At 50.4% G+C, this 110255-nt stretch overlaps 2 protein-coding genes and 1 non-coding gene across 22 annotated transcripts; all 3 read left to right on the top strand.

Moving 5' to 3' along the window:
- Positions 1 to 2895: 2895 nt before the first annotated feature.
- Positions 2896 to 93609, top strand: Rgs12 (regulator of G-protein signaling 12). 12 transcript variants are annotated; one of them, XM_006504120.3, is made up of 18 exons: positions 2896 to 3491; positions 18740 to 20722; positions 29184 to 29300; positions 53175 to 53196; positions 73310 to 73479; positions 74281 to 74373; positions 75083 to 75226; positions 76559 to 76738; positions 76996 to 77149; positions 78244 to 78320; positions 79816 to 80010; positions 80295 to 80368; positions 80830 to 80956; positions 82503 to 82599; positions 83978 to 84057; positions 84435 to 84588; positions 85838 to 86401; positions 93130 to 93609. In XM_006504120.3, exons 2-18 carry the CDS (start codon positions 18842 to 18844, stop codon positions 93354 to 93356), a joined length of 4356 nt encoding a protein of 1451 aa, XP_006504183.1. In that variant the 5' UTR covers positions 2896 to 3491; positions 18740 to 18841; the 3' UTR covers positions 93357 to 93609. The 12 variants fall into 12 exon arrangements, 11 of the variants coding, with proteins under 11 accessions (XP_006504183.1, XP_006504186.1, XP_006504187.1 ...); XM_006504121.3 differs by having other exon boundaries at positions 3355 to 3495; XM_006504122.3 differs by lacking the exon at positions 2896 to 3491 and adding an exon at positions 4356 to 4875.
- Mir3097 (microRNA 3097) lies at positions 75016 to 75082 on the top strand. Its single transcript, NR_037280.1, has one exon. It is a non-coding gene; the product is annotated as a microRNA 3097 (primary transcript).
- Positions 93610 to 95475: 1866 nt separating the features above from the next.
- On the top strand, positions 95476 to 102428 carry Hgfac (hepatocyte growth factor activator). Of its 9 annotated transcripts, none has more exons than NM_019447.3 (14): positions 95476 to 95677; positions 96257 to 96431; positions 96533 to 96629; positions 96822 to 96901; positions 97527 to 97649; positions 97791 to 97922; positions 98115 to 98225; positions 98324 to 98498; positions 98731 to 98816; positions 99218 to 99473; positions 100456 to 100595; positions 100851 to 100991; positions 101083 to 101231; positions 102124 to 102428. In NM_019447.3, exons 1-14 carry the CDS (start codon positions 95564 to 95566, stop codon positions 102304 to 102306), a joined length of 1962 nt encoding a protein of 653 aa, NP_062320.2. In that variant the 5' UTR covers positions 95476 to 95563; the 3' UTR covers positions 102307 to 102428. The 9 variants fall into 9 exon arrangements, 5 of the variants coding, with proteins under 5 accessions (NP_062320.2, XP_006504094.1, XP_006504095.1 ...); XR_003955676.1 differs by having other exon boundaries at positions 95481 to 95677; positions 101073 to 101231; positions 102124 to 102377; XM_006504031.3 differs by having other exon boundaries at positions 95481 to 95677; positions 101068 to 101231; positions 102124 to 102392.
- Positions 102429 to 110255: the final 7827 nt, after the last annotated feature.

Here is a 110255-nt window from a genome sequence, read left to right on the forward strand (position 1 = left end):
TGTGTGTGTGTGTGTGTGTGTGTGTGTGAATTTGGCAGGGGGTGTATTTCAGCTGGACTTGGGGTTCTTAGCTACTGTTTTCTAAGTTCCTCATGTCTTCTATCTACCTTTAATGTCACCAAGTCCCCAGCAAGCCTTTCTTTGGTTGTCTTTTCATGGGGTGGCTGCTGTACCTGCTTTCAAACCTGCTCCCCTATTTATAGTGCTAAGGCCCTAACTTTTGTTCCTCCTCCCCAGCAAAGGGCTCTGCCAGGAGCATGGATGGCAGTCACACCTGCTGGCCAGCTTGTTACAGCTTCTCGAGCCTTATGCTTGCCTGCATAGATATCCCCAAGGCCTACCTGTTGCACAGTACTGGGGAGTGTTCAGAAGGATTTTATAGATAAGATCTCTGTGTTTGGAGTACGTATGTGGCTTTGTGGCCGCAGCATTGCACAGCTGTCTTGCCTATGTGACCTTCAGTGGTAGGCATAGTCTGGTGGGTGCCCTGGGAGGTTATGGGTAGGGGAGGGATGAGATCTGGTTCCAGAGGACAGCCCCAGAGTGGAGCCTGTACAGGAGCGACAGATGAGGAAAGATGGCCAACAGCTGGAGCAGCATCCTCAGAGGTGAGAGGGCAGCTGGACACTTGGACAGGAACACTGATCCAAGTCACATTTTCTTTATTCCCATGCTTATAAGTGGATCCCATATCCTAACCATTGTGAACAGTGCTGCAGTGAGCATGGGGTGCAGGTATTTGCCATACAACCCTCACTTTCTCTGGATACATACCAGTAGTGGGACTGCTAGATGACATGGTTGTATTTGTAATGTTTTCTTATATTTTTTGATTTATGTATATGAGTATACTATAGCTGCTTTCGGACACACCAGAAGAGGGCATCATTGGATTTTATTACAGATAGTTGCGAGTCACTATGTGGTTGCTGGGAACTGAACTCAGGACCTCTGGAAGAGCAGTCAGTGCTCTTAACCACTGAGCCATCTCACCAGCCCTATTTGTAATGTTTTGAGGAACCTCTGTGTGGTTCCCCTATCAGCACCATCAGCACCAGTTAGTTAACTGGCATCAAACACATGTAAACTGTGCAGCCATCACTCTGTCCTCCTTTAGAATTTTCCCATATTCCAAAACTTAACTTGTCCAGTATGGGCTCCTCATGTGGCCACCATGGCTGAACCCACCTCCTAACTCCTTGCCTGATAATTTAGACAGGTGACTGACTTCTGGCTGTTTTTGACCCTGCATGTTTGCCCTTGTAAAGGTGCTACCAGAGAGGAACAGAAATCTGGGAGATAGCAACCTAGGGGCAGTAAAGGGACAGAACATGGGCTGAGCATGGTCTGCCCATCCATGACCACATGAAGGATCTTGGCTGGAGGAATAGAGATTTCACAGTGACTAGCTTCTTCGCCAGCCTGAGGATCCAGGCTTGGGGACTTGAGCTTTCGTCCCTGTTCCTACATCAAGTCTATAAGGCACCTGGAATGCAGCCCAGTGTGGAGGAAATGAAAAGCAAAAAAGACCCCTATGCTGGACGCCTTTCACAGCCTCTGCTGGCTGCTCTCCGTCCTTCTTGGTGTCTCCCACAGCTCTGGGAGGCAGCCCCCTGTGGCCTGCTTCCTTCTGGCCTGGTTGTGCTTCCTTCAAAGGTCCTCTGCCTTCTCCCTACCTCCCTTTTTGTACGCTGGGATAGCTTATTGACATTAGGTCCTTTATAGTTGAGGTTCCACAAGGGCACAGAGGGTCAGGGTGACAGGCAACAAGAGGACTGTCAGCATCTCTAGGGCTGGAAGTAAGATAAGAGTGGTCATGGGATAGGGGAGAAAGCAGAAAGAGCAGTGACCCACACAAAACGACAACGCTGTGCTACCTAGCAGGGTTGACTGCTGGCTGTAGAATGGATCAGCAATGAATGTTTAAAGGGGGAAAAGACAGGAGAGGAAGAAGCAGGGCCAAGAAAGTAAGCAGAGAGATTTTGAGCTTGAAGGAGGTCATTGAGGCCAGGCTGAGAGAAGAGGTGTGAGGGGGTACCACATGCATAGAAATAGGGCTCTGTTACTCCATTGGCCTCAGTGTCACAGGGCTTCCTACTCAAGACACATTGACAGTCAATACATCTACCTATGCAGTGAAACGAAGCTGCACACTGACAAGAACACAGGGTTTACTGTCCTGGAAACACTGGAGGGACTACCAGTCGTGACTTACATTTCCTGAATTTAGGGAGGAAGTGAGTGTTAAAGGTTACAGCTATGGGGTTTTTATGATGATTTAATCTCAAGACCAAGAAGCTTGAACCAGGCTGGGGCTGGTGTTTGAGAAAAAGAGGGCCTAGGCAGTGAATTCCTGGTCTAAACTTTTTAAGTAAAATGCCCAGTTTCCTGTTTTCTGAAAGTACTTTAGCTAGTTTCTAACTGGGAATGAAACTTCTGAAGACGCTGTGGCTGCTCGGAAGTCAATGTGGGAAGGGAAGGGGAATTCTGCCCTTGACGTCTTTCACCAAAGAAAGGTCTCCTTGAGGTAGACAAGGTCCAATGTTCTGAAAAGGTTGGGCGTAGGAACTATAAAACCAGTTTGTGCAACTATTGTATCATAGCCTGAGTGGTGCTTGGGACAGGATTGATGTATTTCTCTCCATCTCAAATGCACGCCCTCAGGTAGATGACCCCTCTCCTGGCAGGTGGGAAACTTTCCTCACAAATGCATCGTGTCTCAGAGCTGCCCCTTGAAGGAGGACGAAGTGGTCTCTCTCTGCACGTGAAGAAGATCACACATCCCAGCTCTCTGCAACCATTCAAAAAAGAAACCCATCTGGCTTTTGCGATTTAGTAGGGTAGCTCAACCCCTCAGCTGGACCAAGGCGGAAGTCCCGCCCCGGCCTCCATGCTCCGCCCCGCCTCCGTCTAGCCTTAAGCCCTGGATGTTGAGCTTTCCGTTAGGTCTTCAGTCCCAGGCAAGTCCCTACTTCTTGAGCGCTTCTGTGCTAGGAGTCCGATCCCGCCTGACCCCGAGCCACTGTCCAGTAGGGCGGACTTTGCTCTCCAGGAGCCCGGCCCCCAGAAGCCGGATCCCGTTGGTCCCTGACTCCAGCTGTCCAACGACCTGATCTATCCCCTCATCCAGCTCCGTCCCCCAAAACCTGACTCCACCAAAATCCTAAACTTGGTGAATCTCGAATGAGCCCCACCAAGAGCCCAAATCACACCCTCCAAAAGCGGCTGAACTCCCCACCCTTCCAGGAGCCACACCCCCAGAAGCAGGACCCGCGGGGTCAGAGTCCCGAAGCGCACAACGGCCTGACCCGCCCCTCACGGGTCCCGCCCCCAGAGCCCCGCCCCCTAGGCCCTGGGCCCCACCCCCAGGAGTCGGAGCTCCTCTCTCAGGGGCCGGACCCTGCCCCTCCCGGAGCCCCGCCCCCGGCCCGGCGACGGCGGTGACCGTTGATGCTTTCGGCGGGCGCCCGGCGGGAGCAAGCGGCGGCCCGGTAGGTGAGCGGAGCCGGCGCGCCTCCTCGCGCGTCTTTCTTCTCTGGCGCGCGCCCCCGCCCGGCCCGGCCTTGTCCTCCTGCGGCCGTGGGGCCGAGCTCGGGCACCGCCCGCGCCTTCTTTGTTCGCGCGGGACTCCGGGAACTTGCCCGCGCGGGCTGCGGCCGGGGTCCCGCGCAGGCCGGATGTGCGGGTTCCGCAGGGCTGCAGCCCACCGGACTCGGGCGGGATCTGACCCGGCTCAGAAGCCGGCCCGGCTGGCCATGAGGGGACTTTAATGTCCAACTCAGCCCGCGGTCTCATTGTTTGGGCAGAGACCGTATCCAAGGACCCGAACTGAGGAAATGTAGGGCAAGAACGCAGGGCAGCCCACAGCGAGCGAGCATCGAGAATAGCTGGAGGGGTTAGAGCTGGGAAGTGTAGACAAGGGGGTTCAGAGTGTAGATAGAGGGGCCCCAAACCTGTGGACTGTGTGTGTGTGTGTGCGCAGAATTGTAGAGTGTAATAAGGGCTCAGCTGTGAAGTGTAGATGAAGGGGTGGTGTGTAGCTAGGGCCCAACCCCTGGAGTGTAAACAGAGGGGCTTTGACCAATAGAATACAAATGGAGGGGCCCAGGTTCCTGAAAAGGCCTCAGATGGAGTGTAGATGGAGGTCGCCCTGGTGAGGAAGCCTTGAGCCTACATCAAGCAACTGGTGTGTGGGAGAGGGGAGAGAAGCAAAATCAATTGTGAATCAAGGGCCTGCTTACATTCTAAAAGTTTCTGAAGAAAGCACAGTTGTCAGCAGGACAATTTCTCCAGAAAAACTGGGATAAAAATGTTACATCTTTTTATTTGGGGGGGGGGGGCTGGATGACAAGTACCAAGTACTCAGGCTGGCAGGATCTGGACTTCAGGCACACTGCTGGGATAGAGAAAGTCACGGGGTAGAGGGAATGGCTTAGGTAAGACTCTGGAGTAGGATGGATCTTTAAAGGATGCAAGGCCATTTCTGTGAAGTTTCTTGGAACCTACCTCAGTGGGACAAAGGAGGAGGGTTGCTTCTGACAGGAAAGATGAAAGGCTGGAGAGCTGGCAAAGGAGATCAGCAAATACCGGAGCTGAGGAAAGGCCCTCAGACTTGGGGTGGCCTGTGTGTTGCCAGTCTTGGCGCAGGAGTCAGAAGGCAGGGTTTATACTGAGTAGACCAAATTGCAGTGCATCGTGGAGTTGCCAGCTTGTGACATGAGGCACTTTGTGGTCATCCCCTGTGTCAAGGGCTGGCTCACTTTTTGCATTCTGTTTAGAACAACAACCTCAGAGGGTGGGAGCGTGGGTAGTCACAAAGGTGACACCGAGCCTGGTGACCTGGCTGCTGCAGTAGCTCCTGCAAGGATCCCAGAGGTAGGAGAGGTTGAGGCTGAGCCCTGTGTTTCTAATCCTGTTGTCATTTGACATCTGTATCTGAGACAGGCCCAGCATGCTGGTCCCATCTGGCTGCCTTGGTTGTGGGCTCCTTGCCTTGCTCTGGCAGCAAGTGCATGATGGTGGTTGCAGCGTCCCCACCCCCTTTTCTTTCTTTTTGTGTGTTTGCTGGAAACCCTGCAAACACTTACTAGTCAGCACTTGTTTTAGTTTCCTACAGAGCTTAAATCTAGTGGCTTAAACAGTTTGCTCTTCAAGGCTCAATGCCAGAAGTCTGCAATGGGTCTCACTGGCCGAATGTCCTTTGGGGATCAGAGAGATTCTCCTTCCCTTCTCATGTCAGATGGAGACTGGCCTCATCCCAGGGCTCAGGGCTTGGTTCCAGCATCACGTGGCCTTCTCTTCTCTCTTAAGCCTCTCTCTGCCATGATCTGTGAGGACTTTTAGGGTTGCCAGGAGATCCAAAGTCCTCAGTTTACAGCTGCAAAGCTCCTGGAATGTTTTCACCTTCTTGCTGAGGAACAGCCTGGTCCTTGCACCTTCGCCAGGGTGGGACACGTGGATCTACCCATGGGTCCTGCATACCAAAGACCACAATAGTTTGTGGCTTTACTGCCCTGTAGATGTGTTTCTAGATGCACACTCAGCTGTGAGAGGATGCAGTGTCCATCTGTCCTGTTCTCTTTAGGGAGGTGGTAGTCCCCACTCCTTTCACAATCCAGCGAGAACTACAACCTCCCGAAATCTGCTCACCCCAGCCAGCGCTCAGGAGGCTGAGTCAGGAGGGTGGAGAGTGTAGTGCCAGAGCATGGGCTGAGTGAGATCTCAGCAGCAAACACCGCTGGGCTAAGAGTATATACTGCTCTTGCAGAAGGCCTATGTTTGGTTTCTAAAACTTTACCACATTGGAAAGCTCACAACTCCCTGCAGAACTAATGCCTCCCAAGGCACTGGAATTCATGAGCATATACACACATGTACACATAAATGAGAAAACAGAATTAGAGGCAGGTGGATCTCTGAATCTCTGAGTTCAAGGTCAGCCTGGTCTACAGAACATGTTCCAGGACAGCCAGGGCTAAACAGGGGAAACCCTGTCTCAAACAACAGCAAAAATAGCACATGAAAAGCAGAATCTTAAAAAAAAAAAAAAAAAAAAAAAAAAAAGCCTCAGACTTCAAACCCATTTGCTCCTGATTTTCTGGGTCTACCATTTTAGAAGCTCCTAGTTTCTCCCATGGGGAAGTCAACCTGTTTGAGGCAGGAACTGACCTGGTTAGTCACCCCACTCCATGTCTTTAAAAGTCTGGGGTTAAATGAAAGAAAAGGGAACGGGTCATTCATCTTTTTTGTTTTCTTTCCTTGTTCCCTTGTGGGCTCCCTGTCTCCAGCTCTGTACTCAGGGCATTTCCATGTACCTTTTCCTCCTCCAGGCAGTCACATGCATACGTACACATTGAGTGCTACATATTTTCTACACCACCCATCCATCTCTGAGCCGTGCTCTTCATTTTTCTTCCATGACATCTACTGTGTTGGGGACTAACTCATGGGTTTAAATTCAAACAGTGGCATCCTGTGCCACTTGCCCAGCCCTGGAGGGACCACTCTAGGTGTCCTGTTTTCTTAGATGTCTACTGGGTAGAGTCTTCAGGTGTCTGTGCACTCTTTCCCAAGTCACATCTTTTAAAAAATTGTGTGTGTGTGTGAATATTTTGCCTACATGCATGTTTGTGAGCCAAGTACATGCCTGTTGGAACCCCTAGGCTATGGTTATAGTTGTTCGTTAACCACCATGTAGGTACTGGAATTGAACTAAGAGTCCTTAAGTACTGAATCCATCTCTCTACACCCCCTCTTTAATAGGCCCCTTTGTTAAACCAGTTGGCATCACCAAGCTGAGCAGGGACCCTGGAGCACAGCTCCCATTATGCACTTGTGGATTGCTCTTGCTATCACTGATGTACCAAAACTGGATTTCATTATATCCTCATGTTAGTCCACCCCACAGCAGGTGATATTGGAAGACTCTGCTCCTGTCTGTTCTGAAGTCCCAAGATCTGCATAGAGCTGTCAACTAGAGCTGCCTGTGCAGTACTGCTCTGTGCTGGGTTCCTATGTGTCAGGTTCCTTGTCTGATCCCAGCTCCATCCTTGTTTTGCTAAAATTCTACATTTTTGGTAGCTAAGAAATATAACATAGAGCCCCTACCTCTTGATTTTGAAGTTATCCTTTTTGCAGTCTAGTTCCTTTTAGTTTAGCTGGGTATAGAATTCTAGAAAGTTACTCTTTTGTCTTTTATGCACTTAGTGCAGAGAGACAGTTGTGAGGAAACTGTATTAAAGTTTGGTAGGAACAGGAGGGCAGGGTGCTCCCAAAGCCTTGGCTTTTTGGTGGGACTATGGGCACCAGGGAATGACCTTATCTCTTTATAGTTGGACTTGTCAGAGAAAATATTGCTGCATAGTGTTGAGACACTAGGATACCCAAAAGCTGTCTTTTATGTGGCATCTAAAGATGTGTCACATATTTTTGTGAAATTAAGTCCTCTGTCTTCAAAGACTCAACTTTGCATGGGTTTAAAGTCGCAAGCAGAAATAAATATCAAGTAGAGGTAAAAAGGAAAGGTCAAATACAATGAAATGGAAAGTCAGCATGATTTACCCTTAAATATTTCAAAGATGTGGAAGTGGTGTGCAGTTCTGGGATCGGAATCACCACTGCAGAGTCATTGGCACCTTGTCCTGACAAGCTGTGGCTTCTGCATATCCTATCACTTTTCCAAAATGCAGGAGCCTAGGCTGGTGCCCGGAGTGAGAGGAATAGGTTGACAAGTGGCCTCTGGCTAACTAACTGTGGGCTGGATGGCGACCATTCCCAGGGCCAGCCCTGGTCTCAGCTAGCTGTGGGGCCTCATGGAGTAGTGATGATAGCCAGCAACTCCTGCTGGTTTCTTGGGTCAGTATGCTTCTGCTATTGTGTTTGAAGGACTATGACCTCCAGCAGGTGGACTTGATTCAGTCAGGTCCTTGTTAGCTCCTAAGGCTCATGGCTCCCTTCCTTGCTTAAAGAACTTGGTCCACTACCTGTGTGGGCACTGCTGGGTTCTGTAGTGTTACAGTGTAGAATCCCAAGAGACAGTGCTGACTGATTCCTGTGTCCCTCGAGCCCTGCATGGCACTGTTCTCTCACATTACCTCTCCTGTGATCCTGTGAGAGGCTGGAGGCCCTGCCTGCCTGCAGACAATGGGATCTCTAGGGCCCTTTGTGTGGCAGGTGAACCTAGGCAATGTGAAGCCATGTGTTTTGGTCCTCTAAGTGTTTTAGTCATTGGTAGTCTTGAACTTTCGCTTCTTGTATAGTGGGAGCGTGTACATATTTGTTTCTCCGAATAGGTTAGCCTTTGGATTTTGCTAGTTGTAAACTTTATCATGAAAAATGATAGTTGCTCCAAAACTAGAAAAGCAAACCTTGTGCATTAAAAGATGTTATCTTTGCTGCTAGATTTGAAAATCTAGCAGGTCGGCATGAGTTGAGCTCTGCCTGGAGGCAGGGCACCTGCAACCTCTGGACATTTTATTTTCCTGGTCTTCTGTTCTGGGGTCCCTGGGCATGCAACGAGTCCTGGCTCTACTTTGAATGGGAAACACAGCTCTTTGGGCTTGGCCGCTTAGCTTGTACTTGGAGGGTGCAACAGGGAGCTGAGCCGAGCACTCATGAATCCTCCGGGGACAGGCTGTAAAAGCCACCCATAATCATTATGCCTTGTCTCCTGAGGCCTGATATCTAAGCCCAGCCAGCATTTGAAGCTTGTTTCATGTGACAGCTGTGACATTAGCTTAGCTGTGTTGCCTCTGATCCCTCTGCCTGTCAGCGTTCTTCAGCTGTGATGATAGTGTAGATGTGGAGAAGTGGAGCAAGCCAAAGATGGCTGTCTTCACTTTATTCTCTCCCACCCCGTTCCTTTCTCCTTTGGCACCTTTAATTCTTAGGTGAACTCAGATTCACTGTTTAAAGGAATCCCTAATGCCCGATTTCTGTGCTGCCTCTTAGCAGTCGGTGGATTGACTCCTTGGTGTTAAGACTGATGGGGACGGACAGGGAGAAGGGGGCTTGTTATGCAAGAGTAGAGTTGAGGTGTCTTTGTGGTCCTAGTGCTCAGTCTCAGGTTTCTTGGAGCCTGAAATGTTGAGACCTCAAGGACTGGCCTTTGCAGAGACCAGGGAGGAGCCCTGCCCGGTGAAGACCATGGAGGAGAGTGGCACTGGGCTTGCTCAGCCAGGCAGCCTGCTGCACCGTTCAGCCTCTGGGCTCACTGACAGTGCAGTGGCTACTGAGCTGCTCTCAAACACATTGGGACCATCAGCTGCAAGGACTCACAGCAGACTCTGAGAACTGTCTTTGAGTGGAGGTCTGGATCCACGATATGGTGTTTGAGCTGAGTTTCTTCACTTGTCAGTATGGTTAGTAGACTTGGTTGATGAGACTTTGAGCTCTCAGGTGGCTGTCCAGTGATGGTCACTCCCGGCTCAGCTACCCTGTCATCCTGTTCCAGACTCAGTTTTAGGGAACCTGTCTGAAAACGCATACCCATGCCTGGCCACCCAGGAGTAAGCAGTGTTGGTGTGTGTGTTTATAGTGGAGTGAAGCAGATCAAGTGATGACATTTTTATTTTGTGTTCTCTGTGACATTGGTCACCGACTGCTGAATAGCAGGTTGTTCCTAGCACAGCAGTGCACACAGCATGCTTCCATGGTCAGGGCTCAAGGGGAGGAGCCGCCTCCAAGTTTCTCCTGTGGCAGTTGTCAGCGCAGAAGATCCTCTTCCCGGCTGCTGATATGGCTGCTGGCAGACTTCCCATCTTGTTGGCTCTCTGTCGTGTGGTGTCTAGTTAGGGAAGCTCACAACCCGACATTTCTCTCAGAGTGAGGGAGAAGGGGGAGGACTAGATAAAAGCCACAGTCCTTTTGTAACCTGACCTTGGGGGTGACAGCTCATCACTTTCACCATGTTTTAGTAGTTGGAAGTGAGTCACTGGGTCCATTTTGTATCCAAGGAAAAAGTACTCTTAAGGGTGGGGTAAATAGAGGCCTGACTATGGGCATCTCAGAGGTCACCTCTCCCAGTCATTTGCTGGTCCCAGTGTTCCTTATCTTACATACAAAGTGTGCTTCCCATGGCTGTCCCATGGTGGTAGCAGGTCAGAATCTCAGCACTTGGATTGGCTTTTGTGTAGATGAGGGCCTGGCTAAAGCCCTGGAGAGCAGTCGATGATCTTAATCTGTAGAGTAGACCAAAGAGACAGCCCACCAGCCCATACCCAGGTCAAATGTCAGGTGACACCACCACCGCTGCCGACCTTCCTGCTCATTGTGAAGAATGAGACATGGGATGAGGTCAGAGCTGTGGCTGCCCTGAAGTCTAGACTGGCAAGGGCTGAGTTCCCTCTTAAACGTCAAGATCCAAGGACAGTATCCCTCCCTGTGTTGTCTCTCCTCCTGGAAGGCGTTCTTGCTGCAGCTGAGACTTCTTACCTTCATCCTGTTAGAGGCTTCGAAGGATCCAGTGCCCTTCTGAGGCCGGCCCTCTGTCCCTTTAGTTCCATCTGGTAGTGTTTCTGATACATCATTTTCTCAGAAACTTCATGGATCTGTGGATCTCCTTGTTGGCACTCCAATGACTTGAGTCCCTCTAGAGGGACTCTGGCTGTCTGTTTAGATCATGTCTATCACAGGGCAGCTTCATAAGCTGGCTCTTGGAAGCAGGGTGGCTGCTCAGAGTAGGGCTGGATGTAAGGAGGGCGTGGATTGTGGAGACAGATGAAGGGGAGGGTTCCAGGGGAGCGGCAGCCATAGTGTGCTGACCAGGAGACTGGAAGTTGTCCTCCCTCGTTGAGTCCTTTACATTTCTTTCGCATAACTGGGCTTTAGCTGGCGCTTCCTACCTGCCTTGATGATAAACCTGTGCATTGCTTGCCCCTCCACTGCTTGCTGACCTGACTGGAGATGTGACCATTGCTAGAAGTGCTACCTGCCCTGCTGAACCTTGGGAGCCCCATGGTTCAGAAAGGGGGTGGGTGCTGTCTGCTTGTGTCAGTCTTACAGGGTAAGCAGTACAGGTAACCTGGCAGGGAGCAGGGAGCAGGGAATGGGCCTGACCCCAGCTGCATAGCACTGTGCCTCTGCCTAGCTGGGAGAGCTCATGTGTCCCTGGCTGGTTGTCCTCACAGCACTTGTGGGGATGTTTGATTGGGCTTGGCACAGGGTGAGGGGGCATGGGAGCAGGGAGTGAGGCAGCCCTAGTTTCCTTTCTTGGAGGATGGAAGGCCCAGTTGCTATGGGCAGCTGGGAAATGTGCCAGGGTGTTTGTCAGTCCTCTGGTGTTTGGTTTCCTTCTGAATGTGTGTGCATCAAGATCCCAGATGATTGATCGGATATGTGTCTAGTCGGTGGACTTCATGGCTTGAGGCTGTATGAAATGCTCACAGAGTGGGGGCGGGGGAGCTTACCTTACAACAGCGAGAAAGTGAAGGACAGGCAGGAAGGCATGAGGAAGGGCACGTCCCGTCTTACCATGTTTCCTGTGTGATAGAATCCCTGCAGAAGCAAGGACAGGGAGAGAGGGAGGAGAGGTTGACTCTGGCTCATGGTTGGCTTAAAGGGCTTCAGTTCCCCATGCTATGGAAGGTGTGGTGACTAGGGCATCATTTGTGGTGGGAACTCAGAGGACAGATGGTTATATCTGAGGAGGCAAGAGCTCAGGCTGGAACTGGACCATGCTAACTCTCAGGTCAACTCCCCAGTGACCCACTTCCTCCAGTGAAGTCCCCCCCACCTTAAAGGTTTCACAGCCTCCCAACACAGCACCACCAGCTGGTGACATTTCACATTCAAACCTTAACATACCTTAATGCCCTAGCTTCCTCTAGTAGGCCCACCCAACCTCCTAAAGGTTCCACGTCTCCCAGTAGTACTGTGGAACAACCTTTCTTTCTCTGGTTCAGCAGCTGCTGGCAGAGCACTTGCTCTGGGCAGGGGTGTGCCTCGTGCTCTAAATCACGGGGCACCCTGCTAAAGGCAGTGCCATAGATCCTTTTCTGTCACTATAACAAAACTACGTGACACTGGGGTACTCAGTAAGGTAAAGATGTTCCTGAACTCTCCAAATCTGAGTGGCCCCTGGTCAGTCTTATGCCTTTGGTGATCTAGCACCACAAATGGGAACACAAGCAAGAGGAAGCCACCAGTGGGGCCAAGCACCCTAAGAGCCTGCTCTTGTGGGAACTAGGGAACTAATCCTCTATGGTGAGACCAGCAGTTCTACTTTTATGTGGTGTGTGACCCAGTTCTTTCCCATTAGGCCTAATGAGTTACAGGTCCCATTACTTTTTAATACTGTTACATTGAGAAGTTAAGTCTTAATGTGAGTTTTGAGGGGGACAAGTCTCATTCAGCACCTCTAGAAACCCCCACCTTGGCCACACATCCGTGTAGAGTGAGTAACATCAGGGCAGAAAGCAAGCCCATGTGGTGGGAGAGTGGGAGGTAGGCAGAGTGTTCCAGAAAGAGGGTGGCGGTGAGGTGGGTAGGTAATGAGGAGCGCAGCCAGCATGCCCCTGCCCATCTTCAGCGTGGTGCCTTCTTTCTTAGATTCTCCGCACAGGATCTGCGGCCCCTGGGTTAGCTCCCCAGGCGGGCCCCTTGTCCCTGCTGTTTCTCTTATGCGTGGCACAGAGAACGCTCTCGTATTGATGTGTGGGACAGATGTGGGCACAGCAGCCTGCTCCTTGTTTTATTAGAGCTGTTTGAGGAGCCCCCGGAAAGCCAGGTAGGGCATGCTGCCCATCAAGACAGCCTTCTGAAAGGGAAGAGAAGTGTTCAGACAGGCAGATTGGGGGTACTTGACTTTCCTGGGGCATTTGGGTTCCAGCCACGCCCCACTAGGATACTAGGGACATCCAGGCAGATGATGCGCTTGCCAGGATTTGTAGAGAATTATGAGTGTCTATTGGTTTCTTGGTGCTCACATCCTTGACTGAACTGTCTCAAATTGGGCCGACCCGGGGACAGTATACACAGTGCACCAATGTGTTTAGTGTTTCTAAGGAATGGCCATGAGTTGGCTGAGAAATCTGGCCACCTCTCTGCTGATGCCTGTGTAAGGACATTGGGCTGGGTTTCCCTACAGTGACCCAAGTGAGCTGTGCCTTTCAGTACAGATGATGATCCTTGGCAGATAGAGACAAGCCAGTGATGGCAGTAATCCGAGCAGGAAGATGCTCATGTGGGAGCCAGCATGGGGAGATGAGATGGAGGTGCTGCCCTTTCTGGCCACCATCCTCCAGTCACCACAGGTTTCCGCCTTAGGAATGGGCAAAGCCATGCTCATCCACACAGGTGCCTCCTGTGAGGACTGGCCAGCCCGTGGTGTTAGTGGGCTGGGCATGGGGTTTGTGATCACTCAGGTATGGCCTGCTGAAGTGCTCTGTGTCTGCTCAGAAGTGTTGTCCATGGCACATTCTTGTCCTTCCGCTCTGCTGGGTTCTGTTCTCTGCTGCTCAACTTTTGAGCTCACAGCTCCGTGTCTGTCTTTGGCTCTGGGGAACGACCCACTAACTTTTAAACCAGTTAACCCACCATTGTCCTGTTACTCTCTCCCAGGATCCGGGCCTGCTCATTTGAAGACTGGATAGAGATAGTGGGGTCCCTTGCCGAGTTGTCTTAACACAACAGCCCATGTCCCTTGAGTTGCAGAGTGGGGCAGGGGTTTGGGAGGTCCCTTTCTTTTGATAGCTACAGGACTTCTATCATTATTCTCTGAGTTTCTTTTTCTTAGCTCTTCCCTCTTTAAAAAGTCAAACAAGGCCAGACGTTTTACTAAATGCTGGCACCTGGCTTCAATTTCAGTTGTGGCCAGGGTTTCCTGAAGAGAATTCTCTCTTCACATACAACCTACAATTTAAGTTGGACAACCCCAAACATACTCTTGAGGTAGGGGTTCTCCTGAACCCTTGCAGACAAACCCAGCTCCTATTTCCTCCTGTGTAGCTGAGGGCAGGGCCTCCAAGCCTCCCTGGCTGCCTCTGCTCCACTCTATGCTGTGGTCACTGTCCAGCCCAGGTTTGGGGGTCAGGAGAGTATCTCTTGTGATGGTCTGTTATTGTTTGGATACGTTTATCTTGAGGTGGCACCTTCTGTTATCTGCATGTCCTTGACAGGGTTTTGGGGTGCTCTGTTAGGGGCCCTCTAACATCTGGAGAGGTAGCTCTGTCCTTGAGGGTGTTTGGCCTCTGGGGCTGTGGTATTGGGCTTGCTTGCAGGAGATAAGCAGGTAGAAAAGCCCAGAGTGGATAACCTTGGGGCTGAGGAGACAGATGGGCCCATCCTTAGAGGAGCAAGGGTGTAAAAGGAGAGGCTGCACAAGAGGGAGGCCAGCCATGAGCTGGAGCCAGAAGGGAAGGGAGGGCCAGGTTTCAGAGGTCTAGGAGCACCGTGAGGGGACCAAAGGAACACTGACTTGAGAGGGGACCCAGGTGGATGGGATGCTTTGTAGCAGAAATGGTATCAGAAAGCCTTGTGACTAGGAAAGGGTGGTGGGGACAGCTTGAGGCCTTCGGTCTCCTAAGGAGGCTGCTGCATGTATACGGGAAGAGAGGAGGGAAGGGGAGGGAAACCTCCTGTAGGAGGCTTGTGTATAGGGTGTGTGGCTTGTGAGTTGATAGCAAGATTTTGTTGTTGGTTTTATTTTTGTTTGTTTTTCAAGACAAGATTTCCCTGTATAGCCCTAACTGTCCTGGAATTCACTTTGTAGACAGGGCTGGTCTCAAAAGAGCTCTGCCTGCTCTACCTCTTTAGTGTTGGGATTAGAGGCGTGTGCCATCCCCACTCCGGCCTTCCCCCAACTATAGCAAGTTTTTAAGAGAGAGCTCAGAGTTGGAGCTTGGTGTTCAGTTAGTCGGGAGTTGGGTCCTTATAGAGAAGAAGCAAAGATTCTTCATCATGTGAAGGGCTCCCTGGCTGAGAATACCTGGAGATGTCTGTACCTAAGAGCCTCATTATCTTTGCCTTTGGCAGTAGTTCACAAAGCAGCAGGTGTCAGAAGCCAGTGTGTATTTTGGTGCAGAGGCCTTGTGGCTCCCTGGTCTGTGGACTGAGAGCTCTTTACAGAAAGATGTTTTTTTCTCACCTCGATGCTCTGTGCCTTGCTTGGTGGCAACCATGAAATGGCAGACATAACATGCAGTATATACTTTTCAGTCTAGGAGCTGGGACCCAGAAGGCTTCAGACAAGGGATGCTCACTGCAGATACTTGCTCCCTAAGCAGACTCTTTGATTGGCAGTCAGATGGTCTAGAAGTGGCATGTGGCTTAAGAACCTGCTGGATCCTTCCTTTGTACTATGTCCTGATAGGTCCAGCTCCAGCTCCGTCAGGAAGGTGGATAAGGTTAGGGGACAGGCTTGGGACTACACAGGGTTCTTAAGGAAGGGCCTAGAAGCTGGGATTGGTGTCAGGCTGCTACAGTAGTTGGGGGGTCAAGGGTTATCAGTGTGAGCCTGTGGGGTGTTGTCAATGGGACAGCTGTTGGTCTTTGGTGTGTGCCTGAGGTAGATGTTGGTGAGGGTGGTGCCAGGTGTGTGTTTGACAGCCACAGGAGTTGCTGGTTGGGATATGATAGCTATGAGGGAGGGCAAGAGGTCTACTGGAGGTATGTCCCTGTTGGAGAATGTGGCTTGGTGGTACCTGTGCTGATGAGCCTGGGCTCTGGAGAGGGCCTGTCTCAGGCACAGTGCCTCCTGTGCTCAGGTGGATTCTTGTCTAGAGGGGGAAGACAGCCTGACACTGCTGACTTCTGGTCGCGGAGCAGCTTGCAGTGACTGACCCTCGAACTCACACCATAGTTAGCATTGTTGCAGGAGACCATCCTCGGCTGTGTCCCTCTGCAGTCTCTGTGTTTGCTTCTGGAGTTGTTAGAACAAGAAACTATAAGTCTGTGACTTTACAGCTTGTGGGTCTGGAGTGATCTGGCTAAAGTCAAAGTCAGAAGGCTGGTTCTTCCTGGAGGCTTTGTTGCCTCCATTTTATGTCCTGGGCCCTGGTCCTCTGCTGTCTCTGCTGACTGGCACCTTTTCCCATCCCTTTCACTGGGCCCTAGTATTCCATGGAGGCCCTCTGAATGATCAGAATTCTGTCTTTCCATCTCTACATCCTTACCTTGAGCTCATTTGCCAAGCCCTGTGACTGCAGAAGGACATGCCTGAACTGTGGGCATTAAACTGCAAATGTGTTAGGGGCACAGTTCTGCTCATCACTCTTCCGAGAAGATCTCGTGAGATCTGAAAACAGCTTCTTGGTCATCTTCAGTGTAGGGTGAAATCCAGGGCCCCTCATATGCTAATCATGCAAGATTATACTCCCAGCTTCGTTATGTACATCTTATTAGTGAATAATAAAGTTAAATTATGAATTTAGCATCGCTTTGATGGTGAATGATGCCATATTTTACAGATAAACTATTCTTTCTTCATTCCTGTGTATCAAGAGTAATTCTGCTCAAACATGCATCCTGTGCATCCTTGTTCTTATTGTCCTGGGACCGTTTCTGCAGTCTCTGATGCTCTTCCCACTGGCTCTAGCCATTCATTTTGGGTGTGTCTGTAAATCACTTAGAATCTGTTTACAGTTATTGGAAACTATCTCATGACACAAGAATGTCTTAAGAGAGTAATTAACTCAGCAATGTGTTCTGCAGACATCAAGCTCACTGTAGTAGCTTGGATTGTCACATTCCAATTATGACTGTATTGCCTTTTCTTCCTGACATAGGTCTCACACTGCAGCCCAGGCTGACTTCAGCCTTGCAGATATCTCCTGTCTTAGCCTAATGAGTATGGCGGTTATAGATCTATGTGTATTGATATTTATTTTGTGTGTGCGGTGTATGTGTGTGTACATGTTTGTGTGTGCTCATGAACATATGCATGTGGAATATATGGAGACAGGGTTTTTCCACTGAATCTATAGCTTATCAGTTAGGCTGCATTACCTTGCCAGGAAGCCCCCAATACCCTGTCTCTTTCCACAGTACAGGAATTACAGGCATGCATTACATGGCTGACTTTTTATATATTTAAGTGCTAGGGATCAAACTCAGGTCCTTGTGCTTACACAGGGCTTACACTTTACCAGCTGAGCCACCTCCCACCCCTTCATTCTCTTTAAAGATAATCTTGAAGGAGTCCTAAGCAGTAGGGTTCTCAGAGCGTTAGACACCTGTCCAACAGATGCCTGCGTTCAGGGATAGCGGCGCCAGCCTCCACTGGTGGCAAATGTTCCTGTGCTTCTGCTGGCTGTGTAGACAGTGTGCTTTATGTCCACACTTGCTTTTCTTTTGGGACTCTGGCATTCTCATATGGTACTGTACAGAGGACCGCAGTGTGATTGGCCCCCAGTGACAACTCTGAACTCTGAGTCTCTGCTGGACCCTGCTTAGAAATTTCACATGGACATGATGTCACAGCTCCTTGCTGGAGGGACTTAAGTGTGTCCTGTGTGATTCCCTGGGAGAAGGTTCTAGAAGCTCATGCCTGATTTTTGTATGTTTGTTTGTTTTGTTTTGTTTTGCATCACTGTATATCTTTCCCTCTGCTGATTTTATCTTAAGTCCCTTCATTGTAATGAATCTTTTTTTAAAAAAATTTTTTAAATTTATTATATGTAAGCACACTGTAGCTGTTTTCAGACACTCCAGAAGAGGGCATCAGATTTTTTTGTTACGGATGGTTGCGAGCCACCATGTGGTTGCTGGGATTTGAACTCAGGACCTTTGGAAGAGCAGTCGGTGCTCTTAACCACTGAGCCATCTCTCCAGCCCCCACTGTAATGAATCTTAATCTGGGTGTGCCCCTGGGTTGAGTCCTCAGAGTCCTGTGGATCTCTGCCTGGGGTGGCATTGGGGATCCTGACACAGGTCTTTTTTTTTTTAAACCTTTGTTCAGGTTTATAGTTCATTTACTGGCAGCTGGTAATCACAGACTTTTCTTGTAGTGACTCCATATTCTTTAGATTCCTTAAGATTCACTTATACTTCCTTAAGGCTGACTAAAATGTACCCTAAAGGGCCTGGAGAGATGGCCCAGCCATGAAAGGCTAAGGCTCACAGCCAAAAAGACAAAACTATGCTAGAGTCTTAGGCCTGGATTTAAATGACAACCAGTACTTTATGGAGTCAGGCCCTCTGGAGTAAGTCAGGACAGCATTGCTCTGCTCCGTCGATTGCTGTTTTTATCTCTTCTCTTGGATGACCTCCACAGTTTTATTGATTGAGGTTGTTTCATACTTACGTGCTTTCCTAGCATAGCACTTCGTTCAAAATAAATTAATTGTGGGAGAGTCATGGGATATGGGAGAAGGTTTTGTAGAGGGGGTTTGGGATCAGATAAAAGAGTTGGGTAGTGACCTTCGAAGCCTTTGACTGCAGGACAGCGGCAGGCCCTGTTCTTCACACTGGACTTACAAGGGGCTCCTTGGAGCCTTCAGGGAAACCTGGGCCTGCACCTTAGCCTCTTTCCATTCAGGGTGAATGCAGAGGCCACCAGGCTATTCTAAGTACATCCTCTTCAGAAACCCTGAAGGAGACTGAAGCTTTCTGCTTTAACATCAGGGTTCTTAGCCCAGAGTGAGAGCCACCAAGTTTAGATTCCTTTCACCTTGACATTTGTGTGGTGACTTGTAGAGGCTCTTGTGGTTTTTTTATTATCACTTACCTTGTGGAGTCAGGTAATGCCCGTCAGGGTTTGAGATGCAGGCTGTTTAATAACCAGGTATTTGCATTTCCTCCTTAGGGTAACATTTCAAGACAAAACCCCCAGTAGCATCGTGCCTTCCTTGAAACATGGAATCCGTGGAATAGTGGGACATGCGATCAGCCCTGACAATACAGCAGGATGTACAGGGCTGGGGAGCCAGGGAAACGGCAGCCTGGCCCTGCACCCCCTCGAGTGCGGAGCGTCGAAGTGGCCCGGGGCAGAGCTGGCTACGGCTTCACCCTATCAGGACAGGCGCCCTGTGTGCTCAGCTGCGTCATGAGGGGCAGCCCTGCAGATTTCGTGGGCCTCCGGGCTGGGGACCAGATACTTGCCATCAACGAAATCAACGTGAAAAAAGCCTCCCATGAAGATGTGGTGAAACTGATCGGGAAATGCTCTGGAGTCCTGCACATGGTGATTGCTGAGGGCACCAGTCATGTGGAGTCCTGTTCCAGCGATGAAGAAGGTGGCCTGTATGAGGGGAAAGGCTGGCTGCGGCCAAAACTTGATTCTAAGGCTTTGGGTATAAACAGGGCAGAGAGGGTTGTGGAAGAGGTCCAGTCTGGTGGGATTTTCAACATGATTTTTGAAAGCTCAAGTCTTTGTGCCAGTGGCCCTGAGCCACTGAAGCTGAAGCAGAGGTCCTTGTCTGAGTCGGCTGCTTTGCGGCTTGATGCTGGCCAGGCTGGTCTCTGTGCACCACATCCCAGCATGCTTTCCAAAGAAGACATATCAAAAGTTATCAATGATGATTCTGTATTCACTGTGGGTCTGGACAGTCACGATGACTTTGGACTAGATGCGAGTATTTTAAATGTTGCCATGGTTGTGGGCTATTTGGGCTCCATTGAGCTCCCTTCCACCAGTTCCAACCTGGAGCATGACAGTTTACAGGCTATCCGTGGCTGCATGCGCCGCCTACGGGCTGAGCAGAAGATCCATTCCCTAGTGACCATGAAGGTCATGCATGACTGTGTGCAACTGGTCACTGACAGGGCTGGCGTGGTGGCAGAGTACCCTGCCGAGAAGCTGGCATTCAGTGCAGTGTGCCCGGACGACAGGCGGTTCTTCGGGCTAGTGACCATGCAGACCAATGATGATGGGGGCCTGGCACAGGAAGATGAAGGTGCCCTAAGGACGTCCTGCCATGTGTTCATGGTGGACCCAGACTTATTTCATCACAAGATCCACCAAGGCATTGCGCGGAGATTTGGGTTTGCATGCACTGCAGACCCAGACACGAGTGGCTGTTTGGAATTCCCAGCATCTTCCCTCCCCGTGCTTCAGTTCATCTCTGTTCTGTACCGAGACATGGGTGAACTGATTGAGGGTGTGCGGGCCCGTGCCTTTCTAGATGGGGATGCAGATGCCCACCAGAATAATAGCACTAGCAGCAACAGTGACAGCGGCATCGGCAATTTCAACCAGGAAGAGAAGAGCAACAGGGTGCTTGTAGTTGACCTGGGTGGGGGCTCAAGCAGGCATGGCCAGGGCAGTAGTCCAGGGTGGGAAAGTGGAGGTGGAAGGGGCTCACAGCCTTGGAGTGCACCCTGGAATGGAGCTTTCTGCCATGACTCGGAGGCTGGCTCCCCATTGGAAACCAGCCCCAACACTGACAGGTTCTGGGACTTAACAAAGCACTCAGGGCCTGTCTCTCACATGGAGGTCCCTCCAGCCACCTTGAGGAGTTCTATACCCCCTTCTAAGAGGGGTGCTGCAGGTTCCAGCTGTGGTTTCAACCAGAGGTGGCTCCCGGTCCATGTGCTACAAGAGTGGCAGTGTGGACATGCCAGTGACCAGGAGTCTTACACAGACTCTACTGACGGGTGGTCCAGTGTCAACTGTGGCACACTGCCCCCGCCCATGAGCAAGATCCCTGCAGACCGATACCGGGTGGAGGGCAGCTTTGCTCAAGCCCCACTGAGTACCCAGAAGAGGGACTGGTCTAGGAAGGCTTTCGGAATGCAGAACCTTTTTGGACCCCATCGAAATGTTAGAAAGACCAAAGAAGACAAAAAGGTAAGCTGGAGGGAGTTCAGGAGGAATGGCTTCACCATAACATCGTGGCTTACTCCCAGTGGCCTTGTGGCCTCTGTAGGCTGTCGTGGCAAAACTGTTCTGGGCTACGCTGAGACCTTTGCCTTGCTCTGCACTCTCTGCCTTGGTCTGAGCCCTGGCCTTAGGCTGTTCTCCAGCTGGTCCAACAAGAAAGTGATTTTACCAGCTTCAGTAGGGCCGGCCTCCCTCTCTGCCCCTGGCCCCGATGGTGGTTGGAGGGCTCCTTCCCTGCAGCTCTTTTGGAGCCCATTTTATTTCTGATCCTTAGTTGTCATCGCTGTGTCTGAAGTAAGAGGCTTGGGGAAGTCCAGTGGGCTTTATTTGTTTATTTTTAGCTTTTAAACTGATCATGTATGTGTGTGCACAGGTGGACATGCATATGCTATATATAGCACACGCGTAGCAGTCAGAAAGCAGCTTTTGAGAGCTGGTTCTCCTCTTCCAGGTTCCAGGCTTGAACTCAGGTTCTTAAGCGTGTGTGCAGTGCTTTTATCCTGAACCAGCCGGCTAGTACAAGTGTGCACACACTTAATGCGACAGATGAGACATTGTAGAGGGGGTCCGTCTTCATAGTGCAGGCCTTTAATCCAGTTACTCTTGAGCTGAGACAGGAGGAGATCAGATTCAAGTCCTGCTTAGGCTCGAGTTCGAGGCCAGCCTAGGCAGTGTAGAGAGCCTCTATCAGTAAGCAAAGGGAGGGCTGAGATGCAGTCTAGTGGTGGGATGCCTGCCTGATGTGTAAGACCTTGCATCTGATTTCTACCGCATTCTGCACACACAGCAAGTCAGAGACTGGTGATAATGTTACCTTAGGGGCCAGGGAGGACATATGACACTTTCATTTTGTGTCAATTTTTTATGATGGAAATATGAACTTAGTGACTAAAAAAGTTCCCTTAATTATTTTAGATTTTTAGAAATTTTATTGATTACTATCATCATCATGACTGTGTGTCTATGTATGTGTATGTATATGAGAGAGAGGGAGAGGGAGAGAGAGAGAGAGAGGGAGGGGGAGAAACATGCACTACGGCATTCACTTGGAGGTCAGAAGACAACTGACAACTTTTGGAGTTGATTATCTCCTTCTAACAAAGATTGGGGTTTGAGCTCTGAGGTTTCCATGGGGAGCCATCTTTCTGTCTCCTAAAGATTCTTTTGAAAAGAACAAAGCCCCTGTAACTGGCCTTGTTACAGCACTCAGGATATGGAGGCAGGAGGATCAGGAGTTCAGGGCCATAAAGTGAGTTTGAGGCTACTCTGGGCTACATAAAACCTTGACTCCAAAAGAGCAGGAGTCATGAAGTAACGAGGCAACAGAGGTTCAAGCTGTAATTCCTCCTTCACTTGGCCCAGCAAGGAGAGGCTCACCAGAGACCCAAGTCCAGAGAACAATTCATTCAACAAACAGGTTTGTGTGTGTGAGGGGAAGTTTCAAAATAGATGTAAATATTTTCTTCTGGTACTGTCAACAAAGACCACACCTAAAAAAAAAGCCCCATAGTGTCACTGCCTCCCTGAGCAGGGTATCTGTGACCATCACTTGTATAAACTGACATTCTTGCCCCCAGTACCCACCCCAAGTCTTGGATGGACTAGGCAGGCAGGACTCCCATGTGAAGCACTGGCTCCTGGGGATGGGTGCCCCCATCACTATCAACATATCAGAGGTCCTTACAGTGCCAGTCTCCAGGGCGGTCCGACTGAACTACGGATGGTGCTGCTGGGAGGTGGGTGGGTGTGGGTGGGGTTGCAGTAGAGCCTGGGAGGTAGAGGAATACAGACGGGTGTGCCTGCAACCCTGTCCTTTGTCTGCTTTTCAGGAAGGAAGACTATTTAGAGTCTTGCTGGAACAGCCCCAGCTGAGCGATTGGCTTCCCAAACAAGGGCATTTCTGCCCTTTCACTGTGTGCAGATGCCTCACAAGCACCTACTGCATGGTTATAGTAGCCCAGTACAGCTTCAAACTTTCCCTGTGATGTTATGTGTAGCTGCTGCTCCATTGCCTTTCCACTGTGTGCTATTCCACTGTGTAAATGTGTCACAGCTGTTACACTTCTATTTTTCTTAGGTTTATTATCTTTTGTGCAAGAGAGTGTTTTTTCTGGCCAGGCAGTGGTGTGCACACCTTTAATCTCAGCACTTGGGAGGCAGAGGCAGGCAGATTTCTGAGTTCGAGGCCAGCCTGGTCTACAACATGAATTCCAGGACAGCCAGAGCTACACAGAGAAACCCTATCTAAAAAAACAAAAACAAAAACCAAAAAAAAAAAAAAAAAACCCAAAAAAACAAAACAAAACAAAAAAAGTGTTTTGCTTTTGTGTCCGTCTGTACCACAAGTGTGCCTGGTGCCCACAGAGGGCATAAGAGAGCATTGGACTCTCAAGAACTGACTGGCATGGGTGCTGGAAAGTGAACTTGAGGTATCTGGAAGAGCAGCATACACTCTTACTGAACCACCTCTCCGCCCTCTGTTTCATTAATATTAATGCCATATGGGCATTCTTGCCCATGTCCAGGTGTGCTTGGGTTCTTGCTATGGCTCTCTGGCACTTGTAGCGGTGGCTCACCGTGGCTTATGTTTGTGTTTCCTTGATTATAAAGGTTGTTTCCTTGTTGGTGCGTCAGCCTGTGCTTCTGCTAGGTTGTCTGTTCTGGGTCAGCAGGACTATAGATGCTGGATGCTTGCCCTGTGATGGTGGTACGACCACACATGCACTCACCCCCACCCCCAGCCTTTTATATCCTTCATGTGGTAGTGAATACCTAGAAGTTTCTAGCCTTCATTTAACCATATGTATAATCTTTGTCTTAAGTAGTAAAATCCTCCTACTGTAAGATCAGATTTTCTTCTCTTCCAGTCTTTTTAGAGTTAACTTTTTAATGTATGCGTGCAAGTGCATGTGTGTGGGAGGGTATGTGTATGTATATGTTTATGTGGGGGGGGGTAGTATTGTCTGTGTGTATGGGCTGTGTTAATAGCTTCTCTACCATATGTTTTTGAGGCCAGGGTTTCTCACTGAACTGAAGGCTTTCAGACCAGAATAGCCTCAAATTCATAGAGATTCGCCTGCCTCTGCCTCCTGAGTGCCGGGATTAAAGGTGTGCACTACCATTGCTTGGCCAGCTTATTTTTTTAAAGATGTATTTTACTATGTTAAATCACGTGTATGTATTTGTGTGTGGGTATGTGCACATAAATGCAGGTGCTTGCAGAGGCCGGAGGCTTTGCATCCCTGGATCTGGAGTTATAAAAGGTTGGTTGTGAGTGTCAGATCCAAGCTCAGGTCCTCATGCTTGCTCAGCAAGCGCTTTACCTCCTAAACCATCTCCCCAGCTACAGAGATAACTTTGTGAATAAAGAAATGTGTTTCTATGTCAGGTTGACAAGGGTGAGAATTTAAGACAGTATGTATGTATGTATGTATGTATGTATGTATGTATGTATGTGTGTGCACTTGCATACCACGGCATGCTTGTGGACGTCAGAAGACAGTTTGGCAGGGAATTTGTTCTCTCCACCCTCCTTGGTTTCAGGCTTGGTGCCTGACAACTCACTGAACCATCCATCCACCTGTTTTGTCTTGTTTTTCCCCCCTCTCCCGTTCCCTCCCTCTCCAACTTTGACAGTTACCTTCCTACGTGTCTTTAATAGGCTTATTGTTTCATTAGAGTCAGTCCTAGCTGTTTTATGTAATTTTGTTGCTATTATTAATGATACCATCATAATTATAAATGCCACCTCTGATGATACATGAAAGTTGAGGGGTTTTGTTTTATATTTTTGTTTTTCTTATATAGCTTTTTTTTTTTTTAAATACAGCTGTCTGAGTTTGGAAAGTTCCTTCTCCTCCTTCCTTTGTTAATACAGCTCCTCCAATGGGTGTTCTAGCTTAGCTTTTCTTTCTGAGTGATCTGCATACAGGGAATTGTGTGGGCTTCCTCCTCTTCATTAGATTTTCAAATGTTAGACCACATCTGCATTCCCAAGATAACCCAGCTCAGCACAATGAGCGAGCAAGCTTTCATATGCTAGTGGATTTGGTTTGCTAGTATTTTTGTAAGATTTTTAAATCTGTGTTTATGAGACTCTTCTGTAACTTTTCCCTTTTCTCATTGTCTTTCGTTTTAGTAATAATTTTTTGTCTTAAAAATTAATTATATTGTATCAAATTAATAGCAGAGTTCTTCTCCTTCCTTCTCTTTTTTTCTCTCTCCCCCCTATTTTCCTTTTCCTTCCTTCCTTCCTTTGGTTTTTCGAGACAGGGTTTCTCTGTGTAATAGCCCTGACTGTCTTGGAACTCACTTTGTAGACAAGGCTGGCCTCGAACATGGAGATCTGCCTGCCTTCCTTCTGAGTCCTGGGATTAAAGGTGAGTGCCACCACACCAGACTTTTTCTCCCCCTTTTCCTGTGTTAACTTCCATCTAGGAATTAAACCCAGGTTTTTCACATGCTAGTCAAGGGCTCCACAGCTTAGGCACATCCCCAGTCCTGGGTTCCTTTATTAAACAACACCAGCAAAGCAATCAAGCTATACCAGGGACACCAGCCTTGGCCAAGACAGCACTTTAAAAAAAAATTGGATATTTTCTTTATTTATTTTCAAATGTTTTCTCCTTTCCAGGTCTCCCCTTTGGAAATCCCCTAACTCACCCCCTCCCCCCCGCCTCTATGAGGGTGCTCCCCAACCTACCCACTCCCGTCTTCCTGGCCTGGCATTCCCCTACACTGAGGCATCAAACACTCTCAGGCCCAAGGGCCTCTCCTCCCACTGCTGTCCAACAAGGATAGCACTCTCTCTTATTTCAACGTTTCCATTTCTGTGATGGAGGCAGGTAGTTGGTTCCCAGTCCTATTTGGGCTCCTTCTGTTAGCTTGTGTGATCAGAAGGAATCTACAGATAGGGTCCATCCATGGCGTGGGAGGAGAGGTGAATCTGGGGCTCCTGAAGGCACCAGGCCTCCCTTTCGCTCTTTGCCTTTTGTTTTGTTTTTAAGGCTGTGTGGTTTGTTTCCTCAGTCCTTTCTCTCTCTTTTTGGTGTGGCAGTTTATACTTTGTTGTCTCCTTTAAAGGTTCTTGGCCTTGCCTGACAGATATTCGGCCCTTAGATATTTGCCGCCATGCTTAAATGTGCTTTCCTGCAGGGCTTGTCGGCCAGTCAGCCTGAGCCAGTGACAGACAGACCCTAGCTATCTCAATGAGGGTTCTGTTGCTGTGATAAGATACCGTGATCAAAAGCAACTTGTCCAGCTAACAACACACAGCTTACACTCCATCGTCAAAGGAATTCAAGGCAGAAACCTGGTGGTATGAACTGAAGGAGAGGCCATGGTGGGGTGCTTTTAAAGCTTGCTCAGCCTGCTTCCTTATAGCATCTAGGACCAGCAGTCCTGGGGTAGTACTGCCTACAGTGAGCTGGGTTCACTCACAGTCAATATCAATCAGAAAATGTACCACAGACCAGCCCTCAGGCTAGTCTGGGGGAGCATTTTCTCAATTGAGGTTCCCTCTTCCAAAGTGACTCTAACTTGGGTCAAGTTGACATAAAACTAACCAGCACACTGTCTCAAGCAAAAAGTAGAGGACATCTGAGAAGTGACACCTGAATTTGCCCTCTGACCTCTGCATGCATGCACATACATGTGCATATATACATATAAACACAGGACATAGACACAGACCATAGCACAGCTACACTTGTCCAGTTTTGTTTTGTGTTTGACACAGAGATTGGTTCTAAGGCCGTTTGATCTTGGGATTTGAATTCGTTGCATTTAGCTTTGTTGTAACACATTATCCAGTACACCAGTTCTAGCTGTGGCCCAGCCCTAAGACCTCCTGTGACCTGAAGAGGGCTCTGCACCTTCTTCCTACTCTGCAGTCATGTGCTGTCAGGCTTTGCCTCCAGGGGCCTCCGAGTGGACCTGCAGGACCAGGTGTCATAATAGTAGCACTCTATCCTCAGGGACCTTTTCTTTCCACCATTCTGAGTCCAGCTTAGGGTCTCCCAGCTCCTTGGCCTCACTTCTTCCCCTCAGAGATTCTAAGTCCTAGCTCTGTGGTCCTTCCTAGGAGCTTCTAGTGTGAGGTGCCCCCCTTGTCCTCTAGGGCATCTTAGGACCTCCTTACCTGCCCTGTCCTCTAGTACCAAGTCAGATGCGTGACACACAGGATTCTCTCCACTGAAATGCCTCATGGGGACCCTGATTGATATGTCAGGAGACACAAACCTGTCAGTTCCAAATATTGTCAAAATCCCGTGTCACATCTCGAAGAACCTTCAGATGATCTGGTCTCTGTTTATGCCCAACCTCTTGTTCAGCATCTGGTCAGTAAGACTGAGGGAACACTAGATCTGTCCTTGGCACTGGAGGGCAGAAATAGGCGCTGCCAGGGTAGACTAACTTCCTGCTCTACTGGGGCCTGTAGTCTGGGGTTGAGACTTTTGGAATAACAATTTTAAGTTTTGACAACATAGGCAAAAAAGGGGGGGTGTACAGAAATTATATTATCTCAAAATGCAAAATGTGTGCTTATTGAAGAAAATAAGCAACATGGGGAAATGGTACAGCACAGCCTACCTCAGCCCACTGGGATGAGCACCGTCACAGCTGGAAAGTCCCAGGTCCTGCCTAGGACTTGTGAATCAGAGCTGTGTGCACTGTTAGTGGGAATCCACGTTGGGACAGCCACTGTGGAACAGTGTGGCACGTCCTTAAAATTCTTTTGGGTAGAATCACCATATGATCGAGCAATTCCACGTCTGGTATAGCTAGAATTGAAAGCAGAGACTAGCTGGGTGGTGGTCTTTAATCCTAGCACTTGGGAAGCACAGGCAGGCAGATTTCTGAGGTAAAGGCCAGCCTGGTCTACAGAGTAAGTTATAGGACAGCTAGCGCTACACAGACAAACCCTGTTTCAAAGAAACCAAAACCAAAACCAAAATCAAAACCAAACAAACAAAATACGGGGCAGGGAAAAAAAGAAAAAAAGCAGAGACTGGAACAGATATTTGCACACTGGAGTTTATAGTTACATTATTCCAGCGGCTAAGACTTGGAGGCAGCCTAAGTGTCCATGGATGGATGAATAGAAGAAGAAGTGTAGCTTCTTCATACAGTGGACTTCAGCCCTGGAAAGGGAAGACATCCTGACATGTGCTAAAACACGAATGAGCCTCGAGGGCATTATGGCCAAAGAGATGAGGATGTAGTGATTCTGCTTCTATGAGGCCCCGAGTGGTCATTATTAGGCAGGAATACAGACATGGGGACAGTGTCCACGTGGGATGGTGAGTAAGTGCTGGGTGTGGGTGGGGTGATGGCTGCCAGCACTGGTGTTCTTAGCACTGCTGAGGAATGGTGGCTTAGTTTGTGTTGCTGAACGTCACAGCTGAGGACTGGCCTCCAGTGTGCTCTCTGTGGTGAAGGGCCAGCTCCAGGAACCAGTGAGTGTATTGAGGGGACTGCAGGGTATTGCTGGGGGGTTGCTACAGGACTGTGGACACCTTTAGGCCCCTGCATCACTGAGAAACTCTTTCCAGGATGAATGGGGACCCATGAAAGCTGTAGCCTGGGAGTTCCTCACTTAACAATAGCTCGCTGCTTTTACTGGGGAGGCTTTGTGATTCCTTTCAACTTTCTAAGCTGTCCAAGCCAGCTTACCCCTTTTCTAAAATGTGTATGTGTAGGCCATGTGTGTCTATGGGTGCCACAGGAGGCCAGAAAAGGGTATGTAGCCCCTGGAACCAGAGTCATAGACGGTTGTGATCCACTTGACATGGATGCTAGGATTCAAAATCGGGTCCTCTGGAAGAGTAGGAAGTGCTCCTAACTGCTGGGCCATCTCTCCAGACCATAGGCCTGCTTCTATTTGCTTCCCAAGTCATACTCATTTTGTTAGAGCCTAAGGAGGCTCTTCTGAGCCTCTCAGGAGCAGGTGTTTGAATTGAGAGGAAATAGCAGCATGACATTGTCATTTCCTGGAGGAAGAAACCCAGGCCTTTTGCTGAAATGATCCTCAGACACTGGCTAGGGCGTCCTTGGCTTCTTAAAGTGAGCTAAGCTGACACAAAAGTACGGGCAGGTGAAGACAGCCTTCATGGGCTGGTTCTTCACACACTATCAGTCCGTTCCTAGAACAGGCTGTCTGCATGCGGTGGGAAAGCAGGGTGGGCCTTATCATCTAGGGCACACAGTTGGTAGCTAACAACAGATAGCTAAAGATCCTGGGGGGACTCTTGCAATTGTTTGCATATTTTGTGGTAAATATTTTAATTAAAGTATACTGAACAATGACTTCAAGTGACCCTCCCACAGTGCTGCTGGGCTTGGCTCTTCCTTCAGTGGAGCACAAAGGACAGAACAGATAGTGTCTTCCCAGGAGGGTAACCTAACACATCTTTTTCTTTGTTTTTAGAGTTCAAAATTGGGGCGGGGAGTTGCCCTGGCCCAGACGTCTCAGCGCACCTCAGCTCGCAGGTCCTTTGGAAGATCTAGGAGATTCAGCATCACGCGCTCCCTTGATGATCTTGAGGTAGGTGCAATGGCCTTGCTGACCATGTGTGCTACTGCCACTATTTCCCCTCTCTTCCCTTCCAAAGATTTGTCCCCACCCTCTTGGGATCCCGTTGGACTCTGCCTCTCAGCAGGAGCTTCCAGGGCACATGGCTGGAGGTTTCCTATATCTCAAAGTGCCTGAGTCTGGACCCCCACACTGGGGAGCCCTGATCAGAAGGGAGTATGTTTAATCCTTTGGGACAGTTGAGGTAGGACTGACCCCTACCCTTCCTAAAGACCTGATCATCCCACATCAAAGGCCATTTTAAGAATAGATTTTATTTGTGGGAAGTTTGAGGTTTATAGAAAACTAGAGCAGAAAGAAAGTCTTGATGATGGTGCACAGTTGTCACCATGTGAGGTTGAGTATCTGTCATGGCCAGTGGGTATTGTGGGTGCATTGCTGCTAGTGACAGTGCAGCAGCAATGTCAGGAGGGTGTCCTGCATGTATGGGCACATGGGCTATGCCATGCATACTAGCCTACAGAACACATACAGAAGTTGGGCAGCACCCAGGGTCCTCTGTGCTCTTCCTGTCCCCTCCCTGAGGCCTTGGCATGCAGAGATGGTTTTGCTGACTTCATTTCTGAATCCTGACAGGCACAGTTGTAGCCCGTGCCCTATTACACTCTCTAGAGGCAGCCCCCTGGCTCTCAGGTGTGTGGTGTCATTTTCTGTGGCACAGTGGTATAAACCCTGTCTTGATGGACACGCTGAGGACGGTGACATGTCTGCTCTAAAGAAGCTGTGTGGATGTCCTCATGTACATCTCATGCATACGTGTGCTGGTGCTAGAATGTTGTTGTAAGTGGAAGAACTGAGTGGCAGGTGTCCATCCATGTCCCTAATGGCTGCTTCCACATTTGGCAAGGTGACAGTGAAGACCAGATGCAGAGCTGTTCCATGGTGCAGAAGAGAAAACGCTGTTAGGCAGAGGCTGAGAGGCAAGGTCCAGCCTTGGGACCCTTATGGCATTGCTGTGCCTCAGCAAAAGGTGGATTATGGTTAGCCTGTCTACAGGTGGGGTGTTCTCCCAGGGGTGCTTGTGTCTGTGCTTGTGCAAGAAGAGGCCTCTGTGGATCTGAGCCCTGAGCATGTATTCCTGGTGGTGATTCGAGAAGCCACTGTAGAGGTTTAGGCTACTGTTTTGCTTCCTTCATCTCCATGAATGTGCTGGGTCTTCCTGCTGGCCAGCGACTGGAGTCTTGCTGGAGTCATAAGGGCAGCACTCCATCCTGACCCATTTGCTCTCCATCCTGTCCTCAGAGGAGCCAGTAAGAAGGTTGTGTCATGCCCACTGGCCTGGAACTCACAGTCCTTCTGTCACAGCCTCCCAAGGACTAGGAGCCAAGCCCGTGCCAGCTTGTATTGCTGATATGGCCACTTGACAGATAGAAAGCCCAATTGCAGACCGGCTATGAAACACTTCTTGGGTCACAGGGCAGTGGAGCTGTGGCTTTTTATCATGTGGGTAGCCTCTTGCTTAATCTTTCTGAATTTACCCTGAAGATTTCAAAGTGCATAAGCTACAAATAACCCTGGTGTACTGGGGAGCTGTGGCGCCTGTCCATGTATACTTTCCTTGGCTGCTGGGGCAGCTGTGCTAGAAGCTTCCTCCAGACCTCTGTGTCTGTGGCCTCCATGGCCCCTAGGTGCAGCTGGCCCTGGTTACAGGGCTACTGTAGAGTGCAGCAGAGTACTGCGACATCACCCTGATGGCTAGAGAGTGAGCGGCTCACTGTCTGGGGACCACATGCCAAGCAGCTGCTGTGGTTAGGAGGCAGCTGGGACTGAGGCTGCCATGAGCTGATGTTGGTGCTGCCTCTCAGCCTAGAGGCTGGCCTTGTTCTTCGAAGGTCTTGGCTAGGGGTCTAGGGTGCTCGGTGGTGAATACAGCCATGTGGGACGGGTCTTCATGCTCTTGGTCACTCCTGCCTTTTTGAGGCCTTCCCTTTCTGTCCTCCAGCCTCATCACCTGTCCTGTTCATAATCCTTTGCAGTCTCACCTGGGCCCATTCTTCTTACACACAAATATGTCCAGGCTACCATGTCAGACTCTAATCTTCTGGGCACTCCATCCTGACCCATTTGCTTCACCATCTCATCCACTGTCCTCCACAGTCACTGGTTGCAAGCACTTCCCTGTGTGACCCTGGCTGTGAGTGACCTGGGTAAGGAGGAGCTGTCTCCTTGCATGGAAGGGTGCAATGCTGAGCCTAGGACAGGACCAGTCTCACACTCACGATGGACAGTTTGATACTGGAAGCTGACCATTGTCCCATGTAGAAACTTTGTGTCCACCTGGCTCAGCATAACTGAGAGCTGCTTTTAGCAGCAGGAAGCAGCAGTGGGAACAATGTGGGCAGCAGGGTCTGAGCCATGTTCCCAAAGGAGAGGCAGGCAGCAATCAAGAGTCTAGTCAGGCCTCCAGACCTTTTCTTTTCTTCCAGACGTTTCTCTCTCCTTCTTTCTTTCTTTCTTTCTTTCTTTCTTTCTTTCTTTCTTTCTTTCTTTCTTTCTTTCTTTCTTTCTTTCTTTCTTTCCTTCCTTCCTTCCTTCCTTCCTTCCTTCCTTCCTTCCTTCCTTCTTTCTTTCTTTCTTTCTTTCTTTCTTTTCTCTCTCTCTCTCTCTCTCTCTCTCTCTCTCTTTCTTTCTTTTTCTTTTTTTTTTTCGAGACAGGGTTTCTCTGTATAGCCCTGGCTGTCCTGGAACTCACTTGATTAAAGGCATGTGCCACCACGCCTGGCTCAAACCTCTGTTTCTTTGTGACTGGTGAGAGGTCTGTGCTAACAACTTGTCTCTTGAGAAGAGACATCCAACTTCTCACCACTCTGCTAATGCGCAGCCCCGAGTGCAGGTCTGTCTCCTGCCCTCCCAGGTATCATGAGCCCTGTAATGTTGTGGTGATCTGGGGACTCAGGTTCTCTCTGAGTGTCCTGTGACAGGGTGGGAGCATTGCTGTTGGCCCAGAATAGCTGCACACGTTCCCAGCATGCTGCCTCCCAGTACCCTGACAGAAGCAACTTAGGGGAGAAAGGATTTATTCTGGCTCACAGCTCAAGGTTATGGGTCATCAGAGCAGAGGAGTCATGGTGGCAGGAGCTGATGGCAGGGAGTGATGACTTTGTCATGCTAGTTCTCAACTGGCTTTCTCAATTTTATACACCTGGATCTTCTGCAGGGAATGGCCTCGTCCGTGATTAAGATGGGGTTCCCAGCTGGGCAGTGGTGGCGTAGGCCTTTGATCCCAACACTCAGGAGGCAGAGGTAGACAGATCTCTGCTTTTGAGATCACCTTGGTCTACAGAGTGAGTTCCAAGACGCAGACAGCTAGAACTACACAAACCCTGTCTACAAAAACCAAAACCAACCAACCAACAAAACAAAAAGATGGGGTTCTCCAGTCAATTTCAAATAGCATAATTATGATAATCCTCCACAGACATGTCCAGAAGCCCATCTCCCAGGAGATTCTAGATTCTGCCAAGTTAAACACTAGGGGAAACTGAGGCATTGCTATTGATGACACTTGCCTTGGTGTCATAGAACCTTCTTGATTGTCTCCTGATCTTTCCCATAATTAGTGATTTCCAGTTTGAGAAGCAGCTTAAGTTCGCAAGTTGAAAATGTCTTTACTTGGCCTCCTGATCATCTACCTTGATTTCTTTTGTCTTGACTAAGCAATAGCCTTGGTAGCTGCCAGCCAGCCGGCACCTAGGGGCACTTTGCTCTGCCCTCTATGAGGGAAGTGTACTGGAGCCAATCGTTCTGTCTCTTACCTGGGTCTCTGGAGGCCTTTGCCTGCCAGCCCTCGGGCTGCAGGGATGGAATGGTGCTGAACTTAGTTCTGTCTCTCCCACCATTTGCTTTCACGGTGCTCAGTCACTCTTGACACATTAGTCTCTTCCCCCGTTGCTGTGACTTGGTGCCTAGTGCTTTCTCATTATACCCTCATGACGGTTGCAAAGCTGAGCTCATGCTGTAAAGCAAGTCTCAGCAGAGTGAGTGACAAAGGGTGCACAGCCTCATTGCAGGCAGGCTAGAAACAGCGGCATCTGTCAGCTCAGTGAGCCATTCCTTGCTAACTCATCCGGTTCAAAGAAGACATCCCCATGTATATTAGGAAGTGCTTTGAACGGAACAGCACTGGAAGTAACCACCTGCCTAAACATGCAGGGCGTGGCTAAAACCTGTTAGGTTTGAACCTGGAATGCCCCGCAGAGGCTCAGGTTTTGAATGCTTGGTCCTTAGCTGCTAAAACTACTTTGGGAAGCTGTTAGAGGCCCCATCCACAGAAGTTAGGGCCTAGTTGCGGCTCTTTGAAGGTTCCACCTGGCCTTGGTTCCACCTTTGTGCTCTCATTCTTGGCTTACTACCATGTGAACAGCCACTGACACACATTACTGCCACTGTGAATCTCAAACACTTGGTCCCCACCGTGATGGGCTGCAGTCCTCTGGAACTGCCCCAAGTGATCCTCCTCCCCAGAGTAGTTCTCACGTGACTCAAAACACCAGTGAGGGATTACTAATTTAACTTTCTTATAGTTTTTCTTTTTTGTGTGTGCATGCATGTGTGTGTGGCGGGGGAGTGTATGTACATGTTCATGTGAGTTGTATGCACATGTGCTTGCATATGGAGGTCAGAAGTTGGCATCTGGTGTCCTTCTTGGTCTGCCTTCACTTTATATTTGAGGCTAGTTTTCTCACTGAAACTCATTGATTCTGCTAGGCTAGCTGGCTAGTGAGCTCCAGAAGTCTTGTCTCTGCCCTCCGAGCACTGGGGTTGAAGATGTGTAGCACCGTGCCCAGCCGTTATGTAGGGGCTGGTAATCTGAAATCAGGTCCTCACTCTAGTGGACAGGCCTGTATAGATTGGGCTGTCTCCCCAGCCCCAACAGTGTGCGACAAGGAGAGTGGAATGTCATCTCAGGTTGGACACGAGCCAAAGAATAGGAGCAGGAGCAGGGCAGTAATCGAGAGTAAAGCAGCAGTTATCTAACAGTAGATAAAGGGGGTACTTTATTCTTAGCTGGTTTATAGGAGGCCACTATAACCTTGGAACCAAATGCTCTGAGGAGAAAGTTTAGAAGATTGGCTAATACTACCTGTGAGAATCCCAAGCAAGATATTAGCAATCAGAGTGCAGCAGTTTTTATTTTAGGGGTACATTATTTGATATTTAAAATTTTAATCCTCCCTCCCCCTAGAGTGTGTGACTTACCACATTAACAGAGTAAAGTAGGAAATAGTTACATATTAGCTAAACAGGCAGAAAACGCATTTGGTATAGTTCATTGTCCATATATGATGAACAAAAGCTAACAATGTAAGAATGAAAAGGAGCATCCAAGGTCCCACCAAGTTCTCCGAATGGCCTGTGTCATGGTGTGGCATGGTGTGGCATGGCACACATTATATACTAAGCTATCCTAAGACCAGCCAAGACAGTGTCTGCTTCTACTTTCCATTTAAGTTTTTACTGGTATTATTGTTGAGACACACAGAGATTAAAAACAACAGACATATGAAGTGCTTGCAAAAAATAAATAAAAAAGTTTTAACAGAAAATTCCAAGTGATGGCCAGTTACTCAGAGTAGTGAGGAGATTAGCAAGGCTGCTGGGTACATGGATACAAAAGTCAGTTGTGAACACAGCTAGGAAAGGATCGGGGATTCAATGCAATGCATTCTTTTGCAAGTTTAAGTTGACATACAGTTATATATTTTTATCATGTACAATATCATGTCTTGAGGTATTAATTGATATTCCATGTAACCAAATATAGTGATTTTTTTGTGTGTGTGTATGGTAAGAACATTTAACATTAAATTTCTTGTTAATTTAAAAAACCATCCTGGATAATGGATCAGTGAGATAGTTCAGAAGGTCTTAAAGATGCTTGCTGTCAAGCCGGGAAACCTGAGTTTGATCCCTAACCCATATGGTGGAAAGAGGCCCAGTTCTTACAAGTTGTCCTCTGACCTCCACGTGTGTGTTGTGGTATACACACACACACACACACACACACACACACACACCCCTCTTAACTCTTTTTCTAAGTGTAATGCTATGTCCTTTAGCTACGCTCCAGCTTTGCCCTGAATTGATGGTGCCTCTGGAGCCCCATCCTACCCTCCACCTTTGTGCAAGCAGGCTTCGGGCTTCACAGACTGAGTTCATTGGCCTTGGCCTCGCTGTGCTTGATTTGTTTCCCCTAACGTAAAAACCGTCTGAGTTACTCTGCTATTGTGCTTCAGTGCAGCTTTAATAAAAATCCCAGCAGGTGTTTACCGAATTTAAGATTATTTTTATAAAATTTTTGTGGAAATTCAAAGGGCCAAGAGGAGAAAAGATCTGTACTTAAATTTTTTATTGTGGGAAAATGCACATGATGCAGCTTGCCATTTTAACCATTTTTAGGTATGGATTGAGATTGAAATGCACCCTCCAGCTCATGGGTTGAAGATTTTTATCCCTATGTCTTGGTGCTTGGTGCTAGTTTAAGAGGTGCTAGGATTTTTACCGGGTGTGGCTTAGCTGGAGGAAGTGGGGCTTAGCCACAGTGGGTGGGACTTAGAGTAGGTGTGGCTTAGCTGGAGGAGCCAGTCACATGTGGGATGAATCCTTAGGAGCTGTTTGATTTCCCTGTCTGTCCCACCCTTCCCCCTCTCTTTCTTGCTCTCCATTTTCATTCTCCCTCTCCTGGCTCTTTCTCAGTCTTTCTTCTTGCTGGCCCCCGTGAAGTGCAGAACTTCGCTTTTCCATACCCCTCTGCATCTGTTGTCCACGAACTAAAACTTATGAAATTGTGAACCCAAATCAGTTTTCCATCTTTAAGTTGGTGCCATAGTTTTGTGTTTGTCCCCGAGCTGGTGGTTGTTCTGTGTGGATCTGAGGAGGCAAAGACATAGCTAGGTCAGACTTTGCAGGTATGCCTGAGAAGATGGGTGAGGTGAAGGCCAGAGAGGCGGTGGGAGTGGTCTGGACAGACTAGTCTCAATTCTAGGGAAGAAGGGAGTAAGGAGGGTTGGTGGGAAGGAAAGCAGGGCCTTAGAGGAGGTCTGAGGCAGCGCCTGCAGACTGCCCTTAGGGCTGCATTGGAGTCTCTTCTGTATATGCCCAGTGTGCCTGTCTTTCAGATGCAGCGTTGTGAGAAGAGTGAGATCATCTGGCAGAGTAAATGGGGTGAGCTGGGGGCTTCAGCCTGGTAGAGGGCACACAGGAGTGGGCCTGCAGACCTCCTAGGAGCTGTAAGGGGCAGGGGGGAGGCTGCTCTGTGTTAAGCCTGAGCGTATGCAGTGTGAGTATGCCTATGCTCTGTAAAGGAATTTGGAAGCCATGGATGCCACTCTCTGTCTCAGTCTCTGTCTCCTTAGCCTGTTCTTAAGTCCTAGTACTTGTGGCATCAAGCATTCTTACCATGCTGCGCTGTGCTAAGATGGAAAGTGTCCAGTGCTTGTCATCAAAGAGAGCCAGATGTTAGAAGAGAAATTAATCATAAAGTAATTCAGGGTTGTGATTATGGCTCAGTGATAGAGTCCTGGACTAGCAATTGCCTAGCATGTGCAAAACTCTGGGTTCCATCTCAGCACGCATGCGTGAACAGGCATACACAGACACACACACACACACACACACTCAAAGGTAATTGCAATTTAAGACCAGCTTCAGGCTTTGTGTTTGTTTTGTGTTTGTCTAGGTGCTGATGTGTGCTCTTGTTTGTAGAGACTGGAGGCCGTCCTCAGGTGCTGTGCTGTTACTCATCCATTGTTCACTGACCACCAGCTTCAGGCTCAGGGGTCTGCTTTCTCTGCCTCCCAATATAGCACCTTAACAGATCAACATCACTGGCTTTAAAAAAAATACTTGAGTCCTTGTGCTTTGCAAGGCAAACACTTTACTATGGAGACTGAACCATCTTCATAGCCTATTTGTTTGTTTGTTGATGCTCAGCCAAGTCTTGCCATGCCTGGCTTGCAGGTTAGCTCCCAAGGCTGGGTGGCAGTTTGAGCAGTGGGATGCTGAGACGGAGGGTGGTATGATTCCTGCAGAGGAGAAGCTACCTGAGTAGACATCAGGCCCCCTAACTGGCTACATCCTGATTGCAGCAGGATCCATGCCTTTGGCTTTTGCTGTTTGTGGGGTGAAGAGATGGGGATATAAGTGTTTATGAAAAGCTCTTCCTGGTGGGGCCAGCCATCTCTAATAATTTATTAAGGAGCCTTTGTTCATGTATGGATTTGCTGCTTTTCAAAAATCCTGCAGCTACTAGGAAGCAAAACAGACAGAGCCACTGCGCCACACAGGAAGGGAAGACGTGGGGAAACCTAGGTTGAAGCAGCTGCCCCGCTGGTGGTGTTTAGCCTGGCATGCTGACAGCCAGGAGAGAAAACCACCACTGCCGCCTGTACACAGGACCCTCATGGTTGGAGCAGGTCTGGTCCTGAAGACTGATGCTTTGTTCCGGCCCAGGTGATGAGAGGTTGCAGGACCAGCCCCAGGAAGAAATCAGAACTGAAGCCTCAGCAGAGCCTGAAGTTGGGAGAGGGAGGCATAACCAGGGAGCAGCCAGAAGGGATGTATAGACCTCCCATGGGAAGCCTATGTCCCTTAAAGCTTTGTGTGTCTGGGTATCTCCAATTCTCCTTGACTGATCTTCCATGAGTTGAACTGTGATGTTCTCTGGCACTGAAGAGGTGGACAGGAACCACCTTGCATTGAAAATCATAGTTCTTTGTGCACTGGGGAAATAAGAGATTTTGCTCACACTGCATTTAGTCTTGTAGCTGTTGTGGGATCACCGTGCAAGTATGGGGGAAGCCTTGTCATCCTCCAAGGCCTGACTCTGATCACACTGACATTCGGGCCTACAGTAGTCACCATACCTTGAGGTCTCCTGGCTGTTTATCTGCCTTGTTCTGAGTCCACCCAATGATCCCATACTGAGCTTTTGGTACTAGGCCCTTTAGTACATACTCAGGAGACCCAGGTGTCTTTACTCCATATGGAGGTGGCAAAATTGCTGCTGTGCAGGAATGGCAGCATTTCTTCCTTAGCAAGATGCCAGTATTGTGTCCAAGACCATAAGGGTGTGAGGATGACTCTAAGGACATTGTCCTAGCAGGCAAGTCCTGATTGCATGTTGGTCACTTGTGCCTCTCAAGACACTGCAGGTGCTGGTCACCTGTCCTTCCAACCACCTGTCACCCCACACTGTTTATATGATGTTGGTGTTAAAATTCCTTCCCAGAGGGAGATGTAAACATGATTTAACCCCTTCTCCTGAGGTTCTAGTTATAGTCCAAGGCCAGATTCCCTCCACACCCACTCTGGAGAACCAGTGAGCTTATTGGGCTCTGTGCTGGCTCATTTTATGTCAGCTTGACACAGCTAAAGTCATGAGAGAGAAGGGAGCCTCAAGTGAGAAATGTCTCCAGAAGAGTGGACTGCAGGCAAGCCTGGAGGGTATTTTCTTCATTAGTGGTTGATGGGGGGAGGCTCAGCCACTGTGCGTGGTGCCACCCCTAGGCTGGTGGTCCTGGGTTCTATAGGAAAGCAGACCAAGCAAGCTATGAGGAGCAAGCCAGTAAGTAGCATCCCTCCATGGCCTCTGCATCAGATCCTGCCCTGCTCGAATTCCTTTCCTGATTTCCTTTGATGATGAACAGTGATATGGAAGTGTAAGCCAAATAAACCCTTTTCTCCTCAAGTTGCTTTGGCCATGGTGTTTCATCATAGCAATGGGAACCCTAAGACAGACCTCCTTACAGAGCATAGATAAGGGGTTAGTTACAGTTCCCTCAACAGGCCATGCCTGAAAAAACTACTCAGCAAAGATAAGGTCTTCCCCATAGTTCATAGATGAAGCTCCCTCCCCTCATCTCAACATCCTTAGCCTACATACTCTAGCTCCTCCTCAGGCCATGTACAGCTCAGCAGTTACATATACCACGTGTTAGGGAGAGACTGGATACTCAGGTGAGGGGGCTTGTGACCCTCCCCGACCCTCCATGAGAGTATATAAACTGTCATAAGCCCAGCTGGGACAATCCTCCTTGTAGGGGTGCAGCTTAACTCCACAGGATGGCTGTTGCCAACAAGTGGCAGCTGGCTTGGGGCCTGGGAACCAGCCTGGAGGGCAGTGCAGGAAGGAAGGACCCACATTTGTGCATGTGTGTACATGTGCGTGTGTGCTTGTGTGCATGCTTGTGCCACAGCGTGAGTGTGGCGGTCAGAGGACAACTTGTGGGATTCTGTTCTCTCCTCCTCCTGTGTGAGTTCCAGGTATCAAACTCGGCAAGCTTGGTGGTATGTATCTTTATTCATTGAGTCATCTTGCTGGCCCTTGTTTTGCTTTCTGAGACAGGGTTTCACTGAGTAGCCTGGCTGGCCCTAAACCATCTCTTGTTGCTTGCACATTGATCTTCCTTTGGCTCCCACATTTTCCTATCTGTGGGCCGGCACTGCCTGTCCTGTATACCTGATCTCTGTCCCTGGGTAAAGCCCATGTTTTAGCCCCTACTCCTTGACCTTCCAGACTCAAGGGACCTGTCCTTTGTATTGGTGCCCTGCAGAACACTGCTGGAAGAGCTGGTTTGATCTCTTTTACCTGAGCTGGAGTTGCCACAGAATTAATTACTCTGACATGGGTACTGTTTTTCAGGTACTGACAATGGCAGGCTCCCAGGCAGCAGGGGGCGCTCAAGTCACAGTTTTGCCTCCATCCAAAGTAGTCCTATGCTCCAGATGTAGTGGGAGGAGGCCCTCCAGGTAGTGGGTGCTTAGATAGTATCTGCAGACCCAGCCACTCTTCTTGCTCACCATAGTCACAATCCCTAGCAAAGCATGCAAAAACTCCAAGTGAGAGCCAGGACAGGACTCGTGGGCAGGTGCCTTCTTGACATTTCGTGGGTTTGGTTGCTTCCACTGTAGCCTCCCCTACCTGAGACTTGGTGGTTGCAGAGCTGTCATTTTCTCTAAGATTGCTCTGCAGACAGCTCAAAATAAACTCTTTTTCTTTATATTTTAATCCATCCTCTCCTGATTCTCAGAGAAAGTTTTAGAATACTGCTTCGTTTGGTCTTTCATAGTCCTAGCTTCTCTTCATTTGTATGACTCTTTATTTACTCGGAGACACAATTGGGGTTCTCTTTGCCTGGAGTATTTCCTCATTCAGTTACTGCTCACTGGGTTCCCTTCCTTTTCTACACTCTGTTTAGCTCTGGGAATACAGCAGCCAACAGAACCTGAGGGCAGGTGCAAGCTGTGGTGGTAGACAGATAGACAAATTTTTTTTGTCTAACTTCAAGTAATGCCAAATTTATACTTATGTATTATTTTTTTAAAAGACACTATACTTTAAATTAAAGGTGGTGGAGGGCAGAGCTAGGCCTGCTCTGGCAAAGTGGGCAATGGTGGGAGCACTGAGGGTTGTAAGGCTACGCTCTGATGGTGCTGGTAGGTGGAGAGGACTCAGCCTGGCTGGTCTCTCCAGCTGTCCAGTGGGTGATGCTTGGATGAAGAGTGGGAGGCTGGGGAAGCCCTCTGCTCTCACTAGAATTTTGGGGCTCGCCTCCCATGGGTTCTTAACATCTGCTTGGTCTTGGTCCTTTGCTCACTTACAATGCTGTCACCTTCCTCTTCTCCCTGTGGTTCTGTCTAGACCCTTGACCACATCCTGTGGACTCCAGCATCCTTTTCTCCAAGTGCTGGCTCTGGGGCAGGGATGTTGGTGAGGCAGTTCCTGGGCACTGTGGGCAATTAGTAGGCACTTCTTGTCTGACCAAGTGACAGTGTTCTGAGTACTCTAGGTTGAGTATCCATCTGACACCATGGCGGGAGCCCATCCCACATGCACTTGCTGATCTGCCAGATGATGGCTTCCACTCTTCTCTGGGCTCCAGGTAGCTGGTGTGGGAAGTGGCTGGCCTGGGCTGGAGAGTGGAGAGAGACTCACTCACTCTGAGCTGGTGTCCAATGTTTTCTGCTCACATCTCACTGTCTTGGTGAGGCCCTCCACTGATGTCTTACTGGCTTCTTGTTCCTGAACTGGCCAGAGGCTTCTATCTGTGAGAGCTATGCTGGGCCTGTTGGGCCCAGGCTTGAAAACAATCCCACAGCACTGGGGGTGGGCAGAAGAAGGAAGGAAGGCACATGAGACTCTGGCCACCACCAACCACTGTTATCTGTCACCCTTTGGCCCTGATCTGGCAGGCAGCTAATCAGCCCTTTCTCAGAGCACGTGTGGGTTAGGAAACAGGACAGCAGAGTCCTGGGTGTTGGCCTTGCTTTCTTCAAGGTCTGTCCTCAGAAGAGACTCTTCTCAGCCTGACTAATGACCTCATCAGCTAAGAGGCCAGGCCAGACAGCAGGTATGAGAGGAGAGGATGCGCCCTCAAGGCCCCAGGCTGCTTGTGTCTGAACCACAGCATCCATACAAAAAGACCCCATTGTTTTCTTCCCTTCTCATTCCTGACTGAACACACCTGGATGCAGGCCTTTGTTTGAGATGATAAGAGTAAGCATCTAGCTTTCTGCATAAGGTTCTTAAGTGTTATATGGCTGGGTGGCCTCCCAAGGTCCCAGCAGGTTCTTCTGTGCACATTAACCATGCCTGGCTCATGTGCATGTTGATCACTCATAGATGGTTTTAGGGTCTGGAGGGCTTGTGGACTAGGATGTCCTGCCCTCTGCACCTTTCCCCAAACTATAGATTAGTGCTAGGCCCTCAGACAATTGTCACTCTGACTGCCGTAGGCCACTTAGACTCTCTGGCATAGAGACAGTTCCCAGTGCCCTGTGGCCAGCTGTCATTGGCCTCTGTAGTGGCTAGTTTTGTGTCAGCTTGACACAGGCTGGAGTTATCACAGAGAAAGGAGATTCAGTTGGGGAAATGCTTCCACGAGATCCAGCTGTAAGGCATTTTCTCAATTAGTGATCAAGGGGGGAGGTCCCCTTGTGGGTGGTGCCATCTCTGGGCTGGTAGTCTTGGTTCTATAAGAGAGCAGGCTGAGCAAGCCAGAGGAGCCAAGCCAGTAAAGAACATCCCTCCATGGCCTCTGCATCAGCTCCTGCTCCCTGCCCTGCTTGAGTTCCAGTCCTGACTTCCTTGATGAACAGCAGTGTGGAAGTGTAAGCTGAATAAACCCTTCCCTCCCTAACTTGCTTCTTGGTCCTGATGTTTGTGCAGGAATAGAAACCCTGACTAAGACAGTCTCAAAGGACAGATCACCAGGCTCAGAGTCTCCAGGCTCCCAACAGAGCAGAGGTGGTGCTCCCTTTCAGCAAGGAGCAGCTCTGTAAAGGTTAGGCCATCTGCATCATCTCTAGCTATGGAAGCCACTGCCCTTGTCGGCTTCACCCCTGTAAGGTATTAGCATCCTCACCTTTGCTGGGGTTGGGGTGAGGGTGGTGCACACGATCCCTACCCCTTGCTGCTTTTGCTGGCTTTGTTCCTATGATCATGGCTGCAAGTCCCCCAGAAGCCATTGGTCTGAGGAGCTTGAGCTTTTGCCAGTTCTCATCCTGGCCAGCTGTCACCAGCTGTCACCAGCTTCTACTTGGGAGGGAAGGCAAGGTGTTGTGGATTCAGTCCTTAGTGTTGCCTTGTGGTCACACACGTCTCTCTCAAGGAAAAGCAAAGGTGAGTCTGGCCCTAGGGATTTCCATCTGGTGGCGTGACGCAGACCCAAGGCTTCTCACAGCCTAAGGGTCAAAGGCACTTCATTTGTAATTTCTGAGGTTGTCACTCGGTCACTCAAGGGTGATGGAGGACTGTGGGACCAGCTTGGCCAAACCACAAAGCCTGGAGGCACCTGGGTGAGCGGTTCACTGAGTCTCAGGAAAGTGGCAGGTAATCTTGCAGTGGGACCCAGGTTATAGCACTACTTTCTCTCCGCCTTCTTCCTTTCACAAGCCAGGATCCATCAGGTTCATACGCTCTTGGGTTGTTCATACTTGGGAAGCAAATGCAACCAATCATGTTTCACAGATGCTGCGTGGAGGTGGAGGGGTTTTTAGGAACATACTAGATCCTGCTGGCTGCCACGGAGGAAGCGCGTGCATAAGGAGCAGGCTTATAATAGAATCAGCGGCAACTGTAATTAAGGTTGCAAACCATACCACGCCACTAAAACACAAATTCTTTGCAGCTGTTGTGCTGAGAAATTACCCCGTCAGCCAGTGTTGCTCTTCAGATTCTGTAGAGGAAATGCTTTAAAAATGATCTCACAGGGTGATTTATATATAAATGACTCTTCTGTATGAGACGATCAAGATAGAGTCTGAGTCTCTGGCAGACCACAGCTTCCTCGGTGTCCTGTTGCTATGGGTGACGAAGGGAGCACATGGAACTGAAATGTCTGAACTTTTCTGACATGCACAGGCATGCCGCTGTGTCGGATGGGGTTTTAGATCCAGGTGCCTGGCGCATTATGGACGTTTTCTTGTCTTAAGATGAATTTGGAAAAGGGGCTGTCAGATGACTCGGACGTTTTTATTGACCAGCAGGTAAGCCATCCAGCCGCTTCGTGGTGTGTAAATGGGATGCTACAAGCCAGCCTGGCATCCAGGTTACTACTTTATCTTCACCTGTTTGGGAATAGGCGCTGTGGACTTTCCAGGTGCTTTGAAGTATGCACTTTGGGGCTGCTTTCCTTGGGTCGTGAGAGCCACAGGGTGAGTGTGCACCGAGGACCACAGCCCCAGTGCAGGGCTGGGCAGAGTGAGCTCCATGGGTGAGTGTGGGACTCAGCCCCAGTGCAGGGCTGTCTGTGTGGCTTCTTGGGACACTGGGTCCCCCGAACCCCTTGTAAGCCGGTACTGCTTGTACCCTGTGTGCCTGTCTGAAAGCACCAAACATTTTCTTTTAGTACCCATAGTAATTCTAACAGCTCTTAAAGATGCTAGTGGATCAGTTTTGTTGAAATGCTAAGTTTCAAGTGGATAAACATTAACACTTCTCTTCTTTTTAAATTGCTAGCTTGTAGCTCACTTTTCAAAATATAACAAATTGGCTCTGCAGGAACATATAGACAACAATCAGATTTTAATGTTTGCTTATTATAGGAGCGTATGAAGTTAAGTGTGTAATAGGGTTTTGTTTTTTAAAGTGTGAGAGAAGACAAAAATAACATTTTTCTTTTGTGACATTTCTGTTGATGGAAGATAAAAATAAATGTAAGCTTATATGGAAGATTGTCATTAATCCCTGGGTACTTATTTCAAATTTTTCCTTTCTGGGAATTGCTTAATCTTTCTTCCTAATACCTAAGTCCCACTTCCTGGAGGAGACACTGCTAGATTATCCCTGCCAGGTGTGGGTGTAGAGTATCAGCGCATAGGAGATCGGCCATGCCCTTCCCTTTGCAGCAGGGCCAGAAGCAGCCCTAAGGACAGGGATGGCTTTCCAGGTGGAGCAGCTCCCACTGGGCTGATATGTCCAGGTGACATGGTTGTGTTTGAAGTGGTGCGGTTCCCTGCTTCTTATCTTTTTCTTTCCCACCAGGCGGATGGCCAGCTGATTCATTTTGCTGGCCAGAGGCCGAGACAGGTGCTCCCTCGCCCATTGGTGTTGGATGTAAGGTGGAGCGAGTGTTCTCAAACCCTGGTCCCGAGGGAATCTCTTTCCTCTGAGCCTCAATTTGCTTATCTTTAAAATGGGGTGGGGGTGGGGTCATAAGAATACTGTGGCTCTGTGTCTAGTGCGCATGCTTACTGCTGCCTTTCTTAAAGTACAGGTGTCTGTGCTTTCTTTGCTCCGAGGCAGGGAGTGCTATAGCTTCCCTAGGTCCTGTCCAGTGTCTTTCAGGGCACATGGCAGTTAGATCCAGAGAAACAAGAGGTTCTCAGTGGCCAGAAGTCCTGACCATGGCTTCCTGGGATTATGCAGACTGGGAGCACACATGCCCCTTTGCCATAATGTGCTGGACTGCATGAGCACCCGATGTGTTGGTTTGGGGCACTGGTGTAAACTACTTGAGAGAGTAAAACCTGTAGCATCTCCAATCTGCTGACACCCTTCCAGCCCCTCCCTTCTCCTGGGTGGTCTGTTGGGAGTGACATTAGTGCCTGGAAGCATTTAAGGCCCCTTGTGGAGTGAGGCGACAGTCAGCACAACCACAGGTGGGGTAGCATCCTTCTTTCTTCCTTAGGCCTCAGATGTCAGGACCAGCAGGGTAAACCGTGTGGGAGAGAGGCTGTCAGGTTGTATTGGAGTATGCCTAATATTAGAAAATAAAAACTGGTCCTATTAAGAAAGTAAGTGACTTTTCTTTCAGGGTTTGTGTGGAAGGCCCACTGTCTCTTTGGGGTGGTGTGTAGGACTTCAGTGTGGAACCTGTTCAGGCTCCTCCTGGGAGCTCTGTTGGCTATGGTTGGGATATGAGGGGAAGTAAATGAATAGCAAGGAAGACGTGAGTAGTCACGGGGACTTGGGCTGTGTGTGTGGCATGCGGGGTGGCTCAGATCACAGTGTCCTGAATGCCCGCTGCCTCCCTCTGGTGTCCGGAACCTTCTGCCTTGTTCTCATGCTGCGTGTCCTATATGAGAAGAGACTAGGGGTTTGATTTGTGAGGGCCATGGCTGGCAGCTGCAGAGCTGGCAGTGTGTGTATGATGATTGCGACCAGGCTGGTGGCTGCCAGGGGACGTGAGGAAGACAGGTTGTCCAGCTTCTGTGGATGTGTGTGAGGTTGCCTCTGCCTGGCGCTTGCTCAGCCTTTATGGGCCGAGCTGGAAGAATATTGTGGAATCTTCTATCCACACCCCCCCACACACACACACACATACCCCTTGAGTTTCTCTTTTAGCCAAATTAAATTCCTTTGCTCATTTCCCATGGGCTACCTATTGTAGGGCTCTGAAATGATGTCCTGACCAGGGCTGAGCTTGGTAGACCCACAGTGTTCTGCACATCAGGGTGAAGCTGGCCAGTTGTTTGTGGGATTGAAAAATCTAGGAAACAAGAAGCAGCTGGTGCTTAAAACATGACCATGTCACCTACATGATCAGCATGTTCACACGAACAACTTATTTCCATTAGAAATTTAAGCAGTCCAAGCCATTTATGTGGGCACACATGGTTAAATATCCATTGACATTTTCCTAGCAGTAGAAAGTGAAATCAAAAGTGTGAAGTTGTCTTAAGTAGAGTTGAAAGAGCGCTGCTAACATGGGTCGAGGCTGTGGCCTGGTGTGGCCCACTAACACTTGAGTGCCAAGAATATGCTTGTGCAAAGGCACATCCTCCCTGGGTCCTGCATGTCCAGCCCTCCACTGTGTGAGGCGATGTCCCCAACTCTTGTCTTTGTCAACACAAGTTTTGTTTCAGACCTTAAAACCGAGTCACTGCCAGCCTCTGCAGCCTCCCTGGGCCACAGAACCCTGGGTATCTTGGAGCCCCATCAGACTTAATTCATTTCCCATCCCTGTATCTGCTCCCTCAGCTCAGGAAAAGTTAGCCTCTGTCCTCTGACTCGAGCCCAGACAATCTGATCCTTCACATAAGCAGCTGTGAACTTGACCTTCAGACTCATAGCCAAGACCACATGTTCTCACCTCCCTTGCTTTTACCTTACTTTGAGTGCTGATCCCATACTTGGAGTCTGTGGGCCTTTGGCGGCTCACAGGGAGTGAGCTTTGATGGACAGGGAGCCCCCTGAAGGGCTATGTGGGTTGGATTTCTGTGTTCAGTTTCCTAAGGAGAGCCCGGCACCTCCGCACAGGTAGTCAGCCATGGCTGTGTGTGAGTGTGAATATTCTTGGCATGTGTTTCCCTACACACTGCCCATCCTGCTTGTGCCTCACAATTCCCAGAGCCCAGGGTGGTGCCTAGACACAGCAGGGACTGCTGGGGGAGGGATGGAGGCACCAGGACAGAGGACTGGGTGATGTTCCCATTCAGCATCTCTACAGGAAGCCATCCCAGTCAGATGTGACACTGAATGTGTTTGTGTGGTGCTTGCCGTGTGGCACCTTGTCACACAGTACATGTGTGGACTGGGTGTGTCTCAGAGTCTTCTGAGGCTTCACAGCAGTGGAAGGAATGCAGATGTGAGGCTCTGAGAGATGTTCTACTTAGCTTCCCTGATTCCCATATCTTTTGGTTGTATTGAAAACAGAAAAGCTCCTAACAATCTCAATCTTTCCTTCCCTCCCTCCTTGCCCCTCTCTCCACTGTTCCAAGTGCCCTCCACAGACCAAATCTTTTTCTCCCTGAGGTCCTGTTGTTGAATAGCTCTAAGCAGAAATACTGAGAACATTCCCCACTGCCTTGACTTCTGCTTTGGTTCTTGGATCACAAAAGTTCTTTCTTGTCAACTCCTAGGTGTGCACCTAATATGTACTTCAGCTGTCCCTGTATTAAAAGAATTTACTGTATTGTGTTTATGTGAGTATGTACTATGAATATGAGCCCATAAAGAAAACTGGTAGACTGCAGGTTGTAGCTACAAATACTATGTTTAGGTGCCAGGTCAGCAGTGTGGCCCAGCCCTCTGCTGGGGCTCCTTGGAGGTCTGTGGAACCACTCTTTTGACTCAACAACCAAAGAGCTCCAGAGCAGGCAAGACATGGCTAGGTGTCCAGACATGGCCAGAGGGTACAAGGGGAGGGCAACCAGGGGAGGTGCCAGTGTACCTGAGCCCAGATAAGGGAGCTGACCAGGTGAGACTGTTGTGTGCTTTGGGGCACAGCTCCACACTGGGTTAGAGCATGCAGCCAGCAGGGAAGGGTCGGCTCCTTCTTGGTGGCCACCAGCAGTCCTGTGCGGGAGGTAAGTATATATCCCTTCAGGACCTGTGAATCCAGATGTACACATGTCCACACACAGACATACACACACACGGAGATGTTCACATACACATAACACACTGTTCCAATTTGATCTCTGCTGCTGCGATAAAACATCCCAACCAAAAGCAACTTAGGGGAGAAGGGGTTTGTTTCAACGTCCACTTCAGTCTCAGTTCACTACTAAAGGAACGCAAGCCAGGAGCTCCTTACAGTTATGGCATTAATGGCACTGCCAGCAGAAGGAAGACTGTTTCACAGTGCAAGAATTCTTGCTAACCATGGACCCAGGAAGGGTTAATAACAGAAATATATGAGAAACTCAAACAGCTCAGTAACAACAAGAAAAAACTCAAAACAAAACATTTTTGCTTACAAGCTGGCTGTATTAGCCAAGCCTTTAATCCCAATACTCTAGAGGCAGAAGCAAGCAAATCTCTATGAGCTTGAGACTGGTCTGGTCTATGTAGTGTGTTCCAGGTCTGCCTGGGTTGCATAGTGAGACCCTGCCTCAAAATCAATCAATCAGTCAATCAATCAATCCATCCATCTTTCTTGCTGCATGGCAGTAGGGCTGGTTTTCTGAATAGCACATGCAGACCATTCACATGTGCCCTTCATCAGGGAGGGGTGCATACACAGTATGGTGCTCCCTCACACCTGCCCTCACAGTGTTAAAGGGCAAAGATTGGGGTAAAAGTGGGAGAACCAGCATCCTGGCTCCCTGTTGGTGGGATGGCACTCAGTGCAGCCAGTGTATAAACAGTGAGTGTTTCCTTGGAAACTTAAGTCTGAGACACAGCACCCCTGCTATGCCCATTGCAGCATTATTCACACAGTCAAGACACAGAAATAAGCCACGTACCTGCTGGTCCAGTGAAAGATGCATAAAGAAAATGGTGTATATGATGGCTGTGTGTTCTGCCTTCCACATAGAGCAGAACATCTTATGCTGATTGATGTATGTCAGACAGAAAGGAAGATGGATCCTCCATAGTCTCCCTGGCATGGCAGAATCTAAAAGGGCAAGGTCCTGAAGCAGAGTAGAGCAGTGACTGCCGGGGCTAGAGGTGGTGGGGACAGGGAGACATCAGATCAGTAAAGATCAGTAAAGTGCTACGAACCCAGGGATGCTCATGTCCATTGGTGTGAGCCCACACTTGGGCGGTTGAGAGTAGAGCCCCACACAGATACCCTGTAAGGTGAGGCTATGCTGTCTTGGTTATAGTTACCATGCTGTAGTGAGCATGTAATCAGAACACTGTGCTGTGTACTTCAGAGATGCATGCATGCATGGCTATACCTGTATAAGAAGGCTGTGGCCACCATCCTACAGGGGCCATTGGCTGATGTCAGTCCCTGATGGAGTTTGTCTTTTCACATGTTTACAGTGAAAGTGACACCCCTGTGACAGTACTGTAGAGCCAGTTGCATTGTTTGCGGTGACAGGTGTTCAGTTTCTCACCACAGGTGACTGTGCCTCTCACAGTTAGCCCAGTGCCTTCCTTCACATGCCCTCAGGAGTGTGAGGTACACCTCTGGTTATTCTGGCTTCTCCTGATCTCCCTCCTTCAGGAACACAGGCCAGCCCAATCAGGTCCTGGCAACACAGTCTGAAGGTCATGCCGAGCCCATGTTATGAATGCTCCATCCCTCTACGGCCTCAGGAGATAAATGATCTGGAAATTACAATGTAAAAAGTCACATTGAACTACAGGTGACTGGTTTAGCGCTGTGCCAACATCCTTTGTAACTGTTAGTAATCTCAAGGAAATGGGGAATGGTTTGGGGATTCCGGCCTCTTTCCCCTTTCCCTCCTCACCTCTCCTTTACACCCAGCTCCCCAGATACCTCTGCCCTCCTTCCCGATTTTCATGGCATCACTCATTTCTCTAGGGTTTCATGGTTGTTTCTCACTCTGTCGCGACCTTTCTAGTATGTGCAACTGATGATGTTTCTACTGACTCTTTTTAAAAATGATTCATTTATTTGTATTTTATTTACATGTATGTTTTGTCTGTGTACCACATGTGTGTCTTTGCCTGTGGAGACGAGAAGATACCCTGAAACTGAAGTTACTTTGTGGGTACTGGTCATTTAATGCTGGTCTTCTGGAAAAGCAGCCAGTGCTTCTTTAACTGCGGAGCCGTTACTCCAGCTCATGTCTCTCCTGACTCTTGCCTGTGTAGGCCTCCCCTGTCTATGACAGAGTTTGTGCTCTGGTGTTGGACATATAAGGGCCGCTGAAGGTGGGGGTCACACTGGTGCTTCCCAGAGTGCTGTATCCTGTGTCTGCTCCAAGTCAGTCTCCTTGAGGACTGTGCCAAATGAATGGAGCATCTCAGATGAGAGAGAGCGGGTGACAGCACTGGGACCAGGCTCACCCAGGACTGCTCCACTAGTGGCTATGGCTTTTACTAACTGCTCCCAATCCCCTGCCTATCTCCTCTTTCTTGAGGGCTCTGGCTTTGTAAGAGTAGTATATTAAAAAGCACACTTGTCTCTCTGTACTGCCCTTTTCTTATACACTTAAAGCGATTTTAAAAATTGAAAGTTTACCTTTACAAAAAGGTGTCCCTTGAACTTACTTAGCCTAGTGCATTGTCAGATGCCTGCTGTGCTTGCTCATCCCCACCTGCCTTTCCACCGTCTTTTTACCGTCTGTCTGGGGCTTCCAGGCCCCTCCCATTCCGAGGTCTCTAGGCTTCCCTCTCTGTAGGCTCTACTGTTGGTTGAAGTTTCTTGGTATTTGTGTCCAGTCTGCTATGATTCACGGGCCTGTGTTTGTCTTGAGTGACCCACGGTGATACCTTGTTGAGGGTTATACTCATAAGATTGACAGGATTTCTGAATGTGCACAGTAGCATGGATCTTGCTCGCAGTCCCCAGGAAGAGCTGGCTTTGGTGCCTTTCAGCCTCACACTGTGGTGGCAGCTGACTTGCCATGGCAAGGCCTGCAAAGAGGCCAGTGTGTAGATGGTTGCCTACTGCTTATTGATGCCGAGCAAAGTGAGCATTCAGTGGATATTGGGCTGAAGAGGCGGCTCAGCACTTAAGAGCAGTGGCTGCTCTTTCAGAGGACACAGGTTCAGTACCCAGCATACACAAAGTAGATTACAATTGTCTGTAACTCCAGTTCCAGGCTCACAGACAATCTGACACCCTCTTCTGGCCTATGAGTGGGCACAGACATACAGGTAGGCAAAGTGACCATATACATAAATTAAACATTTTAAATTATTTGGATGCACCTTGCTGGTGGCTAGGGAACCTGGATTCCCTAGACCTGTTTTGTTTTGTTTTGTTTTTTTAAGATTTATTTATTTCTTATATGTAAGTACTCTGTAGTTGTCTTCAAACACTTTTTCTTCTTGCTCCTTCCTCACTTGCTCCGCCCCACTCCCTCACTCTGGCCCAAAGATTTATTTATTTATTATATGTGAGTACACTGTAGCTGACTTCAGACACCCCAGAAGAGGGCATCATATCTCATTACAGATGGTTGTGAGCCACCATGTATTTGCTGGGATTTGAACTCAGGACCTTAGGAAGAGCAGTTGGTACTCTTAAGTGCTGAGCCATCTCTCCAGCCCTAGACCTGGTTTTTTATGGGTCCAGACCCCGTCACAGGTTGTAGTAGTCATAGTCAGAAGTTACTCTCTATGTGTCATGACAGATCATAGGTGGAGTCTAGCCATCAAAGTTAACCAGTTGAATTCTTGAGCATGTATCATACCAGGGAAGTGATAGGGACCCTTCAATATCAGCCAAGGTGGATGGAGATGTGGGGTGTAGAGTCAGACAGAAAGTGCACAAATCCAGTAGCCCTGGTGGGTTGTAAGCATATGTTCTTTGACATCCCTGGGGAGAGTGGCTAGTTTATAGCCATTGGTTCTAAGTGTTCCTGTTGCCTATCACTGGAGTATCTGTTGCACCCCACCTGATTAGATTTTTTTTTTAACTATATGCCTCAGGGAGACCCAGATCTGATGATGAGCCAGGCTTTGCACACTCTGGCTGCCTGCTCCTTAGAGGCCCTGTTGAACTGACACCTGAGTGCTATGGCAAAATGTGGTAGACAAAATGTGGAGACAAAGCCTGGGGTATGATCTTGGGAAGCTTTCTGTGGGGCCAGCCACAGCCTAGGCTCCAGGAGGGGAGGCCTTGGCATGCTGTGGACATAAAAGCAATGGCACTGGATCTATGGGGCATCACATGCCTTTCTGGGCCACCTTGGTACTCTCCTGTCCTGCCCGCTCTCAGAGAGGAACCATGCTATGGCCAGGACCCTGGCCACAGGCTGTGCTGACTCCTCCTTACTCCACCTGCTCCAGCTGCTCCTCTCTGCTACCCCTGGGATGCCTGCCTCCTCTTCCAGCTTCCTTTCCCTGCTGGCCCCTATCCTGGGCCATTTACCACCTGACCAATTGCAAGTGTCCTAATGAGCCCAGTCTGAGCTCCCTCAGAGAACTGTTGACAACTTTATTCCCAGAGCCTTCCTGCCCAGCAGTTAGTATGCTCCCCCTCACCCCACCCCACCCACAAAACTCTTTCTATCCACCCATCAAGTCATTCCCAGGGCCTGAGGTGGCCACTCTCCCACTTTGGGTGTGTGTGGTTAGAGACACACACACTTCCTACCCTGCCTTTTCACAGCCTAGGTACCTTTCTGGGGTAGGGGTAACCCTGGGGGGTGGGGGTTATACTGGGCCTGAGCTGAGCAGTGTCTGGTACTGGCAAGCCCCTGCCCTGCAGGGTGCCCTCACTGGAGATCAGCTGTTATCACAGGGGCTGTTAATAAGACTTTGATGTCAGACATGCTGGGATTTGTTCTTTTCAAGTGAAAATGACGGCAACTTCCTCTTACAGGGAGTCACCGGCTGGGGCGGAGTTGGAGCCCCAAGGCTTGACTCACTGTCTGCCTCTCACAGTGCCTACCTGGGTAGCTGGAGCTTCCCAGGACCTTTGAGTTGTGTTCTCCATGGAAGGAGTGAAGTCCTGTTCCCTCAATCTTGTCATGAGGTGTAATTAACTCATGTCTCTCTCTTTTTTCTTTCAGTCTGCAACTGTGTCTGATGGTGGTAAGTCATATATATTTTATTATTTTTATTGCCATTTTCAAATTATAAAAATATATTTGCCATTTGATGTCCTCAGGAACAATGTTCTCTCTGCTTTTCCCTTGTGGTAGTGTTTCCGTTGGAGTTGGGCTGTGGGAGCTAGCTTCTTGGTAGCCTAGGCTTGTGTTTGTGTAACAGCAATAGAGACTGTGTTCGCCAGCCCAGGCAGTGTGCTGGGCTGCAGTGCACGCTCCTGCACGCCTGTGAGCAACAAGCAAAAACATGCTTGCTGAGCCCTTGTACAACCAGCTTCCAGACAAGCCAGTTCAGATCTCAAAGCACTGGCTGAATTCGGGCCACTCTTGAAGTCTCCCTGTAAGAAAAGCATAGTAGATGAACTGTGTGCGGGATGAAGCAGAATCAACCCCTTTCTTTTGTCTTTAAGGAATTTTGTGTACAAGGCTCTTTCAGTGGGACTGCCCAGGAAGGAAAGTTACTAGCCATTTCTCCGACATCATCCCTGGTTTTCATTCAGTGATTAGAAACAAACAAACAAAACCCAAAAAAACTGTCTAAAGCTATTTGGAGAGTTTCATCTAGACATTCCTTGTGCTTGTAGTATTCAGAGAACTTACCAGAGTTTCTAGAAACTTCTATTGTCTCGCCTCATAATTGCCCACCTTATGCTGATGCATGTCTCCCACAGGAAGGTGCAGAGAGAGCCTCTGGCGTTAGGAAGGACTGGGGCCCAGTAGTTCTGTTGGGGTCACCCTGTGGGAATGGAGAAAACTCCAGCTTGAATTACAAACATGCTCATGCTGGAATGCAGACCACAGGGAGCTGGGGCACGAGTGTTGGAAGCATATATTTTAGAATAAAGGGGTTATATTTCCTGTGTTTTGTACAATAATGGTCATGTCATTTAATCTGTCTTAAGCTAGGAGCAGGACAAGCTTCTTTAATGCTAGAAGAGAAGCAGGCGGAGCAGCCAAGCCTGGGCGAAAAGTGCAGGCGCACAGCCTTGGTTCCCATTTCTCTCTCTGGCGGAGGATGTTTATTCTTGTGGGAAATTCACGTAGTTGAGAGGTTTCCATGATCCATCAGTTTAATAATACATATTATTTTTATTGACATCCCTGATTTCTTACCTGTTGTTAGGAGTTGGGCAAGTCACCCCCTTGCTGTCCCCAACATCTTATCAAGTTGTCCCTATAGGTTTCAGAAGCTCCCTTGAGGGTGGAAGCCCCTGGCTCCCAGCCCCCACTGTGCCTTTCTGAGGAAGTGGTGTCCTGGCCAGGTGATTCCCCTGCCCCTGGGGGCTTTCCACCCTCTGTCCCCTCCTCCTCCACCTCAGATCCCAGGGCTGTGTCCTGTTCTTTGGAGGTGGGCCTGTTATGGTAGGAGGCAAGGAATTTCAGCAACCAAGCTAGACAGCCAGCTATGTTTTATTTAGTCACTTTCATCCTTTTATTATTTTTCTCCTCTGAGTTTCTTTTCTGATTATAAGATTAAAATGAAGTCTTTGTGCCTCAGTCTATGTGTTAGTTCGAGGAGGCCAGCATAGTTATGTGCCGTTTCCATTGATACTGAAGTGGTATGACTGTCACCCTAGTTGAGGTCCCTGGGGCTCAGACCTGAAGGCAAGCCTTTGCTCCTCAACCAACTGATTCAGCTAAGACCTTCCCTTTCCCACAGGCACTGGGAGCTCTTCCCTGCCCCTCCCCTCTCCCCCACCAGTGCTCAGCTCAGGCGCCTGTGGAGAAGAGCTAGGCAGAAGCTAGAATGTTTTCACAGAGCGATTATAGACTTTGTCAGTAGTAGACAGGTTCCCACATGGAGCCTGGGAACCCCAGCACTCCACTGCTTCTGTGGAAAAATGTGCTCCAGGTGCAAGCAGGGTGAGGGCCAGCTCACCACTGTGCCCAGTTGGGGCTATAGCTGCCTCCTCATCCAGCCTGGGCTATGGTTATTAGGAAATCTAGTATCTTCAGAAGTGTCCAGCATCCAGCTAACCATGCCCTTGACATGCATGGACTTCTTTGCTGTCATTCCAGGTCATGTGTAACATTTGATAACATGTGTTCCTACCATGTAACCTCATGCTGTTTTAAGGAAGTTGGGTGCTGCTGCTTATGACTTCACTTGCTCGGCAGGAAAGGGCTTAAGACCACTACTGCACCACAGTCTGCGTGTTGGCCTTCTTTGGTGGGCAAACTGTACCTAGGATAGCAGGTCCTGCTTAGAGAAGGCATGTCCCTAGCATTCAGAGACTTCCTGATAATCCACTTTGTTGAAAACCTGTCCAAGCGAAAACAAGGCTAAACTGGAAGGTTGAAAATATGCAAACCAAGTGTGGGCTAGGGATGGAGCTCAAGGCTAGAGCCTTACCTAAGCATGCATGAGCCCAAGAGTTTTGTCCCAACCTCAGGGAAGTAGAAGGGAAGGTAGGGGTGAGAGGGAGAGGGGAGGGGACATAAATGTTTGAGTCCCACTGTTGATGCTGGTGCTGGAAGGAGACTTCCACCCAGAGACAGGTGTGGCTTTCACAGTCATCTATAGTACCTACCTTACCAGTGTGCTCTCACAGTGCTCCACCTCTGTGTTCCTGCAGTGGTCTACCTCTGCATCCCCTCTGTGCTCCCCCGGATCTCACCTTCTACTGCACTCCTTTGTTCTCAGAGGGGAACACCTCCTCCTCCTGCTTGGGGACGTTAAGGGTGCTTTTCCTGCTAAAGTTCAGTAGTTCTGTTGTATTGTGCATACTGAATGCAGGCAGACTCTTAGTGCATTACTGCCACTTTTAGCGTGCAGGACATTCTGGGAGCAGGGCATTTAAAGAGTTTAGAGAGGAGTCTGGAAAGTGTGAGAAGGAACTGGCTGAAAGGGTGATCTTGTCACAATGACAGTGGCCTCCTGCTGGGCCTGGGGCAGAGCCCCATCCTTTCTGTGAAAGGATTCACCCCAGGCTCTGATTATTCCTGCTCCTCACTAAGCTAGACAGATACAAGAACCAACTCCTGAAAATTGCCCTCTGATCTTGACACCTGTGTGCACCTGTGCGCGTGCGCGCACACACACACACACACACACACACACACACACACACACACACACACTGAGGGGTGGTGGAGAGAGGGAAAGAGAAAGAAAGAGAGAGGGAGGGAGGGAGGGAGGGAGGGAGGGAGGGAGGGAGGGAGGGAGGGAGGGAGGGAGAATTAAAGTATGCCATAGAAGTATGTTGGAGTGGGAGAAGTTAGGACCATCATCCTAGCATAGTCAGACTGTAGCAGTGTGACATCAATGCCTGGGTGTGGCTTTGGGATCTTTGTAACACCTAAGTTCTCTATACTGTCCAACCTCACCTGCATTCCCCTGCAGGCTTGTTAGTCCTGGAATCTGTCATTCCCCATGTCCTCCTGTCAGACCCTTCAACTCTAACTCCCCAGCCCCATCACATCCATCCTTTATGTAGCCAGGAGGTTCTGCTTCTCCTGGCCTTGGCAGTGGCCTCCCTCCCCTTCCCCACTGTGCCTGTCCTCTGCAGTCTCTCATGGGGCAGTAGTTGTGGCATGCCCACACCCAACTTGGACCCCTTCATCTGAGCACAGTTGTCCTGGACCACCCTCTAGTGATCCTGAAGTGGCCCTCCAGGACACCAGGTCTCTCGGCCTCCCACTGTACTCTGGAGGAAGGAACTTGAGGGAAGAGAGTATCCAAGGCTATCCTAAACTTACTAGGTCCCGTGGGTGCGGGGCTGTAGGTGCTGGACACTGAGCTAGGCTGGGCCCTATAGGTTCTTGTCTGCACTCTGGGCTGACCTAACACTTGCCTGGGTGCTGGACTAGGTCCCTAGGCTCTGTTCTGGAGACATGAGCATCCCTGCTCAGAGAGGTGGAGGTACCTTTGTTCCATGTTTTTGTCTCTTGTGACCTGTGCTAGGTGCCTGTGGAATTTGCCAGGTCTGCTTAGCCTCCCCTCCTTCTGAAGCACCAGCAGATCCTCGCTGAGGAAGCTGCTGTGCCCCATGAGTGCGGGGCTGTGGCCCGGCCCTGAGAAGACTGCTCGGCTCCCTCAGTCTTCTTGTTCCTGTTAGTTTAGTTTCTACTGTCTCCAGCTCTGGAGGGCTGCCTAACCTCTCAAACAACTGTGGGAAACTTGCCCTTACCTTTTGGTGGTCTGAGGGTGACCTTGCCCTTCTGCCTCTTTCCCACCTCATGTTCAGCCTCACCCTAAGCCATGGAATGAATATTCGAGGTCCAGGGCTGCACTCAGGGAAGCCATCTTCCCGTCCTGTCTGGCAGCTTTGGCTTTGGTCCAGCTTCTTCTGTCCTACAGAAGCGGTTCCAGGTCACAGGCGTGAGAGACTGACATGGGTGACACTGCTCAGTGGTGAAGGGCCTTTGCTGCCACTAGAATTTGGAGTTAGGTCACAGTCACTTTCAGCATGTGGCGCATTGCAACTGTGAAGCTACTTGGCAGGTGAATCCATAGTCTGTAAACCTACAGAGGTGAGGGAAGCGCAGCCCCAGTGGAGCCTCGGCTACTGTGTGTGCAGCGCCTGTGGCTCATGGTGCTACAGGCTCTCCTGGACTTCTCAGAACTGCTCAGGAGCTAGCGGGACGGACAGGAATGCTAATGTGTAGCATGTGCAGTGAGAGCAGGTGTTTAACCAGAGCCTTTTATTTGGCTCAGTAGTTCACATTTTTTATGGCTTTTTTGGATTTAAAACTCAAATGCCAGTCAGACTGTAGACTGTTGGGGAAGCAGGCAGACTTGGTTTCTGCCAAGATGCCTCCCAATACACGCATTTCTTTCTGGTTTTACAAGACATTTGGAAGGAGTTTTTATTAGTAACTATGTTGTGAATTTTTTTTTCAAGCAAAGTTCAAAAGTAATAAAGCCTTTCCCTCCCTCCCTCCCTCACTCCCACCCTCCCACCTCTCCTCCTCCCTCTCACCCTCCCACCTCTCCTCCTCCCTCTCTTCTCCATGTGGGAACCGTAGGTGGATTGGCTTCAGTACACTGGAGTCTCTAGTACACTGGAGTGGAAATGGGGTCCTCTTGGCTCCCCTTAGTTCCCCTCCTGTCTTCAGAGGCTCACCTGTGGTGGCTATGCACTGTGCCTCCCCTGACCAAGGGTATGTATTCATTAGATTCTTAGAGAGTAAGACTCAACAGAACTGAGCCTGTGTGGGTCAGCCTGAGGCAGAGAAGCAGTGGGAGCCTGGCTCTGAGGCCCAGGAGGGTAGGGTCAAAAATGTGATGCCCAGGGGCTTCCTGTCCGTGTCCCAAAACTCTGCCTTGGGGAGCTGACATAGTGTGCTCACTTGGAAAAGCCTTGATGTATGTGCCTGTGGCTTGTGCTTCTCTGTTACACTTTGATAAAGTGCTGTGTTGGATGCTATCTTCCCTGCTGTCCCCCTTGACTGGAGGACTGCTTAACAGGAAAAAGGCATGAACGTCTTAAATCCTCACATGTGAGGATCTTTACAGGCATGAGTAGGAAGGAATGGCAGAGAAGCCATTTTGTGATGGCACACCAAGGGGACTGACTCTCCGGATCAGTCTGGCACCTCCTGGGAATGTTGCTGAGAGATGTGGTGAGGCAGGAATGCAGTTGTTCCAGAGTTATTTTCCTGGGTGCTCTGCAGTACCAGTTTCTGTGTCAGTTGACCGAGGTGTTTTCCAACCTTGGCATATGAAGGATAACCCTCCTGAAAGCGTCTTTATGTGCATGCCTTGATGGAGTCCCTCCAGGGATTCCTGCAAGAACTGGTTGGATCTGGAACTTCCCCAGACTTATGCAAGGGCTGGCAGCCTTCATCCTGTGGCTCCAAACCATCCCCTGCAACCTCCTGGGGCTCCATCTTGAGCATGTGCTGGTTAGAGTAGACAGAGACATATTTCCAGTGGTTCCCAGCTTCCTCCCCATCAATTGTGTCTGGACTGCAGGCTCCAGCCCCTGGCTTTCTCTAGTTTTAATCTGTCTCTTCAGCTCATTGAAGTGTCTCTTGTGGGTGGGGACCCTTCTCTGCTGTAGTTCCCAAATGCCTCCTGGCAAATAGGGTGATCTAAGCATGTATATTCTTGGCTTTCCTCTCAGGAATGACAGTCTTAGGGTGACAGTGGTCCACCTTCCAAGGGTCATTGCTACACACATTTAGTATAATTTACTGGCAGTAGGGATCTGGTCATAGCCATCCCATCACAACCAACATTGTGATTGCATGCTTTCACTTTCTACTTCTAGACCATGATGTAGAAAGTTCCAAATACAATTTGAGTTTCATATAAAGAGTTCCCTTGGCTTCCCATCCCACAGGATGAACACTGCCATATAATCATGAAGTGCCAGGTCTTACCCCAAGTATGCCTGGCATATCCTGTATTCCACACATTCCAAGCATGGGAGGTAACCAGTTCCTCATTCATTCAGAGCTGGTACCTCATTCTGGAATCCAGCAAGGCCTGCCTTCCTGACCATCCCGTTACTTTCTCTACCTTTCCAAAGCATTCAGCCATGAAAAGTCAGAGCATCAAGATGAAGTGGTAGTGTGGTCCTGTCCGCTGCAAACCTGTCTTCTGAGATATCACTGTCCTAGCTGAACTCTGGTGGATCTTGGTGTCCTACCCAGCTCTGCAGGGAGCAGGGTGGGGCTCCCAAAAGTGTTCTTCTGCACACTGTAGATTATTTGGGCTCACTTCCTTGGAGGGCTCTGAGTCTGTTAGCATTGTGTGGTATGACACCTAAGGGTGTCCCTTAATAAGGATGTGCAGCAATGCTTAACCATACAGGTTTCAGTGTCTCCAGCCCTCACCTCGGCCTGGCACTGTCACTTAGGCACTGTGTTGTCCCTCTGCATTTGGGATCCAGACATGGAGGGCAGGGACCTGCAAGGTCGCAAGGCTTGTAAGGAAGACTATTCTCACCATGCTACAGACTGGTGGGGAGGACCGTTATGACCATGCTACAGACTGGTGGGGAGGACCGTTATGACCATGCTACAGACTGGTGGGGAGGACCGTTATGACCATGCTACAGACTGGTAGAGAGGCAACACTGTTTGCTCAGAGCTGTCCTTGTTCCCAGAGCCTAGGGCAGGCATGTAGATAGGACATAGGCACTCCCTGAGGTACTCACCAGCTCTGAACATGATCATAGTCAGCTCTGTAGCACTGTACTATGCTTATTCCACATCCAGTGACCTTACCTGCCGTGGTTTAAAACATAGGTGGAACATACTGGTTAAGTAACATGGGCTTTTTGGTGAGACATGCACAAAAGGGATTGGGGGCAGCTTGCAAAGGCCACTTAGAGACAACATATTTCTGGGACAGTTTACCACATCCTGTGAGAAGGAAGGCTTTTATGTAAATGTTTTAAAACAAAACCTAAGACTCATGATCTAATGATGGCTTTCCTGCCTTTAAAAAGGCATCCTTTCAAGTTAGTTGACATTAATGGGACTATAGTGATTGATGTCAGTAATCTTTATAACATACTGGAGGCATGGGGGGCAGGGCATTTTTGGGGGCGTCATCTCTTGAGCCTCTGCCTGGTTCCCAGGACACGTTGTTCCTTTGCTCTGGACTGATGTCCCATCCCTGCTGTGTCATCTGTTGAAAATGAAAGCACACACACAGGCCCTGGTGTACTGTCCCCACCCCACCTGGTCACACACAGGTCATGTGTACCAATGTAGCAGCCTCTTTTCTTGTGGATATACTCCCCATTTGTTTAGTCCATTTGAATTGGCAAACTTGAACATGTAAGCAGCATCTAAGAAGGACTGCCAACAGCAGAGGCCCAGAGTACTCACCTTTCTGGAAATTGTGTTGTGGGATGGTGCTTCTCACAGCTCACAGCAGTACTTGCTTCACACACCTGAGGTGAGTTTTGCTCACAACTTTTCTTTTTTTCTTTTTTTTAACTTTTATTTTTTTTAAATTAGGTATTTTCTTCATTGACATTTCAAATGCTATCTCAAAAGTCCCCTATACCCTCCACTCCCACTTCTTGGCCCTGGCGTTCCCTGTATATAAAGTTTGCAAGACCAAGGGGCCTCTCTTCCCAGTGATGGCCGACTAGGCCATCTTCTGCTACATATGCAGCTAGAGACACGAGCTTGGGGGGTGGGGGCTGAGTGGAACCAGTTCTGCTGGGGGTTGGTCTGGTGCTGCTACATATTCAAATGGTAAATTCTGTACCCCAAGATATGGTTGCCCCAAGACAAGTGAGAAGTCTCACATACAGCAGCTTTTGTTGTGCAAACTGTGCTCCCTAATTTCAAACTATTAGTTAAATAAAAATGGCTGCTGATTACTGGAGGGAATAGAAATTCACAAGTTACCTGGCTGGGGGTCACAGGGAGTGACCATGAGGGGAAGGAGAAAGAAGGGAGAGAGAAGGAGCACAGAGAAGGAGAGGATGGGGAGAGCAGGAGGTCTCCATTAGTCATGATGGAGCAGCAGCACGTTCCCGAGTGGAATGACCCCTCAGGACACCAGACTGCTAGAGCAGAAATAACCCAGAAAGATTTGAACAGCAAGTATTTGGGATCCACAGCTGGGAAAGTAGCCAGTCCAGCTGTAAGAAAGGTAGATTAGGGGTGACCCCCCCAGTAATTACCAAAGCCAAATAAAGTAACCATAGTCTAAGCCTCACTCATTTCTAAGCTAGACGGGAATAAGCATAAATCAGTCATTTTACACAGTTCCCCACTGATGCTGGGGTGGCTGTTGCACCTACTTGAACTAATGCCGCCATGTTTGCTCTCTGGTGCCTGGATCCTTTCCATGAGCATGAGCTTTTACAGCGTGCTGCCAGTTTCCATTCGCTCTGGCCACTGTGTCCTGCAGCACTGTTAAATGTCCACTGTCTACTCCTGCCCCTGTTGACAGCTTCTAAAACGACTTAGACTTCACCTGTCACAAAGGTACTGTAAGACATGCTTGTATAGGTCTCTGCATGGACATCTATGGGTAACCTGCTCTGATGAGCTGGCCAGGGGTGTGTGGTAGATACTCTCTATTTTCCAATGTGTACACCACCAAGCAATGTGTAAGGAACCCCCTTTCCAGAGCTTCCTGTTCCGTTCACCATGGCTATTCGGATTTGTATATGGCCTTTGGATTTTTTTTAATACTCAGTCGAGATTCCTGCTTAAACAGGAATGTCAGTGTAGAGCACCTGATAAACAAAGTTTGGCTCTGCATTCCCTCCCAGCCACTGCCAAAAAATAAACAGGCATATGTTTGTTGCTTGCTTTCCATGTTTTCTCATTTGGTTGGCTTATGTTGCTGTTGTTAGTTGCTTAGTAGAAAATTGAAAAAAATAATAAATTCTGGAAATGACTCTTAGATTGAAGTAATATATTATGATGATCTTATGTATTGGCAGCTTTTCCATTGTTGTGATAAAATGCCATGACCAAGAAAGCTTATAAAATAACTTTATTATAGCTCACTGTTTCAAAAGGATGAGTCCATTATGGTGGGCAAGCCTGGCTGCACTGGCAGGCATGGCAGCAGGGATAAGAAGCTGAAAGCTCACACAAGTGAACAGGAAGCGAAGCAAGACTCTGAATGCTCACAGCCTGCCCCAGTGGTATTCTTCCTCCAGCAAGGCTCTACCTCCCAAATATTCTACAACCTCCCCAAACAGTGGCACCAACTGGGGACTAAGTGTTCAACTACTGGAGCCTGTGGGGACCGTTCTCCTTCACAGTACCAGAGCTTATATTTTGAGCTACTTTTATGTTTGTCTCCTGTAGTTGACTAAAAAGGTATAATAGCATTTGAGGAAAGTATGCAGTGTAGGCATGCCATATGCAGTTGGTTCTCAGTGCTATCTTCTGATGACAGAGAGTTTACCATAGACCCAATGGCCATTTCCCCTTTAAGAAGCACATTTGTCCTACTCTGCTTGGCCCTTCCTAAGACCATGCAGGTACAACAATTGTACTGTTCACATTTACATCTTGGGTGCTCCTGGAGTGAGCTGCTCTGCGTGGTGCGGGGCAGGGTTTTGAGCTTCTGCTTTCCTCACAGCACTTAGAGGCCCTCAGGTACGTTTGGGGTCAGATCAGGTCCATGTTTTCAGAGGTCTATTTCCAGGGCAGATGACAGCAGGCACATAGACAGCTCTGTCACATCAGTGAGGGAGGGAAGCCAAGTGACTCAATCCATGGAGGCCAGGGAGACAGCTGATAAGAGTCAGGGACTGGCTTGCATGGTCTTAAAATTCTATTCAACTATCAGCAGCATTTCTATTAGAGCCAGGGATACCACGAGCATGCCCACATCTCAGCAGCTTTAGGGATGGGTTTAGCCAAGACTAAGAAGACAAGAGAGTCTTTAGGACTGGAAAGGAGGGAGCTCCATATGTACCAGGCACGGCTGGCATCATCACCTACAGACCCAAAGCCCAGCACCTGCCAGCTCTGACCTCCAGGACGCATGGAGTCCACCAGAGAGAAGCAGGCCCTGCCTCAAATGGGGCGCCTTGTTTGTAGGGAGAAGATGAGAACTCAGTCTTAGACACTGACCAACAAAAGTTTTAGATTTGTCTTTAAAATTTTAGGGGGAAAATATTTTATGAATCATGACTTAGCAAAGCAGATAACGTGTAGCAGCTAGTTACTTGCCTTTCACATGAAAATGAAGGCTAGCATGACCCAGTTATTAGTTGGTGACATTCGGTGCCTTCTGTGTGCCTGACACTCACATCTTTCCTGTATATAGTTATTACAGGGTTTTATAGAAAGGTTAAGTGGCTCTCCCTCCAGAGAGGAGTAGAGCTTGCCCTATCCTATGAAGTTAGCACCATCATTACACTTGGCACAGCCAGGACACCCTTGGTGACATCGTTTCTGTAGAAGGGGAAGCCTTATTTCTCTAGAAGGACCACCAACTCCCATGTAGCTGTGTAGCTCCAAAGCCTATGCTAGGTCCGCTTTGCTGGCAAGGGCAAGTGGCCTGAACGAGGAACAGCTAGAGTAGAGAGCCCTATAAATGCTTAATGAGTACCTATGCCCCTTCCCTCAGACCACCCAAGCCCCTCCCCTCACACCACTATTCTCTCTCTTCACTCTTACATCCGGTTTTAGGAGAAACTGGAGGGAAATGCTGGCATCACACCTGGTGCCTCCAGCCAAGAGGCTGCAGATTTGTAGAGCCTCACATGGAGACCCCAAGAAGAGAGGGAGTAGCCACCGCACGAGCGCACGTGCGTGCGAGTGTGTGTGTGTGAGTAAAGGGGTGTGTGTCCTACTGGGGAGCCATCAGAGCTCAGCCAAGCTCTATTTTGTCCCTAGGATTATCACTGATAGTCAAATAAAAGGTGTGTATTATATCATGTTTAGTTTTACATTTAACGTTACTTTTATTATCAAAATTATGCAAAGTAAAACCATCGCAGAAAATCAGGCTGTTTAGTTGCCAGCTGAAAATGTCACCATGTGCATAGATGTGGGAAGTGGGTCTATTCCTTGGCCTCGTGTTATGTTTTCATCTTACAGGGCTGGCCACTGGAAGTGGACCTTGCTACTGGAGTCTGTCCTATACCTTTGTGACTTCATGTCCTGTCTAGTATGCACCCTGTCCTCATCCTTGTCCTGTACGACAGCCAGAGCAAGCACAGGCTCGGCTCGGTTGGCAGTGGCTGCTGTTGACTTTGGGAAGGACCAGCCCACTTTTCAGCCTGAGCCCAGCCTTTGGATCCCTGGGCTGCTGCGCTGGGCATTGTGTCTGTCCCCTCCAGCCAGGTCCTGATGCCAGGTGTATGCTTCATGTGTGGCCACTGATATGAACATAAAAGGAGAAGGTTTTCATGCTATCAAGTTTGATTTGTCAAAATAAAATAATTTTATTTTGAGAAGAAATTATCTAGTTAAAGAATCACATGGTTCTTTTTATTTCCAGCCAGTGTGGAAGTCTGATCAAGGCTTGAAAGAGGTAGTACCACTTTCCTGGTATCCCCTGAGCCTCTTGTAGTCCTGACCCTCTTGGTGGCAGCTGGTGGCTCCTCAGCTGAATCCTGAAAATGCATATGACAAGTGAAGGAACTGTCGCCCCCACCACTTCCCACACTGACCCTGGCAGCTCCTGCGCTGCCCACTCTTACGGCCCTGAAGGCTCTTGGCATTTGCCCATCTGCTTGGCATTTCTTCTCCTGAAGCATGGTGTCATTTCACATGCTGCATTTGTTCTGCTGAGCTCAGATGGATCTGGTCTCAGCTTCAGGACAGCATTTGGGTTTCTCCCATTTGTCTCCTCGGGGCCTTGAAGAATCTATAATCATGTACGTATAGTATATCCAGCAGTAGTCCCCTGCTGGAGTCCCAAAGCACTGTCTGTCCTTGTTCCTCCCTGTGAGCCTGTGAGGCTTGGCTGGCTGGTGTGTAGGGGGACGAAGGTTTACCCTGTGCAGTCTGTGGCAGCAAGTCCTGTCCTGAGCCCTCCTCATGGCTTAATATGAACTGTCACCTGGCTGGCAATGAGAATGAAGTGCTCTTAGCCTGTAGCTCTTGGAGAAAGGTGACAGAATTCAAATACATAGATTGTGACAGAGGAAATGGGGTGAGGCCAGTGTTGTCTTCCTCATGTCAGTGTTTGTTTCATGCAAGACTTCCAAGTAGTTTGAAGGCCTTTCTTGATGGTGTCTTAGCTTCTGGTACAATTCTAGTACTTGGCCATGTAGCTTGGGCTCTGTACTTTGTTCTTGGGCCCCAGCCCTGCAGGTGTTAGCTTTTCCCCATAAGAAAGCCAAGACATAGATATAAGTGATCATCATATTTTGTCACCTAGATCCAAAAAGGTCATGTTGGGCTGTCTCTGCCTGGCTTCTGCCTGGCTAAAAATGGCCGCAGCAATGACCTTGTTTCTGATGTTTACAAGTCCCATTATAGGAATAAAGGGAGCATGCTTACTGAGCAGGTGAAAGGACTTCACAGCTCAGCAAGGTCCATGGGTGGGACTCTGCTCTTACTGCCATCAGCAGAGGAACTCTGGAGAGCTCAGGTGCTTTTTTTGTTTTGTTGTTTGTTTGTTTGTTTGTTTTTCGAGACAGGGTTTCTCTGTGTAGCCCTGGCTGTCCTGGAACTCACTTTGTAGACCAGGCTGGCCTTGAACTCAGAAATCCACCTGCCGCTGCCTCCCAAGTGCTGGGATTAAAGGCGTGCACCACCACGCCTGGCTGCTCAGGTGCTTTTTGTTGAGGGGATATATGGAGGAATCAGAAGTGAAAGGGAGAGTGTCCACTGCTGGAAAGGGGACTGTCACTACAGATCCCAAAGGGAACCAGAGTACACTTGGGGTGTCACTTATAGTTGAGGGTATCACTGAGATTTGTGACCATCGGTAAACAGTAAGTGTGGAAATGTGGAAAACGTACATCTGAGCTGTCCTGTGTGGGAACCTAGGGCAGAGAACCCCTATGAGTTTTGGTATCTAGGACAGTTCTCAGTACATGGAACCAGGACCTTAAAGCAAAGACCAACTCCTAGGCTGAGCAGGGAGAGCACACAGTAGGCCTGCAGGTATGTGTCTGCTTCCCATCAGTGCTCAGTGCATGGGAGAACTCAGAGGGACATGAAGACCACCTGAGGGAGGACTGAGTGGAGAAGAAAGGTACCAGATAACAGAGAGTGAGCCACTGACTAATGAAAACCCAGAATAGCCGTGAAGGACAGTCTCAGCCAAATGAGACAGTTTCTGCCTGAGCGTGGGAGGCTGAGGGTCCCTTATACAAAATCTTTGGGACCAGTATTTCAATTTTCTGACTTTTCCCTTAGGTTTTGGGAATATTTGCATGTATACAGTTTGCTCTCTCAGGGATTGGACGGCAGTCTTCCCACGGGCTTCGTTTGTGTTAAGGGTGATTTTACTCAGTGCTTTCATGCGTTTGTGTGTAACTGATACATTGTAGAGGTTTATTTGTTCATCAAAACTTTTTGGATTTGGGATAGTTTGGACTTCAGATTTCTGTACTAAGGATACTTAGCCTATCTATATTTTAAGGGGAAAGAGTAACAGTGCAGAAAACTGGTGCCTTAATTAACTACAGGATCAGGTCTCAAACTGGCTTGGTGCACACAGAAAAGGGTGTCTACATGACCAGCTTCTCTCCCTGATGTTCTGAGAAACCAAGATAAGATGGCTGACTTTAAACCCTCCAGCTCACCGAGGTGCTGAAGTTAGTCCCTGCTCCTGGAAGGGCCTCCAGACACCGTGGTAGGAGGGCCAGAGGGCCCAGAGGAGACTAGGGGTTCTATTGTTGCTCGTTCTCATACCCAACAAGACTCCTGTGAGCTTCAAGTGGCAGCCTCATGGGCAGTGAGAGTGTCTCTCCCACTAAAGACACCGACAGTAAAGAAGTGTGCTGAAGGAAGGGAGGCACAGCAGAGGCTGGAACTTGACCAGTTTGTACTAGAGAACAGTATTCCCAAGTCACAAGTCACAAGTCACTCGGCTTCAAATCCCTTCCCGTACACATCTTGGAGACCAAATTTGGAATTCCTGGGAACTGTGGCCAGAAAGAGCCTGTGGTGCCTGGGTGAAGTCCCGGCTTCAGAAACCATGGAGGACTCACCAGTTCTGCCTCTCTCCCCTCTGCTTGCCCACTGGTTTATGCCAGGGGGCAGCAGCTTGACTTTCTTTCCGAAGCTGGCGGGCTCCCCGCCCCTTCAGGCTTCTCAGAGGTGTGCTGCGGGGGCCACAGAGTTTGCTGGAATTGGAGTGCAGGCTGGTTTTTCCGTGAGTGCATGCCCTCGACATTTCATAGCTTTAGGTCACTCCTCACTGAGAATGCAGATCTCATGTTTATGGGACTTAAGATTTTCAAGATGATGTGGAAATAAGACAGCATCCTGTAACTATTACAAAGAGCCATGCATCCCCATCCCGTGTGTTGTCCAGCCCTGTTTGTGGCTCCCCCCCACCTGCTGTTTAGTGAACTGCAGAGTGGCTCCTCCCCAGCACCGGGAGAATAGTGTCTCTGCCCATGTGAATAATTCAGGCCTCTGCAGCAGGCACTCCGGCTGTGCATTATGCATGATTCTCTGAAGCTTTGTGAGGCTGTGTGGCCTTTCCAGTAGCCACTGCTGGAAGGCTGAGGACTGCCTTTGTGAGGGTCCCTGAGGATCTGCAGTAATTCACCTATCCCTGAGGCTGAGCTAAGGAGCCATGTCCTCACCGCCCGCGGCCCAAGCCTCTACCCCAAGCCACCCAGGCTGAGCCTGGTATGGACTCAGAAGGGTGGTTTACGGTGAATGGTTGGAAGTATTTGGTTAGATGGCACCACAGTGGCTCTTATCAGCTCTACCCAGGTAAAGTCCCACATCTGTCTGTCAGCTTGTCTTGAATGTCCGAGAAGGCTGACTCGGGCAGTCCTCAAGTGTGTTTGCTGCGTGTGAGGGGTCTTACGCTGGGATGGACTGCCACGTGGCTTAGAGTTGAGACTTGAACATTTGGAATACTTAGGGCTATGGTTTGGGTGAGATATATGGTAAGCCGAGAGTGGGCTGAAGCTGCACACCAGAGAAGTAGCTCCACACTGTCAGTCTTAAGGAATTACTGAAATGTAACCTACAGCCCACATCTCTAAGCAGTCTCGGCAGCTGTGCTGGCAGCTGTACAGTTCTCGGCAAATCCGCCACAGACTTGAGACACGTTCTCACCGGGACAGCATTTGACTGAAAGAAGAAGACCCACAGTAAAATAAACACCTAGAACACATCTACTAATGCTGCCGTGTAGGTGAACAGGTCCCACCATTGCCGTATCTTCTTCAGCTAAGCTGCCTTTCACTCAAATGACCAACAGTAGGGAACCAAGAGGACAGCTCCCAGCAGGCCAGCAAGTCTTAAGACTTGACATGTGTCAACCTCCTGACCTGGCCTTGAACTTGGGGTGGCAATAGAAGGGCTTGCGAGGAATTTTATGGCAATCTGGGGTGCTGCCTGCTCTCCCAGGTCAGGCTTAACCCTGAAGTGAATTGTTCTCTATGTGGCTAGTAATGCTGGAACGTGGTGTCAGTTCTGAACTCGGAAATGGATGAAAAAGGGGAGGGAACTTCCTGTGTGTATAGTCTGTCAGAAGCACTAAGATTCAACTTAAAAGAGCAACTTGTGCCAAGCCTCTAAGGGGACTCTACCTTAACCCCTCTGCTTTGCAAGCCTCTTACACTCCAGATGGATCAAAACCTCCACTAGCAGCTCTGTTTAAAAGATTTCTGCGAGTTATTCTTGTGGATCCAGGAATTGCTTCTGTGTGTGTGTGTGTGTGTGTGTGTGTGTGTGTGTGTGTGTGTGTGTAGGTATGTAGGTGTGAAGTTGTCACCTCAGCATTTGTATTGTCTTTGTCTAAGTTCCTGTGCTGTGCTGGACTCCAGGCCAAGTCTGTGGTCCCACAGCCCCAGGGAGACATTTCCAGAGCATCTGACACTTCCTCTTGTCCTAGGTGAAGTGGTTGTTGCAGTCATGGCAACAGTCCTCTCGCTGACCACACATCTCACCTGAGTGGGTCTCTAGCCCAGTGCCAGGAGATAGGCCCTGGTCCCCCTCTTCTCCTGTGGTGTCACCTCTTCACTGTTGTCATTGCCACTTGAGCTGTTCCTGCTTAGGTGTTACACCACCTTTCTCTGTCCCCACTGTCCATGCTTAAGATCCCCCAACCAGAAATCCTGACGACAGTACAATGTGGGACACTCAGTGGCATAGTGGAGTTCAACAGAGCAGTCATTTGCTCCAACTCAGTGTCAGTGTTGACTTGTGAGCCTTCTGGTCATCTCTCGCTTACTGACTCAGTCTGCGCAGGTTCACTTCCATTACAAACACAACACTTCCTGCTGTAGCACTAAGGACCAGTGACCCCTAGACATTGAGCTTGTCATTACAGTGCGTGCACAGGAACCCAGGTGTTTAAGGGAGTGGGAAAGATCTTGCTGAGGGGGCAGGCAGGTACAGGCTGCAGGGTGAGAGGTCTGTAGACCTGCATGGGGGGCTGGGTCACCTTTCCTCCAGCACTTGGGTACAGTGGCCACAGAGGAAGTGGGTATTTCTCATTCTGAACTTGTCTGAAATTACAAACACCTTGTAACTCAGAAGCACAGATTCATCACATGGTCTATGGGTGGCTTAGTCCTGCCTTAACTCCTCTGCCCTCCTGCCTTCCAGGCTGCCTCTACTGGGAGGAGCACAATGGACCTTACCAGTCCCTTGTCTAAGCTGAAGGCCACATTGTCAAGGTGCCCAGGTGGCCTGCCAACGTTTCTGCTGCTCATTTGAGTCATAGTTGTGTGCTGTGTTCCTTCTATCACAGGGCCTTTCACGTGCCCTGAGTTAACTTCTGTTCCTTCTTCAATTCTTACTTTAGACTTCATTGCTCACGGGGAGAAGTGGGAGGGGGAAAGTTGCCCTGTTCACTCTGCTGGGCTTAGTGGTTCATTTGATGAGGGTGACCTCATTATCAGAAGACGCAGTCCACAGCATCAGCACCCTCACTTTCCATGGGGAGCCTGGTCACCAAAAGCCTTCACTGAGCAGAATGTGAGTTACACCTGGCCTTCCTAGGTGCTATCCGGGGTCATAGCAGAGCCTGGCCCCCACTAGCCTTCATACAGTTTTTTTTTTTTAAAGGTAGTATGTATGCTCTGCCCTTGGTCCAGAGCTCAGAGGGAGCCTGGACTGTAGACTGGACCCTGCATGAGGCACAGTGCCCTATGTGCAGTGTGCCAACATTGCTTCTGCCTCTGAGGTGGCATAGGTCACTCCATCTCTGACATCCTATGCACCTGGCAGTGCTAAATACCTTCTTTGATGTACAAGTCTTCATATCTGCCTGGGCTGTCACCCAGCCTGTGTAGAGCCCGTGACTATAGCTACCTAAGTGAGTCAGAGTGGTCTGGAGCCTTCCGTGGGTTCTAAGCCAGACCCATGTGCTTAGAAGCCTTGTACCGGTCATGCTTCCTTCTGCCTTCTTCTGGCTCATCTGTCTACCCGGTATCTTGATGTGGGAGGAGTGTTCCACACCAAGTCTGTCTGTGTGTGCCATATGTCACCCTTAGCCTTTTGCCTGGGCATTTTCCATGGGGTTCAGATACCACTGTGCTCCGTGTTGTGCGAGCTTCCCTCCAGGCCTCTCCTCACTCAGATCTCCCAGTTTTTCTCCAATTTCATTTCACATCTTAATCCCTGGGCCTATGAGGTCAGCTTTAATGGCTCTGGAAAGCAAGAGCCCAGCCTAATTTTTGTCAGATGTGGCTCAGTCCCCACTTCCACTGCATCTGTCCCCATCTGCTCCTGCACGTTCCCTTCTGCTCCTCCAATGGTTTTATTCCACCACATCTTCCTGCCTGCGTGGTGTTCAGTGGGCATGGGCATGGCATATAGTGGGGTTTGGGTGACACAATGGGATTAGGTAGAGAGCATCCTGCCTTTTCCTGTGCTTTCTGTTTAGTTCTCTGATGAGACTGTCTCACTCCACATGTGTAGTAGCTCTTGGGGAACCTGTCAACCTGTTTTGGACTTAAATGTGTATTCTGAGGAAATCAGTATCTGCTCTGGTCACTGGACACAGATCAGCTTCAGAGATGGGCTGTGTGGGATCCCAGCCCCACAGAGTGTGTGAGGCTCATGTCATGCATTTGAGGTGGCTGAGTTACCTGGTGAGCTGGTGACCCTGAACAGTCTCAGTTCCCAGCAATGTCAGTGCTCTGACCATGCCACTCTGCTAAACAGTGTTCCAGAAGAACAGGCCAGAGCTCCTATGATGTATCCTGGCCCAAGCCCCCCTTTTGGTTCTCAGAACAGTGGTTGATGCATAGACAGTGTGTGTGGGTGAAGGTAGGGGTCAAAGAAAAATTAAAATTGTCAAAGTTGTAATTTCACAATATCATTTCTTCTGACACAAATATCTGTAGTGTGTTAGCACATGGCTTTCCCTGCTGCTTCACACCTACATACTGTCTGGCTTTGAACACTCCTGCCCAATACTAAATCAGGCTGATCTGAGGGAGATGTACTAGGAGGCTATAGTCACACCTCTGGCCTGGCTCCTAGCCCTCAGGGTCACTTTCCTCTAGACTTGTAGTCTCCATGCCGGGCCTCCTGCAAGGCCCTCTATGTTGTGGTTTACTTGCCATCTGCATGCTATTCCGGGTGTGATCTGAAAGTATAAGTGTCTGTGCTGCTTCCAGTCCCCTGTCTTCCTCTCCTCCCCTCCTTGCTAGAAAGGGCACTTCAGTGACTGATCTCAAACTAGAGCCTGCTAACTTGTCCCCAGGAATCTGTCCTGTGACCTGACCAGAGGGCAGAGTATCCTGAGTAGCCTGTCCGGAATGCTCAGAGCAGATGGAGTCCTGTGACTATGTGACGTAGCAGCATTTCCTTAATGATCCCACGTGGAAAATCACCTTCATCAGCTCTGCTGCCTGAGCCCCCTGACGGCATAGCCCCAAAGTGCCACCCCACATTGGGCTGGCCTTGTCTCTGAAGCTACCTGTGCCTCGCTCTCCAGAGCACCATGTGTAACAGTGCTATAGAGTTCTACTTACACTGGCTTGTGGCCCTCCCCTCATCCCTGGGCTGCTTCAAGTGACAAGGGTGATAGATGGGGTCTTCCTAGACACATCTCCTTTTCTTTGTTGTAATATTTTCCTGTATCGGGTCATCAGTGAATGAGCTACCAGATGACACATGGTTAAATACTCAGTTTGGATAGTGTGGCTTAATATCGTCACTGAAAAGTGATCTGCACACAGAAAAGTGCACAGGCAATGAGCCATGGATCCAAATTGCAGCAGACAGCACCAGGAGGGTGATGGGACCAACTGCAGCCCCTCCTCAGACTTCACTCAGGGGCTTTTGCTTTGTGGTGCACTTATAAATGCCTTCCCGCCTTCCGTATGCTCAGCATCATTCTTTCTGCTCTGTGTTGTATGCACACCTTAGGCAATAGCTTCTCTTGTTCAGCCCTGGGAAGTTGAGATGTGTTCTTTTCTGAAGTCTAGAAAGCCTTGGCTAGGTTTCAGGTGCAGTACATGTTGCTCAGTGAACAACATGGGTTGTGGGAAGTAGAGCTGGATATAGGTACCTGTGGCCTCCGAGGTGCAGGTATGTCTGTGATGATCCTGCAGAGTTGACTGGAGCTGACCTTAAGGACTGCATCAGCAACAACAGCCTGAGCAGCAATGCCAGCCTCCCCAGTGTGCAGAGCTGCCGGCGCCTACGAGAGAGGAGAGTTGCAAGCTGGGCAGTGTCATTTGAGCGTCTCCTTCAGGATCCTGTTGGTGTTCGCTACTTCTCTGTGAGTAAGGGGGACTGCTGTGGGGTGGCAGCACTTTGAGCCCGGGTGCTTGAGCTCACGGGGCCATCTCAGACCTCAGAGCCTGGGCATCACCTTGTTAGAGGTGTGGTCGTCCAGCACCTGCTCCAAGCTCAAGGATGGGGTAGGTAGCGTGTACACTTGTAGGGGCTGGCAGTTCTGTTTTCCCTTCCTGGCCTGCCTCCTGCCCTGGAGTTCCCTGCCGGCACACTTCCCTCTCACTCTCTCGATGTCTGTGCAGCAAGGAACATCAGAGTGTCTTGGCTCTGTGTGTTTGTTTTTTTTGTTTGTTTTGAGACTGGATTTCACTATGTTAGTCAGTCTGGTTTGGAACTCATAATCCCCCTGCCTTATCCTTCTGAGTACTAGGATTACAGTTGTATGACATCATCCTAGCTGGAGCTTCTTCAAAATTCTTGGAAATGCATGCTGACAAATACAGCTCTTAAGGATCCAGAAGTAGGGATGGAGCTGTGAAAGAGTGATTACGAGCAGCACGTGATAATAGTGTCAGTGATATGATGTCATATTTTATATGCTAACCAGAGACTAAAAATATATTTCTTTAAAAAAAAAAAAAAAGATGACCAGCCCTTGAGAAAAGAGCTGTGAGGCAGATGGCCCGCCCACTCACGTGTGCTGCGCAGCCCCTATGCCTGCTTTCAAGGCCCCTGCGAGGCTCCTTTCCTGCCATGGTGTAGACAAAGAGGGCCGGGGATATGGGGCTCAGCTTCATAGAGGGGTTGTGGAGTGACAACTGCTCTCCTTCCTGTGTTCCCTCAGGATTTTCTACGTAAGGAATTCAGTGAAGAGAACATTTTATTCTGGCAGGCCTGTGAGTGCTTCAGTCATGTTCCTGCACATGACAAAAAAGAGGTAAACTGCTCTTCAGAGCAGGGGCTGTGTGAGGACCGAGGTTACATCAAGGGTTGCTTGAGCAGTCGATGAGGGATGCTTCTTACTGACTTTAAAGAACGGTGACATTTCTGCTTCAGCATAAAAACTTAAGTGTGTGACATTTAATTCTGCCTAAACATAGTCTGCATAAATGCCTCGCCACAGAGCCTGGCAGTGGTGGCACTTGACGTTGGGTTGGGTAAGAAGGAACAGTGTTTGAAGAGACTTGGAGAAGCACTCTGGCAAACTGCAGCCTCTACCTGTGGCTTAACAGCACCTGTCTAGCTGCCCCAGGACTGCCCAGGCCATGTCCTGTGGCCTTTCCCCCAAAGTAACAGCTGTCCTCACAGAGTGGCCTCATGCCTGTGTCTTGTGCTCTGAGCATTGTGCACTTTTGCCCTCCCCTGTCGTGCACACTTTGCTGGCAGATCCTCCTCTGAGGCCCTTACAAAGCAGCCATTTAGAAATTTGCAGCCATTTAGAAATTTGTAGAGGAGCCGATTCAGGAGTTTCCTCCTGGCTCTTTCTTTTATATTTACTTTCATAAGCCAGACTATAGACAGGGCCTGTGACTCAGCTCTCCAGCCCCGAAGCAGAGTCAGCCTTAGGAATGTTTGAGTGACACAGGTGGGAAGTGTGTGTCCAGTGGGTGTGTCTACAGATCTGCTCAGACCTTTCTACCTGTCAGCTCTCTTACAGGGCCCGGGAGATTTTCAGTAAATTCCTGTGCAGCAAAGCCACCACTCCTGTCAACATTGACAGCCAGGCCCAGCTGGCAGATGACATTCTCAATGCACCCCACCCTGACATGTTCAAGGAACAACAGCTCCAGGTGACTTTGCAGACAGTCTTCCATGGGGCTTCCAGCCAAGGCTTGGGGGTGCAGAGTCACTCAGAGTAGCACGTGCCCTTCTGGGAAGGGGGCTGCTGGTCATGTGGGCATGGTGACAAGCCCATCTGACCACTGGGCTCCAGTCTCAAAAGGATTCAGTAGATCTGAGGAACAATAAAGCCTTTGCCACAGATAGCCCCATGTACCCACTGTCAACCGAAGTAAGGGACAATATTACTTTTCAAAAGTCTATGGGGCTGGTGAGACTGCTCAGCAGATAAAGGCTCTTGCCGCCAAACCTGACAACCTGAGTTTGATCATTGGGACCCACATAGTGAAAGGAGAGAATCAACTTCTATAAGTTGTACTCTTTAGACACGGACCATGGTGGGTGTACAACACACACACACACACTCTCTCTCTCTCTCTCTCTCTCTCACTAAATAAGTAAATGAATAAATAAGTATAAAAAAATTGTATGCACATTGGACACACTTGACCTACAGAACATGACAGCTACAGCGTGGCCACAACAGCACATTATGGAAGGTCAGTGGTCTTTGATGATTGCAGGGCTGACTCTGAGCAAGTTCGGTGTCACTTCCAGCATTTGAGAGCGGATGATAACTGCATTATCCCAGCCCAGAGAAAGCTTTCTATGAGCACACGTCGCTGCCACACTAGTGTACATCCAGAATGCTGTGGACCTGTCTGTATACTTACATGTTTACGTGCTTAGTAGCAGTAGCAGCAATTGTCATTTGAGACAGGATCTCACTGTGTAATTTCACCACCATTGACATGAAGCTCACATACTCGTGCCTCAGCCTCTGCCGGATCACAGGATGCACATGGAACCCTGTTTACATGTTTGTGTCTTAATTCTGGAAGAGCATGTGATCTGACCCGTCCAGAACACACTTCCCAGCCCTGCCAGCTGCTGTGCCGCTAGGTTGCAGGAATTAGCTTAAAACAGAGCAGAGCTTCCCCAGGCCTCACTTACCCTTGAGACAACTGCCTTCCAAGTTCCTAGGAAGTGAAGGCCTGCTAAGGGTGCAGCCACAGTCTTGAGTCTGCCTGCCCTTCTGGCTGTGCCTATGCCTATGACTCTGCTCTTACTAAGAGTGACAAAGGAGAGGCTGTTGACAGGGATCAGAAGGGTCCCTGGAGAGTTAATTAACATCTGAGTGCCCTGGGGCCCAAGGGAGGGTTGGCAGGAATGACACCCTTCCAAAATGTCACTCATTCATGGGTACAGACCTCCTATACCGCCTAGGACCTAAGGAGTTACCGTTCTTTCTGTGACTATACTGCATGGCATCTGCTCCACAGATTTTCAACCTGATGAAGTTTGATAGCTACACTCGCTTTCTGAAATCCCAGCTGTACCAAGAATGCGTCCTGGCAGAGGTGGAGGGACGTACCCTCCCGGACTCTCAGCAGGTCCCCAGCAGCCCAGCTTCCAAGCACAGCATCAGCTCTGACCACTCCAATGTGTCCACACCAAAAAAGGTGCTGGGCTAGCCCTTGTGGGGGTGAGAGTAAGGCTGTAACCACACATCCTGTCACCAGCAGAAGGTGGGGCCTGTAGGACACAGATACTCCTGAACCCTTTCCTGATCCCCTAACCCCTGGCTACCTCGGTGGTGAAAGAGAGGACTGTGCCCTTGACCCACTGAAGATTCTACCTGATTCCTCAGAATCCTTACTCATAGAGCTCTGTGTTGAGCCCCTTTAGTGTCTTAACTGATGTTTCTATTTGGTGACAGTTAAGTGGAAAATCAAAATCAGGACGATCCCTGAATGAAGATGTTGGGGAGGAGGATAGTGAGAAAAAACGCAGAGGGGCCTTTTTCTCTTGGTCAAGGAGCAGGAGCACGGGGCGGTCCCAGAAGAAGAAGGACCATGGTGACCATGCCCATGGTATGTGAATGCAGACCATGCTGTTGTGGGCGGGAGCTGGACTGCTGTGGTAACGTGAGAGGCCATGGTGGGCAGGCAGAGATACAGCGGAGTTATCTGGAGGGATGAAGAAATGTCACAGATCCTGGGAATCCAGCAGAGTTGGGGATGAGCCAGCCTAGGAAGCAGGCCTGCTCCAGAACCTTCTGGAAACTCCTTGATGCAGCGTGTCTGGCTGACTGGGCTCCTTTTCTTCTTGCTATGAAAGTTGCAGGTGCTTCAGTAGGAAACTTGGAAAACAGAATCAAGCAAAGAGAAACAAACACAAATGTGCTGTCCCCGTAGCCAGGCACAGCTTCTTGCCTGTGCCAATGCATGTGCGTCAGCCATTGTGTTGGTGGATGGGGACTTGGAGATGGGGTGTGCGTCCCATGGAGGCCTCCCATACCTGGCAGACTTGCAGTCATCTGGAGAGGGCTGCAGCAGAGCTCAGATACTCTGTCTGCCTGGTACAGGGTCTACAGATGCCCGAGAAGGTACTTGTTCAGAGTAGGTCACTGGATCCAGGAGCCTGAGTGTCAGACTTGGGGTAAAACAGTGTTTAGGCCCTTACATCGTATGTAGGCTGGCCTAGATCATGGTTAGAACAATTAATGACTTGGACTATTGGCTATGAATGGGATTTGTGAGGAAGAAGATGGAAAATGGGTTACTAGTAAAATGAGTAGCCAGCTGGTCACAGGGACAGGCTTCTTCAGACCCAAAATAGCACTTTGAGATAGAAATCATGGCTCAAATAAGACATGTCCACCCAGGGACATGAGCCTGGGCTGCACAGCACTGCCCCCTGCTCTAGTGCCTGGCAATGTCTCAGGTCCTACAGGGCCCCCACAGTGGTGACCTCCTTGGTGACCCTGACCCTTGACCTCTGCTGTGAGGGAGGTGTTTGACTAAACCCCAGTGGAGCAGGTGGTGCCTGGAAGGGCCTCTCATGTTTTGCTTTCTCTCTGTCCTTACTGTATTATGTCTATCCATCTGAGGGGTGAGATAGGGGTTGAGTGAGGGCATGTGATGCGGTGGCTTCTGATTCACCCTGGTCATTCCCTTCTTTCAAGATGCCCCTCATGCCAATGGAGGCCTCTGCCGTCGGGAGTCCCAAGGCTCTGTATCTTCTGCGGGGAGCCTAGACCTGGTGAGTCTTCCCTCATTGGCCACCTCCCCTCATTGCAAGGGTCGTAGGCTGACTTACTGGTAGGTGAAGCCTGGCTCATTAAACACCCAGCATTCGGTTCATGAACAGTGTGCCAGGGTTGGACACTGGCCCTGGGTCCCAGCCCAGGATTCCTAGGGCAGCGGGAAAAACTGTTTAGTAGGTGGGGAAGTGTACTGCGGAAAGGTTAAAATTAGCCTTGAGATTATTTCTTAGATGCCTTTGTTCTGATTTAGTTAAACTGTTTGAACCCCCACTAAGAGTACACAGTAGCTTTGAAGTAGGGCTTTGTCTTCAGCTTGATGCTCAGACCTCCTGTTGACTCTGACATTCCAGGGTCTGTGTCTGCCCTGGGCTCCTAGGAGCTGGCCGCCTACTACTTAAGAGCCTGGCAGAGTCCTGCAGGTCTCTTCAAGGCACCCTGCTTACCCTGCTCTTTGCTAATCTGCTGTGAGGGAAACTGGGTAAAACTCAAGACTTGCTACTCTGTCAACCATTGCCTGATAAGAATTTTAGGAAACATTGTTGGTTGTCAGTACTGTGACATCTGAACCTATCCATCAACAATTAGCATTAACATAGGTGGTTATTTCTTCTTTCTCCAAATACCCTATCAAGGCCATGATGAGTTGGTTACCTACTGCTGCCCAGTACCCCAGCTTAGTTTTGGAAAACATAAAGTGCCTGTACTTGTGTGTCAGTAGGGTGGTGGTCATGTGCCTTGGGGGTTGGGGAGGATGTCTCACCTGGGCCTCCAGTCCTCTGGCCTCATGGCTCACAGAGAACTATAGGTTTATGGCTCAGGGGCCAGCAGGATCATGTTTTTGTCGCCATCCAGTGGCCAGCCCAGGTTCCTCCCCATGGTGACCAGGAGGCTAGGGTGAGAACTGGCTCTGCCACTTCTACAGCCACTTCATGGGAGGAGCCACAGTGAGTCCGTGGGCCATCTGCATCTAGTCCCCCTCTCCCACCCATTTTCTGAAATAACAAGCAAAGACAAAAAATTTTTCAGACAATGGGGGAAGCAGTAACAGTTCTGAAATGGCTGTAAAGGCCTCACAGGTCTGTCTGTGTCCTCAGGACAGGCATCTAATGCTGTAACCAGAGGGTCAGGACAGCCTGCAGGTCTATAGGCAACTCATCATCACAGCCTCAGGTTCCAGAGTTGAGGTGGGCCCCAGCACAGTAGTATGCTGGGCAGTCTCATCTGGCAGGACAGCAGCCATGCTCCAGTTGTAAGCCATATAGTTACCATAGTTGAGAGAGATCCCTACTCTCCCTGGCCCTGGCCTCCAAACCCTACCACACCATCAGCTCTGGGGTCAGGGGATGCCCTGTGGTGGATTCTGAATTTCTGTGTATGTGCAACTGCATGGGGAACAGGCAGATTATTGGGCACATGAGACTAGGCTGTCTGAATCTTCCTTGAGAGACTCCCTTACCTCCAGACACCGACACTTGTCTCCCTACCCTACAGTCAGAGGCCTGTAGGACCTCAGCACTCGAGAAAGATAAGGCTGCCAAACATTGCTGTGTCCACCTCCCAGACGGGACATCCTGTGTGGTTGCTGTCAAGTCCGGGTTCTCCATCAAAGAGATTCTGTCTGGATTGTGTGAACGGCATGGCATCAATGGGGCTGCTGTGGACCTCTTCCTGGTGGGCGGAGACAAGGTACTGTGCCATGCAGGAGTGAGTGAGCCACCAGTATCCTAGCTCTGTCTGCTCCCTTCCTCCTGCCTTGTTAGTGCTCCACTCCTGACACCACCACTACCACCCGTGAGGCAGAGCAGCTGCAGGTGGAGGCTCCCAGGGGGTCGGTGGGTGCACGGCAGCACACCCCAGTGTCTAGAGGGTGTCAGGCTAATTTTGCCCTGGTCTTTTGTTCTCGCAGCTGTGTGCTGTTACATGTCAAGCCCACGTGCTCCCACATTAACTCTGGTGTCTTTGTTCCTCAGCCTCTTGTGCTGCATCAGGACAGCAGCATCCTGGCCACCAGGGACCTACGCTTGGAAAAGCGGACTTTGTTTCGGTAAGAAAACCGCACACAGGTTTCTGGAGATTTCCAAAGTCTCCACAGTGTGAGCCTCAGGACTTGTATTCCTTTCTAATGTGAGCATGTACTTGTCCCATGTCAGGCCATAAAAGAATGCCATTGCCCCGCCAGAGTCTTGGCAACGGGGAAGGCACCACATATGGGCTGCTTAACCCTCCATCATAGTGGAGAAAGAGGCAAGAGTCTCTACCCAGAGGATTCTAGGCAGAGGCCTGACTGCTCAGTCCTCCGTCATGAAAACTGAGGACAACAGACAGACAGCCCTTGGCCCAGGTGTAAATCTCAGAAGGGTGTCTGAGGCTTATTTCCACATGCAGGGGACTGCTCCTGCCAAGGGGGGCCTGCATCCCTGGGGTCCTGTTCTGTTAAGGAGACTCTAGAGACGTGGTGAAACCAGAACTGGCTCTTTTGTGAATATTTCCCTGCCCTACCTCCAGGCTGGATCTCGTTCCGATTAACCGGTCAGTGGGACTCAAGGCCAAGCCCACCAAGCCAGTCACGGAAGTGTTGCGGCCCGTGGTGGCCAAATATGGCCTGGACCTGGGTAGCCTGCTGGTGAGACTGGTAAGTGTCATTTGGAGTCTGAGCACCACCACCAGGGTTATACCCCACCTTACCCTTTCATATCTCCGCTCTACATCTCAGTTCATGTCACTGTCCTCCCTAGGTTAGGGACAGCACCTGCCTCTACCTCCTCTTTTCTCTGTCTCATTTATTTGCACATTATTCATTATGGGAAAGGTTGGTATTTACTTCCGGTGACCCAAACCGAAGCAGGAAACACCCTGAAGCATCTCCATGGTTTCAGGCGTGAAAAGCAAACTGCACAGCCAGCACACGATGTGCAGTTTGCCAGGGCACAGGTAACTGCTGCTGTCACCTACACTGACACACCGGCAGTTTCACATGCACTTGCACACTGGGCTTGGGGGTGAAGTTGAGGAAGAGGGCAACAGGCCTTCCCTGTCCCTTCCTGTCTCCATGGACCAGTAGCTAGGATGGGGCTCTGGCCTTTGGCCTTGAGGCAGTGTGGACTCATAGTGACTTGGGAAATAGCATCTCCCAGAGCTTCCTCAAGCTGTTTTGGTATTTTATTTGTTTGTTTTTTGATACAAGGTTTCTCTGGGTAGAAACAGAAACTGTAGGCTGCCCTAGAACTTTCTCTGTAGATCAGGCTGGCCTTAGAGACACATCTGCCTCTGCCTTTACAGTACTGGGATTAAAGGCATGTGCCACTACCATCTACCTTGTTTTGGTATTTTTGAGACAGGGTTTCATGTAGCCCAGGCTACCCTTGAACTCCTTATCCTTTGCCTATATCTCCCAAGTACTGGGATTGCAGGCATACATCACTATACTGGGCTGTGATTTCTAGTATTCTTAAATTTTTAAGAAATTGTCCTCAGAATTGTTTAAAAGCTTTGAAGTAAACTAGAGGCACCTACTTAATTATGCACAGGCTCCAGCTTCAGGTGGCACTAGCTTCAGGTGTAACTCAATACCACTTCCCACTGTGAGCTCCAGTTTGGAGCTCAGAAACCTGCCTACAGAGACCAACCCAGCCTGGCACCCAGGGTGGATGCTCTCCTCTCCTCCTCTTTAGAGCTGGGGTAGTCACAAGGGCAGAGCAGAGCAAGGCTGCCTGAGGGAGGGCAGAGCATCTGAGCATCTAGAGCACCAGCCACTCATCCTAGAGCTAAGATGGCTTCCTGCTTTAGGGTTCCCAGCAGAGCAGTTTAGGGAACAGCATGGTGGTTTTAGGTTGGCCATCATGGAGACTATGAGCAGTGTTCAAGCAGAAGCCGGATGAAGAAGTTATTGGGTGTTGACACATGCGTACTGACCTTTTCTCTGGGGCTCAGGACTTCCCAGTTTGCCCTTGGACGTTCTGCCTCCCCTTTGAGTGACCTTTGAAAGACCTGCTCCACCAGCTTCTAAGGGTTCCATATTCCCACAGGTCAGCCAGGCTGGGTGACCTGACCCCGGGGCCAGCTGGATTGAGTCTCCATTAAGCCTGGGTTAGTCTTACTGTCAGTGGCTGGATTAAAAACAACTATTCCAGAAAGTTCCAATCTGGGTAAATGATTGAGTGCATCATCTCTGCCTCTAGAGCGGGGAGAAGGAGCCCCTGGATCTTGGTGCCCCTATCTCAAGTCTGGATGGACAACGGGTCATCCTAGAGGAGAGGGATCCTTCTCGAGGGAAAGGTAAGGCTGCATTCCCAGTGCCAGCACCCAGCCTGCTTCTCAGTTGTCCAGTAGTTGTTATATAAGCACACCACAGGCATGGGGCTGGCAGCTTTGTGGGACCCCTCACTTGGCAGTCTGCCCCTTATTTGCTCAGGGGCAACAGGGCTGGGGCAGGGGAAAGCCCCAGCTCCTCTCAGGCGGTGCCTGTCTGCCACTCCAGGATGTCTATGTGGCAGAAAGTGCTAGAAGGTGCTCTTTTCTTTAGAGGCTTTTTGTCAGTACAAAGCAGGGACCAAAGGCCTGTTCTGGGTCTCCTGCCTTTAATCCAGTGCCCTGTTCTGAGATTTCTCTCCAGATGAAACAAGAAGTGAAGACACTGGCGAGCATGGCCCTGTCCAGCAGGTCCTGGTGCTGGGCTCAGCATCAGGCCACTCTGTCCTCTACCAGTCCTTACATGCGGGGCTGAGTGGACCACACAACTCTGTCCCACCCAATACCTCAACAGCCACAGTCCTGGCCTGGGTCAGTCCTGGTCAAAGCCTCACACGCCTCCAAAGCCTCAGAGGCCCATACTGTTGAGGACACTAGCACAGGACACCTATGAGAGAGGCACTTCTGTCTCACAGCCCAGAGTACTTGACCAGGTCGGGAGAGAACTTCCTAATAGCTGCTGAAGAGGGGTGATCTGGGTGGAGATTCTTTATATAAAGTTATTCCAGATAACTTTAGATTTCCCCAGGGCTTGTGCCCAAATTACTCCTGAGGGCTTTATGTGAATGGAACCCCTGGGGCCAAGGGTGGAGCACACACATCCTACTGCAACTTAACAGATATGAGTCTGTGGCCTAGGCTACAGCTACTCCAGTTTTCACTTCCTTACAGGAAAGCCTTTCCCTTCCTTGGCCATCCTCCACTCTAGAAAATGTTGCACCTTGGCCCTGATACTGGGCAGGCTGAGCGCTATCTGCACAGCTTCTCAGCAGCTTCCTCCATGGCTGGCAAGTGAGCTCTCAGGGAAGCTGCAGACTTACAGGGTTCTGAGGACTAGGATTCTAGTAGGTCTGACAGTGGTCTTCAGGCTCAGTGCCACGGGAGCCAGTTACACTCTGACAGAGACAAAGGCAGGAGTTAATGTCACATTCTAAAGGATTATGTATAGCATATGGTATCTGGCTTCCCAATGTCCCAGAAAATGTACAGACCTCACTTTACCCCCCTGCTGCCCTCTCCCAGCTGTGTCAGGTGGGCAGCGGGACGCTTAGGCTCTGGCCTGAGTGTGTATGGTAGATAAGGGATGGAAAGAGAGGGCCTTTGCTCTCACAGAACATGCCAAATTGTGTTTATTGTCCAGAGGGCACTGTGAGCTTCTGGTCATAAGCTTGTCTCATGTGTTTAGTGTCCACAGACAAACAGAAAGGTGCTCCTGTCAAACAAAACTCAGCTGTGAACTCCAGCCCCAGAAACCACTTGGCTATGGTAATTCCCCTGATGCCTGCCCCATGCCATCGCTGCCCCACTCCCGTAGTGTGAACCTCTCGGGGATCCTTGTGCCTGTTGTCGCCCATCTGGCTGACTGAGGCTGTGCTCAGGATGGTTCGCCTCCCCCGTGGGTATTTCTCCTTGTGTCCCTCTGGGCTTTAGTCTCCATCTTGCTGCCAGCCTTTGGCTTTCTTTTGTCCTGAGTGGGTGGGTGAGCCATAAATGTTGTTATGTTAAACATTATTGGGATTAATTTTCCAAGTGCGTCTAGACTCACTGTTGCTGTCTGGGCCCCCAGGGCCTTCACCATACTGATGAGTGATATGTTACCGTGTGCTGACATGCAGTAGAACTTGACTTTCCTTCTGATGCAGGGAGAGGAGAGAACACTAGGCAAGTCTAACTCTATTAAAATAAGAGGAGAAAATGGAAAAAGTGCTAGGGATCCCCGCCTTTCAAAGAGAGAAGAATCTATTGCAAAGATTGGGAAAAAAAAATATCAGAAAATTAATTTGGACGAAGCAGAGGGTATGTGTACTTTTTAAAACTTCCGTGTTTTCCAGTAAATGCACAGTACAGTCCTTAAACCTGCTCTGCCCTGTCATAGCCTGGTCCTTGTTGCACCAATGCTGTTGGCATAACGTCACCAAAACCCCCATTATGAGCTGAAAGCCACAAGACCCACTGGATACCAGCAGCCTTAGCTGTGCTTTCAGCCAGTTCCCTTCTCCCATACCCCAGACCCTGACATGAGCTAGGGCCCAGCTTGGGTGGGGGCAGGAGCCAGGTGTGAGGGAGGAGGGCAGAGTCCTTGGCCTGAGAAGGCTGTGGATTTGCTGACCTATGTGGAGCACAGAGGCTGGAGGAAGGCCTGATCTGTCCTGACCCAGGATTTCTATAAGCAGTCCTTGGGACTCGGAGGCTGTAAGGGTGGGATGTGTCTCCCTTGGGCTTTCTGATCACTAAGCAGATGGAGGCTGTAAATTGTGTAAAGTGTATGCATTTCTAAGAACCACTAAGGTTGAAGATGTTGGACTCCTTATGGATCACAGATAGCCATTGGGATAGTTGAGAAACTTCAGATCCCTGAAGTGTGAATGATAAAACTGAGCCACATTAAACAGAGCCTGGAGGCACGAAAAGGCTCTAGAGCAGGCATGAGGAAGCCAGGCAGGTGCCAAGCCCTCAGTGCCCATTCTGGCTCATGGGCTGGGGTGCTTCGGGTAGGTCAGGGAACCCACTTCATGCCTCCTTCCCCTTAGCCCCAAAGCACTACTTTCTGTGCAGAGGCAATGAGCCTGGGAGCTATGTGGATCTCAGGCCCCTGTGTGCCACCCAGCTAAGACTTTGTCTCCACCTTCCACAGTGAGCCATCCGCTGGAGGGTCTAGAGTGCAGCTGGGCCCTAGCTCTGTCATCCCTATCCAACCATCACTTATACCTCAGAGTCATCTGAGCTCAGGGACATAGAGCTACATGTATGAACAAAATATAAACCAGAGTTCTAGAAGCATCCTACTGAGTGCTAGCAAGCTTGTCACCTACTAAGTAGAGGGGTGTTGTCAGGCCCAGGCCTGACTGTGATTTTCAGGGGGATTGGTAGCCAGACATTGGCCTCAGTTCTCTGGGTAAAGTAGTACTGTTGGCCTCATACCCTTGTTGGCTGCTAGTAGCAGCTCAAGGCAGCAGACGCCCCTAGCAAGAGAGAGTGGTCAGTGGAGGCATGCATGCATCTGCGAGTCTCTCAAATATGGTCATTGTGGGTTTTCCTCCAATAGAGTTTTTTGAGCTCATTTCCAAAGCTCAGAGCAACAGAGCCGATGACCAGCGTGGGCTGCTAAGGAAGGAAGACCTGGTGCTGCCCGAGTTTCTTCGCTTACCTGCTGGTTCCTCAGAACTTGCCCTGTCCAGCCCACCCCCAGTCAAGGGCTATAGCAAGAGAGCTGTTACAGGCCATGGCCAGGAGGGAGCAGCTCAGACAGAGGAGAGCTACAGCGACAGCCCAGCTACCAGCCCTGCCTCAGCCCAGAGCCCCTGCTCAGCCTACAGTCCAGGCTCCGCCCACAGCCCCGGCTCCGCCCACAGCACCCCTGGGCCTCCTGGGACCACCCAACCTGGAGAGAAGCCTACAAAGCCCTCCTGTGTCTCCATGGTGCAAGAGGGCACTACACAGGCCTGGAGGAGGCTATCACCAGAAATGGAGGCTGGGGGCATCCAGACTGTGGAGGATGAGCAGGTGGCTGATCTGACCCTGATGGGGGAGGGGGACATCAGCAGCCCCAACAGCACGCTGCTACCACCACCCCCCACACCCCAAGACACACCAGGACCTCCAAGACCAGGTACCTCCAGGTTCTGACTCTACACCTTTGACCTGTCCATGATTAATAAAGGGAACACTGAGGCAGGCCGCCCCTGCTCTACAGATTCTGTGGATTGAAATGGCCTGAGGAATGGCCTCCTTCTCTTATATTTGTGGGGCCTCCTTTGCCTTTTCTGAAAGGAAAGCAGGTGGCAGCCAAGGCTCAGTCTCCCAGGGAGGGTCACTGAGGCTCAGACAGATATTCCACGTTGAGCTGGTCCTGTGAATGTGCCATGGGAATGGTGAGCCACGCCCAGTGACCCCTTGTGAAGGCTCAGGTCTCTGAGTGTGGATCTTACCTTTAAAACCTGCTTGCTGCCACTTTAGCGTTTTAGCCTCAAGATGGAAAAAAGTAGTATTTGTTTTGAGCCAGTCAGCAAGGGTCCCGTGCTGACATGGATCAGGTTCTCAGCGTCAGCCTCTCTGTCCAGCCAGGACTCGCTGACTGCCCTCCACACTCGGTAGTGCTCACTGGCTGGCCTCACGCGCGTCCAGGCATTTCTCTTAGTGGAAGCATGAAGTCCCGTGGGTGTGAATGGGGACAGTGTGACCGAGTGTTAGGGATGCTACTCTAGTCCCACCCAAAACATTCATGATCCCACACAGGTGACAGGGCTCCGGCTGTGTTCAGTGTCCTCACAGTGACAGTGATGGGCCTTCCAGTGCATGTTGCTTATTGTTCCTGTCTGACGCCTTGGCTGTGATGCAGCAGGCAATGTGGCCGCCCATCTGGGTCCAGCTTCCTGGGCCTGGTCTTTTCAGGCCTCATGCATGTTTCATGTGCTCTCACACACCATGGGCTGGACTCCACAGCCCCACCCAGTGGGCATACACCCGATGGGGAAGCACAAGGTGCCATGAAGTGGCGCTGTGTGCATGCCTGGGCACCTCTGTCAGGCCACACCCTCCTTTCTGCTCCTTTGTAGCTGCCTGTTTACAGTTCTGTGTTCTGACTCTGTTCTTCCAAGAGAAATAAACTCTAGAGCTCACCACTGGACTGGCTGGAAACTCCTTTCTTCTTCACTTGAGGGTGGGTTTTCTCTTTAGGATTGAAGTACAGGCATGTTTCTACATCTTAACCATTTTAAAGAAATTATGTAGATCTACCTTAAACAACCTTTTTAAAAATGATTATTTAAAATTTGTGTGTGTGTCTTGCCTATATAGTTGTATGTGTTCTACATACATGTGTGGTGCTCTCAGAGCCCAGAGGAGGGTGTCATATCCTCTGGAACTGGAGTTAGAAATGGCTGGGAGCTGCCATCTGGGTACTGGAACCAAACCCCAGTTCTCTGAAAGAGCAGCAGCTTACACCCTGGGCCCTCTGTTCAGCCCCAGGCATTCTGGCTTTCAGGAGACCATTCATTTTACAGAGTCCCCTCACATGCCTGCCATGCACAGCTTTGTGGCAAGAACTCCAAGGGAACAGGTTTAAAAGTGGGACTAGACGTGTCCCTGCCATCTCTGCCTTCTGGCAGATCTTTCTCCCCACAGCTGCCTCCTACCCTTGCCTGGGCACTTCTCCCACAGAAGAGGTGAGTAGAACAGAGGTCCTGGGGTTGGTTCCTTGAGCCCCGTTCCCCTCTCGGGGAGGGCGTGGAGCCTCCTTCTCTCTCACTGTCTGGCAGCTCAGATATTGGTGCCATATCTGGAGTGTTAGTCACTGCTGTGGAGACCCAGGCTATGTAGTTTTACCCACTGGGCACATGGACAGTGGCACCCAGTATGGTGCCTAGCCGTATGGCCTTTGCTGGTATGTATGTCCTGGATGTGTTAATGGTGGAGCAGGGGCTGTACTAGACATCAAGAAAGTGACTCTGGTGTCCAAGGAGACAGGGATATTGTCTGTGGGCTTTGTCCTAGAAGAGGTGACAGTAGGAGAGGGACTGGAAGTGGGGGGATGTTGGCTGTAGCACATTGGTCATGGCTCTTACCAGCCCATCTCTAGCCTCACTGGAGGACTCTAGGTGCAAATGACTTGTCCCATTCCTAGGGGCAGTGGTCCCAGCATGGCTTCACTATTCAGCTTGCTTTCCAAATACCCCAGTCTGTATCTCTGTACCAACAATCACAGGGCTTCTCTGTGTGGGAAAGTGCCTTGTTGAGTCAGGCTGCCTATAGGAGCACCCTCATGTACCCATGTTAGAGTCCTTTCTGGACACTAAGCAGGGGGGGGGGCAACTGACTGCCACTTAGAGCTGCCAGCGTTCAAAGACCCCACATCCTTCCAGCTACTCCACTAATTCCATGAGAGAGTTTTTAGGGCTATGTTGGCCACCTCAGCACCATGATCCAGCGGGAAAGGCATCAAAATGTAGTTTACTGACTTCTAGACACTTGGATGGGTATGTATGTTTGTATGTGATACTTGCCTCTATGCAAATATCTCATGTATATTTGTGTCTTAATAGAGGAAATTCCAAAATACCCAAGTTCCTTCATGATAGGGAAAAGCAGATGATGTCTCCAGCCTGGGAGAACTTCCTACTCGGCCCTCTTGGCAGAATGCTCTTTTTTTCTTTTACAAGGACATTACAGGGGGTGCTGGGACCTGGGGGCCAAGCAGGAAGTTCCTGCAAACAAACCTGGAAATTGTCGACCACAGCTGTGAGTTAGTTGTTTTGACAGTCATTCCTGTCCACTGTTCTAGTACTATTTGCCAGCATGCCAACTTGCTGGGGGCTTGAAGAGGGCCTCTGGCTAGGGTGACAGTGTGGGCCAGCAGCCTCGGTCCCGTGCTGTACATCTCTCGCTTCCCATCCTGAGATGCTGTGGAGTTCTCTCCTGAAGACACTTTGTTTTAAGGAAGGAAAGAAGCTTTGCAGAAGTGAGCTTGTGGTGGTGGGGTCTGAGGTGCAAACCACAGAGCAGTCTCCTACTCTGACCATGGCGAGAGCCCCACCCCCAACCCAGCACTCAGCACCTGGAGTGCACATAAACAGCAGTAGTGTGGTGCTTAGGAAGGCTGGTCTGGTTCCCCCCAGGGACTGGGGTCTTCAGCTTCCTTTTTCTTTACGGTGGCTAGAGTTGGTGCCACTGTCCCACCTGCTCTCCTATGGTCCCTACCTCTGCCTTGCCTCATCCTCGCCCTCTGGTCACTTGACAGCACAGCCACTGGAAGCCAGGCTCAGGGTCTTGGCTAAGGACAGATCAGTAAACTGTCCCAGCTCTGGAAGGCCTGGTTCCTGAAGGGGGCTCCCAAGAAATACCAGCTTCAGGGCTACCAAAAGGCTGAGCCATGATCCCTTATGGAAGGGCCTCCACACAGCCATCCAGGGTCTTGTCGTGCCATGGTGGCTGTCTAGGGGCTACCAGCTCAGTTCCCCACTGCAGCTCTTCACCTTCTTGCCTACCCATCCAGAAGTAGCTGAGGCTTGGGACAGAGTCTTGTGACAGTTCATCACCCTGGAGGAAAAGATGTCGTGACTGCTGCCCTGTGGTCAGAGCCTGTCTGTAAGGCTTATCTGCCCACCCCAGCCTGGAGCTTGCTTCCCCAGTCCTGCATGATGTCACACTTCCTGAGCTTGGAGTGAGGGTGCAAAGCCTTGCTGGACTCAGGTTCTATCCAGACTGTTCGTAGGAGGCATTTCCTCTTTGGCAAGTTCCATCCAGTTCTATTCCCCAAGTTCCCAGAGCATCTCTCATGTCTTTAAGGAACACGTTTCCTGGAAGCCCAGCCCTCAGGAGGCATAGACACGCCCAGAACACATCACCCCTGGGCCTGACACTCTCAAGTTTGCTAAGTTACCAAGGAAGACATCTGCCAGGGGCCACTCCATAGCACGTCTGGTTCCTGGCCTTGTCCAGTGGTTAGTATCAAGTAGATCTCAGGTTCCTGTTGCTGCCCCAAGATCCTGTACCTGCTGTGCTACTCCAGGCCTGAGTTACAATGGCCTCACCTTCCAGCTGGGCTCACTTCTGCCCCCTTCTCCTCCTGATCTGCTCCACCCCACCCCATCCAGCACTGGCCTTCCCTTACCTTGCTGATTTCTTGAATGTCGCTACCCCAACATGCTAGCCTTGCTAGACGCCATCCTCTGGACTCCCCCACTTCTGTCCACTACTGTACCTTGTACCACCCCAGTACCTGCTGTGCTACTCCAGGCCTGAGTTACAATGGCCTCACCTTCCAGCTGGGCTCACTTCTGCCCCCTTCTCCTCCTGATCTGCTCCACCCCACCCCATCCAGCACTGGCCTTCCCTTACCTTGCTGATTTCTTGAATGTCGCTACCCCAACATGCTAGCCTTGCTAGACGCCATCCTCTGGACTCCCCCACTTCTGTCCACTACTGTACCTTGTACCACCCCAGCCATAGACGAGCATGACCCCAAAGCCCAGGATGTGTTTGTAGAGAAAGCCACTGTAATCTAGCCCAGCTAGACCCTGAGCTAGACCGGGGGTCATGAGCCAGAAGCAAGGCTAATTCTCTCCTGTGAGGAGCCAGGGATTAGCAGGCCCCTGTGGGCAGAAACACGAGGAATGGCCAGGACGGGGCCCTAGCCCCAGTCTTCTCTGTTCTTTCTTTCTAGGTTTTCCTGTGTTCATGGTTCACCTGTGCCTGGGTCTTGTGTCTCTTTCTTTCTAGGAGCACTTGGGGGCCTTGGCAGGAGGTCCTAAGATGGTGCACACAGTCCTAAGAGAATAGGGACATAGCTCAGGGCAGTATCCCTGCCCTGTGGAGATAGAAGGGGAAGAGGGACAGGCGACTAGGGCTGGACCCTGAGAATGGGCTTACCTTAGGGGCTCACCCTTACTCTGCTGTGTGCCATGGACCCTTAAGGATGGGCATGGAGGTAGGCATGGCCAGAGCAGGCAGCAGCAGCTGGGCAGAGAATGTCCACAAGTAAATGAGAGGCTTGGGAATGGCAAATGCCACCAGTGCCGACTGGAAAGCTTCAGGCTCCCAGAGAGTAGCTTAGGTAGTCCCTAGCCTTTGGGGCTCTGGCAAAGACCCTGCAGGGGAACTGAGTGTCCCAATAGGACAGGTTAGCCAAAGGCCATTGTGAAGAAGTGGCCCAGAGGGCAGGAAATGAGATGCTGGCATGGCCTTGCCTGGGTGCCTGAGAGTAATGAGAGCCTGAGGGAACTTGTGCCCAGAGGTGTGGTGTGGGCTGTGCTGACCCAGACTGGCCCTGCCCAGTGGCTCCTGAAAACCAGTGGGGTCACTCATTACTCCCAGCCTAGAGAGTTCTGTGGAGCCTTGGAGGGCAGGCTGGTCCTGAATGGTTGGTGTCTGAGTCACTGGCTGAGACTTGCCACATTCTCAGAGCAAGTCTAGGCTGAGCAGGCAGGAAGTATAAGGGGGCCACTCCTTGTGAGGTGCATTTCCTTGATCCCCCCCCAAATCTGTCCTGTTCCCTTCTGGGCACAAAGGGTTGCTTGAGGTTGGAGCCTCTTCCTGAGTGAGCATCCCGGGCTGGAGGGGACTGCTGGTCTCCTGTACCTGTGGGGAGTCGCTGCTTCTTTGAGGACCTGCTGGCATTCTACATAAATGCCCCAGTAGTGTCCAGTGTTGGAGTCGGATCCCTGTCTCTTTAACACATAACCGTCTTGATGCCATGCATTTGGAGTCATTGAGGTTTGATGACAAGCAGGATAGGTTGTGGATCCCAGCAGGCACTAGCAGGCTGGGAGAGAGTTCCAGTCTTAACTACACTGGGCACCCTGATACTGATAGCATCTGAGGTGGATGAGCCTCTTCCTGTGCCCTGGGACTTGTCACATGATGAGCTGGGGACTCTCAGCAGAGACATTATACCTCTGTGTTCAAGCCTGAACTCGCTACATGAGGTGGAAGCTACTTCTGGAAGCTTGCACCAAGGGTAAGGTGGGATACAAGGAGTCTTGGGGTCCACAAAAAAAACTGGGCCATAACAGACCCCCAATCCTTGTATCTGTTAGAGGACTTGGCACTGCAAAGGGAGCAAAATGTTCACTGTTAGTGGTAAGCCGTGTCTGTTATAGGGTGCATCTACCCCTTTGGGTTATCCTGAGCCCTCCTGGCCACACCAGTGCCACACTGGATGGACCCATCCCTCCCTGCTATCAGCCCTAGCCTGGAGTCCAGTATCCTCACTGCAAGCCTGCCAGAGAGAAGTCTAGCTATCACCCAGGAAGATGAGGAGGGCTAGCCACAAAGGACTTGGGGAGGATGCCCGACCCAAAGGGAACAACATGGACACAGTAGTGTCCATGTGGTAGGTGGGCAGAGGAGGCTGCAAGGCCCAACATCTGGTGAGAAGCCCCCCTATTGTGTGAGACCCCTGAGCAGTCTGACAGATGAAGCTAGGGTACCCGTGTACAGGTGCAGGGAAATCCAGTGACTTCCCTACAGTGTGTCTGAGGGCTGCCTAGGGCTCTCCCATCCTCAGAGCCCTGGGTCCCTTATTCATCACATCACAAAAGCCTGAGATTCATGAACCTCCCAGCTAGACTGTGGCACTGCCAGCTGTCAGAGCCACTCATCATGAGGTAACCAGTTAGAGGAGAATTGTCTGTGGAAGCCCCTGCTAGGCATGATGGCTGGCCCGAATGGGTGGACGGTTGGCCCTCTGACCTCCCCAGCCTTCCTATCCAGGTCCATGGCCTATGGCTGGAGATCACCTTGTCTGGAGTGGATTTGGTGTCTGTGCAGGGATGCTGGGGTGGGTTTCGGCAACCCAGGGCTGAGGCAAGCAGGTGACAGCTTCTCTTCTCCCCATGACAGGGGGCGGGGCCCGAGTCAGCGGAGGCCTCCCGGTCAACAGGATCATCGATGTGGACCTCGTTTCGGGTGTGTCTCCTGGGTGGGGAGGCAGCATTCTCGGGGTACAGCTGGGTCCAAGGAGGGTAAAAGCCAATGGACCCTCCTTACCAAATGGTCCTGGCCTGAGCACCATCCCAGGTGAGCCCACAAAGCCCAAGACCAGCACACACCATGCCACCTTTGTTTGAAGCTATGCTGGACCTGCAATTCCTACTGCTCCATGTACTGACTCCCATGCTTATATGGATGTTTGAGGAGCTCATGACTCTGAGACGGCAGGAGCCTGGGAAGAGCCAAGAGCCACCTCGGCCCCAATAGGAAGCCAGGAGCCAAACTAGGAAGTGAGGGGACAACTTCATCCCAGGGGCTGGGTTAGACACCTCTATAGCAGCCCGCCTTGGTGTTCAGACTTTGCCCAATAAAATGCTTCTGAAGACCTGCCATGTACTGCATTGTGCTGAGTGCCGATGTCACATGCCATCCTCTTGGAGCCCTTACCCCTGCAGATGGCCCTAGGAAGAAAGACTTCCAGAGAGGAAATGGTTCCTGGACAAGGGTGGCTGCACAGAGATAGCTTGGTGCTTGGGAGCTAAAGGATGGGATCGCCTCCCATCCTCAGATGTATGGGCTCTATGACCATCTTGGATACTGAGGCCAGCCACACCCCAACATTGTCCATTCATATTGTCCCTTGCAGATGACCTGGGGTTTTTGGACATCTGTGTCTTCTGTCTTCTCTGAGGTTGGCCATTGGTGAGGGTGGGGCTTGGTTGAGATTTATGGTGAGGTCACTGTGGTCTCATCCCTGCCCACTGTACCCACTGTGCCCAGTGGAGCCTTCCTGCCACTGGCCCTGCCCCTCTCCCTAGTCTCACTCAGGTGACCCAGGGGGCTTCTAGAGAGGGGACATCTGAACTAAAACCTGACTGTAGATAAGTTCTATAGGGAGGCAAGAGCCAGTGTGTCTGAGGCTGAGACCAGAGTGAATCTGGCTATAGAATGAGAAGTCCTGATATGGCAGGACATCAGTGAGAAGCAGGAGGGGAAGGACCACAGGGTGGTGCTGGGCTGAGCCTGTAAGACACACTGTCACAAGCCCAGGATGCCTGAGCAGAGGCCCCAACACTGATGGCCCAACTGCCAAGCTGCTAATCTTACATCTCTCCCTGGAATTGAAGATGGACTGGCTGAAAGGTTTCTCAGAGAGCGTCTTCTCTGAGGCACCTCATCATGCACATCCCAGCAGCAACATTTCCCAACACCCGCAATGTCCTAGCACTCATAGCATCTGCCTGGTACCCACTGTGCGCCAGCACCACTGTTTCCTCAGTACCACAATGCTCAGACACCACTGTATACCCGCACTTGGCCATGAACCACCATGCCTTTGGTACCCATCATGCCCCACCATGCTTCTAGCACCTACTTTGGCAAGCTTGGGTGCTGTTTGGCCATTGGTGAGGGCGGGGCTTGGTTGAGATTTATGGTGGGGGTCACTGTGATCTCATTCCTGCCCACTGTACCCACTGTGCCCAGTGGAGCCTTCCTGCCACTGGCCCTGTCCCCCTCCCTCAGGAATTGGAGAGATCCCAAGAAGACAGCTAGAGCTATGGGTATGAGGTGGCCACTCCAGTTTGCCTAGGGCCCCCAGTGCCTGCCTGGAGCCACAGGGAAGCTCTGTGTATAGCCTGCCCAACTGAAGGCATGCAGGCTATGCCCACAGGTAACCAGACTGGGAAAGCTTACTGGGGGGCTGCTGGTACCCAGGCTGTCTGGTAAGGATAGAATTCTGGGGGTCCTGAGTACCCCAGGCTTAGGACAAGTAGACAAACCAGCAAAGAGAGTTACTGTTCTCAGGCACTGGTCACAGCACTTGGTCCAGGGAGCAACCCTTACCTCTCTTGAGTTGTTATGTGGCAATGGGTAGAGGGGGTACCCTCCACCCTGTGTTGACATCTGTGGATTGGGGACTGTATCACCCCCACCATGAGTCAGTAGCTGGCTGGGAAGAACTGGAACCCCCAGGTTCCTGCATGCAGCAGGTCCTGTAAAGGGCTCATAGACAGGAGTGGCCAGCAATATGGCCAGCACCTGTGCCTGGGAGGCCTGGCTCTGACCTGCCCAAGTCACACTGGAAGACTTCCTGGAAGAGGCTGAGACTTGAAGGTTGTGTTGGGCCGAGGAGCAGTTGTAGCCTTTGCCAGAGAACAACAGCTGCCCCAGCAGAGCAGGCAGAGCTGTGGCAGCAGGGTGGAGCTATGGCTGTGGAGGAGCCTAACAGGATGCAGTGGGTGGCAGGGTTAATCATTATCATGTAGCCTTGACCCCACCTGCCCTGGCCACGTTCCCTGGCTACTCTGTTCCTGCTACACCTCACGCCAGCTCAGGAGGAGCCATGGGGCGACAGGCCTGGATCTCTAGCCTCTGTCCCTTACCCAGGCCATGTCCCTTCCTGCTGCTCCTGCTGCTGCTGGTGGTGCCTCGGGGGGCCCAGCCCCAGGCTGGCAGGGTGAGCACTGCCCCTCTCCCTTGCATGTGGCCAAGGGTTCTCTATGCACACTCGGTTCCTGGGAAGAGAGAGGTCAGAAAGAGGGCCCCAGAGTGAGCTAGGGACCCAGTGTGGTGGCATAGTGGAGTGGAAGTTGTCATTTTGCACTGAGATATGGGGTGCTGGGCTAGGCTGGTCTGTAGTGCTTGGGCCTGAACTTGTTAGGATCCTCTTGTTGCCACTGTGTGGCCCAGGCCCCGTGAGTGAGTGGGGGGGGGGGGTCCTGGGGCTTCTGCTGCATTCCAGTGTTTGAGATGGGGTGTAGGAGACCTCAGAGTGCTTCAGCTGTTCCTGTCCACCCCAGGACTGCCCCCCAGGACTGAATCTCAAGGACCAGGGTGACCTGGGGCCCTGTGACTCTTAAGTTAGCACATTGGATCACTCAGATTCAGAAGGAAAGGCCAGAGGAGGTCTTGGGGACACCCACTGCCTCTTGGACCTGCCCTAAGGAGTCTCAGGTCTCTGGTGTATCCGACTGGTGGAGTCCAAGTGTGAAGGACTATTCCACACTGACACCTTTGTGGCCCCTTGGGCTCCTAGAACCACACAGAGCCCCCAGGACCTAACGTTACAGCCACCCCCGTGACCCCCACGATCCCTGTGATCTCTGGGAATGTCAGCACCTCAACAGAAAGTGCTCCAGCAGCAGAGACTGAGGGACCCCAAAGTGAGAGGTACCCTCCTCCCTCCAGCAGCAGCCCCCCTGGGGGCCAAGGTAGGTGAGACACTGTAACAGGAAGGCAGCTAAAGAGGTGTGGGGCCTGGGTAGGGGTGGAGTACCCAGTGGGATGCCTGATCCCTGACACCCCTCCACAGTGCTCACCGAGTCTGGGCAGCCGTGCAGGTTCCCTTTCCGCTACGGTGGCCGCATGCTGCACTCCTGTACCTCTGAGGGAAGTGCCTACAGGAAGTGGTGAGTCCCAGAGTGGGGTAGCGGCTGAGGAACCTACACAGGTTCCCACTGTGGACCCTCATGAACCCTGAAGCTAGTAGGTCTTGATGCCCAGCAGGTACATTTAGTGAACAGGGGCTCCAGGGTGCCCAGGCAGAGATGGGTGGGGCTCTGGGCAGGGACTCAGTTTTATCCTCTGACTCGACCCTCCAGGTGCGCTACAACACACAACTATGACCGAGACCGGGCCTGGGGCTACTGTGCAGAGGTGACCCTGCCTGTGGAAGGTCCAGGTAGATATGTGAAAGGGCCAGCCTGAGCCCCCAGGAAAGGCTTTGACAGGGTGCTTGGGTTAGGAGTATAGGGGTCAGTGTGCAGGGTGAGGATACTAGTGACCTGGGCAAGGATTCTGCATGGAGTTTGGGGGGGGGGTGTCTCTGAGTTTGATCTTCTTGAGTTCAGAGATATCTAGGGGCAAAATTGCTGCCAGCCCAGAGGGCAGCAGAGGGTGCTTCTCCCAGACAGGACCTAGCCTTCCTAGACCCTGGATGGCTTTGCTGATCATTGGTGATACCAGGGCTCCCTCTTGTGGTGAGATCTATCCATGTAGCCATACATAGTCCCTTGAACAGGCCCTGAGTCCAAAAGAGCAAGCCATGAAACCTGTGGGTGTGCCATGAGAGGGATCCCCGTTGCCTGGCAGAGCATGTATAGAGAGATGTGTAGAGCAGAGTGCAGAACCATGGGATACCTTCTCCAGTCCTGGTGAGGGGGGGTCACTGGGAGGTGGGAACTTGCTCACTCAACAACCCAGAGAAGATAGATAGCGTTCACAGAGAGCCTTGGCAGGCAAGAGGGTATGGAGGGGCTCCAAAGACTCTTGTCATAGCCATCATATCCCCTCCTGTGTGTACCCAGCTATCCTTGACCCTTGTGCCTCTGGGCCCTGCCTCAATGGGGGCACATGTTCCAGTACACATGACCATGGGTCCTACCACTGCTCTTGCCCGCTGGCCTTCACAGGCAAGGACTGTGGCACAGGTGAGAGGACCTCGGGGACCCAGGAGTGGGGCCATTCTAGGAGGCTGGGAGAGCAGCTGCTGAGTCCAGCCTGGGGTGGGTAGTGCCTACCTGGGGGAGGGGACCTGCACGGGCACTGTGGGAACACTGTGTGACTCACAGAGAAATGCTTTGATGAAACACGCTATGAGTATTTTGAGGTGGGCGACCACTGGGCCCGTGTGAGCGAGGGACATGTGGAGCAATGTGGCTGTATGGAGGGCCAGGCCCGGTGTGAAGACACCCACCACACAGGTATGTCATGGCCAACTTCAGGGAGGTCAGGTTCCATGGTGCATGGGGGTAGTGAGCCAAGTCCTTTAGGCAGATGCTCCATCCTCACGTAAAGATAAGGTTACCCAACAACAGTGGCACGGGAAAAGATCTCAGCTCTGTCCCCTCCGTGAGTTCCTGGAGACCAGGTTTGGCTTCCGGACTCTCCCCTAGCTTGTCTGAGCAGCCCATGTCTGAACGGAGGCACCTGCCACCTGATTGTGGGCACAGGGACCAGCGTCTGCACCTGCCCGTTGGGCTATGCTGGGCGGTTCTGTAACATTGGTGAGTCACTTTCTTTCCAGTTTTATGGGACAGCCCTGGGAAATGGTCTCAGGGGTCCTTGCTGTGGCCTGGCCTCATGGCAACCACTGTGCCTGCAGTTCCCACAGAGCACTGCTTCCTGGGAAATGGTACAGAGTACCGAGGCGTGGCCAGCACCGCTGCCTCGGGCCTGAGCTGCCTGGCCTGGAATTCTGACCTGCTCTACCAGGAGCTGCACGTGGACTCAGTGGCTGCTGCTGTCCTGCTTGGCCTGGGCCCTCACGCTTACTGCCGGTCAGCACCTAATGGCTGCTATACATACTCTTTCTGCATAAGCAAAGGATTGGACAGAGGGTCTTCCCAGACTCTGCAGGGGACAACAGTGCCTAGATGGCTGTTAGCCTCTGCCTCTTGGGATGGTGGGTTCATGTGTGCCCACCGTGGTCTGCAGAGAGAGCACATAGCTCTGGGTGTTAGGATGGTCCTCTAGGGAGAGTGATGGTGTGACTCCCTTGTCTGCTTCCAGGAACCCAGACAAGGATGAGAGGCCTTGGTGCTATGTGGTGAAGGACAACGCACTGTCGTGGGAGTATTGCCGCCTGACAGCCTGTGGTGCGGGCACCCTGATAGGTTGGGGGCAGAGGGGTGGTGCTCCCTGAGGACTCTCAGACAGGTCAGTGGAGGGGACTCAGTGGTGCCCTGCTAGGGTGGTCAGCTCTGAGGGCTGGACCCCAAGGCTCTCATGCTGGGAATATCCAGCCATTTGGGATGTGAAGTGGGTCTCATTGAGAGACAGGGCTTACTCTGTAGCAGGTGATCTGGCCTTGCCAAGGCCTGCAGTCTGCATTATACCTGTCCTCATCTGTAGAGTAGGGAACAAAGGCTCCCAGGTCCTCAGGCTGCTCAGAGCCTCAGGCCTGAGGAAGTAGGCTATGGGTCCAGGTAGGACCCCTCTGGCTCTTCCCTGTCTCCAGGGGAATCCAGGGGTATGAACCGATGACCTCCACTCCCAGAATCCCTGGCCAGAGTCCACTCCCAAACCCCGGAGATCCTAGCAGCCCTGCCCGAGTCAGCCCCGGCTGTGCGTCCTACCTGTGGCAAGAGGCACAAGAAGAGGACGTTCTTGAGACCACGCATCATCGGGGGCTCATCATCTTTGCCTGGCTCACACCCCTGGCTGGCTGCCATCTACATTGGGAATAGCTTCTGTGCCGGGAGCCTTGTCCATACCTGCTGGGTAGTGTCTGCAGCCCACTGCTTCGCCAACAGGTGAACACACCTCCTCAGGGGCCACCCACATGTCATATCCCTACCCTCATTCTATCCCATGGGCCCCTACCTGCGACTCACACTCCTCTCCGGCATCAGCATACTTCCATCCAGACGGAAGTATGTTGACCATTTTTTCTGTTCCCCTAACACACCTTTTGGTCCCACTGTGGCCTAACGTGTGTGCTGGGCACTGAGGTAGGCATGGAGCATCGGAGCAGGGCATTTTCTGCAGCTAGCCTTATATCCCTGTGCGGGGATGTGGGGGAACACTCTCCTGTCACCTGCAGAGACCCTGCCTCTCCCAGAGCTGAGCAGTGGGATGGAGTTAAGGTGCCCGAGTTGAAGACATGCCCCATGTACCACCCTGTGTCAGTGCCTAGGTGTTTAAGGGGCACTTACCTGGGCAAGGAGTCAGGAGGCTCAGTTACAACATGTAGTAGACCCTCTAGAGTCACTGCACAGCCAGGGAAACTGAGGCCCAGCTCACTGGATGGGCTCCTAGGAGTGAGGACCTGAGGTCCACTCTGTCTCCACCTAACACGGCTGTAGCCTGAGACACCGAGACTACCTGGACTGAATAGAAAAGCCCAGCAATTCCTCCTAGCTTCATGCCCTGGGGGTAAAGCATTTGCACCTGAGGATCCTCTAGGCCAGACCAAGCCAGGCCGAGGCACAGCATATAGGCAGATCAAATCTCCATCCATGGGACTTATTCTCAGAGCAGACCTTGTCTGAAGGCTCTACTGGTTTATCAATGAAACCCATGAAGCTCGGGCTCCTGGGCCAGGGTCGCTGTGGCTCTGCCTCCCTTGTCAGTCCTGATTCTACTGTCACATGGGTTGAAAATGTCTACAGACCTTTCCCAGGGCTGGGACCCTCTTGCTTGGCCATGACCAACAAAGTACAGGGGCCAAGGTTGGGGAGACCTGATAGTGCCGTGGAGAGGGCTGGGTTTCACTCCTGCCAGCTTCCTGTGCAGCCCCCCCAGGGACAGCATCACAGTGGTACTGGGTCAGCACTTCTTCAACCGCACCACGGATGTGACACAGACATTTGGCATTGAGAAGTATGTGCCCTACACCCTGTACTCGGTGTTCAACCCCAACAACCATGACCTTGGTGAGCTCAGGGCCTCTGCAAGGTGGGGGGTGAGGTTGTGTGCCCCAAGCTAGAGCCCAGTCAAGGGTAGGAGCTGGGCAGACACAAGGGGAAGAAGTAAGAGGAGTTAGAGAAATCTTGTTGCCCTTCCTCTGGTCTCTCAGACCACCAGCCACCTACCTCCCCTCTACCCATTTCATGGGACTGCCTGCTATGGATTTCTGTCTGGGGTGGGCTTCACTGCACAGGCTGACCCCTGTTCTCTCTCCCTCCCAGTCTTGATCCGGCTAAAGAAGAAGGGAGAGCGCTGTGCTGTCCGCTCCCAGTTTGTTCAACCCATCTGCCTGCCTGAGGCAGGCAGCTCCTTCCCTACTGGACACAAGTGTCAGATTGCAGGCTGGGGCCACATGGATGAAAGTGAGTGGAAGGCAGTCCCTGCCAGTGGGCGTCGAGGCGGGAGGAAGACAGGCAACAAACCTGCCTGCCCTGAAAGTGCAGTCCTCCACAGATGTGAGCAGCTACTCCAACTCCCTGCTGGAGGCACTGGTCCCTCTTGTTGCTGACCACAAGTGTAGCAGCCCAGAGGTATATGGTGCTGACATCAGCCCTAACATGCTCTGTGCCGGCTACTTCGACTGCAAGTCCGATGCCTGCCAGGTAGGCTGCTGCCAGGCCCCCACCAAGATGACACAGATGGGGTATTACTGGAATTTTCTGACTCCTAGGGAGTCTGGGGCTAACGGGGAACCTAAGGCAGAGGGTCCACGCACTGTGGAGCACTTGGCACTTCCTGGAAGGCATCCTTACAGTAGGAAGAGAGCTGTCTAAACAGATGGGAAAGTGAGTCCAGTTAAAGCCCCACTGTCCAGGCAACAGTTAGGGCCGTCCACATGACATCGGACCTCAAAAGCTACAATGCTCTGTCCAGATTTCTCTTGAATCCTCAGCAATCAATCAATCAATAGTGAATGTTTGTCAAGGGTTTCATAGGCCAGGCCATGGTCATGGTTACGTGTCAACCTGCTTCACCATGGAGGGGCTGTTTTATGCCCTTTAAACAGGCAAAGAAACCGAGTCTTAGAGAGGTTGGATCCCTTTTCTGAAGTGATACAGGGTCAAGTGGACGGAACTTGATGCTGGGACAATGAGGGCTTCCCAGGAAAGAGGACAGTAGCACTGGTTCTAGGAGATGTAAGAAAAGCATGCCAGGCACGAGGAGGCATTTCATACGGTGGCCTAGCACGCAGGGACTGCCCACTCATTCCTCACAGAGTAGGACCAGAGCTGTGGGTGGTAGAGGTGAGAAAGCTTTCCCAAACGTTTGGAAATAGGACACATTCCTGACTGATTGGGGTCAGGAAGAGAGGCCACACTTCTCAGAAAAACCTGTCATCTGCCCCTAGGCAGTCAGCCTTGAAAATCCTGTGAGCACCAGAGACTCTTGCTCACTTATTACTTCAGGATCTTTACAGGGTTGGAAGCCTAGGTGATCCTGAGTCAGGACTCTGGCTGCTGGTGCACAGACAGCTGAGCCTAGTCTCTGTTCCAGGGGGACTCAGGTGGGCCCTTGGTCTGTGAGAAGAATGGTGTGGCTTACCTGTATGGCATCATCAGCTGGGGTGATGGCTGTGGGCGCCTCAACAAGCCAGGAGTCTACACCCGTGTGGCCAATTATGTGGACTGGATCAACGACCGTATTCGACCGCCCAAGCGACCCGTGGCTACGTCCTGAACCCCGGTCCCCAAGGAAGGGATGCTCATAGTACCCCTTCTACTACCAACAATAAAACTGTCTCCAAGGACCTGGCTTCACAGAGGCACTGCCCTGAGCCAGGCAGCTCTTTGTGTCCAAGCTATGTATGACCTGGGCCTTCAGGATAGATGGTGTGGCTTCAGGAGTGGTGCCTGAAGCCAATGTAGCTCCTGGGTGTGGTTAGGAGCCTCCCAGTTCACAAAAGTGGCCCCACAGGGCCAGGTGGGATGTCAAAATCAGACTCCTCTAGGCTCAACCCAGATATGTGTCCAGGGTCCAGGCACTCCAGGCTACTGGGGTGAGACATTGAAGCCAAGTCCAGTTCCACAGGTCATGAACAAGGACCTGCATCAAACAGCTAAAGAAGATAGCTTCAAGATGGCAGCCTTCCAAAAGTTCCCATCAGCTATGACAGTTCTGAAGGAGACCTGAGGAGCAGGGCCCATATCTGGGGTGTAGTAACTTGAGTACTGCAGATCCTAAGCACTTAGGAGCCTGGCTTGCCTCTGTCCAGACAGGATATGAAGCTAGCTTATTCTGGAAAGGATAAAATGGTGTGGTGGGGGAGCCAGGGACAGACTCATTGAGCCTTCGGGCTGTAGGAGGAGCTGGCTATGTCCCAAGGGTCTCCAAAGTCTCTGGCATGAGAATTCATCTCCAGTTGAGGAAGTGCATAGAGGTGCTGTAAAGCAAGTTGGCAGCTAAGGGAGAGAGGTTAGGATAGGGCAGAGGCCAGCCATCCCTGTGGGTACCCAAAGCTAGCACACTCGGACTGGGAGACAGAGACCAAGGGAAGCCCACGGTTCCTGACCACGTGGCTTGAGTGGGACCAGCAGATGGCACCCTGTTCAGTGTCTTTTTCCCCACGTCTGTCCTCCTCGGTTGACCTGAGGTGCTCCTTGCTCTGCCCTCTGCAGCTTCATCCACTGTGTTCTGTTCCTCACACGGCAGCAGGATCTTGCCATGTCCCAACTAGAGTCTCTTTATCTCTGAGTGAGACCTTTGCCCCAGCCCACCCATAAGTCATAACGTGCTCAGCCCACTACCCATCCATGAACTCTGCTTCTACCACCTGAAGTACCAGGAGGTTCTCTGTGGATGACTCTCACCGCCTCATCCTACTCTTATGACATCCTGTGAGACTGAGGGTCCAGCTGAGTCTGCTCCCAGTGCATTCTTCCTGGTCAGAAGGAACCTGGCTCTGCCAGGTCCACAACTCTCAGTCCTGGAGAGTTTACAACTGCAGCCAGAAATCTGGGTGGTGTAGTCCAGACAAGACTGGTGTGTTCTACCCAGGCAGCAGGAATCAGGTGGCCAGCTGCTTGCTGACGTTGATCTACTGGTCCAGTTTGTTCCATGGAAGTGTGGGGATAGCAAGTCCCCAGTTGTATGAACCCCAAAATAGGAACCTTTAAGTCAACTAAGAGCCAGTGGAACTGGTAGGCTGATTTGAGTTTTTCTGGGTGACAATTAGAATGCCGTAACCCAGAGTGACTGGAGTCAGCACAGAAAAAGAAAGTTAGCGTACAGGTATGCACAGATGGGTGAGTCTGTTTGGACTCAGGGAGAAAATGAGGCCGTAAATCAAGGAGAGTGGCTCCAAGTATATGAACACACTCCCTTCCATAACCACCTGGGACTACTGAGCCATCCCTGATCCCCTCACACTTGACCACAAGTTGGTTGGTCCTACCAGGGTACCAGCCCACTGAGATGTGGCAGCCACACATGGCTTCTCTTGCTTTACTGCTTTGGATTTATTTGTGTCTATGTGTGTGTAACCCACCCATCACTTTTCCTGTGTCCTTTAAATGACTGTTCTATAGACTCAGATAATAAGCTCCAGAGGATTCCTTTTTTTCTTCAAAATTCTCCGAGATGCTAGACATGATTGGGACGCTCTGCTCTCAGGAAGCTGGTAGGATCTATCGATAATCTTACTTGGCCTGGACTTTTCTTTAGAGCAGTGTCTCCTGAATCATGGTTTTAAATAGTTCTAGTCGTGGATGTCATTTCTTCTGAAGCCCGTGTCCTCCAAAATTTAGACTTTAGATTGACTGTCTTATTTTCTTGTAGCCATGACAGTCAACTTAAAGTCAAGAGGGGAAGGTTTAGATGTGCCTGGTAGAATCAAGCCAAGGAGAGATGGAAGGATGGTTCATTCCTACACAGGCCTTCATGGCAGGAAGGTGTGGTAGTGGGAGCTGAGGCAGCTGGTTGCCCTGTGTCCACAATCAGGAAGCAGATAGTATGATGGTACTCAGCCCGTTTTCGTCTTTTAGGTACTTATTTTGTTATCTTTTTTTTAAAAATGTGTACGTCTTTTCTCACATATACGTGTTTGCACCATGTACATACCTGGTGCCTGCCCAGAGAGGCCAGTAGATGGCATTGGAGCCCCTGGAATTGAGTTAAGGATGGTTGCTGGCCACCATGTGGATGCTGGAGTTTAATCTGGATCTGCTGGGAGAGCAGCCTGCACTCTTAACTGCCGAGCCATCTTTCTCATCAGTCTAGAGCCTCAGCCCACAGACTGGTCTGCCCATGCTCTGGGTGGTTGAATTGGTCAGGGTTCTCTAGGGTAACAGAACTTACAGAATGAATCTCATCTATAGGAAGGGGATTTGTTAGAATGATTTAGAGGCTGTGGTCCAAATAATCCAACAATGGGCAGCTGTGAATGGAAAGTCCAAGAATCCAGTAGTTGCTCAGTCCACAAGGCTGGATGTCTCAGCCGGTCTTCAGTAGACACTGGAATCTGGAAGATGTGGGCTCTAATGCTAGTGAAGGAATGGACATGCCAGCAAGGTGAGGGCAAGCAGGCAAAGAGCAAGCTACCATCTTCCATGCCTAGGCATCCAGCAAAAGGTATGGCCCGGATTAAAGGTGGCTCTTCCTGCCTCAAGGTCCAGATCAAAGGTGTGTGTCTTCTCCCTACCTCAAGACCCAGACTAGAAGTGGATCCAAGCAGAAATCCCTCACAGATGTGCCCTCCATTTGTTGATTCCAGATGTGGTCAAGTTAACAACCAAGAATAGTCATCACAGTGGTCTTCCTTCCTAAGTTAAATTTCTCTGGAAATGGACTCACAGACACGGCCAGAAGTACAGCTTCTTGGTGATTCCAAATCCAGGTAACGGTGAGGATGAACCCTGCATCAACTAAGAGCTGAGGAGATCTCGCTTGTATTATCACAGAGTTGTACGTGGCTGTTTCAGTTCATTTTCTGTTACTATAACGGAGCATTGAGACAAGCTTCCCTCATTGCTTTCCATTGCTGTGATAAAACACTGGCCAAAGTCAACTTGGGAGAGAAAGAATTTACTTCATTTTCCAAGTTGCTGTCCATTATTAAGATAGCCCAGTGTAGGATGTCAGGGCAGGAGACTGTAGCGGAAACCATGGAGGGAGTCTGCTTTCTGGCTTGCCTCCCTTGCTTGCTCGGCTGAGCTTTCTCATGCAGCTCAGGCCCATCTTCCTAGGGTTGACACCGCCCACTGTGGGCTGGGCCCTCCTATATCAATTAGGAAATAGGAAAATGCCTCACAGACATGGCCACGAGCCAGTGGATCTGGGAAATTCTTCAGTTGCCGTTCCTTGAGGTTTCCTCTCCCCAAGCTGACTCTAGGTGTGTGTCAAGTTAACACTAGCTAATTAATTCTAAAGAACAAAGGCTGGAAGTTCGAGACTGGTGTGGGCATCTGCTGAGGCCTTGTGCAGAATTGTAACATGGAACCGGACAACACGTGGTGAGACAGAGCAAGCCACTGACTCAGGTCTCTTTCTCCTCTTCTTGTAGGCCACTAATACCATTAGAGGACCCTATTCTTGGGACCTCATTTAGCCCCAATTACCTTCTACCTCTAGATACCAGAAACATGAGAATTTGAGGATTAGGTTCTAATGCATGGGCTTTGAGGGATCCATTTGGCTATGGCAATGGGATTCTTTTACTGCTGAATTTCAGCTGTTACACTGAATCTGAAGTTATTCTCTGTCATCATTTGGAATCTATACCACTGGCTCCTGCTTTCCATTTCTACCATTGAGAAATCTGCTATAACCGTTATTATTTTGTAGAATATCAGCTAACCTAATAGTTTCTGTGCTGCCTGATCTTGGTACGAAGCTGAAGGCATGGTATGCAGGTGAGGTCATTCCATCCTGTTTCTGTGTGCTAGGTTCATGTTCCCCTAGGGTTCCCATGGTGATTCAGGGATTCAGGTTTCATCTCTCCAGGAATCCCAGAGATTCATAGGTCTTGATGCTCACCCACTCCCATGCTGGTTATTTCAGAAAGTCTTTTCTGGAACACAAGTGCACTTAGAGCTCAGAGACATGAAACAACGCCGTTTATCTAGTTCATGCTTTTTAGGGATGGGCTAGACTCTGCAGGGTGGTTTTTCTGTGTTGAACTGGACTCTCCATAGTGTAGGCTTTGGGGTTATCAGTGGGTTGTAGGCTTTTATACCTCAGGAATGGGTGGCTCTTGACTGGAGCTCGGGGAGGAAGGACCATATGAATCTCATCACCTAGCAAACTCACCTGGGCGTGTTCCCATGACAGAGGCAATGCTACAAAAAGAAAAGTGGGGGTGAGCTTTCCTTGGCCTTTTTCTTTAATCAAAGTAAGCCAGGTTTAGAAGGTGAAGACGTTCATCTCTTGGTGTGAGGGTATGCATGACCACATTTTAAGGGGGGCAGGTGTAGGGAAGGAATTTTTTGCAGGTATCTTAGGTCATTTTGTGTTGCTATAACTGAACACCTGAGACTGGATAATTTATGAAGAAGTTCATTTGGCTCGTAGCCCTGGGGATTGGAGTTTCAAGAGCGTGGCTCTGGCTTCTGCTGGGTGTCTGCTGAGGCCTTGTGCTGTAGTATAATGTGGTGTAGGATGTTACAGCTTGAGATAGAGCTCTTCCCCTTCTTGCAAAGCCATTAATTCCATCAAGGGGTCCCACTCCTGTGATGACACTAACCCCTACACCCAAGCCTCACCTCCAAATACTATTAACTTAGGAATTTGAATGTTACGTCTCCAAAGGGTGATCATAGGGGGCGCATTCAAACCCCAGCACAGCCACTTTCTTCCTCTGTTGCCTGTGGCATTGGTTGCTGTTTTTGTCACTCCAGGGCAGTCATTAGCCATCTGAACTAATTAGCCTATAGAGAGAGGTTCTCGGGTTCATGGCTTCAGGGCTTTTAACCGTGATTGTCCTCATTTGCCTCAAGCCTGCAGCAGACCTATGCAGCAGACCTTTGCAGCAGACCTATGCAGCAAAGCAATGCTCTCAGTTGAAGGCTAAGGCACAAAAGAGACAGAGGAAGAACCCGGTTTTCCCTGTCACACCCTGAAGACCCTTCTCAGGCCCCACCCTCTTAAAGGTCCCACTATTTCCAATAGCAATAGGAGCTGGGACCAAGCTTTGGCATGTGGGGTTTGGGAGCCACTCCAGGTCTAAAAGATAGCAGTTGCCTGGACAGAACAGCCCAGAAAAGACTAGGCAATGAAACAGGCAGCCCTTCTGTTACTGCCATGTTTGGTTTCTTTGCAGCACACGAAATAAACCTATTTCCTTAAAATAAAAATTATTATTTGGCAATTTAAGAGGCTGGAGGTTCATCCTCAAGGGGCCGTCAAATTCAGCCCCCAGGTCCTCCCCGTATGAAGACAGCTGCCTTTTTGATGGACCCTTCTATGCCTTTTTCTGTGTGCAGAAGAGAGAGCACTCTTCGGGATCTCTTTGTCATTTTATAAGGACACCTGTCCTAACAGATTAGGGCCCTTGTGTATGACCTCATTTACCGTAAATACTCTCTTAGAGGCTCCACGTCTTCATGGTCACATGGGGGTGAGAACATCAGCGAATGCCCGGGGAGCTGGGGGTGGGGGTATCTAGTCCATAATACCCTTCCTCTCATCATGTGACTAGTGACAAATGTTTGCATGATAGTTTAGTTTGTGTAATGGCTGGACTCAGAAGTGGTAGTCAGCTCTACCCACTCGGCACTTCCTGGAGTCCTCTGTACAGTTTCCCTCAGTGGAAGGGATAATGGGGTTGTGAGTCTTGGTGCCTGCCACAGCCCGCTGGAGTGTGTCTGTCCGGCATTCCCAGTTACCTAGAGATGCCAAGGCAGGCAGACAGGCCCCCTAGTTCCACTCTCCCCTGTGTATGTAAAGGGATCATTTGAGAGCCTCTTGCATATACAATCATCCCTGACAGAGGTGACAAAGCCAGGCAACAGCAGGAAATGGAGGCCACGTGATGGTGTGCATGCTCTTGTCTGGTAGGTGGCAAGTACAGCATCTCACAGAGGTCTGTGACTGCAGAGCCACCGATGGGACAACATCCTGAGATCATGGGTGCGGTGGCGGTGGTCTGACTGGCCACAGTGTGTAGCAACAGTACTGTGGTGGTGAGCTCAGACAGTGGTACAGCTGTGACCACAACTGGAAGCTCCCTGTGGTGTCCAGTGTCCAGTGGTGCCAGGCAGAGGGGTGTTGGGGCTAAGTGTCATCCTGCCTCACATGTGACTGGGCCTTCCTGCCATCTCACTCCTTCCAGCTGTCACCTTGATTCTTCAAGAGGCTTAACATCCTTCTGGTCAGCTGCTTTGGTGGTCAGAGAGAGTTTCATCATGTAGAGCCCCAGCAACTCTGGTTGTAACATCTGGGGAAACTGAGGCACAAAGAGGGCCAAGGTCATAAGAATTCTTTCTACAAGGCCAGACCGAGTCCTCCATTGGCCGATTTTTGGCAGACTTGGACCACAGGGCTGTCCTCTAGGTCATGTGGAGTGGGAGAATAAAAGCTGTCTATCCCCATGGCGCCCGCATTTCCGGGGCCAGTGCGGGAGCAGGTGCAGCTGCCAGGCGTGGCTAGAGTTTGGGCCAAGGCCAGCGCTTGGAATGCAGCAGGACGTGGCCCCTCCCTGAAGGGAAGAGCAAGTGCCAGCCGCCTGGGCTGGAGGATATGCTCATGGCCACAACCCCCAAATGACTCCACACCGGCTGTCCTGAGTCGGTTCCCCAGGGGCCTTCAGTGTGTGGGTAGTATGAATGGGGCTCTGTGGCCAGCAACAGTTTAGTGGAAGGCACTGGTGTGCCACATAGGTTATACAGGATAGAGGAACATATAGAGTGCCTTCCTAGACCTGGTGCCCTCTCCCCATCAAGATAACCAGGAAAACATTAAAAGCAGCCCTGTGACCCACTGAAGGTTTGCCCTCCAGATTCTCTAGAGGGGCTGTGGCAAGGACTCTCGGGTTGAGTACTGCTCTGGGGTCAGTACTTGTGGGTCCATCCTGGCCATGAGTCCTGACACCACTCTGACCCTCAGTTTCTCTATAAGGGGTAGACAGGAAGCAGTCTAAAGAGTCTGGGCAGGATATAGTGAAGACGCACGCACTGCGCGAACAGTTTGACACGTAGCCCTTTTCTACCCGGGTCAGAGCTCCTTGGGGTCGGGGATCAGGATGGGCAAATTCATCAAGCTTCATTGTGTGTCTGAGTTTATTTTGCTAGATGCAGTTAGTTGGCAATTGTGGGTGTTCTCTGTTCCCTGGGGTGCTAAGTCATGTATCTGGGGAGTCTATGACATAGGTCTAACAAATGCTTAAGTTCCACAGTAAGCTGGGGTGGTGGTATAAAACTTAGCACCGGCCTTAAGCAACCTTAACCTGGGCAACAGGCTGGGGTAGAGAAATTCAGAGGCTCTGAGGGCATTTGGCTGGACAGGGGGATACTAGGTGAGGCTGTTCCCAGGCAGCATGGATCCCTAGGCTCTTCATGCTGTAAGGCTGGTGCAAGCTGGCCTTCAGAAGTAGGAGAGACCAGCCAGGGAGACCTGGGGCAATGAGGTGACATAGTGGGCTCTGGTCCTGGCAGCCACTGAGGTCTGCTCTGCCAGATACTCAAGTTGAATGGGAG

This window comes from Mus musculus, chromosome 5 (assembly GCF_000001635.26).
Source record: "Mus musculus strain C57BL/6J chromosome 5, GRCm38.p6 C57BL/6J".
Taxonomy (NCBI): Eukaryota; Metazoa; Chordata; class Mammalia; order Rodentia; family Muridae; genus Mus; species Mus musculus.

What these genes read in the sequence shown, in the direction of transcription:
- Rgs12 (XM_006504120.3), top strand. Translation starts at nt 18,842, where the DNA reads ATGTACAGGGCTGGGGAGCCAGGGAAACGGCAGCCTGGCCCTGCACCC. An exon ending in TTGGTGTTCGCTACTTCTCT is followed by an intron (nt 73,480 to 74,280) that starts GTGAGTAAGGGG and finishes GTGTTCCCTCAG; the next exon opens with GATTTTCTACGTAAGGAATT. An exon ending in GGATCCTTCTCGAGGGAAAG is followed by an intron (nt 82,600 to 83,977) that starts GTAAGGCTGCAT and finishes TCATGTGTTTAG; the next exon opens with TGTCCACAGACAAACAGAAA.
- Hgfac (XM_006504031.3), top strand. Translation starts at nt 95,564, where the DNA reads ATGGGGCGACAGGCCTGGATCTCTAGCCTCTGTCCCTTACCCAGGCCA. An exon ending in CCCAGCCCCAGGCTGGCAGG is followed by an intron (nt 95,678 to 96,256) that starts GTGAGCACTGCC and finishes TTGGGCTCCTAG; the next exon opens with AACCACACAGAGCCCCCAGG. An exon ending in TGAAGACACCCACCACACAG is followed by an intron (nt 97,923 to 98,114) that starts GTATGTCATGGC and finishes ACTCTCCCCTAG; the next exon opens with CTTGTCTGAGCAGCCCATGT.